This window comes from Sapajus apella, unplaced genomic scaffold (assembly GCF_009761245.1).
Source record: "Sapajus apella isolate SASKATOON/1434 unplaced genomic scaffold, GSC_monkey_1.0 scaffold12, whole genome shotgun sequence".
Taxonomy (NCBI): Eukaryota; Metazoa; Chordata; class Mammalia; order Primates; family Cebidae; genus Sapajus; species Sapajus apella.
The window spans coordinates 20,571,958-20,716,136 of NW_022436952.1; the positions used below are offsets into that span (position 1 = coordinate 20,571,958).

General features: G+C 42.2%; 1 protein-coding gene and 1 long non-coding RNA gene across 6 annotated transcripts; one reads left to right on the forward strand and one right to left on the reverse strand.

The window, feature by feature from the left end:
• Nucleotides 1-5,755: 5,755 nt before the first annotated feature.
• Nucleotides 5,756-108,376, reverse strand: MYOCD (myocardin). Of its 5 annotated transcripts, none has more exons than XM_032280240.1 (17): nt 107,983-108,375; nt 107,130-107,132; nt 99,254-99,295; nt 67,701-67,766; nt 61,376-61,462; nt 58,161-58,216; nt 56,083-56,158; nt 51,960-52,121; nt 35,461-35,636; nt 32,293-32,418; nt 27,010-27,266; nt 25,426-25,579; nt 18,307-19,236; nt 15,320-15,463; nt 13,535-13,663; nt 10,174-10,231; nt 5,756-8,134 (listed from the first exon to the last, which is right to left on the reverse strand). In XM_032280240.1, the coding sequence occupies exons 5-17, from the start codon at nt 61,425-61,427 to the stop codon at nt 7,563-7,565; spliced, it is 2,892 nt and encodes a 963-aa protein (XP_032136131.1). In that variant the 5' UTR covers nt 61,428-61,462; nt 67,701-67,766; nt 99,254-99,295; nt 107,130-107,132; nt 107,983-108,375; the 3' UTR covers nt 5,756-7,562. The 5 variants fall into 5 exon arrangements, with proteins under 5 accessions (XP_032136131.1, XP_032136130.1, XP_032136132.1 ...); XM_032280239.1 differs by having other exon boundaries at nt 61,376-61,465; XM_032280241.1 differs by lacking the exons at nt 61,376-61,462; nt 99,254-99,295; nt 107,130-107,132 and adding an exon at nt 62,982-63,025 and having other exon boundaries at nt 107,983-108,376.
• On the forward strand, nt 76,402-80,015 carry LOC116553100. Its single transcript, XR_004269635.1, has 3 exons — nt 76,402-76,434; nt 77,176-77,181; nt 79,906-80,015. It is a non-coding gene; the product is annotated as an uncharacterized LOC116553100 (long non-coding RNA).
• Nucleotides 108,377-144,179: the final 35,803 nt, after the last annotated feature.

The following is a 144,179-nucleotide window of genomic DNA, read 5'->3' on the forward strand; positions in this document are numbered from 1 at the left end:
TTGTGGTTCTTTCTTCTGACAGCCCTGGCCCTCTTTTCTTCCCTATGCTTGTACCAGCAGGGTCCCTGCCTCCTTGTTCTACTCTCTACATCCCCCGGACACGGTCAATTCTCTTTTATCTTCAGGACTTTCCACAGGCAATCTCCTCAGCCTGGAGTGCTGCTTTCCTTAGCAGTTTGCCTGTCTAACTCCCTGTGTCATTAATGTCTTGGCTTAGTGGCTTCCTCCTCTGGAGAGTTCTTCCTGACCATCCATCTTTCCTCCTCGTCCACCCCCAGGACTTTATTAAATGCCTTGCTGGTAGCACATAGCATGCAATTATCAGACTACGCATTGTTCTCTATTTTCTTGTCTCCTCGCTTGATGGCAAACTTCTTGAAAGTAGGAGTTACTTCATAGAAATCCACTATTTCTGCCTTCTCAGCACCTAGCCCCATTTTTGGTACTAGCACCCCAACTTTCCTTTAGAAAAGCTCACCTTCCCTACTGTCAGTCCATGAGATTCAAATGATCCCACTCCATAGCTCAGTGCTGAGCAGGGAATCCAGACCCTGTGAATGCATTTATACCGCTTTTAGTGCCTCAGTCTGCACCCACCTGGCCTCACCACTGCACCCAAATTGCTCTCACCTTGATTACAAACCACCTTCTTATTATTAAATCAAATGAATACTTTTCATTCCTTATCTGAGTGGAACACAGGAGCATTAGAAGGAATTAAAGACCCCACTCTCCTGAAATTTTCTCCAGCCTTGTTGATAGGAAAACCATCGTCTCCTGCTTTTCTAACCACTCTCTCTCATTCTCCTTTGCCAATACCTTATTGGTAACATTGGGAAAAATTATACCCACTTCTCATGGCCATAGAGATGGGTTCACGGATGACCATGACCTGCTGGGACCACTGAGATTTCTGCTAGGACTCTTAGGACTGAGAAACTCTCTTCCTGCGGGAATTGCTACACGTGGGACTGCTGGCAACCCATGACCTTGTTGATTCTACATGGGAGAGCTTGCCAGAAAGTAAGGCTGATGCAGGGGCAGAGAGAGCTGTGATAGGGAGATCAGTTCTTGGCTAAACCAGGGCTTGGGATGTTTGTCCATTCCAGGGCTCGTTTCACCGTGTGGTATTTCCCCTATGTGGTTTATATGTTCACCAATGACAAAATAATAGGCAGGAGTAAATTGAAGAGGAAAAAGTAGATTAAAAACTATGTCTTGCCAGGCGCAGTGGCTCACGCCTGTAATCCCAGCACTTTGGGAGGCTGAGGCGGGCAGATCGGAAGGTCAAGAGATCGAGACCATCCTGGCCAACATGGTAAAACCCCATCTCTACTAAAAATACAAAAATTGGCTGGGCGTGGTGACACTCGCCTGTGGTCCCAGCTACTCGGGAGGCTGAGGGGGAAGAATCGCTTGAACCCACGAGGTGGAGGTTGCAGTGGGCTGAGATTGTACCACTGCACTCCAGCCTGGCAACAGAGCAAGACTCCATCTCAAAGAAACAAACAAACAAAAAACACTAGATCTTATTCAAGGAGTCTATACATAGAGGTCTTTTGATATACAATTTATCCTACATTATTATTCAATTTGCTCAGTTACTAAACTGATGAAAACACTGAATCGGCTCAGTTGCATACATGTATGTGTATTTTAACGGGTGCATACATAACTTGAGAATCTGTTTGGCAAAAATTCTGATTTTATTAGTATGATCCATAGTAAGTATCAGTTCAGGCAGTGTGTGCAGTGCTGAAGATCGGGGCTTTGGAGGTGAGCAATCACAGCCTGACTCTTGCCTCTGCCATTTCTCAGTCATGTAACTTTAGGCCATTTAGGTAGCCTCTGAGCCTGGTTTCTTTATATGCAAAAATGAGGATCATAATGCTACCACTTCACTGGGCTGTTATGGGGATAAAAGGAAATAGCACATATAAATAGCACTTAGCACAAGGGCTGGATACATCACACAGCCAAGAAAAAAAAAAGCTTTACATTTCTTTTTAAAATAAACATTTTATTTAAAAATATATGCTTTTTATTTTTTTAAAAAAAGAACACATGCCAACTTTGGTATTTTAGCCACTGCTTTTTGTCTCTTCCCAGTAACCCACATTTCTTTCTGATCATGCATAATTGAGCCAAGGAGACCAAAAACACCACTCCATAGGTCCGCAGAGAACCTATACTTGCTCTTTTTTTCTTTACAAAGTGTCTCTTTGTGCTTCACTGAGGGAGGATTGTAAGCACCCAGCCATCTGTTGTCCTCCATTCCCACTGCAGGGCCATTGGAAAGGAACTCTGGGGAGCAGCGTGGGTTCCTTTCCTTTGGAAAACATTAAAATAGCTTCCAGGATCCCCATCATTATACTCCCTTTTTCCATGAACACACAGGAGCTAGGAAAACACTTCTAGGAAATGCATGCTCCAATGTTCATGATGGGAACACTTGGTTACAATAAGCACAGGAGGACTTCAGGGGTCGGCTGGTCTTGACCCACAGGGAAAATCGCTGATTCCCAGAATCAAAAGGGAACTTACTCACATGTTATTGCATTCAGTGAGTCCTATGACAATTTCCCTAGCAGATGATAATGACATTCTTCCCAGATCTCATCCTGTCTTGAAATCATCTCCCCATGGGTAGTCTCCATCTAGCCAGGGTTTCTCTATAAACCTGGACTCTAGAATCAAACCCAGCTCCTAAACACAACTGACCAGATCTTGGCACTATAGGATTGTCACGTTCCGGGACCTGGGTCTGTATGTCTGTCAGTATCGTCTGTCTAATAAGGCATTGGCAATTTCGACCGTGAACCAACCTCTCGGTTCATATTAAATTTATGGGAAAACCAAGAACCCAGACTGTTTTCACTGCAAGTTTTCTCCTATCTGATATCTGATAACAAACTGTGTACCAGCAATTGGGAACCTCCTTCTGTGAGGAAGGCAGCTGAGGCCTGAAGGGGGAATCAAATTGCCTTCATATTCTTAGATGCTTTTCTTTTAAGGGCCAGATGCTCACCAGTTAGTGTCCCTTTTGTCTATAAAGCTGCTATGATAAATAGGGATAGGACACAAAAACGCTTCCTCCACCCTTTCCTCATTTTCAAGGGGCTTTCTGTATCTGGCAATCAAAACAAATCTTCAAACTCTCATGGATGTTTTAAATGATGGGAGGTATTAAAAAAATCTCCAAGGGATAGACTACTTCTGTTTGTCCACAAAGAAAAAGACGAGAATTTTGGAGTGAGAGATAGCTTTTAGCTAAAAAGTGATCCTCGACTCCACCCTCCCTTTTGGAAAAATGAAAACCCCTTTTTATCATAGCTAACAGGTTTCTAGTTTGAGGACGGGGAGATTCTCAGTGTTCTTGCATGTAGGAAATACAACTCCCTGGGTCATTTCAAATCTGAACAATCTGTGCTGAATCAATTTATTATTGGATATCTGAAGATTTGTGCCCATGGTGGGCATCAAATATTAGCCACTGGATGAGTAAATTTTATGTGGGAGTTTTTAGCCAGACCAGAATCTGTTTCTTAAAAAGCTGATTGACTTTAAAATAAATAATATTTGGAAAGGACTACCTTGAATGCTTGTGTTAGGTTTTATTGATTCTTTTTTCAGGTTGGAAGTGAATGTTTTTGAATGGCAAAAGGCTGACAGTTCTCAGACCTTTGATTATTCAAGTGAAGGCTGTCTTGGCTTCCTCAATTACTGGTACAGTTATTGTAATGATAAGAATGACTTCTCCTTAAAAAAAAAATTCTGATTTACTTCTCATAATGTGACATCTTAGCTGAATTGAGAAGTTTATACGTAGATCAGAAAGTTTGGCCCTTTCTTTCTTCCCTCCTTTCTTTCCTCTCTTCTTTCCTTCCTTCCCTTCTCCCTCCTTCTCTCCTTTCCCCTTCCCATCTCCTGTCTTCCCTTCCTCTCTCCCTCCCCCTTCTTCCTCCCTCCCTCCCTCTCTTTCCTCCCTTACAATGGAATTTGTGTTGTCTCAACAACATTGTTGGAAGCGGGGCCACTACTATTAAGCACGGGCTTACTGCAAGTGCTTGCACGAATACATTTTCCGACTCTTTTAGATAAGGATGAATCTACCGGATTGCAGCAGCACTGGGGATAGCTGCAAATGTCTTCAAGTCTTCATCACCACGGGGGTTCAGAGGTCTTAAGAAAACTACACGTGGTCATCTTCAGGTTCTAAGAGCATTAGGGAACTTGAATGTGACCATCTTTATAAGTCTCTGTACATCTTTTAGTCATGCCTGATTTGTCATCACAAAAGACACGACTAAATGTTTAAAACAATTTAAAACAGAATTCAGTGGGAGACAAATTCATGGATTATCTGAGCTACTGGAAGCAGCCAACTTCACCAATTTTCTTCCAATTATCTCCAGTTTTCTCCCTCAAATTTCATGTCTGAGCTATGAAGACAGAGGGTGAATGTGGTTTGTGGAGACTGTAGAAGGAGATTGAGAGCAGTTATCCAGTGATCTGCTCTTTTTTTTTTTTTTTTTTTTTGAGATGGAGTCTCGCTCTGTCACCCAGGCTGGAGTGCAGTGGCACGATCTCGGCTCACTGCAACCTCCGCCTCCCGGGTTCAAGCGATTTTCCTGCCTCAGCCTTCTGAATAGCTCGGATTACAGGCGTGCCCCACCACGCCTGTAATCCCAGCACTTTGGGAGGCTGAGCCGGGTAGATCACGAGGTCAGGAGTTCAAGACCAGCCTGACCAACACGATGAAACCCCGTCTCTACTAAAAAATGCGATCTGCTCTTTTAACTGTGTTGGTTTGCATTAGGATATGAGAACCATTTTATCTTTTGTCTACTGTAAGGCATGTCTATCTGTCCTGGGTCATAGCTTAAAAGATCCCCATAAAAAGTCATGATCTGGAGAAGCACAGAGGCCTCCTAACTAGGTCTCATCTCTCAGACAGACATACCCAAGGAAAAAAATAATTAACACTCAGTCCCGGGTCTCAGAGTAGGGGCACAGTGTGAGTTTGTTTTCCAAAGGAAGGGCAAGAAAAATAACATACAAACAGCAAAACGTGACACCTGAAAAGTATACTGACCAGCAAGCTTTGTCAAGACCCCAAGGAAACATCAACATTTGAGGAATGAACAAATGTGTGGAATGTGTTAATAAGGTTTTCTTCCCCATAGCTTCATCTTCAAAGGAAACACTGGCAGTTTTTTTCTTCTGGATTTTTGGTTCTGATGACTGACATAAAAGCAAAATAAAAAATTTACCATGTGGATCTGTTAAAGCACAATGCAGATGAAGGAATGTAAAATGATTTTCATGTTCCTTTCATACTTCTTTATAAGAGACTGTGATACCATTTCCAGCTACTAATGGTGAAGCCGTTCTGTCTTTTCATGTCCATATTCATCGCCAAGATGAGCTTGTTCACGATAAGCAAGTAGCTGTGAATCATCGGTTTGGAGTCCTTAGTCATACACAGAGAGGCAACGTGTAGTCTGGTTGATTAATCAGGAATTCGTAGTGAGAAAGGCCAGGTATCATTCACAGCAGATTAAGGGCTAAAGGCTTTTGGTGTAGAACTCTGTAACACTGCTTTTGAAGATACATGCACACACCGATATAATATACACATATGTATATATCTATTATACACATGTGTGTGTCTGTGTGTGTATGTGTATTTCCCTCCCATCACACCCCCAGAATAAGATCTGGCAGCTTTCAGAGTAGCAATCACCAAAAACACTCAGTGTTCACACATTTTTACAAGTTAACAATGGAATGACTTCTAAATCTTTGGTTTATCAAAAAGAGAGCTTCTAAAATCACAACATTTTTGATTATTTTTTCTATAAGTGCACAGTGAACATTTTTTTTTTTACAAAATATAAAAACAGTGCCTTAGTGATTTAAATAAAAAAGCAAAACAACAGCAATAGCTCCTTTCTACAGCATGCAACAATATAAAATGGTGAATTGGAGCCACAGTGAGCCTTACAGAGACTGTCCTGAAATTTTAGTTTTTTCCAACTCCCAGCCAAAGCCACGAGAGGTAATGAGGAATGCACATTGGACCGCTGTCTTTTTCCTTCCATCGTGTTCAATGTGCAATTCTGTTTTCTTTCAAAAACCCAGATCTGAAATTCTGTCCTGTAAATATCATCCGTATTTATCTTTACAATATTATGATTTCCAATTTCCCCAGGGCAACACAAACCAATAATTTCTTGAAAATTAAGTGAGACTAGAAAGAACTTTGTGACGGATGGACCAAGTCACCAGTTTCTTCCTAAAGAAATTTTTGTAACTTCCTTTTGCAGCAAACTGTGTGTTTGGAGAATGAGTTCTTCAGGAGAACCTGGATTGTTAATTTTTTCAAAAATGGCTTTCTTCGGATTATGGCAGCTTGTGAGAACTGAGATTTCCTTCCCTCCCAATGTTGGGGCAGAAAAAGAAAGATGTCAAATGAGGAACAGGAAAGGACCGGTACCTCGAAGGAAAAGTGGAATGGGAGAAAGATAAACTGATAAGAAGAAAGCAAAAGGAGAGGTGGACTTGCATAAGTAATAGTCCTGTTATAGGAACCCAGGGTATTTATCCCAGGGTATGTGAAATGATGTTATTCTCTAGGACTGTCTGAATTTTCTCTGGTACAGCTTTTTTCCTGTCCCTAGAGATATATTTCTGCCCATTTGGTCATCTCCAGTCTTTGGAACTAAAGGGGGCTGTGTTGGGGAGCTTGTGGCATCTCCTTCAGGGGAATAAGGTCCGCATTCTTCAGGGTTCTCACCTAGGACACATACTTATCAGCACAGGGATGGTGGGAATGATTGGGCCACTGGTTAAAATAGAAGAAAGTTCTGGATGGAGTTCTGTGGACTCAGTTCAGGTTAACTGTTATCAGTGACCACACAGAGTCCTGGGTATATGTTCAGAACCACTCCAGTGCGGCAGTTTTGTGGCAGAGGGACATTGAGTGGATTCAGCTTCTCTGGAAGTAGATTGGTTTTGTCTCTCTGTCTCAAGAACTTTTGAACTGAAGCTGAGTATGCCTTCTCTTTTGAAAGATAGGTAATGGAGACCCTGGGCAGCAGCTTCTGTCGCAGGTACGCCTTCCATAACCTTTGAGGGTCTGGCTTCCCTGTACTCCCAAAAGACTTTATTTTCCTTCCACGTTAGATCTAGTGAATTCATGAGAAAAGCTTAAAGTGTTAGCTTATGCCCCAACAAAGCCTGAGAAAAATTATGGACTAGAAAATATACTGGTCTTTGAAAAGGCAGTGAAATATATTTTTTGGCATTCTTAACCTGAGAAAGCACATTTTTGAATGCATTGTTGAAATCATTCACAGCTACTGAATGTTGGTAACTATTACAGAATACATAATTTTAAAAATGACTTCTATTTGTTCTTGTTGATTGCCACAGAAGTCTCCATTGCTTCTTTTTAATTCCCTTCTTCTTTTATTTTTGGATCGTAATGTATGTATGGTTGTGTGCTTTCCCCCGTGGAATTCCTATTGGTCTTCCATAGCACTGGTGCATCGGGCATCCTACCACTGCTGCAAGTGAAGGTCCATGGAAGAATTCAGATTGAGATCAGTGACATCCAGGAAATCGATATTAAAGATGCTGGGGCTGCTGGTGGCGAGGGAGCCAAAGCCAGGTGTGGAACTTGGCGGAGTGAGGTCCAGCCACTCCATGGTTTCCCAAGGAGATTCAGTGAAGCTTAACTGCAGCCCATTGCTGTCCACAGAAGAGGGTGAAAACTGTGTCTGCATCGGGGAGAGGGGTCCTGGCAAGATCTCATGCGCATTGAAGAGATCTTCTGCAGCCTTCCCGGGGAATCCATCCATTATCCCGTCAAAATGAGGCTCTTCGCTCCCAATTTTTAGAAGGGTAACATCACTCACCTTTCCTAGGGGGCTCTGGGAATTTAACAAGACTTCAAGATGCTCATCACTGTCGGTGGCATAGGGATCATAGGGGATCTGGCTGCCTGAAGAGGTTTGTTCAAAGGAAGCTGAGGGCTTGGGAAGGATAGCACTTGGGCTTCGGGAAGATCTGGGTATCTTTGGGACTTTTTGAAGACATGAATGATCCTCTCTAGCATCTGCTGGCATTTCTGTGGGTAAAACAGGATGTGACTTGTTAAAATCACTTCAAATCGAGCATGCCATGCAATGTGAGTAAGTTACACTTAGATACAGAAGACGCCACACTTCCCTGATCCCCCTCACCACCCAGTCTCATCTCTAAGCTGCTCTGTCATCCTCCAATTCATCTTCCCTCCAGTCTTTCCCCAAACCCTTTCCTCCTGGGAATTCCACTCTGTGACTATTAACCTCTTCTTTGAAGGTTCCTGTACTTACTCCTTCTTTAACCCCTGGTAGTCCCTTGAGAACACTGAGTCCATCCTGACATCCTCAGCAAGGGCCTGAAGATGAGGGATCAGGTGCTATGCAGTTGCCACTTTCTGATTTGCTACTCCCCCTCCGTCTGACGACAACTCAGCAGTTTTGGGGTTTGAGGGTGACACCAACACCTCACCTCTAGCCTCCTGGTCATTCCTCCTCATCCACTGAAAACTCTACTTCCTAGTCCACTGCCTTTTCCCCACTTCAACCCTTCTCATTCTGTAACCTGAGCATCCTCGGAAATCACAGTGTTCACACTGGCCTCTCAGCTCTTGACTTCCTCCTCAACTCCAGCAATTCCCCCATTCCCACCCCATAAGACACACCTTGGATCGTGTCATCTCCAAATACTGCATCCCGCGGAAAGCTGACTTTCAAGCTGTATTTTCTACTCTCTCTTTTCAAGCAATATCCTCTCCCATCCCTCCAGGCCACTTACCAAGCACCCCATAACAATAATTTCCTAACCATTCACAGTCATGCCAATCCATAGATTGCTACATTATCACTGTCCACCAGCCCCTCTGGTCTTCACCTCTTTCCTTGTCCAGACTATATTTTTGGCAGAACCCCACACCTGGATGAACCTGATCATTCGCCTTCTCTAAGCATGCTCTGGATCACCAGAACGTTGCAAGAGAAAAATTGAACTAAGCTGACTGGGTTTCGCTTTAGATTCCTGATGTCAGACCTACAATTGGCATTTAAGACTACAAAACCACCCTGCTGTGTTTCTCCAGAAAACTCAATTCATCCAGGATGAAGTCATAACTGCTCTTCTTCCCCTGAATCTTCCACACTCCCCTTCCGCATCCTCATGTGTTGCTGACCTTGCCACATATTTCATTAGAAATGCATGAGGGCATCCGATATGAGCTCTCTCATCTTTCCGTCACAGAACTCATATACATACATATGTCTGTGCCCATCTCTTTCTTCTTCCCTCCTGTTACAGTGGAGGAAGCTCCATTCACTTGCTTCTTGTCTGTCTCCCTTACCAGACCGTAAACTCCATAAAAATCAGGACTTTGTCTGATGTATCCCAGAGACCAACGTGATACCTGGCTACCTCTTCTCCAAGTCCTTTGCTACCTCCTTCTCTGAAACTTTAAATTTTTTTGCTTAAGGATTCTGCCCTGAGTTCTTTTCTTTTTATCTACACATCCTCCTTGGGTCATCTTATTCATGTGTGTGGTTTCAAATCCTAGGCACACACTCCGTAATTTTTTTTAAGTAAATAAATGAAAAAAATTAAAAGGCAACAAAAAGAACGTGTTGATTATGTTTTATTGCTAGCATGAATAACATTTAAGCATGAATGAACCATCCAGTGGAAGGTTACTGATTGAATTGCATTTTGAGTAGGTAGCACAAAACTTTCATTATCTGCTTTTTCCTTTTCTTATAATTGAGAAGGCAGGGACATTGGGATTAGAACATAGAAAAAAAATAGTGCTGCAAGAGAAAATATTTAAGGAAACAAGGGTTAGGCTGAAACATGAAGACTATTAAAATGATTGCTGAAAAATGCTCCCAGGACAAAGGCAGTGAAGAATCATCCACCATGCCTTCTTTTATCAGCTCTAATAATGCTCAGGAATCTCCAAAAAAAAAAAAAAAAGACTCTCCCTGAGGACTACCTAGTACATCCAACTCAGTGTACTTCTGATCTTGCTACCAAGAGTTCATTCCTTAGAATCCACACAAGCTCAGAATGTCCTAATGGACAGGCCACAGGCAGTCTTACCTCCGCTTTCAATAAGGACATCCAGGAGTTCATCCATCTGCTGACTCCGAGTCATTTGCTATTGCAGATTAACCAAAGGAGGACAGACAGGTTAGAAGGTGGTTATCTCTGCAGGTTGTTGAACTAGGTTTGGTTAAGTTTTTTTTTTTTTTTTTTTTCTAATTGGGGTAAAATCACATAACTTTAAATTTACTATCAACCGTTTTTAGGTGTACAGTTAAGCGGCATGAAGTCCATTCACATTGTTGTGTGACCATCCCTACCATCTATCTTCAGAATTCTTTTCATCCTGCAAGACTAAAACTGTGTGTGCATTAAACCCTAACTTCCCACGCCCCATCCTTTAGCCCCGGAAGCCACGATTTTCCTTCCTGTCTCTACGAATTTGTCTATTCTATCTAGGTCCCTCATATAAGTGAACCAGACAGTATTTGTTCTTTTGTGACTAGCTTATTTCACTAAGCATAATGTCCTCAAGGTTGATCTGTGTTGTGCTACGTGTCAGAATTTCTTTTTTTTAAAGACTGAATAAAATTCCATTGTATAGATATAACACATGCTGTTTATCCGTTCATCTGTTAATGGGCATCTAGGCTGTTTGCACCTTCGGGGTACAGTGAATAACACTGCTATGAACATGGGTCTATTGCCTAAAGGTTTTTTTAACCCTGTTTGATTAAGCTTCAGTATTAATTTTAGGCATATAAACTACTGAATTAAACAATCTACTACAACAGGAGAAGGGAGAAAGAAGGCAGAATGCTTCCCAGCACAGAGTACTTTAGAGATAGTTCAGTTGCTTGAGAGGTTTTGTTAGATACAGTGAACTCCAAGTTTCTCTTCAAAGAATCAGTATGTCAGTATGCTCAGCTCTCTTATTCTTTAATTCTCCATTTCAAAGTTTAACTTCCTTGTAGTTTCAGTAAAAACCTTTCCACCAGTTCTACTCAGTAGTTCACATCTGTTCCCCTGTTCCATCCTGACTCATCCGGGTCACCTGCTCCAGTCACCTGCTCTGACCCCTGGTTACCTGCTCTGACCTGCCTGTAGCTGTCCTTCCCGCCAAATGACCCACTCCGCCACTCCAGTTCATACCCCTGCTCTCTTTAAAATAGCCAGTTGGAATTAGCTTAGACTGTGCAGTCTAACCCTAGCCAATAGGGTAATGACATAGCAGTAGGGGCAACCTCCGTCAGGAATAAGAACCGCTTCACTTCCCTTGTCCAGCTGTGCCTTCGCCATTGTTCCATCTGTGAGCCGCACCCTTCTATAGAAGTAAATTGCCTTGCTGAGGAAATTTATATTCCAGTGCAGCACCAAATATTTACACATAACAGTTTTCATCCCAGGAGCAGGACATCATAATATATAGAAAATACCTTTTTGGCTATCTGTGATGGCTCACACCTGTAATCCCAGCACTTTGGTAGGCTGAGGCAAGTGGATCACGAGGTCAGGAGTTCGAGCCCAGCCTGGCTGACATAGTGAAACCCTGTCTCTACTAAAAATACAAAAATTAGCCGGGTATGGTGGTGTGTGCCAGTAAACCTAGCTACCAGGGGTGCTGAGACAGGAGAATCGCTTGAACCCAGGAGGCGGGGGTTGCAGTGAGCCGAGACCACGCCATTGCACTCCAGTCTGGGCAACAGAGTGAGACTCTGTCTCAAAAAAAAAAAAAAGAAAAAAGAAAGGAAAACAAAATACCTTTTTAGGCTATTACTTTGAAGTGACCTAAATCTACCTCTCACTTGGTTGCTGCAACGTGGCCCAAGAACTTGGCCCGTATTGTTGGTTCCTCATTGCAATAGCTTGAGGAACCTGTAGACACTTGTAGGATATGCCTTGTCCTCTCTGGCTTATCTCAGTAGAGTCTTATTTCTGGATGTCCACTTTGCCTGGCCGTTTTCTTTTCTTTTGAAACTGTGAAGGATCAGCTGATGTTTACAGAAACCAGGGGAGTGGAATGGGGAGAACAAAGGCATCTATCCATCTCACTCCTCTGACAACCCAGACTCAATAAACACAGGCATCAAAAATCAATGTGGATGGTTCTGATAAAAAAATGAGTCATTTATCACTTCAGAAGGTACCAGATGCCTGAGGGACTGGCAGGTAATGGAATGAACTGAATACAGAATAAGAAAAAGAGGCTGAGAGCAGAGCATAGCTGTGGCTCAAAGTAGCAGCAGGATCTTGCTTTAGGCAATTGTCGACTCGCAGCACTGTGGCTCCTGGGTTGCCAGATCCTCTAATTTTTCAGAAATGAGAAAGCCCACGTTGCATACCATCTCTTGTTATTTAAAACGTTCTTTAAGCCAAATAGAACTTAACTTCTGGCTGACTTTGATCTGTGGGGTACCCGTATGCAGCAACTGATGTAGATGTTCTGTTTTGGGTTGAGGACATATAAAAGCTATCGAATACCTTATCCAAATTCAGACTGTTTGAAATACAGGATCGTTTACTGTTTTTTCTTTTTCTTTTTCTTTCTTTTTTTTTGAGACGGAGTTTTTCTCTTGTCACCCAGGTTGGAGTACAGTGGCACAATCTTGGCTCACTGTAACCTCTGCCTCCCAGGTTTAAGCAATTCTCCTGCCTCAGTCTCCCAAGTAGTTGGGATTACAGGCATTCACTGCCACATCCACCTAATTTTTGTATTTTTAGTAGAGACGGGGTCTCACCATGTTGGCCAGGCTGGTCTCAAACTCCTGACCTCAGGTGATCCAGCTGCCTCAGCCTTCCAAAGTGCTGGGGTTACAGCTGTGAGCCACCACACCTGGCCTTGTTTTTTCTTTTTCTTACTTTTTAATTTTGAGACTTCCGAATGAAAGTAGAAGATACAATGAACCTCCTTGCATTTATTACCCAGCTTCAATCAACACCCAATCAATCTTTTGCCAGGGTCATTGAATTTTAAAGCCGTGTGTGTTTAAAATTTAAATTTAGTATTTAAAATACTACCTCAGGAAGTATTACCCTGACAATCACTCTCATATACTTGAGAACCTTTTATGTGCCTGAACAATGTAGTATGTGCTAGGTTATCTAGAATCCTTACCAAGTAAATATTATCCCTATTTTGTGTAAGAGAGGTGAAGCATTCACCTTATTGACAGTGTGGCGGCTGGCAGATAGCAGGGCTGGTACCAAAGCCAGGCAGGTGACCCTCTTCTCTCCTTGCCTCACACAGCTATACATGCAACACTGTTTTCCAATTATTGTCAAGGTAATATGCTTATTTTGGTGGCAAGACACACAACCCACTCAGTATCAGAATTTACAAACTGCATTTAATCATCTAAAACAATGTCTGTTCATTGAGTCAGTCTATTCTTCCATAAAGAACAAATCACATGGTTACCTGCTTTACGGCATCCTCATAGGATGGAGGCTGTGTTACCTCTGAAATTGCTGAACTTGACTTAGAAAAAGTTGGGGATGGAATTGAAAACTTTGGCCCCACCTTATCAGAAGAGTGTAAACCAGCCATCTGCATGGGTAAAATACAGAGAAAGGCATTGAATTCATGGATCTGAAATGATATTGCTACTGTTCTAGAAAACAACAGGTGAAATTTTGGAAAAATTAATCTAAGAGAACAAAAAGGGTCCCGGGCTTAGAAAATAACTCCCATAACAATAGCGAATTCCACCGTGGGTTTATTGCTGGTAGCATCTCAGAATGGGAACCTTGCAGAATTATTTTTCCCCTTAAAATGCACCCTTTTCTTTTAGGGAAAAATAAGTAAGAGTCAAATTCAACGCAAAATAAATGAGGTCAGGCAAGGTGGCTCATGCCTGTAATCCTAGCACTTTGGGAGGCCAAGGTGGGCAGATCACTGGAGGTCAGGACTTCGAGACCGGCCTGTCCAACATGGTGAAACCCCATCTCTATTAAAATACAAAAATTAACCAGGTGTGGTGGTGTGCGCTTGTAATCCCAGCTACTCTGGAGGCTGAGGTGGGAGAATCACTTGCACCTGGGAGGTGGAGGTTGCAGTGAGCCAAGATCACGACACTGCACTTCAGCCTGGGTGACAGCGAGACTGTGTTGCAAAAAAAAAAAAAAAAAAAAAGAAAGAAAAAAAAATCATCAACCTAGGAATTTCCAGAGTAATCTATCCCTCAGGTCATTTATTCCAAACTGGGTATTTTGCAGCCAGTCGGAGCCATTGCTGAGTTGTTGAGGTTTCTTTATGAGCCGGCTTTGTTTATTGTGAGTGTGTGCCTGGCCCACTTCAGGGTCTCTGCCCCTTCCCTGACTTGTCATATGTGGCACTTTTATGTCATGCTTATCTTGTTTGTCTTCTTTCTGCCACCTCTTCTTTCCTCCTTGAAACTCTCCATAGCCTGGATCATTTATACACTGACTTCTTCCACCCGCTGACTGGGTGACGTCTCTTCCTTTCCCAGAAAGATATCGCAGTGTGGCCATTGTTTTCTACACCTCTCCAGTCCTGTCCATGCATCTCTGTACCTCTCTCCTCCTCCGCCATTGTTTTCCCACACACTCTGATTCCAATCTTAAACTTCACAGAAACTGGTTTATTGTTCACATTGTTTTGCAAACATATTATGGCCATTTTAGTCATCATGATTTCTGGGATGACTCAGGAAGTGAATCCCTGGGATACCTCCTAATTCATATTTGTACATCCTTTTGCATGCATTTTGGGTGGATTTGTTTCTCTCTAAAATGAAATTTCCTCCTGCCTTTAAAGGGAACTTCATGGCTGGGCACAGTGGCTCATGCCTGTTATCCCAGCACTTTGGGAGGCCGAGCTGAGTGGATCATGAGGTCAAGAGTTCAAGACCAGCCTGGCCAAGATGGTAAAACCCTACCTTTACTAAAAATAAAAAAAAAGTAGCAGGGCGTGGTGGTGGGTGTCTAACCCTAGCTAATCAGGCAGTTGAGTCAGATAATTGCTTGAACTCAGGAGATGGAGGTTGCAGTGAGCCAAGATCGTGCCACTGTACTCTAGCCTGAGTGACACAGTAAGAATCTGTCTAAAAAAAAAAAAAAAAAAAAAAAAAAAAGAGAGAGAGAGAAAGGGAACTGCATTATTGTTCGCTTTGGAGGACAGGGATTGTAGAAGAGGGAAGAGGCAAAGTGAATCCCAGGTTGAATCCTTTTTCAAGGTGCTTACCTTTTGCTGTACACATGGGCTTTCGGGACAAGTGCTGCCCCCAGCACCATGACTGCTGTCTGCTTGGGCTCCAGAGAAGGGTGGGTGGAGGCTGGAAGAATGGGGAGAAAAGCCTGGAGGATGGCCATCGTGTGCTCCTGAGTTCTGTAAAGGAAGAAGTGACAAATTACATGGCCAGCACCAGCTTGCTTGAGTGTGACCTTGGCTGACAATTCTGGTTCCTGCCCTGTGTCCCCTGGTGTCATCTTTATAAACTTACCTAAATTCCATTACCAGATGAACTTGCCTAAAATCTGGCTTTTAAGACATCACCTACCACTCAAAAACTTCCAGTGGCTTCAGGTATCCCCAGCATGGGATTTCCACTTTCAACCTGGATGGGTGTTCAAGACTCTACAGTTTGGTGCTGTTTACTTCTGCAAGCTTAAGTTCTACGATTCCCACTACGATTCCCATTCCCTCCATCAGCATGCCCTGTACATTCCATCTCCCTGCCTTGTCCCTTTCCTGGCCCTCTACTTTTAAACATGATACTTCCTGCCAAGTCCAACCCCTTCACAAAACCTTCCTGGACCTGTCTAGCCCTTTATAATCAATCCATCCCTCCCTCTTATCAGTATTTAATGTTTTAAGCATAGATCAGGTACATTAACCTATTTTGTTCTTTATCTTTTTTTTTTTTTTTTTTTTTTTGAGACAGAGTCTTGCTGTGTCACCCAGGCTGGAGTGCAAAGGTGTGATCTTGGCTCACTGCAACCTCCGCCTCTGGGGTTCAAGCTATTCTCCTGCCTCAGCCTCCAGAGTAACTGAGATTACAGGTGCACATCACCATGCTTGGTGAATTTTTGTATTTTTAGTAGAGACAGGGTTTCACTATGTTGGCCAGGCTGGCCTTGAACTCCTGATCTGTGATCTGCCTGCCTTGGCCTCCCAAAGTGCTGGGATTACAGGTGTGAGCCACCGCACCCAGCCTGTTCTTTATCATTTTATCATGATATTGTAATGTCTTCAAAGAGTCTTTGTGAGCCATAAACCACTGTACAATGTTAGCAGCAATATCATCAGTACTGAAAGTTTTGGTCCAGAAGTTTGTCTCAAGAGCTATTTTTACCTTTGTTTCCCTGAATACTTTACATGCAATAAACATTTGTTAATTATGACAATAATTTATTTAAGTCCTAATTTCTCCCAGAGTGCCCCTCAGGGGCAGGCATCATTCATTGGAATGTGGTGTTCCTATAGGTGTGTAAAAATTAATTCTCATTACCTTTTGCCATACTTCACACTCTTGGGGTGGAGATATTCCACAAGAATAGGATGTGTACTTACAATTAACGAATTTCGGGTTCATGTGATCCTGGGTAACTGATTTAAGCTCTCTGAGCCTCATTTTCCTCAATGGCAAATAAAGAATAATACACTGGAGCTCACAGGTTCCTTGTGACAGTAACTGAGGCTACTCATAGACATGCCTCTTAATGCTTGGCCCTTAGAAGGTATTCATATTCAATTAATGTGAGTTTTCTTCCTATTCCCTTTCTAATAATGTTGATTGCAGAAGCTTTTGATAACGTAACCTTTCTCAACTCGAAAGATAGTTTCTCAACTTGAGAAAGGTTATGTTACATGGAATTTCCTAGCGATTACTTAGCTCACGAGCATAAGCAAAGTCTTTGTCAATCACCTTTGCCTAGTCTTTGAATCAGTGAGTCTTCTAAGCCATCTCCTATGACTGTTCCCATTCTGCTCCAGCCACTGGTCCTTGAACAGTCTCTATAAGTTCCAACCACAGGGTCTTTGCATGTGCTATTTCTCCTTTGTCTTCAATGCCTTCACCTCAAATATCCACAATTTTTCTTTTTTTACTGCTTTCAAGGTTTTGCTAAAATTCCCTGGCCCTTCTATTTAGAGTTGCAAACTTCCAAACTACACACACACACACACACACACACACACACACACACACACACCCCTTTGTTTTTTCTCCATAAGATGTATCACCAAATATAGTATGTAATTTACTTTGAAATTGTTTAATTTACTTTTAAACTGTCTCTGTTCCCACAAGAATAGACATTTTTCTTTGGCTAGTTCAGCACTAATTCCCAGAGATGAGAACAGGACCTGGCACACAGTAGGTACTCACTAAATGTTTTTGCTATGCAGACTATTGCATGAAAGTAAGGTCTGATGACTTTCCCTTTAAACCTTTGAGGCATTGGTTTGACCTATGATAAAGTTTGACCCCAGAGCATCCTGAGAGCAGTGGTCAGAAAGCTGCAGCCCACAAGCCAAGTCTTGCTCACTGCCTATTTTTTAAATAAAGTTTTATTGGAACATAGCCATGTGCATTTGTTTACACAATGTCTATGGCTGTGTTTGTGATAACAAAGGCAAAATTGAGTAGGTATGACACAGACAGTGTAACCTGCAAAGCAAAAACATATTTATCATCTGGTCCTTTACAGAGCAAGTTTGCCAGCCCCTGACTTAGAGGATAAGTGAGTTTGGTCTACCATGAAGACTCGAGGATTGTAGTCTCTGGGAGATATTGCTAGGCTTTTGGTAAAACCTTCACATTGAAAGTTCTGACATTAGGCTGGGTGCGGTGGCTCACACCTGTAATCCCAGCACTTTGAGAGGCTGAGGAGGGTGGATCACGAGGTCAGGAGATCGAGACCATTCTGGCCAACATGGTGAAACCCTGTCTGTACTAAAAAACTAGCTGGGCATGATGGCATGTGCCTGTAGTCCCAGCTACTTGGGAGGCTGAGGCAGGGGAATCACTTGAACCCAGGAGTTGGAAATTGCAGTGAGCCGAGATGGTGCCACTGCACTGCAGCCTGGACGACAGAGCAAGACTCCTTCTCAAATAATAATAATAAAATAAAAAATAAAGTTTCTGACATTAGCTCTTTAGCAGTTGAAAATTTGTATCCCACTTCCAGAAAGAGGCATGCACCAGGCATGGTGCAAGGTGTTCTTACCTGTGCAGTGCACACCTGGCTGCTGATGGGCGAGGATACCCTGTGCCCTTCTCCCTGGGTCCCAGAAGATGAGGGCAGAAAGTGAGGGTTGTTGGGTGATGGGGGCAAACTGATGTGCTGTGGGCTTTTCACAGCCCCAAGCGGCGAATGCTGAGGGGAGCACTGCGGGCTGAGAAATGTGGAAGACAGTACATTGGTTTGACCTGAGGACTCCACACAATGAGCATTTCCAAGGGGCTGGAGTTGAACAGCTTCACAAGCCGGCGGGTGACACTCTGAGCTGCTGCTTTGTCTTTTCACAGGTACTTGGGATGCAAAAGGACAGCTGGAGATGGTCTCTTCCTGCTTGATGGAGGCAGCCAAGAAAGGCAGCGGCTTCTTCTCTGCACAATTATTCCTTTTCTGCTTCTGAAGCTGCATCCTCAGCTCCTCCACCTGCCTCTGCTCTTGCTGGAGTTTCCAGGTGAGCTCATTGATTACTTTCTGCTTCTCCACCAGCATCTTGTCCTTCTCAGAGTCCAGCCCATCCAGCTCGGAAGGAACAGAGCCCCCGTTCAGGCTGCTCATGAGACTTTCCTCCGTGCACACATGGACTGGGGACGGGTGCAGGCCAAAGGAGGGGGAGGCATCATTGAAGGTGTCTGGCAGGGACCCAGCGACCGACAGGTCAGAGGAGGCTGGGGAGATCGGGGGACTGGAGCTGGTGCTGCCAAAGTGGTAGAAGCCGTTGGATAAGGCACCAGTGGAGGAAGACTGGTAATTGGGCAGCGTGTTGGGTGTGACAGGAAAAGTGACAGTCGTGATATCCCCAAAGTTCGGCACGGGGTTGCCAGAGCAGTCCTGGAAGGGTCGAAGCCGGTCCATGAGGGCCGTTTTGGTGCCTGACACAGGCAGGCCTCGAATTCGAAGCTGTTGTCTTAATTCAGAGACCTAAAGAAATCAGAATGTGGTGAGTGTGCTGTTTAACGACAGTATTTTTAAAAGTGTATTTATTATAAAATTAGCTTCGGCCAGGGGTGGTGTCTCACGCCTGTAACCCCAGCACTTTGGGAGGCTGAGGAGGGCGGGTCACAGGTCAGAAGTTCATGACCAGCCTGACCAACATGGCGAAACCCTGTCTCTACTAAACACACAAAAATTAGCTGGGCGTGGTTGTGGGCACCTGTCATTCCAGCTACTTGTGAGGCTGAGGCAGGAGAATCGCTTGAACCAGGAGGCGGAGACTGCAGTGAGCCGATCCTGCCATTGCCCTCCAGCCTGGGAGACACAGAGAGATGCCATCTCAAAAAAAAAAAAAAAAAAAAAAAAAAACAAAAAAAAAAAAACTCAAACCAAAACAAACCCCACTAGTTTCAAAACATCACAAATGGAATTTTACAATATCCCCCTCTTTCATACTTCTTTACAATTTCCTCTCCTACCCTTGATATAAATCAGTTTTGCACAATTTTAACAATTATTTTTAACTTTATCCTGTATGATATTTGCATGGCCTTAGAGTCATGGAAATGTAGTTTGAAGGAATGGTAGAAGTCAGCTAATCTACTGCCTGTCATCCCTCATGGTGACCTGTGTCCCCATTTTATAGATGAGAAGACATATCTGCCTGGGTTTAGACACAAGCCCCCCAAAGTAGTCTTTTTTTTTTTTTTTTTGAGATGGAGTCTTGCTCTTCACCAGGCTGTAGTACAGTGGCGTGATCTCGGCTCACTGCAATCTCTGCCTCACAGGTTCAAGCAATTAATCCCCCTGCCTCAGCATCCCGAGCAGCTGGGACTACAGGAGCCCACCACCACGCCCAGCTAATTTTTTGTATTTTAGTAGAGACAGGATTTCACCATATTGGCCAGGATGGTCTCAATCTCCTGACCTCGTGATCTGCTTACGGTACAGCAAAGTCTGAAGATTTTCAGGCTTCCTTGGTGAGGGCTCTTCCTACCACATTCTCTTCCTCAGACCTGAGCATGCCTGGACCACTGGAGGGTGTGTCAATGCAGACACAGGGCCCCACTGTGGGGTTTCTGATTCAGTTGATTAGCATTTTTAACAAGTCCCCAGGGGGTGCCATATGAATATTTATGAAGAACCAGGGCTCCATATGAATATTTATGTCCTAATTTTAATGACCATCTGGGTAATTGTCATATACTGAGAGAATATGTGGTGATAAAATTATCAGTTCAAATCCTGGCCCTGCCTGTTACTAACTCAGTGATCAATCACTCCGTGCCTCAGTATCCCTTCTGGGAAATAGGGGCAATAATACCTACTTTATGCCTTTTTGTGAGGGCTAAAATGGCTTAAAATGTATAAAGCACTTGGAATAGTGCCTGGCAAATAGTTGTATAATATAAAGGTTTACTCATATTATTATGTTGATTCACATGTAATTATCTTATCCCTGTATTTTTTTATAATGTTCATAAACTGGAAACTAAATATCTACAAATACAAGAACTGGTTAGGTAAATGATAGTGTATGCAAATGATGGGATTCTACAGATCCATTAAAGCTGATGCTATAAATATCTGCTGACACTGGATGATTAATTGCTTGTGGTATAGTAATAAGTGAACAAAGTTTGAATTGATTCTATTTTTCTAAAAACCATTTAAACCATGTGTGCATATATACATGTATATTTAAACCTATGTTTGCATATGAAAATATCTAGATAAAAATATGCTAAAAGGTTAAAAATCGTTCTCCTCATCTGTATGTTCTAAATATTTTACATAAATATGTTACTTTTGTAATGAAAACAATATATTAAATACTTAAATTTCAATAATCTCATAAAACAGGATATAGGGAAATATTCTGATACTCTGTAAAAAAGATTGTTTAAGAAAAGTATTGAAAACAAAATTTAAAACTTCTGTAAGTCAAGAAACTACAAAGAAAATGCAAATACACATAGCTATCTTTGGAAAAACTAATTGCAGCACAAATAATAAAGTATTAAAAAGCTCAATGTATCAAGTGTGTTAATCAATTAAAAGGAAGATTGATACCCAGTATAAATATGGGCAAGGGATATATTACCCAGCTTTTCAGAAACAAAAACAAAATTTTAAATATGGACAGTAATGTATGTATATCATCATTAGCAATCCAAGCAATGCAAATCAAATGAATACATATATGTATAAATGAATACAAATATATTTGTATTTATTAAATTGACAAATGAATAAGAAGACTTTGTGTTAGGGAGCATCAAAAATCAAACAAAATTAATTTTTTTTGAGGCAGAGTCTTGCTCTGTTGTCCAGACTGGAGTGCAGTGACACCATCTTGGCTCACTGCAACCTCCGCCTCCCGGGTTCAAGCAATTCTCCCGCTTCAGCCTCCCGAGTAGCTAGGATTACAGGCGTGCACCACCACGCTGGGCTAATTTTTGTATTTTTAGTAGAAATGGGGTTTCACCATGTTGGCCAGGCTGGTCTGGAACTCGTAACCTTAGGTGAACCACCCGCCTTGACCTCTCAAAGTGTTGGATTACAGGTGTGAGCCACTGCGCCCAGCCCAAAATTAAAACGTTTTTGAAAAGCTCTTTATTACCTTGCTATTCAAAGTATGGTTCTTAGACCAGCAGCATCAGCATCACCTGGAATCTAGTTGGAAAGGCAGAATCTCAGGCCCCTCCCCAGACGTGAATCAGAATCTGCAGGCTAACAAGAGCCCAGGTGATTCAGCTCACACGTTAATGTTTGAGAAGTGTTGCTTTCACATGCTGCTTCTGGGAACAGACTGGCATAAATGTTCAGGACACAAATTTTAGAATATGTATCAAAAATTTAAACAATATTAATATATTTAATTCGGGAATTTCATTTTTACATAGTCCGAGGAAATAATCAGAGAAACTAATAATTGTATGCACAAAGGTCACTGAAATCATATATATATATATATTTTGTTTGTTTGTTTGTTTGTTTTTTTTGAGACAGAGTTTTGCTCTGTCGCCCAGGCTGGGGTGCAGTGGTGTGATCTTGGCTCACTGCAACCTCCACCACCCAGGTTCAAGCAATTCCCCTGCCTCAGCCTTGCTAGTAGCTGGGATTACAGGTGTATACCACCATGCTCCACTAATTTCTTGCATTTTTAGTAGAGATGGGGTTTCACCATGTTGGCCATGATGGTTTTGAACTCCTGACCTCAAGTGATCTACCCACCTCAGCCTCCCAAAGTGCTAGGATTACAGGTGTGAGCCACCACACCCGGCCTGCAATCATACTTTGAATAGCAAAACTCTGGCAGCTAGTTAAATATACGGCAGTGGAATGTTAACTAGGTGGTGAAGAAATAAAAATGCATTGAGTATTAACAGTTACGAAAAATGTTCAGGATGTGTTAAGAAATGAAGGATTGGCAGGGCGCGGTGGCTCAAGCCTGTAATCCCAGCACTTTGGGAGGCCGAGGTGGGTGGATCACAAGGTCAAGAGATCGAGACCATCCTGGTCAACATGGTGAAACCCCGTCTCTACTAAGAATACAAAAAATTAGCTGGGCATGGTGGCGCATGCCTGTAATCCCAGCTACTCAGGAGGCTGAGGCAGGAGAATTGCCTGAACCCAGGAGACGGAGGTTGCGGTGAGCCGAGATTGCGCCATTGCACTCCAGCCTGGGTAACAAGAGCGAAACTCCGTCTCAAAAAAAAAAAAAAAAAAAAAAAAAGAAATGAAGGATTACAGTAATTTATGTAAACGTAATTTTTCAAAACAATTATTTAAAAACAAAATGTTTATATGCATTTTAAATCTACAAGGAAATATAATCTGCTTTCTGTGAATCTTAATTATCTTTCAAAATGCTGTTTACTTTTCTACACATTATCATATATCAACAGTCAATATATGTTACTTTATAATCAGCTAAAAGTTATCAGAAAGGATTGAAACTTACATTAGCAATTCTTTAGTTATTTACCCTACAGTCTTGCTGGAATTGTTTTATCATTTTCTTTTAGATTTGCTGGTTCGAAAAAGTACAAAATGGCAACTCATTACCGTTTTAATTTTGAATTACTTAAAATTGATGAGTTCTACATTTATTTTTAGACTGTCTCAGCACTGAATAATTTAACTACATTATTAAATAATGCAGCTCATATTCTAAAATAAAATGAATATGGTTGAGTTTAATTTATCTTAAATTTCAGAATATTACACTTTATGGGCTTGTTCAGGACAGAGGTTTGTATACACTTCTTTCCTACATTCACTGGTGTTTTAATCATTGATAACTTTTTAAACTATTTATTATGGAAAAATTCAAACATACAGAAAAGTAGATAGAAAAGTCTAATGAAACCTATAAACTCAACAGCAAACTTCACCATTATCACGCATGCCCAATCTTGTTTCTTTTGTACTCCAACCCACTTCTCCTACCTTTCCTGAAGTATTTTGGATCAAATCATGTAATTTCATCCAAATAATTTGGTCACCATCACTAAAAGATAAGTACTCTTAAAAAACCATAGATACAATAACATTATCATATCGTAAAATGTAAATCATTATTGCTTACTATCAATCAGTTATCCTTCCAGTTTTTAACATTTCAGTCCACCCCCTGCCCTTCTCTCTTTGGTATGCTCTCTCTCTCACTCTCCAGCTTCTGTTTTTTTTTCTGAAACAGAGTCTTGCTCTATTGCCCAGGCTGGAGTACAGTAGCGTGATCTCGGCTCACTGCAACCGCCGCCTCTCAGGTTCAAGTGATTCTCCTGCCTCAGCCTCCCAAGTAGCTGGGACTGCAGGTGCACACCACCATGCCTGGCTAATTTTTGTATTTTTTTTTTTTTTTTTTTTAGTAGAGACGGTGTTTTACCATGTTGGCCAGGATGGTCTCGATCTCTTGACCTCGTAATCTGCCTGCCTCAGCCTCCTAAAGTGCTGAGATTACAAGCGTGAGCCACCACACCTGGCCAGTTTTTTTTTTTTTTAAACAGGATGCAAAAATTATCCATTAACTTAATGGATAATTATGTGATATAATTGAAATAAATAATGTGATATAACCATTAACTTTTAAAAAAGAAATTGAAGTCTTTTCTCTCAGTGTTCTTTTCCTTTTATGTGGCAAAACGTGAAAATTGCTTGCAAATGTCACCTTTATAATATTACCTTCTGATTACTATTTGGGGGGTCACCTTCATCCATCCATTCTTCTTTCTTCCTTTCCCCAATTGTGGCTGCATCATATGTTTCCTTCATTCCTCTTCTCTCCCTCCTTCTCACTCTTTCCATTTCGTTCTTTGTCAATGCCAATCACCCTTCTAGTTCCTTTTTTTTTTTTTTTTTTTTGAGACGGAGTTTCACTCTTGTTACCCAGGCTGGAGTGCAATGGCGCGATCTCAGCTCACTGCAACCTCCACCTCCTGGGTTCAGGCAATTCTCCTGCCTCAGCCTCCTGAGTAGCTGGGATTACAGGCACGCGCCACCATGCCCAGCTGATTTTTTTGTATTTTTAGTAGAGACGACGTTTCACCATGTTGACCAGTTTGCCTTCTAGTTTCAATGCTCCACACATTGCACACTATTCTGAGATTTCTGTTCCTACCTCTGACAACACAGCCTGGCTAATTCTTACTGATGGAAACTGACAGCTTTTCTCATGGTTACCCTGCTGGTACCTGTGACTTGACTTTCCCAAACTGAATAAACTTGCCACCATCCCTCCACATCAACTCCTCATTCTATTCTCTCTCTTTCTGTCATGGAGGTCACTCTCCCAGGACTCAGGTGACGCCCCTCCCCATACACACAGTGAGTGGTCAAGTACAGCTAAGTTCTCTCCTGCCCATCCCTCTCTTTCTTTCTTTTCTTTTCTTTTCTTTTTTTTTTTTTTTTGAGACAGAGTCTTGCTCTGTCACTAGGCTGGAGTGCCACGATGGTCTCGATTTCTTGACCTCATGATCTGCCGACCTCGACCTCCCAAAGTGCTGGGACTACAGGGGTGAGCAGGATAAACTCGGTCGCCTCCTTCAGTGTTTCCCATCGTCTCCCTCCCCTTCCCCCTCACACTCCAGATATCAGTTGCAGTGGTGCTGTTAACAATATACTGTTGTATTTGTTCTAAAAAAAGAAAGAAAATCATGTCAAATCCTGTACCTTCAGATCATCCAGGTTAGGCGGGAGTGGGCCTGGTTTGAAAGAAGAGACACCAGTTTGTCCAGAAAAACTGTTTTTGACAGGGGACAAGGGGGTATTGCTCAGTGGTGTTGAAGAACAGTTTGGATTTCTGACCATCTGTTCATTTGGTTCTCTAAAAAACAAACAAAGAGGCACTTCAAATACCATCAGATAGTGATGGGATAACTTGCATTTAGATCAGATCACAAAGTGATTGCGTACAAGGCACAGGCATGCAATAAACCAGCAGGAGACAACAGGGTGAGGGAAAAAACTGTGCTGGCTAGATGGCAAATGGTGTGTGACATCTGAACTTTAGGGAGAGAAGAGGTAGCAGGGGGGACTTTGGCATATGACAGAGGACACATCCACGTATGACTCAGCTGATGCTCTGTCCTGGGGAGGCCAAGCAATCTGGTAAAGCTTGGTTATGTTCAGTGCTCGGCATAATTGCTAGCATGGTCTGAGAATGACACAGGAGGAATCCGTACCTTAATGGTATAAGTGGGGATATTGACGATTTAAAAGATGATCTAGCGGCCAGGCGTGGTGGCTCACGCCTGTAATCCCAGCACTTTGGGAGGCCGAGTTGGGTGGATCACCTGAGGTCAGGAGTTCAAGACCAGCCTGGACAGCATGGTGAAACCCTGTCTGTACTAAAAATACAAAAATCAGTTGGGCGCAGTGGTGTGTGCCTGTAATCCCAGCTACTCAGGAGGCTGTGGCAGGAGAATCGCCTGAGCCCAGGAGGCGGAGGTTGCAGTGAGCCGAGATCGCGCCACTGCACTCAGCCTGGGCAACAGAGTGAATCTCCATCTCAAAAAAAAAAAAAAAAAAAAAAAAGTTGACCTAGCAATGTGATCACACAACCTGGGCTCAGGAGGTAATCTCTGAGGCTGTTTCTCAGCTCTGTTACTTCTAAAAGCAGAAGTGCATCGGAATTGCTCATAATTCCAGTATCACATTCTTAGACATTCCACAGACCAATTTGAAAGTGTTAATACTTTCCTTTTTCCCAGAGGGGTCTTTTATCAAGGGCATTGATTTATAGTAGTCCCTTACTTATTGGCGGTTTCACTTTACAAGATTTCAGTTACCCGAAGTCAACTGCAGTTCAAAAATAGATGCGTACAGTAAAATAAGATGTTTTGAGAGAGACACCACTACATCCAGATACCTTTTATTACAGTAAATGCTGTAATTGTTCTATATTATTGCTAACTATACTGTTAATCTCTCCCTGTGCCTACTTCATAAATTAAACCTTACCATAGGTATGTATGCCTAGGAAAAATACAGTTTATTTGGAGTTCAGTGCTATCTGAGGTTTTAGGTGTCCACTGAGGGTCTGGAATACATCTGCAGATAAAGAGCGCTCTGAATTTGCTTCCTCCCAGTGTTATGGCTCTGAAAAGGTGTGCATAGTTTGTAAATTGAGTCACATTCCAAACATATTGGATGAGGAAATGGTGCAATACAAGACTTGCTAGGTGCCAGATGCCTCAGGTAGACACCCTTCCCAACCTCTGCCCGCAGCCACCCTCCCCGGCTTGCCCGACTCACTTGAGCTGAGCTTGGTGCATCCCTGGGTAGCTGAATTGGTGTTGCTGCTGCTGCTGCTGCTGCTGGCTGAGGATCTGGAGCTGCAGGAACAGCTGCTGTTGCTGGAGCAACCGAGCATAGGCGGAGTCCATAGGTGGGGGGGACTTCTCTGCCTTCTGGTCTGGGGGAATGTACTGGTGATATTTAAGCTTCTTCACCTTTGGCTTGGGGTCCTTGGGCTTTTTGTGGCGGTTCTTACTGTCACCCAAGGATTTGGACTGCAAAGAGAATGAGGAAATGGCGTGTACTTTAGGCGATGGCTAAGAATGAATTTGCATCACGGACATGTTGATTGTGAGGCAGTTTTGTCTGATGGTCATTCCTGAATCTCAGAAATACGATATAGTAAAGGCATGATGTACAAAGAGCTCCTAGGACATTAACGTTGCTAACAAACAAATTCACTGCAAATGTATCACACGGGAAGGACACTCCTTAGACGGGGAATGTTGAATCTTAGAAGTAGCTCCAGAATTTTTTCTTTCTGGAGCGCAGCAAAATGTAATCCTGTGTCTCAATGAGTGCATTCTTCTAACCTAAAACCAACCGATGGCCCACAAAGGTGGCATTCTGTCCTTGAGACTATTTGTAGAAAGTTATTTCATGGCTGGCCCATGATGGCTCACGCCTATAATCCCAACACTTTGGGAGGCTGCGGTGGGTGGATCACCTGAGGTCAGGAGTTCGAGACCAGCCTGGCCAACATGGTGAAACCCTGTCTCTATTAAAAATACAAAAATTAGCTGGGCATGGTGGCAGATGCCTGTGATCCCAGCTACTCGGGAAACTGAGGCAGGAGAATCACTTGAACCCAGGAGGTGGAGTTTGCAGTGAGCCGAGGTCGCACCATTGCACTCCAGCCTAGGTGACAAGAGCAAAATTCCATCTCAAAAAAATAAAATAAAAAAGTTCTTTTATATGCATAGGTGCAGTCACCTTTAGTTAACAGTTAGTAAGTTGACTTATTAGTGACACAAACTTAGATGAAACTAAGATTTTCTTTCAAAGTCTACAATGTGGTTATTTGTTGATTTGGGCTGAAAGTTAAGGTAAACCCTGCCTATCGCCTGCTTGACACCTTCTCGCCTGCCAAATACCGATGAAAGATGAGGAAGTAACGCCTTTTGAAATAGGGATACTTTACTTATTATGGGAAGGGTTATCCACCTACTGGAACACTTCCCAGAGTTGGAACCCAAAGCATGTATTGCATGATTTGGACACACTGAGGTAAGTTAAGGGTATAGTCTTAGAAGACAAGACAAATTTTTGAAAGGGGTACAATTACTTAACTTTAATACAGCTCAGTTTCCTCATCTGCAAGTTGGAGAAAATATTCTTTACTTTCTATCTCACTAATCAATATAAAGGCTACAAAAGATACTATTGAAATAATAACAGGTAGTCAACAAACAAGGTAAGTATGTCTATAACCTGTTCCTGAAATAAAAGACCTTTGTATATTAGGAAGGAATGGGTCCATCCTGTTATCAGGTTAAAAAAGGAATTTTCAGGCCGGGCGCAATGGCTCATGCTTGTAATCCCAGCAGTTTGGGAGGCCAAGGTGGGCAGATTACTTGAGGTCAGTTCGAGACCAGCCTGGCCAACGTGGTGAAACCGTGTCTCTACTAAAAATCCAAAAAATTAGCTGGGCGTGGTCGCAGGTGCCTGTAGTCTCAGCTACTTGGGAGGCTGAGGCAGAACAGCTTGAGCCTGGGAGGCAGAAGTTGCAGTGAGTTGAGATTTCACCACTGCACTCCAGCGTGGGTGACAGAGCAAGACTCCGCCTCAAAGAAAAAAACGGAATTTTCAAACCCTGGCTTTATTACAGAAGGTTGAAATGAAGAATCTGGATGCAATGACTGCAAGTGATCAAGGATTTGGGGGGATCATTGGAAGGAACGTGTGTTACCACCGGTGACCAGAAGAGGGGGCTCCTGAACAGCTGGCAGGCATATTCTGATTTGGCAGCTTCCCCAGTTCAACCACAAACTACACATCTGAATGTGACCTTATCCAAAGGAGCTTGCAACTCGCTCGGACTCAGCGCATCCCACCCCGGAAGGCTCTTTTGTTTTCCAAAGAGGCTTCTTCCTGGCGACTAATGAATAACGAGCACAAGTATTTCTGTGTGTTTGGTGACTCGGTTTGTCCCTGCTTACTAATCGATTAGCATTCTAATTAATTAATCTGTCTTCTGTCCTGAAACCAGCTCTGCCCTGGCCTGCTCCAGATCAGTCGCTGTTGTTGCCTCATTCTGAGGCTTGCCTTGTCTGGGTAAGATGGGAGCTGCAGCTCTGGCAGGGTCCCGCAGCTAAGTCAGGGGTCCAGGAGTTTTTTCCTCTATGTTGCGTTAGCACATTCCGGAAGATACTGAAATCAGAACATTTTCTCTGGATAGTGTGGGGCAAAGACTACTACTACTATTCTCTTTTTGAGCCCAGGGGATACTAAGGTTGTGTGTGTTTGTTGACCAAGCAGAAGGGATGATGGCTCGTCTACAAATAACCAGCCCGCTGGGACCAGCTGGGTGTCTGTATTGATTTCCCTTTTCACTGAAAGTGATCTGTCCGTCTCCTGGGCTTCTATCATACTTCCTAGTACAGTGAGGTTGAGGCTTTGCTAATTTTTTTTTTCTTTTTGAGACAGAGTCTCACACTGTTGCCCAGATTGAAGTGCAGTGATCATGATCTAGGATCACTGCAACCCTTGCCTCCCGTATTCAAGTGATTCTCCTGCCTCAGCCTCCGGAGTAGCTGGGATTATAGGCGAGTGTCACCATGGCCAGCTAATTTTTGTATTTTTTGGTAGAGACGGGGTTTCCCCATGTTGGCCAGGCTGGTCTCAAACTCCTGGCCTCAGGTAATCCTCCCGCCTTGACCTCCCAAAGTGCTGGGAGTACAGGGGTGAGCCCCGCTGCTAATCTGAATTACGCACAATTTAAATAATGTGATAGAAATATTAATGACATTTCTTTTTATACTCAGCTTTAGAAATAATGGGCTTCATCTCCTCCTCCTTCCCCTGCAATGAACAAAATGCATTGATAGTCACGTAATTTCAAACCTGTTGAGTTGAGTGAATTGTCAGCTGGGTTTAAGCTCTTGTGGTTTGGTGGGGGAGACTTACAGATAAACGGAAGTGTCTGTCCTCCATTAGACTATAAAACTGTTACTATATCATTGATTTTTACTTCAATTTATAATCTTTTTTTAAATCCCATAAGAGTCATTTTAACATTCATTAAGTGGTGACACTAGAGCTGAGAAAACGTGTTCCCAAATCAGTTAGAAGTTAAGGCCAAGACATTATGAAGAAGGCCAAATGATTACCGCATAGTTGATGAGAGGGCAGGCTATGTATTTTTTTTTTTTTTTGAAGACGGGGTTTCACCATGTTGGTCAGGCTGGTCTTGAACTCCCGACCTCAGGTGATCCGTCCGCCTTGGCCTCCAAAGTGCTTGGATTACAGGTGTGAGCCACCATGCCCGGCCCAAGCAGCCTATGTATTGTGAGATACAATGCTGGTGTTTATAGAAACACAATTCTCAAGTGCAAAGATATGGAACCAATCTAAGTGCCCATCAACCAACAAGTGGATAAAGAAAACGTGGTATATGTACAATATGGAATGCTACTCAGCCACAGAAAGAAACAAAATAAGGTCTTCTGCAGCAACTGGGTTGGAGCTGCAGACCATTATTCTAAGTGAAGTAACTCAGGAATGGAAAACCAAATATCATGTGTTCTCACTTCTAAATGAGAGCTAAGCCAGGAGGATGAAAAGGCATAAAAATGATATAATGGAATGTGAGGGTTGGGGGAAGATTGGGAGTGGGGTGAGGGATGAAAGATTACATGTTGCATATGGAGTACACTGCTCAGGTGACGGGTGCACTAAAATCTCGGAAATCATCACTAAAGAACTTATCTGTCCGGGCGTGGTGGCTCACGCCTGTAATCCCAGCACTTTGGGAGGCTGAAGTGGGCGAATCACGAGGTCAGGAGATGAAGACCATTTTGGCCAACATGGTGAAATTCCACCTCTACCAAAAATACAAAAGTTAGCCCTGCATGGCAGCACCTGCCTGTAATCCCAGCTACTCAGGAGGCTGAGGGCAGGAGAATCCCTTGAACTTGGGAGATGGAGGATGCAGTTAGCCAAGATCATGCCACTGCACTCCAGCCTGGGCAACAGAGTAAAACTCCTCAAAAAAACAAACAACAACAAAAAAAGAACTTCTATGTAACCAGAAACCACCAGTACCTCCCAAACTATTGAAATAAAAATAAAAAATTAACAACAAGATATAATGCTGAGACAAGTAAGCATATGCTGTAATGATTATAGCTATCTGTCTACTATGAAAGAAACCCCACGCTTATTTCCACAGGAAGACTGGCTTGAATGATGTAAGATTTACATGATGCAAGGTCTTCAGGGTTACTTCCCTTACATAAAATTCAACTGCCCTACACACCTATTTGATGAAACTTGCAAATCCTGTCTCACAATCAGCTGTGTCTACCTCAAGGGTGAGCTTATGAAATTATTTATTTATTTATTTATTTTTATTTGAGACAGAGTCTCATTCTGTCACCAGGCGCCAGGCTGGAGTGCAGTGGCGTGATCTCGGCTAACTGCAACCTCCGCCTCCTGGGTTCAAGCAATTCTCCTGCTTCAGTCTCCCAGGTAGCTGGGACCACACGACCAGCTATTTTTTTTTTTTTTTTTTTTTGTATTTTTAGTAGAGACAGGGTTTCACCATGTTGGCCAGGATGGTATCAATCTCTTGACCTTGTGATCCGCCCACCTCAGCCTCCCATAGTGCTGGGATTACAGGCTTGAGCCACTGTGCCTGGCCATGAAATCTTTTAAGTCAGGGACATGCTGGCTGAGCTGTGATCCCAAAGAAATGCAAACCCACAGGCTCACATATATACACACACAAAACCACATGTACATATACACCCTGGTGTGCACACATGTGTACACATATGTACGGCCTTCTCCATGTGAGAGGTGACCTCTGCTTCATTGCATGGATAATGAAATCTTGGTCCATATATGCTAGTGACCCATCTCCCATCTCCTGTTTTGTGACAGCCCCAGTGAGCTGAACCTCTGCACGAGTCCCCTGTGTGGGTCTCCTCATGTTGTCAGACCTAACTCAGAAAGCTCTGCTCTGAGTTGGCTCTGTGAGCCGAGTGCTCAGGCAGGGCTTGGAGGCTGGCGCGTCTGTACCTTTACAGCAGCGTGCACGGCTAGAGGGGTGCTGGGGGGGCCAAGGCCCTGCTTCCCCGCATCTGACTGGTGGCTGGGCTGTGAGGCCGAGTCATTCCTGTCATTTTCTGAGCCAGAAGCAAGATCCTGAAATCCAAATTTTACAGTTATTAAGATAGAGGAATAAGATGCGTGACACAGAAGTGTCAGAGTAGAGTCCGTATACATACCATTGCTGTTTTTATCATAGCTTCTTGCCCAAGTAAATATCCGCCTCCCCTCCCAGGGGGAGGAGTCACATACACGTATGTGTGTCTATATACAAATAGATATAAAAATCCTGTCATCCAGTTGAGAACATTTTTGAGAGAGAAAAGGAATCATTCTAAGTAAGGATTCCAAAAGACAGGTATAAAACTGGTCTGTTCTAGGCAAACTGGGACACCTGGTCTCTCTGTGTAAGCATTCCACCTGTCTGTGACAAGGTCCACCTGTCTTGATGATGCAATTGACAAAGAAAGCAACAGAGTAGAATGGGTGTAGGAATTTGTGGAGAAAGTAGAACAACCAGCAAGGTGGAGGAAAGGGATGCTAGCAAAAAAGGGACAGTGTGTGTGCAAGTGTATGCGTAAGTCCAAGTGTGTGTCCGAGTGTGTATACGTGCGTGTATGTGTGCGCGTGCATTCTCGCTTATGTGCATGCATGTGAGTATATATGTGAGTGTATGTCAGGCATATACATGCATGTATATATGTGCACATGTGTCTCTCTGTCAGTGTATGCACATATATGTACACAGGCGTGCCTACCAGTGTGTATATGTACATGTGGTTTTGTGTGTATATATATGTGAGTTTGTGTGTGTGCATGTGTCTAAAGTCATAAGAAGCCTTTATGAAAGGCAGAGTCTGTAAAGGCAGTATTATTTTTTCTTTCTCGCCTACATTCCTCTATTTCAGCTCTGTTGTAAACGAGCCGGGACTGCCCGTGATCTCTCCACTGGGGGGTCAGGAGTGAGCTTTGCAGGTCTTCCCTGAGCCCTGCCTGGCACCTGTCAAAGCCCTGAAGGATTCTTTTCTCTTGGAGCCTCAGTGTCCTCATCTGTCAAACACGATTGTCAGGAGAAATGACATAAAATGATTTTCACGTCTTGCCTGGCATTGTTCATTGTTTGTTCTCGTCTTCCCCCCTCCCAAGGTTAAGCAGAAAAGAATTCACCTTTTCCTCAAACCATTCTTAAATCAGAAGTTGAGGAATTTACTGTCAGAATAAAGCGTACAAATGGGCTGATACACCGTTTGATGTTATCAAAGAAATTTGGCTGCAAAGACCAGCTGCGGCAAGCAGGGGAAGGAAAAACGCTTTGATTATGAACTCTTGCACAATAAACACATGCATATCTCGGCTCAGCTTTTCATGCCTCCCTTTTCCCTCCCATTTCACATTTTCTCCTTGGCAGCTTTAGGTTTGCTCTGATGGGGTGAAGATAGGCGTGACCGATGACCAGTAACTGGCAGGGTTTCGGGAAATGAGGCACGAATGATAATTATTTTAACTGTCCCAATATCTGCACGGTATTTTTCAGTGGGAAAAAATAACAGCTTTCAAATACATCTAATTTCAGTTCATTGCACAATTCCTGTGAGGTCAGGAGGAATAAATGCTTCCTAAAGGGAAGGGGCTGAGGGTCTGCAGGGTTCTCTGGAAAGCGGCAGAGATGGAAGAGCTCACATCTCCTTCCCCTCATATGGGGACGCCCACATGGATCTCTCTCTTAGGGGCTCCATGAATACCCTCTGGCTGTTCTCCCCAAGGATTGCTGACACTCTGTGATATTTCTAGAGACCACCCAGTTGCTCAGCCTTGTTGAACTTAGTGAGTTCCAAATTTCTCTTCAAAGAATCAGTATGCCAGTATGTTCAGCCTCCGTGTTCCTTGTTCTCTATCTTAAAGCTTAACTTCCTCATTCTCTTCATCTCTTTGCCCCATTTTCATTAAACAACTTTCCTGCCAGCTGTAATCAGTAGTTCACACCTGTTCCCCTGGTCATCTGCTCCATCCTGAGTCACCCCTGGTCACCTGCTCTGACCTGAGTTACCTTTAGTCATCTGTTCCAAAGCCATCTTTCCCACTGAGACTGCTCACCCTGCCACTCTGGCTCGTACCCCTGCTGTCTTTAAAATAGCCAGTTGGAATTAGCTTAGACCATGCCATCCAACCCTAGCCAATAGGGGAATGACACAGCGGTAGGGGTGACCTGCATCAGGGATAAGAACCCCTTTTCCTCCTTTGTTCAGGTGTGTTCTCACCATTGCTTCATCGGCAAGACACAAACTTCTATAGAAGTAAAAATTGTCTTGCTGAGAAAATTCATGTTCGAGTACTTTTTTTTTTTTTGTGACACTGAAAATTTGCTTCTAACAGCCTCACAGAGCTTTGTTCCTCCTCTGTCAGAATCAACCTCAATGATATCTACTTGGAGGGGTCTCTGATTTCATTTGTGAAGGACTTGGCACTGCCCCTGCCCCAAAGTGAACATTTAACATGCAGCAGGAGCTATTGTTCATAATCATCATTGTTCTTTATAAATGTGCTTTAAGAGTATTCTCAATACATGTTCCTCATGCTCAAGCGTTTGTCGATTTGTCCGGAAAGAGGTGAGTGTTATGCTCGTGTTGGGGTTGGAAGTCGATTCCGCAGCAGTTTGCTAGGTAGAAACCTGCCAAGAGGAGAACCAATATGGGCCTCCCTGCCTTGGAGTAAACCAGTGCTTCCTTCTCTCCACTCCCCTGACCCCTGTCATGAGTACTTGGGACACAGAGAGATGGTGAACTTTAAATCAGTCTTGCTCTGGCACTTTCTAGCTGGGAGATTGTGGGTGAGTCATCCAATCTCGCCAAGCCTTAGATGCTTCATAAAAATGGAGATATCGATATATCTGCTGGGCAGAGTGGATGGTTAATGGATAAATGGTGTAGTTCTGGAGGTTCTCTTCCAGTGTTTTCTGCAGGTTTTATCACCCCACATAGATGGCTGTGCTGAATAGCGTGAGAAGAGGCATCAAAATGCTGTGTCAGCAAGGAAACTCTGGGGTCTCTAAGCAAAGCCAGCTGTAACAGTGTTGATTTTAAGACTGTGAAATGACAATGCGCTGAGATGCTGTTTTACTTTTTTTTTTTTTTTTTTTACCTGGATTGTCCCCAGAGAACCTGTCAAAGTGGTCTCTGAGGCTTTAGCATCTGGCGGGGATCCCGCTGAGTTTTGGGGGTCTTCACTTCGAGTCTGATCCGGAGACAGGCCATCGCTGCTGCTGTCCTCTTCAAAGGCAAAAGCATCTGCAGATTTGGAGAAACTCACCTGGTTACCTGAGGGAGTGAAACCCAGGAGCAAGGTCAGTGGCTTAGGAGGATCAAAGGGCTTTTTTGTGGAAATGCTTTGATGTGTCATTTCTAATAGAAGTACACCTCTCTCCAGTTTGTTTTCAGTTTAGGTAAGAGTGGAGCTATATTTTAAATTATTTGGTTTCCCATAAGGGAATTCGAGTTAATAAAAGTGGTTTGTTTGGCGTGGAGGAAAGAGTGCTCTATCAAGGGATATCATTCGTTAAACTTTATTTGCAGGTTTCTGCATTTCTTCCCATTTTCTAGGGGAACCCATGTGTTTTTGAAGCTAAACTGGGGAAGATGAAGGAAATAACAGAGAATGCTCTGTGCAGAATGAAGCCAGAGGAAAACACGGTGGGAGCACGTGGCTGTGTCCCTCAGATTTTACGATGAGAGATGGAATTGAGATGACAGGCTGCCGTTTGCATCATCTTCAAACATAAAGCAGGGCACACAGCACAAAATGTTTAGCAAACTTTGTTAATAAGGATAAGCTAGGACAGCTAGTAAGTTTAAATTCCTAAATGTCAGAATTAGCTAATGTCACCAGAGTGTCCCAAAGAGTGTCCCAATGAATGTATGACTGTTTACAAAGGCCATAAATGTGTCTCAGAATCTTCAGCTTGATCCTTATGTTTCTATTATTTGGAATTTCTTTGTATTCCTCCTATCTTTGTGTCTATTTTGGAACTCCTCAATGGCTCACACAAGCAGAGACTCTTCCTCAGTAGCCTGCATGGTTTTGCTAAGGGAACAGATAAACTGGTGTGGGAAAGGGGTTATCACACCAGATGGGACTAGAACGACATCCTTATATGTCCCTTACATTTTTATTTGCCAAATTTCATCTGGTTTATTCTCCAACTGCACAGTACACAATGTGCTGAAGCCACATAGCTCTCCTGACCCGATTCCAGGGTCGGCTCTGCTAAAGGAATTTAGGTATTATCAGGAAGTTTTCCAGTCCGATGTTCTGCAATCACACTGACAAGAACTTTTGACTCTTGCTTTGTGCAGATAAGAGAAAGAAGCTCTCACTGCAGGGACTGGAAAGGCAACGAGGAGGTGGAAGTAATGGAACAAATGTGGCTTTGGGCTTGTCATCGCCACCACTGCTGGCATCTGTCACGGGCCCTCTCAGCGGCATCCAAGTGTCACATCAGGAAGGAGGCCATGCAAGGACAGGGCAGGGGGAAATCTCCAGTCAAAGACCCACGGGGCGGCCTAGTAACTGGGAAGAGCTTGAGGCTTGGCATTTCTGCTCCATGGGTTATTTATAAAAGTCACTGTTGGCCCGGCATGGTGGCTCATGCCTGTAATTCCAGCACTTTGGGAGGCTGAGGCGGGTGCATCACTTGAGGTCAGGAGTTCGAGACCAGCCTGGCTAACATGATGAAACCCCATGTCTGCTAAAAATACAAAAAATTAGCCGGGTGTGGTGGCGGGCACCTGTAATCCCAGCTACTCAGGAAGCTGAGGCAAGTAGAATTGCTTGAACCTGGGAGGCGGAGGTTGCAGTAAGCCGAGATCGCACCACTGCACTCCAGCCTAGGTGACACAGGGAGACTCTGTCTTAAGGAAAAAAAACCTCATTATTGCTTTACCGTGAATATAAAAGTAATACATGTTCATCATAGAAATTCATACTTTAGAAAAACACCTAAGGCATATAATTCACCTTCTGTTAATAACTTGTCTTTTCTAGATTTAACTCTATGCATATAAAAGGACATATACAAACATACTTTAACAGTATTTCCTACAGATAGGACTGGATGAAATATACTGTTCTGAAACTTGTTTTTTTTTTTTTTTTTTTTTTTACTTTGCAATTTTCTAGAGACCTTTCCATGTGAGAATATAGAGAACTTCCTCACTTTTTTAAACAGCAGCACAGTGTTCCATTGTATTGATGGAGATTCTTATTTTCAATTTTTCCTTGCATGTTTTTTGAAGTATAAAAAAATTGAAATAATAGAAGAGTACAGAGAATAATATAACTTATCTACTTACTTATAACCTGAAATAAAGAAATGTTAGCATCTTCTCTTATTTGTGTCAAGAAACTTGTTCATTTTCTAGCAGGGAAGGTTCATTGGATATTTGGATAATGCTAATTTTTTTTTGAGATCAGGAGTCACCCTTCTTCCCCTTTCGTATTCTGGTCCCTAACCCCTCCTTCTCTATTTTAAGAGTCCAGCGTTAACTCACACCCTTCCTTTTTTCTTTCCTCATGGCAAAACTCAGAGTCTGCAAATAGCCTCTCTGTGTCATTTTCACGTAATGTGAATGAGCTTATATTCTATTTTTCCTTTCTCAGGGAGACCATGTGTCTGAGAGCTTCCAAGGAAGGTCCTTCCGTCACTTCCATGAAAATACTTCTATTATGAACTCAACCCATACATTACTTTAGAAACTATGTTTTCACTGAAATGTTGAGTCTAAGTATATTTGTGGAATTAAAGGTTCTCTTCCTGTTAAAAGGATGATGTGAGGCAGGGTGCGGTGGCTCATGCCTATAATCCCAGCACTTTGGGCGGCCAAGGTGGGCCAATCACCTGAGGTCAGGAGTTTGAGACCAGCCTGGCCAATATGATGAAACCCTGTGTCTACTAAAAATACAAAAAAAAAAAAAAAAAATTAGCAGGGTGTGATGGTACATGCCTGTAGTAGTCCCAGCTATTTGGGAGGCTGAGGCAGGAGAATCACTTGAACTCAGGAGGCAGAGATTGCAGTGAGCAGAGATTGCACCACTGAACTCCAGCCTAGGCAACAGAGCAAGACCTTGTCTCAAAAAAAAAAAGAAAAAAAAGGATGATGTGGATTACTGAGGGTCAGGTAGGCAGGCAGGGGAGTAGGTGGCACGTCCCTTGGGCCAGTGCCATTCACACTCTCAGAGACCCTGCGTGTGACTTTGCCAGCCTCTCAGGGCAGCCAGTCTTCTGTGCCCAGCAGGACCCTCTGTCTGAGAGCTTCATCATCTCACATCCCTGCCCATTTCCTCCAGTCTAAATGCATATGGACCTTCTCTGCGCTGATACTTCTTGTGACAAAGACCCCTCTGGCCTCCACACAGGGTATCACATCCCAGATATGTACAAATTAGAGGAAACTGACCAAATTGCAAAATTTTCTACAAATTCTGACACATGGGTACAAATGTTGAAAGAAAGGGAGAGAGAGTGGTTTGTCCTCTTATCCCCCCAAAACCCTACTTTCATTGTTTCATGTGGACAGTTAGTAAATCATAAAAATAGCAGGTGCACTGGTAGTTCACCTAGCAGTGGCAGCAGTAGCAAGAACAGCCAACTTTGTTATACTTCACAATAGTTCAGGAAGGGAGCACATTTTCTCTCTCTCTCTTTTTTTTTTTTTAGACAGTCTTGCTCTGTTGCCCAGGCTGGAGTTCTCACTGAAACCTCCACCTCCGGGTTCAAGTGATTCTCCACCTCAGCCTCCCAAGCAGCTGGGACTACAGGCATGCACCACCATGCCCCAGCTCATTTTTGTATTTTTAGTAGAGATGGGGTTTCACCATGTTGGCCAGGATGGTCTCAAACTCCTGACCTCGGGTGATCCACCTGCCTCGGCCTCCCAAAGTGCTGGGATTACAGGTGTGGGTCACTGCACCCAGCCTTCTCCTTTCTTTTTAATAGATGAACACATTGTAAGGTCTGGCCTATCCAGTTATTTCGGGACTGAACTGGTACTGCAGTGCCAGCCTTTGGAATCTCAGAGTCACCTGGCAGAGGGGGTGGCAGAATCAGTCACCCTCCCTGGAAGCAGCAGGTGAAACCATTGTGTGGTTTATAGACCATCATCAACACACCCAGTTGATTGGGGGGTAGGTAGGGCAGGGTAGTGCAGAAAATGACCAAGATCTCTACTTTTTATACATGGGTCATATACTAAGGGCATCTCCAGAATTCCACAAAATAACTGAATTTTTGAGATTTGAGGGACTGAATATGGCCTCTTGCTTTTGAGGAACAAAGAAGGCAGGAAAGTGTCCTGATGAATTACATTTGGACTTGCCTCAGTAAAGAGATGGAAAGACCGTGGAGGTCCTGCTGTTACCACCAATGAATCAGCCCTTTATACTCTGACACCTGGCATTTGGTAACCTCAGGCCAAAGCACTAGAATGATGTGGAAAAGTCTAGAAGGTGAGTATCTGGAATAAAGGTATAAGTAATGAGCCCCCCTTTCCTCGGGGCTGGACGGAGCATTCCTTGGTTACTGTGTTTAACTCCAGCCTTCCCATTTTAAGAGGAGTAGAGGCGAGTTGAGGTGTGATCAGATAAGATATGGCTAAAAGAAGAGACAGAAAACCATGGGAAAGGAGATCCTTGTATCTCGATGGGACACAATCAGAGACTCTGTCACGGGCCAGTCTGCCTGATGAGTGCCGCTGGCAGTTACAGGGAGGAAACCGCAATGCGGGGTTGTCCAAGAAGCTTCCTGGAGGAGGGGATTGGATGGAGCCCGAAGTGACTGTCAGCGGTGGACAGGACAGCAGAAAGGGAGATGGGCCTATCTGACAACAAAAGGATGGGGTGAGTGGTCAAGAAATGACAGGGTGGCCATTAGCAGGCTTGGGATGGGGAGGATGAGAAAGAAATGCCTCCAACCAGGGGAGAGGGTTATTTTAGGAGTTAACCCCTGGAGAGACATTGCTTCTAGGAGTCTCCCGTGCTTAAGTCAGTGAAATGAGGAAACCATGAGTGCATGCAATTGCCTCCCGAGTATAGGCGTACACTAGCACAAAGAGCCAAGGTGAGCACCAAGGCCCCACACGTGACTCCTCTCCAGTATCTAAAAAGCATGATGTGCCAGGTCAGGAGACACTGACAGCTGCACTTAGGACCCCTCGTTGCTGTCCAGGCCCCAAAACCCCACCATGGGGGTCCTTGTCAATCACTGCTCCTTCAGGACTACAGGTGGCTGGTTCAGATGTGCCGCAGCCAGGGAAGAAGACGAAGGAAAGGGCAGGGAGCCCACACACAGCTAGTTACTTGGCTCATTCAGTGTTGATGGTAGAGACCTTAACAGTGGAAGAACTCATGCAAGTACAAGGCAGTGGCTTCCCTTTGGCACGAACACCACCGATGGTGTTCGGTGTGGTCCACAAGGACCTGGGCTCTGGAGTCAGATGCATTTGAGTTTATTTTTTGGTCTTACCATTTCAGGGATAGCATGACTGCTGGCAAGTTATTTGACCTCTCTGAGCCTCACTTTCCCCATCTATAAAATGGGAATCATCATCCTAATAGCTAGCTCTCAAGGTTTCGAGGATGAAGTAACAACATGTACACCATGGAATACTACGTGGCCATAAAAAATGATGAATTTGTGTCCTTGGTAGCGACATGGATGAATCTGGAAACCCTAATTCTCAGTAAACTGACACAAGAACAGAAAATCAAACACCACATGTTCTCACTCATAGGCAGGTGTTGAATAATGAGAACACATGGACACAGGGAGGGGCGCATCACACACGGGGGTCTGTTGAGGGGGATCAAGTGAGGGACAGCGGAGGGGTGGGGAGGTCAGGGAGGGATAACATGGGGAGAAATGCCAGATGTAGGTGACGGAGGGGATGGAGGCAGCAAAGCACATTGCCATGCGTGTACCTATGCAACAATCCTGCATGATCTGCACATGTACCCCAGAACTTAAAGTACAATAAAGAAAGAAAAAAACAACATATGGAAAGCACTGGGCCCAGCTCCTGACGTGTAAGTGATGAATAATTTCTTGCTGTTATTGTTGCTATTGTTTTTGGTAGAAGCATCTGTTTATCTCAAGTTTAACATTATCAAAAATAAACAGACCACCCAGGAGGCAGTTTATCCTCTGGTCAGCTTTGCAAAGGTCAGCACAACTCTGGAGCCAGAAAAACCGGTTGGTCCTGAGAGGTTCATTCTGGGAAAGCGAAGGCAGACCTTCCTCAGAGTAGGAGGAGTGTGGGTGGAAAGGCTGGCATGCCACTCCCTCTCCTTCCTGCTTCCAGCCAAGCTCATGCAGAGAGGGACAAAGGTCACCTTATCTGACTGCCTCTGGAACGACCAAGTCTACCGGCTCCGTGGTGTGACCCTGGGCCTCCACTCCAATCTCCCCCAGCGTGAGGCTGGCTGGGAGCTGATGGAGAGCGGTGTGCTGGTTATTGTCCCTGCAGACGCGTCAGGGGTGTGATGACAAGGACCTGCTTTGGGAAACCCTGACATCATCCTCTGGCTATGCTCGAAGGGCTGGCTCTGGACACTGGCCCCTTGGGGATCTTGGGCTGGTGACTCGGAGCCTTCCCTCTCCCTCTTGGAAGTGATTAGATGAATGAGTCAGTTGTACTTTCTCTGTGTAAACATTTAAAAGGCTGAGATTAAAGCGAGATCATTGGAGTCCTGGTTACCTTTCCGTGAGGACCCACACCAAGGGCAGGAAATCGTGAAATGGAATGTGAACCTGCACCTCCGTCCTTATCAACCTGTGAGCTGGCCCAGTGCACTGCTTCAGAGCTATTTTAATTCACGGACAGACTACCTCCTAACGTCCTGGAAGAGATTGAAGCAAAATTCGTTTCCCAAGACAGAAAGTCGCACACAGAAAAGTAGCTATTGTTTCAGTGTAGCTCTTGCCTAAGACATTTGCATAGATTTAGCGTGTCATAATCTACAGACTGATTGGGCTACCTTTTTTTTTTTTTTTTTTTGACAGTCTTGCTCTGTGGCCCAGCCTGGAGTGCAGTGGCACCATCTCGGCTCACTGCAATCTCTGCCTCCCCTGTTCAAGCAATTCTCCTGCCTTAGCCTCCTGAGTAGCTGGGATTATAAGCACACACCATCATGCCCGGCTAATTTTTTTTCTTTTTTGTTTTTTAGTAGAGGGGGGATTTCACCATGTTGGCCAGGCTGGTCTCAAACTCCTGACTTCAGGTGATCCACCCGCCTCGGCCTCCCAAAGTACTGGGATTACAGACATGAGCCACTGCGCCCGGTCCCTGATTGGACTATCTAACCAAAGTCAGAACTCACTGTTCCTGAAGGGGATCAGATGCCTTTATTAAGGAAATGGCATAATAGGTGGATGTTTGAATGAACAATTTTTTTTTTTTTTTTTTACTCAGATCCCTGGCACTTTGGAAATTTGTCTTACGTCTTTATTTTTCTTCTTTTTTTGAGAGATGGGGTCTCACTCTGTCACCTAGACTGGAGTAGGGTGGTTTGATGATAGTTCACTGCAGCCTCAAACTCCTGGGTTCAAGGGATCCTCCTGCCTCAGCCTCCCGAGTAGCTGGGACTACAGGCAGGCACCACCATGCCTGGCTGGTTTTACATTGTTTTGTAAAGACGAGGGCTCCCGATGCTGCCCAGAATGAATTGCATGCTTTCTGATATAGCTGATCTTACGGCCACGCCAGTCAGGAAAGGCAACCTGTGTAAATCCTTGTCCTGTGTTAGCTCTTAAGCAGAATCCTCCAGGGACAAAGAATATCATCAGGTGGGAGTGTAAAGGTGCTTTATCCTGTCTTCCTTTTCTCTTTTTAGGACCCTCAAACCCTCCCAGAGCCTCAAGCTGCCCTTAGCTTTCTAGAGACCTCTCCCCAGCTTCACCTCCCACTTGGCCATGCCCTGCCCACCTCTCAGTGATGCCTGAGAAGACTGACATGGAGGCAAAGCTTTACTTCACTGGGCGGCAAAGGCTGACTCCAGGCACCTCTTTCCTCTCTCAGCGTTCACTCTTTCCTCCTGCCACTCCCACACACCCCAGCGCTCCCAGCTCCCCGACTCTCTTGCCCACCTCTTTCCCAGAACCATTCTCGGTGAAGTATTTGTGTATGCCTTAGGGTACTTCTTTACCCCAAGCATCATTTGCTCTTTGGAAGTTATTTCTCATTACGGAATGATAGATTTTGTTCATGAGAAAGTTATGCCAAAGCAAACAGCCCTACCATCTCGCTCAGGGCCATGGTTACTGTCTATCTGCCTTCAAAATGGACAATCAGAGAGGCTGAAGACTTTTGGTGTCTCTGCAGAATGACTAGATTCTTAGTGAATAGGAGGGTTTTGTAATCAAGTCTAAGCGTGAGCAGTGACTAGATCCTACGATCTTTTATAAATGTAAGTGATAGAAATGGGTGGCCTCTGGACCAGCCCCAGAGGATCAGAAATATTGCTTTTTCCATGAAAGTGTCATGGTGATAAAAAGAAATAATTTAGCTTTGACATTGGAGCTATATATTCTAAATCACAGGTTCTTTTTTTTAAAAAAAAAAAAAAAAAAAAAAAAAAAAAAACCTGACTTGGGTAGGAAGACTGGCCCAGTCCCATGAAAAGGTGAGAACACTTTAGGAGGAGATGTTTGTCTTTTGGAGCTAAAAACATGGGTCCTTCCACTGTTGGTGAAGCTGGGAAGGGCAGCCCGGATTCTGTTTTACTTGAGCCTGAAGTCGGGCATCTGGACAATATATGACTTCCACAGGAGCTAAGAGGATGTTCACGTTAAGTGAAGAAAATGCTCTGATGACCAGCAAGAGAATTAACAAGCTAGAAGTAAGCCCGTAGGGGTCTCAACATAGAGCAATATTTCAGTAACAATGACCGCTCATAAACAGAGCAAGGCCATGCTAATCTCCAGGATACAATTTCTGTTCTCATGAATCATCGCTTCCACGTAACACAATGCATGTTGTATTCAGTGTCTTCTGGCCTGATTAGCAGTTTCTACAACAGGGAAATAGGCAATGAAACACACACTCTGAGGTATGGCCCCGAGGAGGACAAAGTTCCCGATTCCCCCACAGAATGTCATTTCAGGGTGATGCGCCTACGTTTTTTCCTTCCAGCGGGAATCTGTAAGACTTTATGAACTCAGTAAGGCAACTTGCAGGTTGGGAGTGGCATCAAGACCTGGCACTCAAGAGGAGAGGGGAAGAGAGGTGGTGGTGTCATCCAACTGACGGCAAGAGGGGTGATGTCTGGGAGTGAGAAGGAAAATCCCAGGGGAGGGACTGTCCTCTATCAAACATGCCCTTCGGTGTGTTGGGAAAGGTTCTACATTCTAGAGTTTCTGTTACAGGGTTGGAGAATGGTTGGTCCTTACTGAAGCTTGGAGGGAGGGAGACAATGATGAAATGATCCTCTCAGAGCCTGGCAGAAACTCAGAAACACAGCTGCAGAGAGAGCTGGAAAATGTAAACACATCTGGAAAGGCACGTGGATAGGGGAGGGAAAATACACAGAGGCTGGAAGAATTATACACAGTGAAACCACAACCAAGGGAGAAGATACGATCACAAGAAGTGACACACCAAAGAGTGAGCTGGGTCACCTTTGCCATTGGAAGCGCTATAGTTGTCTCTCTAGCTGTCTCTAAGTGCGTTCTCTGTAGCTGTCTCTAAGCAACTCCCTCTGTCTTTATGAAATTCCTGTTCACCTTGCCCATAAAAACTCATAGGCACATTTAAAGGATCATTGCTAAAGAGGCTGATGCATAGATGAGCAACAGGTGCTCTGTTGCCCATTACTGCTGTCCACTTTTGGGTTTTTCTTGGATTAAGTCGCCCTGTATCCTCTGCCTCTTTCTCTAGCCATTCTTTCTGTTTGTTTGTCGCAGATACCCTGCCTCTATCTTAAATACTACTGCATTAAGCCTCATTTTAGCCCTCTTCTCTTTTTATATATCCTCATCCCCCGCAACTACCTTCCTCCAAAGGGCACTCACAGTTCCTTGTACCCTGAACAAGGTCTCTAGTTTTAAAAGAGTTTTCACCTCTTATTATGATACATAATTTACTTTTTGATTACATTTTTATTGATTGTTTTCCCCTCTAGAATGTCAGCTCTGTTAGAGCAGAAATCTTTGTACATTTTGCTCACTGGTATGTTCCAAGTGCTTACAATGTGTCTGTTATACGGAAAGTACTCAGTAACTATTAGACGAAAAAATCAATGAATGAAAGAGCAATCTTATCTAGTCCATTCACTGAAATTACCATATATACTGAAGTCTCCCACGCCTATAACTTCAGACCAATTCTCTCTTCCAAACTCTAGCTCCAAAGAACGCACTGTCCCATTAATCTCTGCTGTTGAATTTCCTGTGGACCCTTCAAATTCAACAATTCAAAACAAGAATTCGTCATCTCTCTGCAAATATATTCTTCCACTCACGTTCCTCACCTTGATAAATGGTCCTGCCACTCACCCAGTTCCCCAAGAGAGAAACCTGGCCATCGCACCTTTGATACTTCACTGTGTCTAAACAAATATATTCTATTGATCTGTCATCCATCCAATTGTGCAAAATTAACTAACTCTTAGATCCTCTTTTTAACCTGCCCACAGCCATGACTCTTGTTCAGGCTCTCATCACCACTCACTCAATAAGCCTAATAGCCTTCCAACTCTATTCTGCCTCTCTCTCTCTTTTTAATTTTGTCTCTCTTGAGTTCACTTCATGCAGCAGCCAGAGACACATTTCTACCCGCAAAATCCCTCACGCTATTAACACACAAAGGCAACCCTGGCTTCCACTGGAAACCTTTCCAAGAGTTCTTCACTGCTTTATTATTATTTCAAATTATGTTTCTCCCTGTTGGGAAGTTAGAATAGTGTTTCTATTTATTCCCTAAAGTGATGAGAGCCTCTCTTAAGTTCAAACCGCTCTACTGCTTTTAAAATACAATTTAGGCTATTTTTATAACTTCTTATCTTTTCATTAGTCTCCACGCTGTCCTTTCAGGACTCAGCTGGGAAGTCATCTCTTCCGGGATGCCTTGCTTAGGTGCGCATTCTGCGTTCCCCTTATGACTTTTATCTACATATTTTATAAGAATAATCACAAGGAAGGATAGTTTTCTTCTTCCCTGCCTATTTTCTTGCTAAAAGGCAAACTCCTTGAGGTCAGAAATGGAGATTAATTCACTGATGTGTCTCTGGTGCCTAGCTAATTCTTCATATCAATAATTTAGTTGAGTCCACCTTGAAAAAAGCCCCATGAGATAGCCATTATCGTTATGAAGATTTTACAGATGAGGCAGTTGAGTCATGGTGAGATCACATAAATTTTTATGGCCATGTGGCTCACACTCATAGAGTCCAGGCTTGAAATCCAGGCTTATAGATCCCAAAGCTCCTGCTTTACTGCCTCAGATAGCCTCACGTCCTGTCCATTACCTTTGTTAAATGTCCTTCATGTTTATCATTCTCTCTTCATTTCCATTGACAGTGCTCATCTCACATCCTCTGACGCCTCACCTAAATGGCTTCATATTTTTTTTTTTTTTTGAGACAAAGTCTTGCTCTGTCACCTAGGCTGGAGGGCAGTGGCACAATCTCAGCTCACTGCAAGCTCCACCTCCTGGGTTCAAGCAATTCTTGTGCCTCAACCTCCTAAGCAGCTGGGTCTACAGGCGTGCATCACCATGCCCGGCTGTTTTGTATTTTTAGTAGAGAGGGGATTTCACCTTGTTGGCCAGGCTGGTCTCGAACTCCTGACCTCAAGTGATCAGCCCACCTTGGCCTCCCAAAGTGCTGGAATTACAGGCATGAGTCACTGCTCCTAGCCCATAATTTTAAAAAATTCCCTCTACCTTCCTTCCCATGCACCCGCAGCCAGATTAATATTCCTAAACCTCATTCTCCTTGTGGAGATTTTCCTCCTTAACCACCTTGATTGAAAAAAGCAAACTTGAATTAGAGAAAAGATATGCAACCAACAAAATTTATGAATAAAATCACGAGTTGTTTCTTCATAATAATTGATTAAAAACGTCTAGCTAGTGTAATAATAAGAGAGGGAGGAAGGAAGAGAATATATAAACATACAGCGTTTAGAATGAAAAACTGAAGTCTACCCCCAGGTTTACAGACACTTAGAACAATTGGGAGCCAATACTATATACTACCTGAGGCTAATAACTTTAAAATTCAGGAAGGGGTGAGAATTTTTAGTAATAGGTAAGTTTTACAATTTTTTTTTTTTTTTTGAGATGGAGGTTTGCTCTTATTACCCAGGCTGGAGTGCAATGGCGTGATCTCGGAAGTTGTACAAATTAAAGAGAAAATTTGAGTGCACAAATAATTATGGACAAAATTGAAAAAAAACTTTTCAAAGAACTACTTCTGGGAAAGGTACTGGTTTCTTAATTTCCTTGGTTGTCTGTGATTTCAGTAAGCAATGTTTTTAAGCAACCAATCATTGTGATCGTATTTAAATGCTTCCAGGACATGAAAAAATATGAATAGGTAATTATAAACTATTTTGTGAAGTATTTACAACTTTGACATTTAAATCTGAAAAACGAAAACAACAATGTCATAGACCAGCATCATTTATGAATATTGTGGCAGACAGGACTAGCTACTTATCAAAAGCCAGGGTCCCTCTTCCATAATATAGAGGCACTGCTGGAAATGGCTGTTTAGCCAGAGAATACCTTTCTCAGCTGTATGTACTATTCTCACAATGGAATGTGAGTGCCAGTGATGTGTTCATTTCCAGGTGGAGACTTTTTAATAAGTGGATGAACCCTCTTATCCCTTCTTGCCCCTTTGCCGGATACATTCAGAGGATGACAAAGCTCTAGGGCAGAGATTGACAAACTAAGGCCTGTGTGCCTGCCTGTTTTTGTAAATAAAGTTTTATTGGAACATAGTCATGCCTATTTGTTTACTTACTGCCCATGGCAACCTTCCTGCTACATCAGAGTTGAGTAGTGACAGAGATAGTCTCAAGTATGTATTATCTGCTCCCTTAAGAAAAAGTGCCACCCTCGCTGTAGGGAATAGTGGCGCAGCAAGACTGAAGGAGGCTTTTCATGGAGGAAATGCCTCTCTGAACTCTTTCCAAGCAAGAAATACACCTTTCTCGTCAAGCTGTTGAAGTTTTGCGGTTTGTTTTCCAGCTAGTGTTATCTCAACTAATAACAAAATAGATGCACGATCCCAAAGAAAATACTAGCAATTTCTGAAACCGAATTGATAAGAGATTTTTTTTCCCCCTAGAAATTCAAGGAAGATTAGGAAAGGTGAAAATACCACATTACGTGGTCAAAGAAGAAAAGCCACATCATCATCTTTTCATATGCTTTGAAAGCATTTAAAAAACTCAACATCCGTCTTGCAAAATACTCTTAGTGGGACAGGAATAGAGAAATATTTCCTTAGCATATCTTTCCTTTACCAAAGGCTACATCATATACAGATGTGAATGACTAGAGAAATCCCCATTTAAGAGAGAAACAAAACAAAAATGTATGTAATCATCAACCTAGCACATTATCACATAACATAAAACATAAGGCAACATTAGTATAATATAATAAATATAATATAGTATTGCCTTTGAGGCACTGGCAAGGTACCAACAATAATAGTATTCTGCTATGTAATATACAAGTAATTATTAAATTATATAGTAACACTTGTTTAATATAAACTTAATATAATTTATGTTATATAACGTTATTTATTAAATAAGCTTTATATAATTCATAATTTTATATGTAAGATAAACATCTATATGATATAGATATTTTATATAAGATATATATTATTTGGATTGTATAATATATAGTATATTATACTTTATAATATATAATTTATAAATAATATATAATATATTCAGAAATAAAATACATAAACGTTATATGTAATTTATTTTATTAATATATTACATAAACTTTTAGAAATTATATTAATTTTATAATATGCTACTCATGTTGCTTTTCAAGTACCAGCCAGTGAACCAAGGCAGAACATAAAAATGAGGCATTAAACTAACTTTTATTCCTTTAGACCTAGACAACTTATGATAAACTGAGAAACTATTGGAACTATTAAGAAGAGCTTTGATACTGCCCAGTTATAAAATAAATGTGTGAAATTAATAAGTTTCCCATATGTCAGCAATAACCAATATGACTTTACTTAAAAACAACAAACTTTACAAAGGGAAATTAAAAAAGACTTGAATAAGTGGAGAAAGGTACTATGGAAGAATTTACATACTTATATATTTTAAACATAAATTCACCATAAATTAACCTATAAATTCACTGCGATTCTGAAGAAAATTGCAATAGAATTGAAGTTGACACAAAATATTGAGGCTAATTTTCACTTAAGACATACTTGCAAGAGTAGCTATTAAACATTAGAAAAAATCGGACAAATGTAAAGAAACTCGGGAAGATCGATATGAACGCAAATTGTAAAATAGATCATAAAACTGTGAAAAGCATAAAATTAGACCTTTCTCTTAAACCAAGCACTATAATAGTTTGAGACACACTAAGGATTTAAATGTAAACATAAAAGTATATATATATTACAAGACAATCTAAGTGAATAAACTCTATATTTTTGAATTAGGAAATATTTTCAATAAAAATGAATTCAGAAAATATAATGAAAAAGATAAGTGGATTTGACTATGCAATAATTAGGAACCGCTATAGGTAAATTACACTATACCAAAAAATCAAAAGGTAAAGGACATGTTGGCAAAAGGATGTGAATCCTGTGACAGATGGAGGAGTAGCATGTTTTTCCTATATAAATAGCATACACAAAGCAGTAAAGCAAAAGCACGCTCAGCAGGAAGGAAGAGGGAAAAACCACGTATTGCCAATGATGCATAACCACAAGGAAAAATATAATCTCACTAGAAACCAAAGAATGCAAATTAAAAAGAGATCTTTTGCCTATCATGTAAAAGTAAACCATAAATATACATGCACGCAACAAAAGAAAAGTAAATAAATAAACTTACATGCACGGGACAGAATATTTTAAGAAACAATAAGAGATGCCCAATGAAGATTTTTATCTGCCCAAGAGCTCATGAGAGTGAAGATGGAGGCAGTGCACCCTTGAATACTCAAGGCCAAGTTCAAAGGCACAGGATATTTAGTGGAGAGGGAGAGAGAATAGAGAGAAAATCACAGTGAGATATATAAGTGGGCACTGATGGACGAGGATATTGCCTCTCCTGGAGTTGATATTTTCATATTTACGGGTTCCAAAGGCAAAATTCATGTGGCCTCCGAATCACTGGGTGAGAGCAAGATTTTAGAATGTGAATAAACTTGATGACAAGTTTTATAATAAAGTTAGTTTTGGATAAAATGCCCTTAGACATATTTTTTGACAGTGTGTCAAAACATTTAAATATACACTGCTTATTAATATCTACCAATAGTTCTCAGAGCGGATTGTGGGCAGAGCTGCAGAAAATAAATGTGCCTGTGGGAAGGTTAATCTCCCCTTTCTCCCTGTTACCACAGTTTTCCTGGGTTCCACCCCAAAACCTCTATGAGTGAATTCAGTACTGGCAGGCTGTTTGGGTCCCCCTACTATCAATTTTCAAAAAGTCTACTAAATGATTTTATACAGTTTATGACAGAATCAATATTTGTGTCTCCTTTTTGAATACTTGTCCTTTGACTTCTCGGGTCAAGCGAGAGCTTTCTGAGCTTTTACCTGCATTGTTTACCATGAACTTCACTCCCAGGAGCCTGTAAGCTGGGCAGGGTGTATGTTATCATCTCCATCTCGAGGTGAGGTGACTTGGGCACCTGGGCTTGGGATCTAAGTTTTCTAGCCTGGGGCCAGGGCTCTTCCTGCTATTACAGTCCACCTCTCTTTAAACAAGGAAGACTTTGGTTGGGCAAAGTGGCTCATACTTGTAATCTCAGCACTTTGGGAGATCGAGGCAGGTGGATCACCTGAGGTCGGGAGTTCGAGACCAGCCTGACCAACATAGAGAAACCCTGTCTCTACTAAAAACACAAAATTAGCTGAGTTTGGTGGTGCATGCCTGTAATCCAAGCTACTTGGAGGCTGAGGCAGGAGAATCGCTTGAACCAGGGAGGTGGAGGTTGTGGTGAGCCGAGATTGTGGCATTGCACTCCAACCTGGGCAACAAGAGCGAAACTCCATCTCAAAATAAATAAATAAATACATACATACATGAGGAAGGCTGAAGAGGACCGTGACTATGACTCCTAAGTGATGGACATCTTGTGGGGAAGATGTTTTAAGGATTACACCCAGTCAAGTTCTCAACTTGCCTGACTAGAGCAAAATTAGCCTGTGTTGACTTGGTCTTGCAGGGTACATGAATAGGGATTGCAAGAAACGCCCAGAATCTCTGGCTATGGAGAATCAACTGAACTAACAACCCATAGTATGGCTCTTGTCTGGTGAGAGGCTCTCATCCCCAAAGGTCCTAGTATGTCAGAGCTCCAGGCTGCCCTCAGATCTCAAGAGCACCAAGGAGACATGCCATTTGTTCTAACTACCTTTTATGGCCTCTTTCACAGCAGAATCCACAGGAAGAATGTTTTTTTCCACCAGTTCCAGTGGCCCTGGTCGTAGAGCAATTTTTTCATTGAGATCATCAGCAAGTCGGGCTCTTTTCAGCTTCATCTGAGCAGTTGGAATGGACCTCTCTGCAGTGGAAGCTAAAGGGTTGAAAGGAAAAGGATCAGTTCTAGAATTTGCTGTCTTTCTCCCTCTCTCTTTTTTGTTTTTTTGGCTTGTGGTTACAAAAGATTGTGTCACATTGTGCTCTACCATCCTAATAATTTTTCATTGCAATCATCATCACTTTACAGGGGTTAGCACCAAAGCCTAGACGCTTCCAAATAAAGGCAAATAGAGAGGCATGTTGAAAAACTGGAGAAGATTGCTTTGTGAGGATTTGTGGAAAAATTTGCAATTTGGAGATTTTTGTAAGCAAGCAGTGTGCAGGGCCTTTGTTTTTTGCCTGACCCTAAGCTATGGCCCTCGGACACACATTTGATCTTCATAGTGACTGGTACGGGCTGGGCCCGCAGTAAATGTTATCTGTTGTTGTAATTAGTAGTTCCAGTATGACTTTTAAAGGGTTTTGGACTAGTCAATGCTGTGACCGACTGAGTCAAATGTCCAGGTCAGTTGTAAAAGGAAAAAAAATTCCATTGAAATAGTTATTTAATTAAACAGAGGGATTTTTGAAAGTTGAATTCATCTCCAGGCAGTTTCTCATCATTTGGAGGGTGTGAAAGGTCACGGACAGAGCCTTAAGTCCACTTCGATACAGCTGATATCAAACTTCCTTTTTAGGTTGGGCCCTGGCTTATTTCTGTGGAAGAACTCAGAGGAGAATCCAGCCAACTTACTGCTCTCATGGAGAACTTAAGTGAAGATTCTATAAGCGTTTGCAGCTTTACTTTCAACTTCATAAACCTAGAAAGTGATATATTTACAAACAAGTCTCTCAGCTCCATTATTATCAACCTGCTAACCCAGACCCTGTGTCTGGCACTGATCTAGAACTCTCCATACAGAAGAGGTCTAGGGATGTCTCATCGGTTGCCACAGGTTTAGCTGTGGAAGCTGCCTCTTCTAAGCATTTCACATTAAATGGAGGGAATGTCAATACTCCAAACCAAACAATGAGCATTCCAAAGCCCATGTCATCGCCAAAACACCCCTTACAGTTCCTTGTGAGGGCAGCTTGCTAGCTCTCTGCCTCAGCGATCTTTCTGACCCATCCTGTGTGCCAACTCAGGACTGATCTTCAGAAAGCCCTCCTTTCTTCTTATGCCTCCACGCAAGATCCTTCCCACCATCCAAGTCTCTCAGTCCAGTTTTTCAAGACTGCCACAAAGGTAATCTACCACCTATCATGACCAGTGGCTCTCCAGCCCAAAACTACTGTTCCAGAGAGCCTGGTCCTTATCCTTCTGTCTTCCATGTCTTGCTGAATTCACCTTTGCACCTTGGTTTATTTCCTTTCCCCACCTTAAACTTCTTCCCCACTCCCCACTACCAACATCTTACTTTTGGGTCCCAGCATAAAGCTTTCCTAACTCTTTCTGTTCTTACAGATCCCTTTTGCTTTGACCGCCTCTAGCAGTTAGAAGCACGAACGCTTCATCTTGTTGCTTCTGAAATTGGACAATAAACTCCTGGGCAGCAGGAGTCATTTTGTATCTAGCAGATCTTTTATGCTCTAAGAAGCTAATTCCCAATTTCTTATTGACAAAAGGGGATCCCATGAGAGGCACCAGGGACATGCAATTAATGGGGGTTGGTGCAGTTCACACCCTGATATTTTAATTCAAGATCATAATGATGGAGGAAATAACATTTTGTATGTTTTTGATTATAGCATTACTGTGCCCTCATTGTCATAAATGTGAAAAATGCTAAAAAGGTGTGCAAAAAAAAATGAAGGCTTCAGGAAAATCCCCACTTAGTGTCACCTATTTTTTAAGACTTGTGTGTCTTTCTTAGTTATTTACATTGATTGGTAGGTTTGTTTTTCTTCCCAGAATCTGACGATGAATATAGTTTAAGTATATAATTTTTCTTTCCAGAATTTGGCAGCAAATATAGTTTTGTTTTTTGCTCTTTTCACGAAACATTGTCTTGTAAATCTTTTCTCATGAAATCACTCTTTGAAAGCCTTGTTTGTAATAGCTCTATGGTATTGAAATGGCTCTGTTGTCTGGGGTATATGCCCTGGTTCTTTGTCATGGTTGAGAAAGAATTCAGGACACGGATACACACGAAGAGTGGGTTTAGGAGCGGAAAGGTTAGTAGAAAAAGAAGAGAGAGAAAATGATTCCTCATGCTGAGAAAGCGGGTAGTCCAAGAAGGGTCTCCGGTTTGTGGCAGAACAATCGATTTTGTACCGATGTTTGAGGAGGCAGTGATTGATTTACATAGGGCCCAGGGGATTGGTTGACCAGGTGTTCTATTTACACAGCCCGAGAAAAGACTGGTCTTCCCACCCTAGTTTTTATTATGCAAACGAGTCATCCACCTGGAGGCCATGATCTCTGCCTTGTGAAGTCTCTTCCTTCAGACTGTGACACGCTTCCATCTTTTTCTACCTGGCTCAGCCCTCACATTCCAGCCCATATCCTCACTCCCCTTTCGTTCTGATTCAGATGGCTCTTTTCTCTGATCTCTTCCATGCACCCACCACACCATGCATTCCCTCTTTTTTCATGCTGGACTGCGTTGGATACAATGAGTTCTAAATTTCTCTTCAAAGAATAAGTATGCCAGTATGTTCAATTTTTTGACCTCCATTTTAAAGTTTAAATTCCTTGTAGTTTCAGTAAACAACCTCTTCCATCAGTTCTAATCAGTAGTTCACATCTATTCCCTCGATTCCCTGCTCTGTCCTGACTCATCCTGGTCACCTGTTCCAGTCGCCTGCTCAGTCTTGACTCATCCCAGTCACCTGCTTTGACCTGAGTCACCCCCGTCACCTGTTCTGACCTGAGTCACCTTTAGTTACCTGTTCCATAACTGTTTTTCCTGCTAAACCACTCACCCACCACTCTGGCTCATACCCCTGCTCTCTTTAAAATAACCAGTAGGAATTAGCTTTGACTGTGCAATCTAACCCTAGCCAATAGGGGAACAACACAGCAGTAGGGGCTGCATCAGGGATAAGAACCTCTTCCCCTCCCCTGTTCAGGTGTGCACTCACCATTGCTCCATCCGTGAGATGCACGCTTCTATAGACGTAAATTGCCTTGCTGAGAGAATTTATATTCGAGTGCTATTTCTTTTGCGGCATCAACATTTTACATATAACAATTGTAAATGTGATTCTCATGTCCTCTGTTATACTGTGAGACCCTCTGAGGGCACAAACCTGTGTCTTATTTATAGTTGAATCCACTGGCCTGGCAGAAGAGGCAACTCCTAGCAGACACCCAACACAGTGTGTGTTCAAGGAATAAATATCCCATAGGTAACTGTCAAATTAGGGGTTGGACCTCTTTTAGGGTGCACACCAGTGGTCTGGGGGATTCTGTCCCAGGGAAGGCAACTCATGAGGCAGGAGCAGGAGCCTCTTCTCCTAAATCCAGATGTCAGAATATGGGAACCAATTAGGTGTCTGCTTTGTCTCACACACCCCAGCACAGAGGTGGCATTGTAAGGCAGAACTAGACCTGTTTTGATCAGCACTAATTTTCTCAGATTGTCATTCCCTGCATGCCTGAAGGTAAAGGCAACAGCAAAGCATAATCAGTTACCTGGAGGATACAGAGGCAACAAGGGAACTGTGATTCCCTTCCAAAGTGAGTGATAGTCCAGATTAATAATAATTGTCTGCACATGTTGGATGTGTTCCATGCACTCTTAGAAGTTATGTGATTTGCCCAGGCCTTATAGGTAGGAGACGGCACAGCTGAGATTAGAGTCCGAGTCTCTCACCTGCTTAACTGTTTTATGGCTTCCCAACTTGGTTATCTACATGGCCTAGAAGGCTTAGATGATTACTTGAAACTACCACTTTGTAATGGCAAGGGAGATTTTTAAGAGGGCTTAGCAACTGTACAGAGACAGGTAGCTCAGGGAAAACACCCCAGGGTTCTACAGCATCTCTTGGTTTATGATTTCTTGCAGGCTTACCTTGGAGTATGTGCATATTAACCAAGTCAGCACTGTTGCACCTGTTTCTGGCTTTCCGCTTCAGGGAATTTTTAGCCTGTAGAACCCAAACAAAGAGAATCACCCAGTTTTACCTTTTGAAAAACACTCGATTTATCTCAAAGGAGAAAATAACCTTTTAAAATGATAAATGAAACATGAAAATATTCTTGGTGTCCCACAGTTTGATGAAGGAATATTTACAAAGACCCCTCGAGTCATTTGTAGATGGGAAAATAAGATAAGAAGGTAAAGAGCTTGGGTCCAAGGCAGGGCTACAAACCTAAAGCTCTTTCAGGGATAGGCAGGTTGGGACATGTTAATAAAATGCTCCTATAACCCTTAGGATACTAGGGTGCTGGTATTATAATCGATCCTATTCCATTGCTTTTTTTTTGTTTTTTCTTTTTTTTGAGACAGAGTCTCTGTCATCCAGGCTGATGCAAAATCATAGCTCACGGCAGCCTCGGCCTCCTGGGCACAAGTGATCCTCTTGCCTTCGTCCCACGAGTAGCTGGGACTACAGGTGTGCACCACCAAACTCATCTAATTAAAAAAAAATTTTTTATTTTTAGTAGACAGGGTTTCACCATGTTTCCTAGGCTAGTCTTCAATTCCTGGAGTCAAGCGATCTGCCCTCCTCAGCCTCCCAGAGTGCTGGGATTACAGGCATGAGCCACAGCACCCAGCCTCCATTTCCTCTGAAAATAGTCACAAAAGTAACCAAGAGTAGAGCTAAAACATTGCCTAAATCCATCTAACACAACATGACAATGTATGCCTCTTTCCCGTTACTTGCCTGACTTCTCTTTTAGGACACATAAAAACGTAAAGCCTGCAGATGCAGACTCACCACATGTCGGAAGGGCATGGTTATTTACCCAGTCGCGGGCTCTGGGAGGGCCAACACTGGACCCCAGGTTTCTGATGTCTAGTTCTGGGTTTTTATCTCACTATAGTGGATCTCCCAGCAGCCCCCTGAGAGGGGTCTGGGAATCACTTCAATTCTGATGAAAGAGTCTGCTGTTCTTTGTTCTTCTCGGTAGTAGGAATCACAGCCACTTGTGAGCTACATTGAGGAGTTACAGATCCCTCCTCTTCCTCTCTATCCACAGACAAGTTGCAAGACTAGTACTCTCAGGCAAGGAAACACCGGTGGGGAGGATGCTCTCTTTGCCTTTCTTTCTCACTCAAAGTGTTGATACTTGCTAAACAGTATCTATTAATATATTATTGACAAATTCAGGTTGCAGAGATTTGTTATGAAAGTACAGAATATATACCAAATGTCCACCTCAAATGTAAAATAAGCATAATTCCTCTTGCCTTTAAGTAGCTACAAATAAGTTCTGTAACCATAAACCATGCCTTACCATTGAATTGGATATTTAAAAACCTGATTGTTGTTAAGAAATGGCAGTAATGAAAGGTAAGGCAGCTTGAAAGCCAACTTCACTTCCCTCTCTAAAGTGTTTTTGATTATAGTGAATCTTTTTTTTTTTTGAGCCGGAGTCTCGCTCTGTCACCCAGGCTGGAGTGTAGTGGCACAATCTCGGCTCACGGAAACCTCCACATCCCAGGTTCAAGCGATTCTCCTGACTCAGCCTCCTGAGAAGCTGGGATTACAGGTGCATGCTACCACACCCAGCTAATTTTTGTATTTTTAGTAGAGATGGTGTTTCACCATGTTGGTCAGGCTGGTTGCAAACTCCTGACCTTGTGATTCACCTGCCTCAGCCTCCCCATGTGCTGGGATTACAGGCGTGAGCCACCATGTCTGGCCAATTCTAGGGCATCCATGCTGTGATTTCTTCCAACATTAGAAAGATTGGGGACATTAAAAAAAAAAAGCTAAAAGATAGCAGTTTCAAAACTAATATAGTTGATCCCATTTCTATAGCTATCAGTTAATAGGAGCAAGATTCCATATGATATGAGGGCAGGGGACTGGCAAATCGATTGAGTTTGTTGTAGAAACTGTACGCGCATCAGCAAGGGTTAGCATTCAGAGATTCATAACCTAGAGTCTAAGTTTGGATCAAGAAATTTGCGAAAATTACCTTGTCACTATCCAAATTTTTTCTTTGCTCATGGAATTCCGTTGGACGTTTCGATGCTGAAATAGAAACACAAAAACATGAGTGGAGGCTGGGTTAAGGGCCTCGGTCAGCATCGCAGGCTTTGCCGGTGTGCTTGCTGAGCTATGCACAGTATGGATGTGCGTGCCTTTATTAGGCTACAAGCAATGACAGAAGACAGGCCTGGAGAATACCAGCAGCCCTGAAGCCATAGGAGATAGGAAGTGGAATCGAAGCCTCAAACAGGGGGAGTAGCAGAGGCAGGATGTGCAACAAGAAGAGAAGTGATGGAGGCAGGGCATTCCAGGGTCCGGAGGAAGTAGAGGTGGTGGTGGAAAACTGAAAACAGAAATAACCCTCTGGTTGGAGGGAGAGGTGTAATCTTGGGTAACTAACACCCTCTTTGACTTTGCTCTGCCCTTGAGTGCAAAAGGCCCCAGGGATGACTGTGGTCTGTGTCTGTGGGGTGGGGCGGTGCACTGGGGGAAGGGACTGTACTCTGGATAAAGTGTGTGACTGGTAGGTCAGGAACATGCAACCAAGGGTGTTGAGTGAGAAGCAGAGAATCAAACTTTGAGGGCTGGAAGGAGCCTTGGAGACAGGGAAGTTAACTCCAACCCTGAACAGAATGGGGAAACTGAGATCCACAGAAACAGATTGACTTGCCCAGGATCAGTTAGGGCTAGGAGCATAGGTCCTGTGACAACTCTAACCTCTTTCAAGGTGTGACATGTAAAATATTAACCACCAGTAGCCAGAGGCACTGGTTAGTCGTACATAACACATGGCAGCCATGAACAACCTGGACTGAATGCCAGCCTCACTCTCTTCCCACTGCCTCCTCCTCATCACCACTTCATCACACCTCTTATGGGGGTTTAATAAACTCCTTTGATTGAGCAAAGAAGCAGACCATCATTTTGCAAAATTTCTACATTTAGCCTTGATTTTCTTAATCTAGAACAATCTCAATCAGGAGCCACAAATAATCACTTTTCAGGATAAGTGATGAAGTTGATAAGTAGTTACAGAACTGCATTGATTTCTTCCCCCCCCGAATTAAATGTCTGGACAACTTGATGAATCACGTGATACAGAATTTTACTATGACTGTAACAGTTGTCTACCGTAAGCTGCAGGTAACGAAGTATTCTTCCAAATCTTGGCCAGCACAAAAATTAGGTTTCGGACCAGATCAGAGTGTGTGTGTATGTGTGTGTGTGTGTGTGTGTGTATGTGTATGTGTGTGTGTGTGTGTGTGTGTGTGCACGCCTCACTCAGCCCTTAAGATCATGCTGAATGTGAACAGTTTTCAGCAGGGCTTGCTGGAGATCAAGCAGACATAGACGTAGACCATAATGGTAGCTGGCCATAGTATCTTCTTTAAGAATGCTGCCTGGGGAGTTAATAAGTCACACTCTCTATAAATCTCCCTGTTCACCCTGACATTAACAATGTTGCCGAAGGAACATGTAGAATTGTCCCATCTGGCTTCCTTGTGCCAAATATAGTTGACAGGCATCCTTCTCACTTGGATCAAAGATTAAGAGGCTTTCCTTCTTATAGTGAAAAAAAATGAACACGCTGCTTGAATACTACTGATCTAGAAACTGTTTTTCACTTGTCTTTGATTTCTGCTCTTCACTCTTAAAATGAGCCTCTCTGCAAAATCTCCCTTTTTAGATGACCCTTTTCTCCCATTTCTCCCGACTCAGTGATTCTGAGAAATAGATCAGCTCTCCTGTGTTGCTCATGTATTTTCTTTGAGTTGCGTCTGGTCATCATCCTTAAAAAGGCTTGCCTTTTCCGGCATTTGATCGCAGTTGAAATTTATGTCCAGGGAGTTCTCCAAAGAAACTCCCTTTCCCCCTAAGCAATCAGATTATGATACAAAGTCTGCTTGAAGTCCAGTGGGCCACTGTGGATCTATACAACCAGTATCAATTGGTCTTTACCTCTGTCCTGTCTCCTGGTAATCATTTAGTTAGATATTGTATATTGGTGCAGTTCAATTACTTACATAACCCAGAAAAGGAATCGATCTTCGTGTGGCCTCATTAAGTGGTTGAAAAGAATAACATGCCCTTTCCTCAAGAAACTCCCTGAAGGGAATAGTATGAATAGATCTTGAGATGTCACTCACATTCCAAACACAATTGATTTTAACTGGGCTTGGGATTTAGGAGGACTTTATCGGGTTCTCGTGTCTCTGAGGCTGTTCAATTCTTATTAGCAAAGCTTATTAATTGTTCTAAGAAACACTGTATTTCCTGTATCTCAGCTTCGTAGAACTACAATTCGTCACTTCTTGGTGTTAATAACTCCCCTGTGAGATGATTCACACAGTCCAGTTCTCTGATGCCAGAAGCACAAAGGTCTTCTGGAACCTTCTGCCACAGGGTGGAAGAAACTATCTTCATTTAGCAAGGACTTGGGAAGACAGCCAAAGAGGTCCACATGCTGCATTTTACCACATGCTCTTCTCCTCGGAGGTTAAGGGGTGTTATATGAGGCACTGGCTTGAGGTCACACCATGGAAAGCTATCCTTGCCATGGCCTTGGGGTTGAGGTTTGCCTTCTCAGTGACTACAGAGATTGTGGGTTTTAACCATCTCCCACGAAGGCCAACAAAAGCGATGGTGCCCCCTACTTCTCAGTTGGCTTTTGGGAAAATGCATAAAAAACCACTTCTGCTGCCAGCCTGGGGAGTATCAAATGGCAAAATTCTGTATTTAAAGGACTTTGACATTTAAGATGGAAAAGGAATTTGGATTCTAAATCTTAAAAAAAAATCCATGTGACGTTGAATTAAAATACTGTTGTAAATTCAATCAGCCACACATCTAACTCTTTCCCCCTGGAGGGAGATTAATGGTCCCTCACAAGGGAATTTGTGTTCTTGCCTCAGAGTTTCGTTGTGGGCTATGCCTATTTCTGTCCCCACGGCTGTGGCTAATTTGGGTCAGCTGAGCATATAAACATTTGCTTACTTAGAACTTAGAAAAAGGATCCCAAGATAAGAACAGCCCTCCTGCAGTCCTCTGCTCTCCACTGTAACCTTGTGCTTCTAGCAGGATCCCAGAAAAAGGTGAAAACGGGTTGTGGGGCCATGGAGAACTCAGTGAAGGGCGTCACGCCTCAGCACAGTGTAGGGTCCCTGGAGTTGGGTGACTCCGGCAGCAGAAGCAGGGCTGTACCTGGTGTTGGGCTGTGGCTGGTGCAGGGCCTGACTTCTCTTAATGGGACCATTCAGCAGCAGGCTTGGAGGGATCCCAGGTTCATTGCTACTAAGAGGACCAAAAGGGAGAATTAAAAAGCCAGAGACTTGGGGCGCAGCTAGTGCAGCATTCTCAAAGTGCAGCCTCCAGACCAGCATCCTCAGCATCAACTGGGAACGTGTTAGAAATCCCAATCTTGGGACTCATCCCAGCCCCAGAGAATCAGAAACTCTGCCAGCAGGACCCAGGAATCTGTGTTTTAACAAGCCTTCCAGGTGATTCTGATGCAAAAGCCTCAGAACCACTGTGATGGGATTTGTAAGTCCAGTGGATCCTGATCTAGGTGCTCTGGGAACCAAGGACTTCAAAAAGGGAGCAATGAATGACCAGGGCTGATTTTCAGCATTTCAAAAAACTGAAGAGAAAGAGTATGTCTGCCCAGAGAAAGGCTGCTTAGACTAACAAAGCTGTCACTTTCATTGCTGCTGCCTGGAATCATAGCAACTTGGTTTAGTTATGGTTGTTCTTATCAAAAAGCACTAGCTGGGAAATTTATAGACCATCAATTAGAAAATTACTTAAAAATGTAAAATTAATTATTTCAAAGATACATGGATTAATAATTAAGGTTTGTGGGATTCTTTGGGGAGTAGGGAAGACAACACTATTTCAAATATAAGACGTATGACCGTGATGGGTAGAATTGAAGAAATCCTGGGTGACTAAACATTTGGGAACCATCCGTTTGAGTTCTATTCTTGCTCTGCCATCTACTTTCAGTATAACCTTGAGCAAGCCTGAGAGTTTTCCTTTGCTGTCAGTTTCCCACTTATAAAAAGGGGCCTATTCACGTTATCTTCTCTCTGTCTTGCTTTTAAAGACAAATTGGGTCATGAGAACCTTTTCTATTTTTTTAAGCAAACAGGATACATGCTATGTATAATATTAATGCTTTGGAGACTATATTTTCTTTTTTGCTTGGCAATAAATTGCTACTTCAGTACCCCAATGATAGTCTTAGAGGGTCTGTTACCCCAATGATAGTGTGCAGGGTCTGAAAACAGTGCGTTTTCCCAACGTAACTTTGTAATGTTCAAGACCTCGCAAGCACACTGGGAGAATTTGATGCAACATCTGTGAACACTTTGGAATTTCTTGGAAGGAGGGCGCAAAGACAAATTCAAAGTGTGCCTGTAATTACTGGTTTTCTGGTTTCTAAGGAGCAGGGAAATGGAACATTGAAGGAGAGATGGGGGGAAAGAAGGAAGGTAAGATTTTTGACCCAAATGGGATTGATGTGAAAATCCAGGGCACCTTTTTCTCTTTCTGAATTCGAGATGTTAGAAAGAAGGGAAGAGGCAGACAGATTAATTCCCTTGTGCTGTGTACTGCTGGAACAGCCGACAGTGTGTGGTAGGGTGCTGTAGGGAAAAGCCAAGTCAAATGAATGCACTGAGAAAAGGAAGAGAGGCTTTGTCCAGTCAACTTCTCAAAACTATCGTGAAGCTGCATGTGGAATGAGTGCAGAAATTGCCCCGATCATTCATCTTGCTATTCAGAAGTACCACAGAATTCAGGGATTTACCAAGGTTTTGCAGTAAGTATGTGGCTGCTGTAGCTTGGATTAGTCTGCAAAAAAAATAAAGGCAGCACCATTCATAGACAGCTCATCGTATCTTTAAATTCATTTACATTGATCAGATCATGAAACCAGGCTGCCCAGACATTCCATGCTGGCCAGCGGCGGCTTTCTCTGAGACTCTGTGGACACACAGCAGACTCTCTGGGCCCTGTGTCCTCTCAAATCCACTTTAGCTCTCTAATCTCATCGTCTGTATTCCAGGAGAATAAATTAAACAGTCTTTCATCTCTACCCTGGGTTCAGCACCAAATAGATTCACTTTAGTAGCAGAGGGAGAGGGAGAGAAAAAGTGATCTTTCCTTCAACCTTCCTGGATGCCCATTCTCATGCAGTGGTGTGAAGTTGTCTAGAATTGTTCAGTGGGATGATTAAATGGGGGTGATCGGGGGCCCCCCCTGGTCTGGAAGCACTTTGAAACAGAAGTTGAGTCCGACTTCTCTGTGTTTGTTCCCTGGAGCCTGTCTCACAGCAGAGGGTTAATAAATATTTACTGAAATGCTCAATGACCATTTTATTGAGTCTGATTTACATGGCTGGTCATCTTTCTACAGTAAGTCTTCTGAAGTGGTTAGAATAAAATGATGCTATTTAAAATTTTACCCAGGAGAGTGACACCCAGGGAGAAGAACTGCAGGAGAGAAAATTTGCATAAGAAATGGTGAACAGGTCCAATAGGTCTAGGCAAGGGGGTGGACTCTGTCCTCATGCCATGAAAATGTAGAGAACCTTGATGTCCTCTTGCAACCTTGAGCCCAAAAGGAAGGGACAGTCAAACCATTCCCTATGAATCTTGGTTGATGATGAATCTAGGCAATTTGAAATCTCTATGTTGAGACTTAGAGGTGAAATTTTAGAGATAAATCTAAACAGTAAGTTCTTTAAGTAATATTTCTGAGTTGACTTTGAGGGATATTTCACTAACGTTTCATGACAATTTTGAAAATGTGAATTTCACAACTGCTATTGTAAATATACCTGGTCTGAGAACCCTTGACCCACTGTTTAAAGTTGTGCTAGGGATTACGTGCTGGCTTCAGAACCTTGCTTGTCTTGACTAAAAGTCAAGAGATGGTGCCTTTAAATTCATTTGAAGCATGTAAAAAGAGACATCCTAAACTCATCAGGCACACACATAAAAACAAAGTGAATGTTTAAAAGAAGTCATTCACTGCGATTATAAAAAAGAATTTGTTGCTGGTTGCTAAAGACTGTCTATTACTCAGCAGCAACCTCAAAATCTGCAGGATACATGCCCAGGGAAAGTGAAGGAAGAAGATTTCAATCCATTTGGATCAGTTTTACTACAATTACACATGACTCATTAGAGTCAGTGGGGGAGGAGCCTTATAATTTAATTATCAATTTGGAATGCAGTTGAAGTGAGACCTGCCATACAGCTAAGTCAGTGAAATCTTTCATTCAATGCTCATCATGGCAAAGCATAGATTATGATGTCATTTCATTTAAATCAATGGTTTATCTTTGGCATTTTCACACATTATACACTTTTTAATTTTTCTAATTTTTTTTGGCCATAAAATGCCTTATGATGCGAAATAAGTAAGGGTTTTTAAAGGCCAAGTGATTCATTTTGAACGTTTGAGAAAAGGAGCCCAGGCAGAGATCAGGAGACACAAGTTCCGGCCTCAGCCCTCCACAATAGGAGGGGGTTGCATGTTATCGAGTGGACAAGCCCTGAAAATTTAACCTAATGTAAAACTCCATGCTAATTGGTGGCAGGTGCTTCTGTTGGCCAGTTAAAAATAGTATTGCTATTTGATAAGGACAATGTACAGTCCAGTTAGCCATCAGCTTTGAGTTTTGACAATTTATGGCATGTTTAAAAAGATTGTGACTATTTCTAATTTTATGAACAAAGCGAGATTTTATGAATAATTTTATCTGGCATGCATTTGCATTCTCATAAATCAAAACTGTAGAAAATGGGACCACATTTGGATCTAGGCTTCAGGACATCTGAAAAAATCTCTTAGGTCTCTTCAACCTCAGTTTCATGAACAGGGATTGGGATATGTCAGGGTTTTGCAAACTCTATTCTGAGGAGAACCAGCACTGTAGAGAGAATTATCAGGAGGCTTCTGGAAGGGACAAGGAGAGGCCCAGTAAATGGGGCAGAGACATTTGACACTGCCTCAGTCAGTGCATGTGTGTTTGTGTGTGTGTCTGTGTGTGTGTGTGTGTAAAATCCAGGGCACCTTTTTCTATCTCTGTATATATGTACTATATACATGTGTGTATGTGTGTATGTATGCAATTGTTAAATCTTATGCACTATATATATGTGTATGCACTATATATACACACACACACATATACATAGTGTATAAGATTTAGCAATTAAAAAATTAGAAAAATCACAGCATTAGGTAGGCTCTGAGGACTACTACCTTTCCTTGCCTCCATTCTTCCTCCTTTTCTTTTACTTTCTGTTTCAAAAAAATTTAAATAATGGAGTGAAGAAATAAGAAAGTCTTCTTGTGAAAGGTAATGAATTGCACACTGAATTATGCTTCGGTGTGCTTTTTATCAACTTTCCCCCCAAATATCTTGACTTTTTCTGAGGGACCATCTTGCTTATTATTGTCTTCCCTAAAGTGCCTGGCACAGTCCCCTGTATATAGTCTGGGTTATAATAACATTTGTTGAATTATACTGAATTGAAAAGATCCTGAGCCCCTTGCTTCTTCTTTCCTTCTCCCAATCGTTTGCATTTAGACATGTTCCCTTAGGTGGCACAGGAAACATACTGCTCTGCTGAAATGCACACAGATTGCACGTTTAATCTCTGATCGGGCTGAAGAGGCTGACCATCGGTAGGGGAAGAGATGCGTCCTATCTCTAGCTTCCTGAGAGAGCTAAGGGAAAAGGTCTGTATAGGCAGGGCCTGCAGTGTGCACCTGCCTGACTTGGACACTTTTTGCCAGCAGAATCTACACTCTTGGAAACCCTGGTTGCGAGGAGGTAGCTGCAGATTGGGGAAAACCTTTATCATAGTGTGTACTTTTTAAAATGCTTCATTATTTCATGATTTGTAGGTTTTTTCCTAGAAATTATCTCAATGATGCAATGAACTAAAGATGCAAAATGTCTGTTAAGCATTATTTTGTTAATATGCATATTACTTGATTCTAGAATTCCTAGAGAACAAAATATTGTATCTTCATCGGACTCTACTACACAAATGAACATTTGATTTATATAACTTACATGATAGGTGTTAAAATGTGGGATAGGGTTAATTACCACCTTCAGGTGTTTTTACTAATTTTCAGATTTAACGCTGTATCCCTCAAAAAATGTTTATTCTTAGCCAAATGCCAGCTGCAAGACCCAGGCCCAGAGTATTTAAGCACATGAGTCAAACTATAAATCAGATGTGTACAACTTGGGCTTACGGAAAGGTCGTGGGCCCATCTGCTCCATTTGCCTTTCCAGAATTAAAGAGAAAAAAACATCAGGGAAGGGATAGATTATCAGCTTTGGGTGAAATTGTCTGGACCTGACCTGACATTTGCAGGCTTTTGGTTTCTCCCTGTCTTTAGCACCTCCAAGGAGAGGCTAAGATGAAACAGGCCACACATAGGCTTGCTCCTTGTTCCTTTGCTTCCTCAGCATAGTTGTAAACGTTGCGTTGAAATTGCGGGATGAGCTGTTTCCTTTGTACTTCACGAACCTCCAAAAGAGTTGTCCCACTTTAAGGTCACCTACTGTTTACTACTTGCAGAGTGCAGCCATGAACAAAGGACTGCTTTTGAATTACAAAACAAAAGGCCCGAAAACTTCTTAGTTCTGTTCTGGCTCTGAAACAAAGATTAAACTTTAAACGTTTAGCCATGGGTCATAGGGTTTCAGTATAACTAATTACACAACAATTTTTCAGCGGCAAACTTCCTCTTCTTGTACGCTGAACTCTGAAGTAGCAGTCACAGTAGCATTTTGCAGACAGCTGAATTTCTACACAAGTCATTATAGATCTTGATTTTTAAATTTTGCTGGAGAGGAAGTTTGAATGTATTATCTAGAGCAGCTTCACTCATGACTTATTCATCCAGGGTACCCTTTCCTCTAGTCCCACAGATAACCAAGAGTTAGCTTTCATTGCTGGGTTGGTAGAAAATTTAAAATATAATCCTCTAAAAGATACAATAATCCTTCTTCTTTTATCCAGATTGTGGCCAGTAATTCAACATTATATTATTCATGCTAAAATGGTATTGCCACTCCACCTTCTAGAGAGGAAATACTTGACAATATTCAATTACTTGTGGACTCAAATACCCCAAACAAAACTGAAACTGAGGAGGTGAGAAAAAGATGATGTGACTGATGCTTCCAGAAAGAATATTAATTATATCCAATTTTAAAAGTAGATGAGTCGGGGGTGCCCATAATGAATTCTGTTTACCCTAAGAACAATTCCACTATATTGGAGTTTTAGGCATAACCAGTATCATTAAAAAGAGCCCCTTGCAGGTGTGTAGGTAGCAGTCAGGGCAAAGCATCCCAGGTCTGGGATTTCTGCTTTGAAAGACAACGGGAGACCAATGCACTGGCTTAGACTAAGCAGCCTCTGAGGCACTTTCCAGCTCCCAAATGGTGTGGCCCCATATATATCAGTAATTAAGAGATGCAGATACTCACGTGGTATTATGCCTTGGTTAGCCAGTTGTTCCTGGGTCCTTCTTTGTTGAAGTCTTAACTGCAAAACTTAGAAAAGGAAGTGTTAGTTTGTGAGTTGGGCTAAATATCATTACCATCATTTATATTTTCATTATACATCCATAGCTCATCTCATTTTATTTCTACAACAGTTCTGAAAATTATTGTGAAGTACATTTTTATTTCTGTTGTAGACACAGTGGAAGAAGAAAGAGAAAAGCTGAGAAGGTTGCAAGGTTTTGCAGTAAGTCTGTCTCAAACTAGAATTAGAATACTTGTCTCCTCTTTGAAGTGAATCTTATTTTTGCAATGCCACTCTCTCTCTCTCCTCACTCTGTCATTTGCAAGATGAATATCATCTAATTCCACTTGGGTGGCAACCTGTGATATCAAAAGGGGAGACAGAGTCCCACCTAGGTTCGTGTCTCATCTCTAGCCCTTTAATAGCTGTGTATCCCTGAGCAAGTTGCTTAACCTCTCTGAGCCCCTGTTTCCTCATTTGTAAATAAAAACAATGCCTACCTGGTGGTGTTGCTATAAAGCTTGATAAAAAAATTTATTTACACTGCTTAGCAGAATGTCTGGCATGTGTAATGACATTTTGATAAGTGGTAGTATTATGAGAATCTGGAATTCTTCTGGGAATTCAAAGAAGGACTACAGGAGTTGTGGTTTTCTTAGAAAAATCAAAACATTGTAAAATAGTCAGATTATGTATTACAAATAAATATATGTATGTTCCAAATATTATATATCTATAGCACAAATAGATTATATGTATCATATACATGTAATAGTAAAAATTAAATAACACTGAATTATTAACTTCTGAGTGCAGTATGTACAATGCTCTCCCTTCCATTGCCCCCTCCTCCAAACACATTCTATCTCGAAATTCAGACTCATCCTCATGGATATTCCATTTTCTCTATATACATTGACAAGAGAGCTTAAAGTCTGAATCCACTTGGATTAATCATCTGCTAAAATAAAAACCATGTTTTCCAGAGGACTGTAACAGAACTCAGCGTCTATATAACGTAAGGCTCACAATGTCCAGAATACAATCTAAAATACTCTAACGCAAAAAAACTAGGAAAATACGACCAATTCTAGATGGAAAAGACAATGAACAGATGCAAACCTTGAGATGAATCAGATGTTGAAATTATCAGACAAATATTTTAAAATAGTTATTTCCAACTAGGTTCAATAAAGTAAAAGTAATGGACAAAAAAAAATAGAAAATCTTAGTAGCAAGATAGAACACATAAGAAGAAATCAAAGTGAAATATTAAAACTTAACAGATTATCTAGAATAAAAATTATTGAATGGACTGAATAGAAAATTTCAAAGGAATGAGTCAGTAAACTTGAAGATAGATCAAACTGAAGAAGAGAGAGAAAAAAAGATGAAAAATGAGCAGGTCTCAGGGACTAGTGTGACAATATCTAAAAGTCTAATATTAGGTAATTAGAGTCCCAGAAGTAGAGCAGAGGAAGAAATAATGGCCAAAATCTTCCTGAAATTGGTGAAAAAAAAGAATTTACAGATTCAAAAAGCTCAATAAATCCTACACTAAATATGTTCACAGAAAAACACACTTAGATACATAATAATCCAATGGCTGAGAGCCAAAGATAAAGAGAAAAATCTTAAAAACAGGTTGAGGAGAAACAACACATTGTATAAAGAAAAATGTTGATTTAAATAGCCACAGATGCCTCATCAGAAACAATGAAAGCTAAAAAAGAGAAACAAATAAACACCCCGCCCCCCAAATCTGACAACCCAGAATAGAAAATGTCCTCCAGGAATGAAGGTAAAATAAAGATATTTTCAGGTAAAGAAAAAATATAATTTCTTGCAATAAATGCTTAAGTAGTTTCTTCAGGCTCAAGGGAAATGATACCAGAAGAGAACACAGATACTCAGGAATGAATAAAGAATGTCAGCAATGGTAACTCTATTAATAAATATGAAAGATATTTATTTTTCTTCTTAAACATATAGAACTACATATACAAATTTAGAAAGAAAAATTGTAACATTGTCTTTCGATGTTCTTAAGGCACATAGAGGTAATACAGATTACAGTGACAATATAAAGGACTTCTTAGGACTGCCAAGTTTCTATACTTCACATGCAGTAGTATAATACGAACCATAGGTAGACTGTCACAGTTAACAATTATATTGTAACTAATAAGAAAAACACAAAGAATATAACTAAAACCACGTCAATAATTACAACATATGCTCAAATAGAAGTTTTTCAGAAAGAATTTATGAAAGCGACATTCAATTATATGTTATCTTCAGGAGACATGCTCTATATATAAAGTGTCAGATTCGTTGAAAGTAAGTAAATGGAAGGAAGATATACCATACAGACAGCAAGCACAAGAAAGCTGGAATAACTATCTTAGTGTCACATAAAATAGACATCAAATCACAGAGTATTGTCAGAGATAAAGAATGGAAATTTCATAATTATAAGAGGGAGAATTCATCAGGAAGACGCAGCAATTATAAATGGGTACACATTTAAGAACAGAACCTCAGAATACATGAAGCAAAAATGGACAGAATTAAAGGAATAAATAGACAATTTCAAAATCACAGTAGGAGATTTTAAGACTCCTTTCTCAACATCTGATAGAACTAGATTTAAAAAATATTAATGACATAACCTTGATATAATTAATATTTGTTTGGCTCTATATTCAACAACTGAAGAATAAATATTCTTTTCAAGTGTACATGGTACATTCACCAATATATACTAGTCACAGAGTAAGTTTAAATAAATTTGAAATAATTGATCTCATACGGAGTATGTTTTCTGATGACATTGGAATTAGTTATAACTCAAAAGGAATATGGAATTAATGAATAAATGTTTGGCAACATATTTCTAGATAATTCATAGTTCAAAAAGAAATCACCAGGGTAATTAAAATATTTAAAACTGTGTAATAAAAAATACGACGTATAACTATTTCATATCACAATTTCCCATAACCTATATTACAACTTCTGAGACACAGCTAAAGCAGTGATTAGAGGGAAACCTAGAGTTATATTAGAAACCTAGAGTTATATTAGAAAAAGAGAAAAGTTTAAAATCAATGATCTAAGATTCTACCATAAGAAGATAGACAAGAAGTATGCTTACAGTAAGTAGAAACAAGAAATAATAAAGATTAAAGTAGAAAGCTTTATAATAGAAAACAGACAAATAGTAGAAAAAGAACAATGCAAAAAGCTGATTATTTTCAAAGATCAACACAACTGGCAAACTCTTAATTAGACTAATTAAATTAAATTAAATTTATTTATTTATTTATTTTGAGACAGAGTCTCACTCTGTCAACCAGGCCAGAGTACAGTGGCACTATCTCTGCTCACTACAACCTCCATCTCCTGAGTTCAAGAGATTCTCCTGTCTTTGCCTCCTAAGTAGCTGGGATTACAAGTGTGTGCCACCATGCCAGGCTAATGTTTGTATTTTTAGTAGAGATAGGGTTTCGCCATGTTGATGAGGTTGATCTCAAACTCCTGACCTCAAATGGTCCACCTGCCTTAGCCTCCCAAAGTGACTGATTAAAAGAATAGAAAACAAAGTTTACCAATAACAGGACTAAAAAATGTGTTAAAACTCTATATTCTAGACATCAAAGATAATGAGAGAATACATTAACAAATTTGTGCTAATAAATTTAACAACTTAAAGTGGACACATTTATTGAAAACTAAAGCTTACCAAAATTGTTATTCAGAAAATGTGAATAAAAATGTTTATTAAATCATGCATTGATTATCATAAACATCACCACCACGACTGTCCCCCCACACACATACAAAAATATTCAGGACCAGGTGATTTTACTGGTGAATTTTTATCCAAGTGTGATAGGAACAAGCTGTTTTCCATTAAATAACACATTTTATACATTATACCAACTATAAATAAGAATTCTCACTTATATTGTCTTTCAATATCATAGATCTTAATCAAGTGAAGACAAAAGTTTATAGATCTCCCATTGCTAGAGTTAGCCAATTAGAAGACTCTTTCAGTTCTCTAGGTATTAAGCCATTTGACTCAGATTGAGCTGGACAAAGGCAGTGGAAATGGAAACAAAAGAGGAAACTGTTAAAAATATTTTGAATAAAAAGAATTAGAAGAGTTTGATGACATGAAGGAGGATAGAAATATGGGTGCAGTGGCTTACCCCTGTAATCCCAGCACTTTGGGAGGCCAAGGCAGGGAGATCACGGGTCAGGAGTTCGAAACCAGCCTGACCAACATAGTGAAACCCTGTCTCTACTAAAAACACAAAAATTAGCCAAGTGTGGTGGCACGTACCTGTAATCCTAGCTACTTGGGAGGCTGAGGCAGGAGAATGGCTTGAATCCGGGAGGCGGAGGTTGCAGTGAGCCAAGATGGCGCCACTGCACTCCAGTCTGGGTGACAGAGCAAGACTCCGTCTCAACAAAAAAGAGAAACGTATGTTACTATCTTTCAAGGGGTTGTTGGTCTGGGATCTTTGGATATGCTACAAGAAATACAACTAATTGATATGCACAACTATGTGTGCATATATGTATTTTTTTCTTGGGTATGGGTCCATAGCACACATTAGATTCTAAAAAAAAAAAAAAAAAAAAAAGTCAAGGCTTCCAGATTTAAGCTCCTTTAATTTAAAAGCTTAAAGATTTAGGGTTCTGAAAACATGTATTAGAGTTATGTTATAATGAAGTTGACAAAGAAATCTGAAAAAATGATGAGCTTAATTTTAGACAATCTGAATTTTTGAGGTCCTGGTGAATAAAAAAGAAGGTGCCCAATAAACAGCTGAGATATGGGGCTGGAGAAAGGCTGAGAGGTAAGGGCTAGAACACTTGATTTGGGGTATTATCTTTAAGTAGGTAACCACAAAACGTTTTAGCAGAATTTCTAAAGGAAAAAAGATATCTTATCAGAGAAGGCTGGGCGAGGTGGCTCATGCCGGTAATCCCAGCACTTTGGGAGGCCAAGACAGATGGATCACCTGAGGTCAGAGTCTGAGACCACCTGGCCAACATGGCAAAACCCTGTTTCTACTAAAAATACAAAAGTTAGCTGGGCGTGGTGGTGCATGCCTGTAATCCCAGCTACTCAGGAGGCTGAAGCAGGAGAATCGTTTGAACCTGGGAGGTGGAGGTTGCAATGAGCCGAGATCGCAGCACTGCACTCCAGCCTGGGCAACAGAGTGAGAACCCTGTCTCAAAAAAAAAAAATTATATATATAATTTATATATATATATAATTTATATATATATATATATAATTTTTATATATATATATAATTTATATATATATATATATCAGAGGAGAGGTAAGACAAGAAGAAAACAGAGAGAAAAATTACGTTGCAAATAGTGAAAGAATAACACGAAAGAGGGGCTGGTAGAAGACAAAATTTCTTTGCTTCGATATAGAGAAATCACTGGACTACTTGGTATACTCATTTCCCATACTTCTTTTTTTTTGTTTAATTGTTTGCAGATTTTTCAGTTATAAAGATTCAAGGCATTAATTTATTACATTCGTTCAATCATTTGTTACATACTAGATTGCCTACTATGTGAAAGCATCGCTTGCTGTTGACATACAGTGGTGAATAGGACAGTTACTATTCTCATGACCGTGAAGTGCTAGTTGAGGAGATACATTCAATTATCCCTGAATACAAAATAAATTCCTCTCTCTCCCCCACCAAGAACTAGGTCTTCAAGGGCTCTGTTCAACCCCTGACTCTGTATGCAAAAATGTTGCTTGCATATATGTAAATGCATATTTCTATGGACTGGCTTATGACTTTAGGAAGATTTTAGAAAGTCTATGAGACTTAGACAAAGGTTAAGAATCATTAGTTCAGATCTAGACTAAACCATCTCATATCTTTCTTTGCTTATTTTTGTTGGTGGGTTCCTCTCCTTGCAATACACGTTACACAGCATTACCAGATCAAATTCCTTAAGCTTCATTTTCATAAGATTACTTGGTATAGCATCCCACAGTGGCTTCTTATTCCAGCCTTCAAGATCTTTTTCTATATACGCACTATTTCCCACACAAACTCTCTTTTCCAATTCAGCCTGTCCCTCCCGAACCTAACCTATGTGTTCACATTCTTTGCCTTTGATTATGACATCCCTGCCTGTGGAATTTGGTATATGCTTTGAGGCTAGGCTATAATGCTAACTTATTCCAAATAGTTGGTAAACTATATGTAACTACCGTTTATTAAAAAATCTCCTTTGCTTACCGACTTATAATGTCAACTTCTTCATTTACTTAAGTTCTAGTACAAGCCACAATGTGTTTCTGGGTGCTAAGTTCTAATTAGTAATTTATACTTCCTATTCTATTTTTATTTCACAGTAAAAATACTAAATGTTTTCTGTTTCAAGATGGCAAACAGAGCAAACACCTAATTCCTATAAATAACAGAAATGATCGTTTTAAAAATGTATACCCATACTGGAAAAGAAGAATGAGATTCCCCAGTGAATTGAAACCATAAGTAATTTATGAAACACACAAAGCGTATGGGATTGGATTGAGAAACTAGGTTCCAAGATGTGCAAATGAGGAAATGAAAGCTATGCCAAGAGCCCTCTATGCCAAGGAGCAGAGGAGACCCAAGGTTCAATCCAACAAGGTTGTTAGTGGGGGTACTGAGATGGGAGGTCTACCTCTATGACATCCTGTACCTTTGTACATTGTCTGCAATCTGTAGGACCCATCGCTGTGTCTCCAAAGAGGCTGGATTGGAGACCCAAGAAGGTCATGATTGCTTCATCATCTGAAACTAGCTCCTGGCTCATCCTGTCTCTCCCTTACCATCCCTGAATTCACGAAAACACCAGTATCGGTGACGTGTCTTTTCTCTGCAAGCTTGCTCACCTGTGCACTGTCTAGCAGATATCCACAAGGGCCCGATGTTAGGGTACAATCAAGGATCACCTAATCTGGGAGGGATATTAGTAACATAAAAGAAGACTCCAAACTTAACCAAAGGAGAGAATATTCCCTTAAGGTAACAGTGCGAACAAAGGGAATAGGCATTTCTCAGAAACAACCAACAGAATTCATCAACAGAAAAATAAGAAATTAACCACGTCACAGCCATCGGGATGGCTACTGTCCATAAAACAGGAAACAGGTGGTGGCATGGATGTGGAGAGATTAAAACCCTCATGCACTGTTGAAGGGAATGTGAAATGGTGCAGCTCCCCAAAATATTAAACACAGAATTACTGTATGTTCCATCAATGCCACCTGTGGGTATACACACAAAAGAATTGAAGGTAGTGACACAAAGAGAAACTTGTACATTTACCCTCATAGCAGCACTATTCATAATAGCCAAAAGGGGGAAGTGATACAAGTGTCCATTGATGGACTAGTGGATAAACACAATGCGGTATATTTATAAAATGGCCGGGCGAGGTGGCTCATGCCTGCAATCCCAGCATTTTTGGAGGCCGAGGTGGGTGGATCGTTTGAGGTCAGGAGTTCGAGGCCAGCCTGGCTAACATGGGGAAATCCAGTCTCTACTAAAAAAAAAAAAAAAATACAAAAATTAGCTGGATGGTGGCGGGCACCTGTAGTCCCAGCTACTCAGGACGCTGAGGCAGGAGAATCACTTGAACCTGGAAGGTGGGGGTTGCAGTGAGCCGAGATTGCACCACTGCACTTCAGCCCGGCGACATAAAGAGACTCTGTCAAACACACACACACATATATAATTCAGCTTGAAAAGGAAGGAAATTCTGAGGTGCTACAACATGGATGAAATTTGAAGACGTTATGCTGAGTGAGATAAGCCAGTTACAAAGGTAGAATCACTACATGAATACGCTTATATAAGGTACCTAGAGGAGTCAGACTCATAGAGATAGAAAGTAGAACTGGGGTTCCAGGGGCTGAGGGAAGAGAGAAGGGAGGGTTACAGTTTAATGGAAACAGACTTTCAGCTTTGCAAGATCTTAGTGATGGTTATACAACAGTGTGAGTGTACTTAACGCTGCTGAACTGTACAGTTAAAATGGATAATAGGGCACATTTTATGTGTATTGTACCACAATTAAAAAAATTAAAATTCCAGGCCGGGCAAGGTGGCTGGTGAAACCCCATCTCTACTAAAAATACAAAAAACAAAACAAAATAAAACAAAAACAATTAGCCAGGCACGGTGGTGGGGGCCTGTAATCCCAGGTACTTGGGAGGCTGGGATTGGAGAACTATTTGAACCTGGGAGGTGGAGGTTGTAGTGAGCCGAGATTGTGCCACTGCACTCCAGCCTGGGTGACAGAGCAAGACTCCTGTCTCAAAAAAAAAAAAAAAATTAAAATTCCCAAAATAGTATCTTTAGTATTAATACTAATCACAAAGTAAAAATTCTAGAAGATTGAGCTCAACTGTCCTCTTAGAATGTAGCACAAAGAGATAAAGGGGTAGGAAGCACAAATAATATACACTTAATGCAGAAACATTGCAAAATATAGAAAAGCTTCCCGGAGAAAACATACTTGTCTGCAGTGGTCTTCACGTTTGTGTCCTTCCAAAAGCTATAGGTTGCAATCTGAATCCCCAAGGTATCAAGAAGTGGGGATGGCTGGGTACAGTGCCTCATGCCTGTAATCCCAGCACTTTGGGAGGTGGAGGAGGGTGGATCACTTGAGGTGAGGAGTTCAAGACCACCCTGGCCAACATGGTGAAACCCCATCTGTACTAAAAATACAAAAATTAACTAGCCGGGCATGGTGGCTCACGCCTGTAATCCCAGCATTTTGGGAGGCTGAGGCAGGTGGATCACGAGGTCAAGAGATCGAGATCATCCTGGTCAACATGGTGAAATCCCGTCTCTACTAAAAATACAAAAAAATTAGCTGGTCATGGTGGTACGTGCCTGTAATCCCAGCTACTCAGGAGGCTGAGGCAGGAGAATTGCCTGAACCCAGGAGGCGGAGGTTGCGGTGAACCGAGATCGCGCCATTGCACTCCAGCCTGGGTAACAAGAGCAAAACTCTGTCTCAAAAAAAAAAAAATTAACCAGGCATAGTGGTACAAATATTATATATTATATATATATAATATATTATAAATATATAATATATATTTGATATTATATATACATAATATATATTATATATAATATATTATATATATTATATATATGATATTATATATATAAAATATATAATATATATTATATATATGATATTATATATTTATAATATAATTATATATACATATATAATATATATAATATATGTATATTATATAATACATATATATAATATATATAATATATATACATATATAATATATATATATATTATATATATGTATGTATATTCCCAGGAGGCTGAGGTAGGAGAATTGCTGGAACCCCGGAGGCAGAGGTTGCAGTGAGCTGAGGTGCCACTTCACTCTAGCCTGGGTGATAGAGCAAAGCTCCATTTCAAAAAAAAAAAAAAAAAGGGGGGCTGTTTGAGCAGTGACTAGGTCATGCGGGCAGAGCCCTCATACATGGGATTGGTACCCTTATAAAGGAGGCCTTAGAGAGTTGTCTGGCGCCTTCCACCTCAGGAGGCAGTGAGAGGGGGACTTCTATGAACTAGGAAAGGGGCCCTCATCAGGCACCAAACCTGCCTGTACATTTATTTTTAACTTTCTAGCCTCTAGAATGGTGAGAAATAAATCTGCTGTGGTTTATACTTTACCCAGTTTATGGCATTTCATTATGGCAGTCTGAACAGACTAAGATAATCTCTGAACCAGAGATACTTCTTGTTAATATTTCACTCATAAAGTTTAGGTTCTTTTTCTTAAATGTTCGTGTGGGATCTCATTATAAGGTTTCTTTCATTAGCTGGTTTGTATTAGTAATATAGCAAAATGCCATTTAATACCCATCAAAAGATGTTATTTTAGTAGCTGCAGAGTATTTGTTTTCTTTCTTCCCTCCTTCCTTCCTTCCTTCCTTCCTTCCTTCCTTCCTTCCTTCCTTTCCTTCCCTCCCTCTCTTTCTCTCTCTTTCTCTTTCTTCTTTCTCTCTCTCTCTCTCTCTCTCTCTCTCTCTCTCTCTCTCTCTCTCTTTCTTTCTTTCCTGGTTATTTCATAAGTCATTGAACCTCTGGCCACTATTGAATGTTCAGATTTTTTTAAGTTTTAACATTAACAATCACAGTGGGCATTCTTTCTAGTTTATTTTTGGCCACATTTTTGATATTACGTTAAGAAACACTCCTAGGAGTGGAATGATTTGGTCACAGGAAATGCCAAATTTGAAGGCTTTTGGTACGTATGACAATAGCTCTCCTAAAAGGCTGTCCTGATCTTTCCCACTACCAAAGTATGACCAGGTTGCCCATTTCCCTTGGCCTTGTTGCTCTTATCACATGGAAGCTGCAGTGATGTTTCATTTCTCTGAAGCTAGGGGCCTGGCTCCCTGGTCAGGGTCTTACTCTAAAGGGAGTGGGCAGAGAGCCAAGTCCCAGATGATCTTAGCAATGGAATTCATCCCTAGGTGGCTTCTTCTCCAGGTTCAGCTGAGCTTTGATACTAGAGGTGAGCACGAATGAACCCATCCCTCTCTCTGACTGTCTCCCACTGCAGAGAGGAGGGTCTTGACACTTGACACAGAAACCTTGCCCCACTGGCCTTATGCTTGGTGAAGCTGCCTTGCTTTCTGGGCACAGCCGCCTCCAGCTTTTGCCTGGCCCCTTCCTGGATGCCTTTCTGTGCTTTGCTGAGCAGAGCCTCCCTTCCCTTCCCTGCTTTCAGCTTGCCATGCCCACTTGTGTCCTAGAGTGCTTGGCAAACCTCCTCCTCCTCCATCATAGGTAAAAATACTGCCCGAGCAGAAGGCTGCTTTTTGGCCCATGCCTTCTTTCCACTCCCCGTTCTACCCACCTCTAAGTGACAGGTATTCCTGGAGTGTTCTCTTCATTCACCTTTTTGGGGAGCACATTCTTTTCTTTGGAAGGTTGAGGGAAGTGAGTTCTTGGTGTCTTTTCTACTTCATCCCAATATGTTTTATTAACAGCAGAAATCTCTCTTATGGTTCCAACATTTGGGTGTCAGTCTTTCTAAGCTTCCAGAATCAAAGTAGTATTTTCTTCTATTCTTGCATTTTTTGGCCATTGTCATCAGAACTGGGAGTCATAGGTTTGTGTGTAAGTTGCTTCTTTACTCAGAGGTCTGGGCTCTGGATTCTGATTTCCTCATTTGAATATTCTTGTCCCAGTGCTACACCATTTATTTTATTCTAGAATAATGATAAATATTTTCTGGTAGGGAGCACCTTATTTTATGTGGGTTTTTTTTTTTTTTTTTTTTTTTTTTTTTTTTTTTTTTTTTTTTGAGATGGTGTTTCACTCTTGTTGCCCAGGCTGGAGTGTAATGACACGATCTCGGCTCACTGCAACCTCCGCCTCCGGGTTCAAGCAATTCTCCTGCCTCAGCCTCCTGAGTAGCTGGGATTACAGGCATGCACCACTACACCCAGCTAATTCTGTATTGTTAGTAGAGAAGGGGTTTCTCCATGTTGGTCAGGCTGGTCTCGAACTCCCGACCTCAGGTGATCTGCCCGCCTCAGCCTCCCAAAGCACTAAGATTACAGGCATGAGCCACCATGCCCAGCCCATATGGTTTTTAAAACATAAATGTTTCATGACAATTCCACCCTGTGATTTTTCTCCAAAATAAACTTCAGGAACAGTAGCAATTTCTACCACCACCCTATGCACCTACCTCCCCAAAGAAGGGAAAATATGTTCCCTTAATATTTTATGATCATAGAATAGATGTGAAGCCTATTCAGTTTGGAGAAGCAGCCTGCTGTTTAATGATTATTTAAAAATTCATAGAAACTTGTGGGTCAGGTAGAGTGGAGAACCAGGACTATATTCCCTGCTTGCAGCTCGGGGCTGGGACTAGGTTCCAGTTCAAGACTGGGAGCTAAACTATCTCTGCATAGCACTGGGACTGCGAACAGAGAGTGTAGAGTTTAGAAAGTGATAAACTCATTAGCGCCTTCCCAATAAATCTGTGACATTATTTGTTGTTGATATTGAGATTATTGGTAGGTACAGATAGGAAGGCCAGGGCTCCTGGACATTGAGGAAGCTTGGCAGAGTTCTGTTCACTCGCCTGTGCCTGGGAGAGAAAGCAGAGGTCCCCAGGGAGAAGAAGAACCAGGTGCAGCTGTACAGGTCTCTTTAGAGTTTCAGGTGGAAGAGGAGGGAAATATCAGGATTGAAGGGCGTTGCGACATTTTGCTTATTACTTAGAGGGTAACCTCTGCCACATGCCTGCTGCTGGTGGGCAGGCCTTTCTTGAGGCCAAGGAGAGGCAACATGATGGGGCAAGAACATTGGGAATGGAAAACATAGCTCTGACTCTGCCAAGCTTCATAACCCTTAGTGTCCAAGATCCTTCCTATTTGTATACAGCAATAACTCAATATTAACAACAAATAATAGTTAACAATTTCATAGGGTTATTGGGATGGCCTTAATGAGTTTACCACTCTCTAAACTCTACAAGGTTATCAAAGACCTTTATGCTTTGTATTGATAATGATGAGAAAGCCCACCTGTTTTCCCATTACAGAAGCTGAAGAAGAAAAGGGAGCTTTAGGTTGCAATGGGAATGCAGGCTTGTACCTTTTTTAAAAATTATTTTTATTTTTATTTATTTACTTTTTTTTTTTAGATGGAGGGAATCTTACTCTGTTGCCCAGACTGGAGTGCAATGTCATGATCTCGGCTCACTGCAACCTCTGCCTCCCGGCTCAAGTGATTTTCCTGCCTCAGCCTCCTGAGTAGGTGGAATTACAGGTGCGTGCCACCATGCCTGGCTAATTTTTGTATTTTTAGTAGAGACGGGGTTTCACCATCTTGGTCAGGCTGGTCTCAAACTCCCGACCTCTGGTGATCCGCTGCCTCGGTCTACCAAAGTCCTGGGATTACAGGTGTGAGCCACGGCTCCCGGCCATCTTTTAGAAAGTCATTACTGCCTTAAACATTGGCTGTGCACAGGAGTGATGGTCCCTTAGAAGAGGTTATCCCATTTACATGAAGAGAAAACTGAAGGCACAGGAGTAACACAGCATGTCAAGTGAGATGGAAAGGCAGAAAATGGGTGAACAGAAGTTGAGTCATTCACTCATTACAGATAAATTATTTGATCTTCTACTCCTTTCTTTTATTCGTTTTCCCTGTCTCTCTGGTGTTGATAATTCCCAATAAGAAAGTTGAAATGGATGGATTACTGCCCAAATTGAAAAGTGCCAGTCTTGGGTACAGAAGTTTTTCTGTAAATCACCTATTGAAATCTCCCAAAAATCCTTGAGGAGTGTGTATTATTATCTCCTGATCATACCTCCTAGGATATAAGGGCTCATCCAAGGCCATAAAGTTATAAACTGAGGCAAGCAAATTTCCAACCATGACTTTGGACTCTAAACTTTTACCTCATGAGTGTAAGTTCCAAATGGAACTATTAATATTTGGATGAGAAAACAGTAATTTTAGCCATGTTATACCTTGTGTTTTCATGTATTTCTCCCATTTGGTGTGAGGGTGGGGGGCATGTCTTTTTAAATGAAGAATCAGAAGCCATTAGAACAGGAGGCACGTTTCGTGCTACCTGCCCCCTAGTAACTCAACATAAGCGATGCTCAGCTCAGAATCACAGCCCACAGTGTCTCCATGGCAACAGTCAGGTAGGGTACCGTTCTCCTTCTTGAGCCAACACGGAGCTGGGTGACTGTTCTGACCAACGTAGGTGATGACCCCAACCAAGTCTCCAATTATAATGAGGCTCCTGAATGATCCCAGACTCTGATGGCATCACATGGAGTCGTTGCCATGGTTTTGGTGAGAAGTATTGCTTTTCCGAGGATTGCAAAACACTTTATGTTCCAACCCCATGCTCGCTCATTCTTGACAGAGTGGAAAATGTGTCTCCTTGGCTGAAATGTTCCTCTTGAGTCCAGCCCAAAGATGACATTTTTAGGAAAGTTTGAGAAGAATCCTATGGCTGTTACTGAGTCACGATAGAGTAGAAATGGATCTTTTCTATTTAAAGAGTTTTAAGCTACTGTTTGAAAATGTCACATTGCTAGGGAACGGTGAAAATGGAAAACTTTCCATTTGCTATCAACAAAGAAAGGTCATCACCAAATGTGCAACAATAGTGTTACGAAGCTCTGTCATCTGTCTACAAAGGGATTAGGAAGTTGCTGAGAGTTACATTTAAGAATATTAGTGAATACGCTTGGGGTTTTAAAGAGGGATTGCTCATCTGGAATCGGACATGTGTACTTCTAGATTCCATTCTGCTACTAAATAGCTATTGCTTTTGAGAGGCATGCTGGATCTCAGTTTTGATATAAATTTAAGAAAGAGATTACATTAGATTTGATCAGGATTTCCTCAATTTACCTGATATAACCCCACCACCCCCAGGGGGCTTGATAAACACAAATTTCCCTGGTCCCCTTCCTGGAGGCTATATAGTCTAGTATTCCTGGAGTAGATCGGGAATACACTTTCACCAACATTCCAGGAACTTCTGAGAAAAAGGTATGTTTGAGAAATAGAAATAAGCAAATATGTTGTATGCAAAAATGAGACCATGTTTCTATACTATTTATGCCTTGCTTTTTCATTTTTTTCAACATGTTCCTACTTTTTGTGTGGGTGTGCATATGTCAACTCTCATTTCCCATGGCTACATAGTATCTCATTATGCTTCAATATCTATTTAATCCCTTTTAATTGTCAACTTAATTTTCTTTCCTTCAGTAAAGATAAGTCAAGTCATTTTGTACTCCTATGGGGACTATGGGAGTGTCCTAACTTCACTACAACCTCACTAACAACAAGAAGAAAAGAAAACGAAAGAAGCTTTGCTAATTTGATAAGTAACAATGGTACCTCATTTATACTTTTTTTCCTCATTTATACTTTTTAATGAGACAAAGATGTTTTCTTAGATTTTTTGATTATTAGTATCTTTTCTCTTGCAAACTGTCTGAGAACATACTTTGACAGATTTTCCACTGGGATTTTTTCTTCCTTTTAGACTTAGGAGATCTATTTATATTTGAAGTACTTTAAACATAGTCAGTTATCTATGTTGTAAATTTCTACTCATTTTTAGTTTGCCTTTCAACCTTGTGATCATTTTTGGCATTTAATATCTCTATATGCAATCCCTTAGAATATTCTTTTATGATTTATATCTTTGATGAACACTTATTCCTTCTCCATCTCCAGATTATGTATCACTTAAACGTTCTTACATATTTATATTTTGGTTTTCAAATTTGCATTTAACTTTGCAGTGCATCTGGAATTAATTTTAGTATATAGTGTTACAGAAGGCTCCAATTATTTTTTCAAATGTACTTTTTTGTTTTTTGGGACGGAGTCTTGCTCTGTCACCTAGGCTAGAGTGCGGTGGTGTGATCTCAGCTCACCACAATCTCTGCCTCCTGGGTTCAAGGGATTCCTCTGCCTCAGCCTCCCAAGTAGCTGGGATTACAGGAGCCTGCCGCTATGCACAGCTAATTTTTGTATTTTTAGTAGAGATGGGGTTTCACCATGTTGGCCAGGCTGGTCTCGAACTGCTGACCTCAAGTGATCTGCCCACCTTGGCCTCCCAGAGTGCTAGGATTACAGGTGTGAGCCAGTGCGCCCAGCCTCAAATTGTTAATTGTTCTAATATCATTCATTTCTATATGAAATGGATTTTAGATCTGTCGTTTGTTGTATAATATATGCTTATATAAAACATCAAATCTGTGTCTTTTTCTTTATATCCTGAACTAAATGTTTGGTTTTGTTTGCTGTCAGACTAGGTTTACACCTGACAAAATATACGCTTTATTGGATGTGGGAGTCTAATTCTCCAAACCAAGGTTTCAGGATTATTTTCAAGCAATTCCAAGATTTCAAGAGACCAAAAATTAGCAAGTATCTTATACCTACACCAGCAACAGAAGCAATATATGAGATTATGATAACAGTGCTACTCGTTCCTGTAAATGTTTATATGCAGCAGGTGAGAGTCTAATCTGATTAAATTTGAGTGTGAGTCAATTCTTAAATGTAATGAGGATTTTAGGGAAAGAGGGAGCAGACAAAAGAAGAGAAAGCAAAGATGGGGGACAGGGAAGAAAGAAGAAGTGAAAAGACAGTGCAAATAGAAAACAAAGTTTATTTTTTAATTGTAAGAACAGTGTGTGTGTGTGTGTGTGTGTGTGTGTCTGTGTGCCCATGCATGCAAGGGAGTGAATATCTCTTCCAATGATTAATTCACATGTACTTAATAGAATATGAAAGATGTGTTAAAGCAGAGGGACACTAGGTCTTGCTCCAGAAGAAAAACAAGAAATAGACCAAGAGGCCTAGCAGAACTCTGATTTATAAGGCAATACTTGTGTCCCCATCATGGGCTGCCATCCAGGGCCCAAGAAGGAAATGATCCTGAAGAAATAAAGAAAAGAAAGGAAGAAAGAAAGAGACAAAGAAAGAAAGAAAGAGAGAGAGAAGAGAGAGAGAGGGAGGGAGGGAGCAAGGGAAGGAGGGAGGGAAGGAAGGAAGGAGATGGAAAGAAAGAAGGAAGGAAGGGAGGAAGGAAGGAAGGGGGGATATGGAAGGAAAGAAGGAAGGAAGGAAAGATGAAAGGAAGGAGATGGAAGGAAAGAAGGAAGGGAGGAAGGAAGGAAAGAAGGAAGTGAGGGGATGGAAGGAAAGAAGGAGGGAAGGGATGGAAGGAAAGAAGGGAGGAAGGAAAGAAGGAGGGAAGGGAGGAAGGAAGGAAGGGAGGAAGGAAGGAAGGAAATGGAAGGAAAGAAGGAAGGAAGGAAAGAAGGAGGGAAGGGAGGAAGGAAGGGAGGGAGGAAGGAAGGAAGGGAGAAAGGAGGAAGGTAGGAAAGAAGAAAGGAAGGAAGAAAAGACAGAAGAAAGGAAGGAAGGAGATAGGAAGGAAGGAAGGAAGGAGATGGAAAGAAAGAAGGAAGGAAGGAAGGGAGGGAGGGAGGAAGGAAGAAAGGAGATGGAAGGAAAGAAGGAAGGAAGGAAAGATGAAAGGAAAGAAGGAAGGGAGGGATGGAAGGAAAGAAGGGAGGAAGGAAGGAAAGAAGGAGAGAAGGGAGGAAGGAAGGAAGGGAGGAAGGAAAGGAGGAAGGAAATAGAAGGAAAGAAGGAAGGAAGGGAGAAAGGAAGGAAGGAAGGAAGGATGGATCTTCCTTGAAGGAAGTTACTGGAATCAGTGTGTTAAGCTTCTGTTTCACCTACCCAAATAAGTCATTCTTGCTAACAGCATCATCCTTACCCATTTCTTCTCCCATGTTGCCATGGACACACTGCTTCCTTAACACCACTGTATTATTCAAATGTGACTGATTTTCTTTCTACCTCCTCTCCACTCCACTGTTTGGTTTTTGTCTACCCAACTATTCCATTTATCTTAAATAAATTCCCCCTGGCCTTGCTTGACCTACTTGTGCTCCCTACTTGCTGCAACCTCTTCAGGCTCTAAATATGGTCGTATTTTATTTAAAAAAAAAAAACCCACCAGAATACATGGTTTGACCAGATCATTTTTTCAAACATAAATTAATTTGTATTTAAACTTTTAATGATATCATAAAATGGTTTCTGTTTAGTATATACTTAATAAGTTATCCTTTGGGGGAAGAAAAAACAAACTTATTTCATAAGACTGACTAATCAAAAGAAATAAAAGATGAGGACCGACTGTACCAGCCACACACCCCTCAGCCACAAAGCCACCTTACTTTCCTCTAAATACTCCACAAATTCTAGTCCCTCTAGGAATGGCTCTGCCTTGACTATGTGGGAAGGTGAAAATAACTCCCCAGATTTTACTGAGTAAACCCACATGTCTGTTTCTAGCAGCACATCAAAATAATAATAATGCAAGAAATTCGTCGCTCTGGGCTCCAGACGCCTTACCCATGAAGGGAAGGACTACGTTAGAGTTAGGTGGTTTCAAACTTTTAAAAACATATGCCTAAAAGTGTAAGTGTTTTTTAACTAGCAATCTTACATGGAAAGAAACAAAGTAGCATGGAGGTGAAGGACAAAAGCAAAACCTTTCACAAAACATTAAAACTCTGCGGAGCAGAGTTTTAAAATCATTGGGTTGCATGGTTTCCTAAACGCCTTCCAACTTCCATATGTTATTTTTATGATTTAGTTCTAAAAATCTCAAACTTCCTAAGAGATATTGCTTGGGAAAAGATGAGCGGTTTTATTCAGGAGCAAAGAGCGGGGGTGGATTACAGTGCCATTGCACCAACCTGACTCTGTTCTCCCACCCCATCTGGGTCCTTTGAAGCTTCCTTGCAGGATGCTTAAGGCTCCCGAGAGCACTGGAAAGCTCTCAAATCCAGGAGAGAGCCAGCTCCCTTAGCAACAGCAGCAGAAGGAAGTCTTCCTTTTCCATCAGCAGATGGTGGTGGGTTTTCACCACTTCTGCAGCACCTTTCCTTACAGTGGACTCTTGGCTCTTAGAATCTTCTGCACCCTGCCTAGCAACCAGTGCCCTTGGCAACTATGAGAGCTACCTTTTCAACAGACCCATGATGTTGCTTGTACTCCCACGGCTCTAGACTGTGTCCATGGTCTGCAGATATGATAAGCCCTATGTCTAAATGAAAACCTTCTTTATGATTTGAGTGTTATACAGTTAGATGCCAAATTCCAGAATTTTGTGAAAAATCGGAGTGTCTTAAAAAGGAAACGGGGCCTACATTCAATTTTTGCTTTGCACACAGATGAAATACCTACAGGTGTTGACTAGAAGTTCACCCAAAGTTCTGTCTGCCCCGATATATCAGCAGGATGTCTTGAAAGTCCCCACAAGAGCTTGGGAGAAGAGCCCTTGTTCCTCCCACTAAATAGCCATGTGATCCTGGCCAAGACACTTTACCTCTGCAGCTTCAGTTTCCTCCTCTGTAACACAGGAGAGATGAGCTGATGAAGTCAAAGGCTCCTTGGGCCGGGGTGGGGGGGGGAGAGGGGGGAGGGTGGTAGCTAACATTTCATGACACTTGGCTTCATTTTTGACCAAGGTCTGTCTTTATAAATCTCCAAATTCAGGGCTCTGAGATTCCCCTTAATCTCAAGTTTTTCCCGTGAGGTTATAGTATTTCTTGTCATAGTTCTTAGTGTTACATTCAAAGGACAGGAAAATGCTGCAAGATTGTAAAGCATATCTCACCAAGTGCTCTAAATGCAGGGTCCCAAAGTGACCCTTTAGAGGGAAATGTCACCTGGAACAGCTATTCCTTTGCCTTTGTTTTTGTTTTTGAGACGAAGTCTTGTTCTGTCGCCATGCTGGAGTGCAGTGGCATGATCTTGGCTCACTGCAACCTCCGTCTCCCTGTTCAAGTGATTCTCCTGCCTCAGCCTCCCAAGTAGCTGGGACTACAGGTGCCCACCACCACACCAAGCTAATTTTTTGTATTTTTAGTAGAGATGGGGTTTTACCATGTTGGCCAGGATGGTCTTGATCTCCTGACCTCATGATCTGCCTGCCTTGGCCTCCCAAAGTACTGGGATTACAGATATGGGGCACCATGCCCGGCCGAACAGTCATTACTTTTATGGTTACTCCAGAAGTCTTTAGGATGATCAGGCCAGCCCAGTGCTCATGCATTTGTATGTGTAGCTACCAGTTCAAGTTCTCATAAAGTATTGAACAATTCCTTGCTATTTGTTGAGGTACCTTTAGACACAGAATTATACAAAGCAATTTAAGGCATATATACTCTGATGGAGAAAAAGATACACACACTTGAGTTAACTAAATAAAGTGTTAGCAGCATCTGATTAAATAATCCATATATGTAGAAGGTTACCAAAGGGCAGAAGAACTGAACCTTTAACTTTTCAAGTGAGAAATTTATGGGTAAGATGCAAGGGAATCCTTGACTGATAAAATAAAATAAATAAAACCTTTTTCTTTTTCAGCCAGTCTCAATCTGACTCCCAGGCTGGAGGGCAGTGGCGTGATCTCAGCTCACTGCAACCTCCGTCTCTCGGTTTCAAGTGATTCTCCTGCCTCAGCCTCCTGAGTAGCTGGGATTACAGACGCCACCACGGCTGATTAATTGTATTTTTAGTACAGACGAGGTTTCACCTTGTTGCCCAGGCTGGTCTGGAACTCCTGACCTCAAGTGACCCACCCACCTCAGCCTCCCAAAGTGGTGGGATTACAGGCATGAGTCAGCATGCCCATCCCACTTTGTCTGCTTTTTTTTTTGAGACAGGATCTTACTCTGTCACCCAGGCAAGAGTGTACTAGTGTGATCTCGGCTCACTGCCAACCTCTCTCTGCCTCCCGGGTTCAAGTGATTCTTGTACCTTGGCCTCCCGAGTAGCTGGGATTATAGACACGTGCCACCATGCCTGGCTAATATTTTTTGTTTTTAGTAGAGACGGGGTTTTGCCATGTTGGCCAGGCTGGTCTCGAACTCCTGGCCTCAAGTTATCTACCTGACTCGCCCTCCCCAAGTGCTGGGATTACAGCCACTATGACTGCCAAAATGAATAAAATCTTAAATCAGAAATAAACATGGCACTTCCTACCCAGGGGCTGGCTTCATGAGCATATGACTTGTGCTGTGAAAGAGCCCTATTTTGGCCAGGTGCAGTGGCTCACACCTATAACCCCAGCACTTTGGGAGGCTGAGGTGGGCGGATCACAAGGTCAAGAGATTGAGAACATCCTGGCCAACATGGTGAAACCCGGTCTCTACTAAAAATACAAAAATTAGCTGGGTGTGGTGGCGCATGCCTGTAATCTCAGCTACTTGGGAGGCTGATGCAGGAGAATCGCTTGAACCCAGGAGGCGGAGGTTGCAGTGAGCCCAGATCATGCCATTGCACTCCAGCCTGGGCAACAAGAACAAAACTCTGTCTCAAACAAAAAAGAAAAAAGACAAGAAAACGCCCTATTTTTAGAAGAACCCTGTGCTTGGTTTAATGAGGTGCTATCACCATTGTGAAATTCTTAATCATTTTTGAACAAGGGACCCTGCACTGTCATCTTGCCCTGGGCCCCATAAAACGTGTAGTGCTCCTCTGGACATTCCTCGGTTCCAGGAAAACTTCCTGTTTGGGAGTGGTAGGGGAGACTCTGTAACAGGAGTTGGGAATTCAGATGCAGGGGGCTGTGGATGTACATTGCACTTTATCCTGTAGAAAGAGGGCTATGATGGCATTTTTTTGAGCAGCAGAGTAATTTGGTAATCTTGACATTTTAGGAGGACTCATCTGATGCTAGGGTGATGGGAAGAGACAGGGCTGGTTTGGAGACTCTTGTCACGATCCATGGATAAGGCAAGAAAGTCCACTTGGGAATAAAAAAAAAAGAGGTCAGATTTGAGAAACAAGTGGCAACAACAACAACAAAAAGAATTGCTATGTCTTGATGATAACTTAATGAAAGATGGAGAGACAGAGAAAGAGATAGATGTGAATTAAACTTACTTATATGACCCACTCTTTGGTCAGACTTTTGAAAAAAACCAAAGCACTATTACTGTGAATATTGGTAGCAAAATCGGTCGGGCTGCCAGGAGCCTTTGAAGTGATGCCTTCATCTGGGAATTGGCCAGTAAGGTGAACATGCTAACATCATTTGTCCATTCATTCATTTCATTCATTCAATATTTATTGATCACCTACTGCATGTCCAAACACTGTCTTAGACACAAGGCTCCAGCTGTGAATTAGACTGTCACAAGTTCTGCCTATGTAAAGTTTACAGACTAGGGAGGGAGAAAGATATTAAATAATTTCAATTTGGGGAATGTCATGTTGGGAGCTTCACGTAGTTTGGGAATTAGGGAAGGCTTTTCTGGCCTTTTCTCCCAAGAAGCTTAAACAAATAAATAAATGGAGTTGTCAGGCCCACAGCATTTAATTTGCCTCTTTCCAGTTCTACTTAACAACCGTGTGTGTGTGTGTGTGTGTGTAATTTTCATTCCCAAAAGACTTGACAGGTCTGATAAGAAAGAGAAGGAGAGAAGAAGGAAGGAGGGAGAGAGAAAGAGAGAAAGGGAGAAAGAGAGAGAGAGGGAGAAAGAGAGGAAGAGCGAGCGAGAGAGGTGCTGGTGGCAGTAAAGTTGTTGGTGGCAGTGACGAAAGAAAGGATGGGAAGCCAGTGATGCTTCCTTTATTCTCCTCTGAAATGGTTTTTCACTGGGTTTAATAGGAAATGCTTTTCTCCTCTGCTATCCATGTGATTTTTGTCTCTCTTCCTAGTCCCAGTTTTTGTTCTGAGGATGGGCATCGCCCCAGCCAGACTGAGCTTTTCCCTAGGAATTTTGGAAATGGGACTGAGAGAGAAAATTCAAAGCAGTCGGAGGTGGCCATTTCAACCATGCAAATTGAGAAACAAAGCCTAAGTTGATATTGAGGGAGAAGATGGAGCATGGAAGACAGCCAGAGAGTGTTCAAATCCCCAGTTCCAGCAAATTTCCACCCAAGTCACAAACACATTCCTGTCGCTGAGTTTTATGAGATACCCCAGTATGTTTATAATAAGTGTTCCTTTTTGCTTAAGCTTTTTCAGGGCTTCTAGTGTTTGATTCTCTATTATTTGCAAAGAGGTTCCATATGATCATTTTTGAAGAGACGCATCCCATGGTGGCAGAAAGCTATCAGCACAACCAGGTAAAGCTTTGAGATCGACTTTTAAATCCTGTTCTACCATTCAAAGACTTCTGGGTATGTGGATGCAGGTGTTTGTAAAACTGAGCAACATGTACACTTCTGATGGAAAGCGCATGGTAGTTATCATACTTAGGACCTGGATAAAGCAGGTGGTGAGCAGCAGCTTGGACAGCTATTTCTGTTGTATCCTCTCCATACAGTGCCAGGTCAAGATCACAAGTCCTGGACACATCAGAGCATGAGCCCACTGAAAACTCTCTCCGTGGAAAGGGCAGTGGTACCTGTTTACAGTTGAGTCCTTTACCTTCCCTTTTCTGTTGAAGCCTATCCTAGGTTTAGCTGGACGCACCTTTATATGTAATCTTTGACCTCGACATTATTGCCTTCAAGGACACTACCAGGCATAGATCTTTGGGAAAGCTGTTGGCTGATGAATGGATGACTTCCTGGAAAGTAACAAGCGGGACCACCATCAGAGGTTTTGGGGTCACCTCCATAGCTGGGAGCTGATACTGTGTGGCACATACAGATACAAGTATCCTCTTCGCTTCCTATGAGTGGTTCATTCACTAAGTTCTTTCCATTATCTGACTCTAGAACAAAGCCACTGTTCTTGCCAGTGGCCTGTGCCACTTGTGGGTCTGACATGTTCCTCCTTGGGGTACAGAAGCATCGAGTTTCCTGGTAAAGAGAAGAGTGTGGCTGACAGAATGTTGGTAGAAGATGAAATGAGAGCCCTGGTTATCTGCATCGGTCTTGCTCCAATCCTGGACACGTTGCCCAAACGAGGCTGAGAGCCAGGGATTATTTTTTGTGTGGACTGCTAATGCCTGAGCACACTCTGTTCCCTGCCTTCTGATTCCAGGTACCAATAATAACTGTTCCCTAGCCAAATGTTGCGCTGCATGCTTTGTATGTTGTATTCATAAGATTATCATAGGTCCAGCTGTCCGCCCATCTACTACAGGGAGTACTCAGAAAGGAGGAGGTGAAGATGATGATCAGGTCACTGAACAGTTTTCTCAATTATAAGATGGTCTCAAGGAACAAGGCGAGCTCCGGGGGTGCTGGGCTGGCCTCAGTGGCCCTTGGAGGAGAGCACTCAAGCGAGGAGGCTGAGCCCAGGCACACACTGTTCTTTCTTCATCCAAAGGGATGTTCCATCTCGGCTTCCTTTAGGAAGATTAAGAGACATGAATTCAGGCCAGCATCTAGTGCCGGGCATTTGCTGGGTCAAAACCAGAATACTGAAAGCCAAAATGCTCGGTCTCAGAGTTACCAATCAGTGATTTCAATGACTGAGCCTCACGCACCAGCTCAAGTTGTTTTAGAAAGATGTCTGTTCACACAAACCCTGTGAAGCTATTCTCTCCCTAAGCACCACACTCTCAGTTTGTCAAAACATTTGAAGAAGACTAATTCATGCCTCAAAAGGAATTCTCCCTCACTCACAAAGCTGCCAGGTTTGTGAGCTTAAGGCTTTCATGTTAAAATAACTCAAGACACTTGAGGGATAGGGAACGAAAACCTCAAGTGGAAATGCCTTGGGGCTTGCGATGTCACCAAGAGGACAGAATTCCCAACTTACAAGCTCCCTGGGAGGACAGGATGGCAAAGTCAGGTGGCTCAAGCCAGCTCTGACTGGTTTGGGTGCTTTTGAGAAGCGGTACAGGGTAGTAGTCACAAGCATGGACTTAGACGCCAAAGGTGCATGAGTTCAAGTCCCAGCTTTTCCATTGACAAGGCAAGGGGTTTTGTGACACTTCCTTAAGTGCTGGGAGCTTTGGTTTTTCTTATTCTATGGACTGGAGGAAGGCAACAGCAGTACCTCCTTACCAGATTGCTGTGAGGATGACATTAGTTAGCACACACAGCAGGCATAGTTCCTGGGGTGCTCTGTTGGGGTGTAGGGAACCTCATTAAACCCCTCTCTAAGTCAGGGAAGACTGGGAAGCAGCAAACACTGCCACGAGAACTGTTCAGCCAGCATGCTGTTCAGCTGCGGGGACCTTTTTCTCCCATCACAAACAGGTCCCTGAAGTACAGAACAGAAACTCGGCAACTGACATAAACAATTTCAAACAATAATTTCAGAAGACAGATTGCTCCATTTGGGCACCAAGATTCCTCTCCGAGGTTTTCCCCACTTGTTTATGTATTCCGTGGCACCGAGCCATGAGTGAATTAAGCAGACAGCGTCCGCACACGCCCGGGACAGCGGGAGGGGCCTCCGGAAAAAGGACCTGCCATTTGACCCGCGTTCCTTGAAAGCTATTGCTTTGGAGATGCCTGAGACAAAGGGACTCAGATTTACGCCTTTTTGTGTTCGCTCGTTCATTGAGAGAGGCCACAGAACTGGTGCTAGGAGATCTGAGTTCAAGTCCTGCTTTACCATGTTCTATGTGTAAATTTGGGCAGGTCATTAATCCTTTCTGTACCTTAGCTTCCCATCCCTGTAAGAGAGACATCATTATATTCACCTTTAGGGTAAGTATGGTGGTCTAAGACCCTTTAGCCCTAATAAATTACCATATGAAGATTAATGAGGTTAACCATGGTCATCCATGAAGTAGCTGAATAAGAATTAGTTATGGGCCGGGTGTGGCGGCTCAAGCCTGTAATCCCAGCACTTTGGGAGGCCGAGGCAGGCGGATCATTTGAGGTCAGGAGTTCGAGACCACCCTGGCCAACATGGTGCCGGACATGGTGGCAGGCGCCTGTAGTCCCAGCTACTGGGGAGGCTGAGGCAGGAGAATCATTTGAACGTTTGAGGCAGAAGTTACAGTGAACCAGGATTGTGCCACTGCACTCCAGCCTGGGCAACAGAGTGAAACTCTGTCTGAAAAAACAAACAAACAAAATTAGCTATAAAGGGGAATTAGAGTTTGGAAGAAAGGGCATATTTTACAAGGCAAAGAAGTTCTTCCAAAATTGAAAGGAGAGTCTTCATTCCATGGGGCTCTGGTTCTTGAATATAACCTTAAGTTCTTTAGAGAGCCTAAATTAAGCTTGCGATATATACTATACTATTAAAGCATATATTGCCTTTTCTGACTATAAAATAAGTGCATGTTCATTATAGAAAATTTGAAGAACATATAAAAGTTTCAGGATGAAAAGCCAAATGAATAGGAATTCAAGTCTGCAGAGATAAGCAACACTTGCTAATACTTTGCTTTTTTTCTTCTGATTCACATGTCTGAACATGGATATGAAAAAGGTACCTACCCTACAATTTCTCAAGAATTGAGATTGTATCACATGCAATTTTGAAACTTTCTTCTTGCATTGTAAACATCTTTGCATCTCATGATGCTCTGAAAACACCATATTTAATGTGCACATTAAATCCCATTTTCAATGTATTTAAATATTCTCTTTTGGTTAAGCCTCTCCAGTTTTCCCCTCAGTTTTTTGTAGCATATCATATATACCCTTGCAAAGAGTACCCTCAAAGATACATCTGTAACTCTCTCATACTACATATATGTTATATATCATATACAAACATGTACATATACGTATATCTAAATGTAGCTATATTAACAATGCTTTACCTGTCAGAAAATAATCCTGGCTCTACTATTAGACACGGGTTTTGAAACAACCGAACGTGACACTTGAGAATGCTCTCTGTCTCTGGGCCATTCTGTAGTGTCAGGTTCTAATCTATGTGTTAAGAACACAGTCCTCTGTAAAGGCTGCATTTCTGCTAAGCTAAGGATTCCTTTGCTAACCCTATGCCTCATTCTGTCCTCCTCTCCCAGCCAAACCTGAGTGACGCTTGCTGAATCTCCATTTCTCCTTCTAATCTTGTTCTTTCAAACTTGAAGCCATTGCAAATCGCTACCATGTAAGATTAAAAAAAAAAAAAAAAAAAAAGCTTTAAGCAGATGGACTTTTTTTTTTTTTTTTTTTTTTGAGACGGAGTCTCGCTCTTGTTACCGAGGCTGGAGTGCAGTGGTGCTATCTCGGCTCACTGCAACGTCCGCCTCCTGGGTTAAAGCAATTCTCCTGCCTCAGCCTCCTGAGTAGCTGGGACTGCAGGCACACGCCACCATGCCCAGCTAATTTTTTGTATTTTTAGTAGAGACGGGGTTTCACCATTTGGCCAGGATGGTCTCGATCTCTTGACCTCGTGATCCCCCCCGCCTCGGCCTCCCAAAGTGCTGGGATTACAGGCGTGAGCCACCACGCCCAGCCGCAGACAGACTAATATGTTGAGAGAAGAAATGGGTTAAATGGCAGCCATCTGCCTATCTGAAAAGGCTGTGTTTCCTCTGGATTGTTCATTTCTCTGGGGGACCATATGGTCAATTTTGTTTTGCAAGCCCCGAGAAGAGACCTCTAGGTCTGAATCTACTGGACGACTTTGGACCAATTTCCTAATGTCTCTGGAAACTCAGTAACCTCATCTGTATAATCAAATTTGCAATCTTAAAAAATTGGTAGAAAAATAAAAATATTAATCGCTATGATCTTTTCTGGTGGGAGAGAGAGAGTTGAATGCATTAAAGAAACATAAGGTGCTGTAATTTGGCAGACTGCTCCCTGCTGTCTATCCTCAAAACTTTGTTCTCTAGAGAGAACTCTCTCTTTCTCTCTCTCTTTCTCTTTTCTTTTCTTTTTTTTTTTTTTTGACTTGTATATTTAGACAACAGTATTCTCAATTATAAGAGAAGAAGATTTGGGCTCAGCCATGACCCTTTGCTAGTCCTCACAGCATTATGGTATCTTGCTGGGACCCAGGCAAGCTGTCTTCAGAGGCATCAAAACATCAGATCCAGAATAAAAACCACACCTCTCTGGAGAATAAGTGTAATTATTATGCCTTTTTTTTTTTTTTTGGAAAGGAAGAGAGTGATAATAGGTATATAAAACACTTTGTAAAATACAATATCAATTATATAATGACAATAATTATCTTCGTAACTCTTAAGCACAATCTGGGGTAAAAAGAAATGATCATTACTGGGCAGCGAATCTTAAGAGAAAATTGTGAGAGGCTGGTCATTGTTAATTTAGAATCAATATGATATCTTATAATTACATAAATAGTTTTAAAACATTGTAAATTAACATAGCATATTGATATAAACTTTCATGTGAGAATTAATATGTCATTTTTTTTTACTTTCATTTTAAGTTCGGGGTACATGTGCAGGAAGTGCAGGTTTGTTACATAGGCAGACGTGAGTCATGGGGGTTTGTTGTACTATTTCATCACCCAGGTATTAAGCCTAGTACCCATTAGTTATTCTTCCTCATCCTCTCCCTCCTCCCACCCTTCACCCTCCTACAGGCCTCAGTATGTATTGTTCCCCTCTATGTGTCCATGGGTTCTCATCATTTAACTCCCACTTATAAGTGAGAACATGTGGTATCTGGTTTTCTGTTCTTTGCCTTAGTTTGCTAAAGATAATGTCCTCCAGCTCCATCCATGTCCCTGCAAAGGACATGATCTTGTTCTTTTTTATGGCTGCATAGTGAGAATTAAAACATAATTAATATTCATGTGTGAATAAAATATCTACCACTTATTGAGTACATCAGCACATCCTTACACTACGTCAAGAACTTTGTATATACTTTTCCACTAAAGCCTTCAAAATTTCCAATGAAAGAGACATTCTTGTTTCCACACATACACATAGAAAAGTAGAGGGTGGAGAGCTTAAAAGCATGCACTCGAGTTCATATCATACGATCAATAAGGATGGAGGCCAGGATTTGAAGCCAAGTCAGCCAAGTGGAATAGCCTATACCACATATACACATTGAGATTTTCCAATAAAAATTAATAGCAGAGTTGTGAGTTTTCAGCTCTTAGTTGAGAAGCAAGTTTTAGTGGTTGTCGTTGGAGTGTGAGCATGCTCCAGGATTAATGAGAATTTGAGAACAACAGAAACCTCCCAGGGACTGAGCCAACCCCTGATTTAGCTGCTACGAAAATATTGTATTGTTAACCCACTTCCCCATGCCTCCGTGTCTTAAAAACAACAAACAAACAAACAAACAAACAAATAGCTCTCACTGCCAATTGATTTGCTATGGAAGTTACTCCTTATTATTTAGAGGATCTAGGAGATACTGGATAATCATAACAAAGAATATAAGAAAGAGCATAAGAAAAACTAACAATTACAACCTCACCACCCAGAGCTAATCATTTTGGGAATGGGTCCTTCCAGGCTTCATTTCCATGTGTCTGTTTGAGCACTTTTGGTGTGTTTGTGGTGTGTTTTGATTCCCAACTTGTTGAACTTAAAATTTTTTAACTTTTAAAAGAAATTTCTTTTTTCACTGTCTTATGGTCAAGGAAAAAACCCGATGTTTTGAATTTGTTGACATTTCTTTTTTTTTTTAAATTGTGATTTAGGTTCTGGGGTACATGTGCAGATCATGCAGGATTGTTGCATAGGTACATACATGGAAAGGTGGTTTGCTGCCTTCATCCCCCCAACACCTATATCTGGTATTTCTCCCCTCATTATCCCTCCCCATCTCCACTGTCCCTCGCCGAGCCCCCCACTACTGACCGAAGTGTGTGATACTCTCCTCCCTGTGTCCACGTGTTCTAACTGTTCAACACCTGCCTATGAGTGATAACATACGGTGTTTGGTTTTCTGTTCTTGTGTCATTTTGCTGTGTGTATATATGTGTGTGTTCGTGTATGTATGTGTGTGCAGGGAGAGGGTGCTAAGTCTAAAATTATATCCTATGTCAGGTAAGAGGATTAAAACATGTAATCAAATTTTATTTAGTGTTCATTTACTCTAAATCTTCATTTAAATCTTTACCTACTTCATTAAACACTTACAGATACATTTTTCTCCCATGACTATTAGGATGTCAATTTCTTCTTATGTTTTAGGCATACTTAAAAATTATGTAGATACCAATACAGTTTTATTTTAAAAGCTGCAAATGCTAAAGAAAGATAAGATCTTGCTCTGTGTACCCATGGATACCATAATGAACAGTTTGACTTACATCTTTGAAACTTTTTTCCTGTGTACTTACGTATAAATACTTTTTTAAAAACATAACTGAAAATATGTTGCTGGATTATTTTATAGCCTGAATTTTTAAAAATTAATTATACATTTTGGAGATCTTTTCACATCTGTTCATATAGGATTTCATCATTTCTTTTTGCTTTGCATTGTGTTTTATTGTATTCTATACTGTGAATATATTATAATTTAATTAATCATTCCCTTACAGGTGATGTTGATGCTGGTTCCATCTTTTTTAGGTTAGGCATTATAAACTATGATAAAATTGTATCTGTTAAGACTTTACAGTATGGATTGCTCACCAACACGATAGGCGTATCTATGCCTTCATGCCTATTCAATACTCAAAATTATGAACATTTTAAAATTTTGCTGATTTGAAGTTTTAAAAAAATGGTATCTAGATCTTTCACTTCACATTTTCTTGAATGCTAGTGAGTTGAGTATATTTCATGTGCTTACTAATTACTTTCCCCCTTGAATTGTCCTTCCATTAGGTTGTTTGTTTTTAATCTTATTGGTCATATAAGTCCTTTTAATAATTTTGTCTCACATATATTTTCTTTCTTTCTTTTTTTTTGAGACTGAGTTTCACTCTTGTTGCCCAAGCTGGAGTGCAATGGTGCGATCTTGGCTCACTGCAACCTCTGTCTCCTAGGTTAAAGATTCTCCTGCCTCAGCCTCCTGAATAGCTGGTATTATAGGCACACAACACCACGCTAGGCTAATTTTTTTTTGTATTTTTAGTAGAGATGGGGTTTCACCATGTTGGCCAGGCTTGAACTCCTGACCTCAGGTGATCCACCCACCTCAGACCCACAAAGTGCTGGGATTACAGGCATGAGCCACTGCACCCCGCCTCACATATATTTTCAAGTATTTTTTCAACTACAGTTTGGCTTTAAATTTATTTTGATGATTTTTTAATGTGGAGTTTTAAAGTGTTTAAGTGACCAAATGCGTCCATTTTTATTTCTAACCTGGCCTTGGCCACAAGCTTGGGAAGCCTTGTCCTACTCTGAGATGATAAGATGATTATTCTCTGTTTTCTCCAAATATTTTATAGGTTTCCTTAGCTCTTTAATCCATATGGAATTTGTTTTAAGGTATATTATAAAATATCTCAACTTATTTATTTCCAAAGAGATAGTCAATTTTCTCAACAAACCCATTACATATTTTATTGTGGATTTAAAGAGCCACTGTTTTCAGAGGTTAAATCTATGCATATATACATAAATGTCCACGTGGGCATGTAGTGTAAATATGTGTACACATACACATACACACAATTCTGATCCACTGACAAAAATTGTTTTACTTCTGGTACTAACTGCTAGATATTTCTTAAAGAACTATGTTTAATGTCTTAGAGCAAATCTCTTCTGTTGCCGCCTTTCAAAAATTTCTTAAATTTCTTTTTCTCAATTAAACTGAGGTTTAAAAAGTCAAGTTTTACTAAAAACCCTGGGACTTTGTAGGAATGGCATGTGTAATTTTTAGGTAAAGTACTAGAACAACTAGCTTGATAAATCACTATGTAGGAAATCAAGGGCAATAGCAGTAATTGGGTATACGGCTGGAGTCGTAACCCAGAAAGAGGCATATTAAATCTATGGGGTCGGGTACGTGTGTATGGTTGGGGGGGTGGGGCAGGGAAAGAAAGAAAAGAGATGTAGGTTATAATAGAGATAATCATCATGATACAGTGGAACAAGCATGTTCATACCTGGCCTCCAAGTTGTCTAAAATCTTTGAGCCTCAGCTTCATCTAGAAGATGGGAATAATCACATTTTTGTAAGGATTAAATGAGATGATAAAGGTGCTCACAGATAATAGATTCCGCAATTCCTAGTCCTATTCTCTTCTCTTTTAATGAGTCATGAGTCATATTTGCTAACAGGTGGTCGCTAAATAGGGAACCACCGGGAAGTTTCCAAAGGCATTAGGCAGCTGTTACTCATTTTCTTTTTCAAACTCTGCTGAAAAGTTATGAAAGGCTCATCTGTTACCAGCCGACACTGGGGAAGTACCGAAGGTTACTCTGAGTTAGTTAGTTGTACAGTAGGGACAAGCATTCATCGCCAAATAGAAGTAGGCCTAACGCTAAGTTTGTTACATTGTAAGTGCTCCAGAAACGCTAGCCAGCATTACAGCTCATAAATATTTGAATCTGTTCTTCCCACTTTTAGGCATTTTCTCTAAATAATGAGTATCCTACAGAACAATCCAAAGGAAAATATTTTCTTTCTTTCCATGAAGGATTTCACAGCAATGTTATATATGCAGATTTTCATAGTAGTGTTATTTATAATATAAAGATTATAACTGGCTTAATTTTCCAATGCAAGTGGAAAAGGTTTAGTAAATTACTATACACTCATTTGGGGGAAAATTATGCAGTCTTTTTTTTTTTTTTTTGGAGATGGAGTCTCACTCTGTCGCCAAGCTGGAGTGCAGTGGCATGATCTCGGCTCACCACAACTTATGCCTCCCGGGTTCAAGCAATTCTCCTGCTTCAGCCTCCCAAGTAGCCAGGACTACAGGTGTATGCCACCACGCCCAGCTAATTTCTGTGTTTTTAGTAGAGATGGGGTTTCACTATGTTGTCCAGGATGGTCTCAATCTCTTGACCTCATAATTTGCCCACCTTGGCCTCCCAAAATGCTGGGATTACAGGCATGAGCCACTGAACCTGGCTTATTATACAGTCTTTAAAGCAAAAATTATGTTGCTATGCAGCAGCTAGAAAAATATTTGTGTTATTATACTAACTGATAAAAAGGCTGAGTATAAACTTAGGTATATACTCTGATTATCACGTTATAAAAATCTTTGTGCACCTGGCCAAGGACAGAAAGAACACAAATGATTTAAAAAATGCATTGAAGAGAACTATTGAACTATTGTTCAATTAAGGTTGAGTAGAATTTTCCAGATTTAACATTTTTGAAGTCATTTTTTAGAAACTCCAGACAGGGCAATAAGTCTCAAGTAAATAACAAAAAGTTTCTTGTGGAACTTTACCTAGGACTGAAAAACCAGCCTCACCAGTCAGGAGGAAAACAAGATTGGCTTCCTAAAGGGAGTGTTTCCGGAAATAGAAAAGGCAGAATTGTTTATGGGCTATTTTGCATCATTTGTGAAATGGGGATGTTGCCCAGGGTTACTTGACTGTATTTTATGAGAAACAACTGATCGATGCTTTTGTACCACTTAAGAGGCCAAGGGGAAGGAGATACAAGTTGAGGAGTGAAAACTTAATGCAGTAGTTCAAACTGGGGTGCTGGAAGGGATTGCTAATAGAGACATGCTAAGTATTTGAGGGTCTGTGTATCCATTAATCATTGCTGTACATACCAAGTGAGAGCTACGAAAACCCAATAAGTACATTTTACAATACTACAGTGGCTCAATTCACTTTTTGTATTGTATTTTTTTTTTTTTTTTTTAAGATGGGGATTCAGTCTTGTTGCCCAGGGTGGAGTGCAATGGCACAATCTGGGATCAACACAACCTCGGCCTCCTGGGTTCAAGCGATTCTTCTGCCTCAGTCTCCCCAGTAGCTGGAATTACAGGCATGTGCCACCACACCTGGCAATTTTGTATTTTCAGTAGAAATGGGGTTTCTCCATGTTGGTGAAGCTGGTCTTGAACTCTTGACCTCAGATGATCCAATTCACTTTGAATTCAGCTTCTTTTCTAGTGATATAAGGTAGCTGAATACAGCAAACATCTATCAGTCAGAGGGATTTTCCTGATAAGAGAAGTACTCCAATAGTGAAATGAGAGAACTTCTCTTCCATCACCAGCAGAAGAAAAGAAAGACATTCTTCTCCCTTCAGTGGTTCCAGAGAACTTTTTGTTACACTCTGGAAAAATGAAAGTCAGGAAATAGTTTTATTTATTCTAAATCTTTGGGTATAAATGATACATTTTATTTTAACAAAAATTGGACACCTGCCTCTGTGTTATCTAAAAATAATGATCCATTTTGGGAGGCCGAGGCGGACAGATCACCTGAGGTCAGGAGTTCAAGACCAGCCTGACCAGCATAGAGAAATCCTGTCTCTACTAAAAATACAAAATTAACCAAGCTTGGTCGCGCATGCCTGTAATCCCAGCTACTCGGGAGACTCAGGCAGGAGAATCACTTGAACCCGGGAGGCAGAGGTTGTGGTGAGCTGAGATTGCAACATTGCATTCCAGCCTGGGCAACGAGAATGAAACTTTGTCTTCAAAAAAAAAAAAAAAGAAAAAAAAAGAAGAAAGAATAATGATCCAAATCTCGTTAAGTAAAGCTTGACTTATTAGCTATTATGAAACATATAAGAATTACCTGCTTAATAAAATTGAAATTCAAAGCACTAAAATCATAAGGCTACAAAGGCTATTATTGGGTTGTTATTGTTGTTATTAATCCTATTTGTGTTCATTGAAAACTTAACTACTCCACACGTAAGCAAGACCTCTTGTGCAATTCACATGGCACAAGATCCAGTAATCCATTCCCACATAGTGAATAAAGGTTCACCAATTTCTTTCTTTTCAGAAAGAAGCCCTTAATAATTCTATAAAGATCTTTCCCTCATAGAGTTATGAGGATGTGAAGACCATGAGTCATTTTACCAATATGGAAACAGAGGCCCAGAGATCCCTGGAAATATAAACATATTCCCAAGACCTTGGAGTCCCAGATAGGCTCCCACTGTGACTCGGCCCACAGGACAGAAGGAATGGGACCACGAAGGCAGAGAAATGCACCTGCTGGCTCCTCCTCAATCTGAACAGAAATGTGGGATACCTGTTCACCATCCACTAGATGCCCCGGAAGCCTTGCTAATTAGATGAAAATAAAGGAAATGAAAAACGGAGTGTTCCAGCATCTCCTATTCAGGTTCAGCTTTTCTGAAGCATGTAGAATTCTAACCCTGGGTGGAGCATTTTGTTTCTGCCCTTCACTTCTGTTATTCTCCAATTTAATCCAATTAGAGTAGAGCACATTCAATCTGATTCGAGTCAATTTGACACAATCTTGCTAACTGTTTCTGTCATATGCTATAGCAGATAAAAGACAAATGCCACTCTCCCTGTTCTTAAATAATTGATATTTTTTTTTTTTTTTAAAAAGTAGCTTGGGTACACGGAATTGAATTAATCACAATCCTTGGTTCATGAGACACAGTCACACTATCGTCATTGAGCCAGAGATGACCTTTGTTTAATTAATTTGCTTAATAACACATGCGCACAGCTACAGCCTAACCTAAGAACAACAGGGATAACCTGCTTCTTACCTTTGGGCTAGACCCCTACCTCCTCATTTAGCCTCTCCCACTGTGCTATGACTTTGAGGTTTGTTTTTTTTTTTATTTTTTTTGAGACAGAGTTTTGCTCTTGTTGCCCAGGCTGGAGTGCAATGGCACGATCTTAGCTCACCGAAACCTCTGCCTCCTGGGTTCAAGTGATTCTCCTGCCTCAGCCTCCCCAGTAGCTGGGAATACAGGTATGTGCCACCACACCCAGCTAATTTTATAGTTTCAGTAGAGACAGGGTTTCTCTATGTTGGTTAGGCTGGTCTTGAACTCTCAACCTCAGGTGATCCGCCCACCTCAGCCTCCTAAAATGCTGGGATTACAGGCGTGAGCCACCGCGCCCGGCTTGACTTTTGTGTTTAGAGTCACTCCTCTCCTTTTTGTTCTAGTTGTTGTACACATAAATACACACCTAACAATAAGCCTATATTGTTTGCTTTTATTGTTTTTGAATAGACTTTGGAGGAAGAATATAGCATATTTATTCAACGTATATTTAATGGGTGCCTTCTGTGTGCCAAGCAGTGTTAGGTGCTAGAGAATAAAAATAGTAAAAAGCAAACAAACAAGTAATAATTTCTGCTGTTATGGACAAATAATAAGCAAATAAACAAACAAAAGGTTTGGTCTGTCCATTAGTGATAATAGCTATGGATAAAACTGGGGCAGGGAAGGTGGGGGTTGGGGTTCTTGCTACAGTGATTAAGCTGATGAGGGAAGAGGTGCGGGCTGTGAATGAACCTAACACAGCTGGAACTGGGGAGAGAACAATGGTTTCAAGCCGGTGACTTGAGCCAGACCCCAAATGTTTTTTTAACTTTTAAATTCCCATGTAGAAATGAAAATATATTCGTTTTCTAAGGTCCATTGAATAGTATTCTCATATGGTAATGTTTTGATCAAGCATTTACAAAAATATTTAGGGCCATTCCCTCGGAAAAGTATTGAATCTTAGGGCTAAAAGCTGCTTCAAATATGAACCAGTCAAAACTTTCCGTTTCGTAGAAGATAAAAATGAGATCTAAAAAGGTCAATTAAATTATATATACATACGTAAGTGTTACATTTTATGAGAAAGGTACTCATGTAGGTTAAATTATTTGCTCTAAACTAGAAAACTAATTGATAATAAAGGTAGATAGCCCGGGCTTCTCTTGAGCTCATGGTGAACATTTCTTCAATAGTGTCCATTATGATAAAAATCTTAGGGCGGCCTACCTCTTAGTCTAACCTCAATTCCTGAAAAAGAAAATTCAGTGCCAGAGATGTTGAAGATATACCTTAAAGTAGGAATCAGTAGTCCTTTTAGGTTGTCTGAAGGATGGAGAATAGATAGAGATGTCAGCAGGGTCCTGTTGAGATGTCCCTTGCCCTCTCTGAAAGGACAAGCAACCAATTACAGGCACCAGAGGCTTGATCCTGGGTGCTCTTGGATTAGAAGAACAGTGTGGGGGGGTCCTGCTACCCGAGTTCAGCCACAGCCTCTTGAGTACCTGCTTTGCCTGTTCCCTGCCTTCTTTTAACCATAGCTCCAAATTCTGGAGCCTCTGCTTCCCGAGCACCAGCCTGCCCTTTGAGCTCATCTTCCTCCTTGCCAGATGGCCAGAGAGCGGAGGTGAAGCTCCCACGTTCTTCCTCACTCATAAGCTGGGGTTCACTCTCGTGGTATCTCCTCCTCATTTGGAGTCTTCTGTTTTTGTGCCTAAAATATAAGTTTTGCATTTTGGGGAGTGCTTGGGCACCTGGAGAATCTCAAGAGCTTGACAGGATATCGGACGGGGCCACAGGGAGTGTTGATCAAAAACCACTCAGATTGTAGGTGGCGTTGCCAAAAAGAATACAGAGGGCCCAGTGAAATTTGGATTTCAGAGAAAAGTATGTCCCGAGTACCGCTATATAGTCAAAAAAGAGTAATAATTATTGCTTGGAAATTCACACTGGACTGGGCATTTTGTATTTTTATTTGCTAAGCCAGACAAGGTTATATTTGTGTGAGCGGGAGGTCATGGCAGCTGCTAGACTTTCCCTCTGTGTAAGATGGCGAAGTGGGAAAAAGAGAGAGAGGAACCAAAGAAATACAACGGTTCTTTAGCAGCAACGTCCCTTCGTGGACCTCTCTTTCCACTTTTGTTCTTTCGTGTCTGAGGGCTGTGTGTGTCTGTGCGTGGCACACGTATGTACATCCCCCGATGTTTTGTAGAACACGAGGAGTGATACTCGGGAGAACTGTTGATAGTGACATTGATTAGATATTGAATAAACAACGTGAGAAGATTAAAAACTGTACAAATGTGGTTAGTTTAAAATCAACACAAATCACTGCCTTCACGTAAACTGCCTCTCCTTCGCACGCAACTGCCACAGGGCGCAATCACAGTTATGTTCGTCCCAGCCAACCTCTACGTGTTTCCAGAGGATCATAGAATGTTACCAAAGAGGTCTAAGAAATTGCCCAATACAACCCTGATGTTTACCGATGAAATAACTGAGAATGAGAGAGAACAAGTTACCAACTGCGGGTCCCACTGTACATCAATATTAATAATAGAAAAATGTTTTGTAAGAGCTTTCTAAGGGCTGGCCGTTTTAGAAGTTCTCTACTTCACATTTTATTCTCACAATGACCCTATAATCATCCTCCTTTTCAGGGGAAGCAAGTTGAGGCACAGAGAATTATGTAATTTACCTACCGTTCAAGGTCATGCAGCTAATGAGTAGAGATTACTATTAAAAACCCAGCGAGTCTGGCCCTGAGACCCATGCACTCAACCAGGACACCCTTTGGCTTCTCAAATGAGTTTATATCACCAAACATGTTCATACATGTAAACTTTCAGAGTTTACTGCTGCTGTAGCATAATTTTGTCCTTAATCACGAGGTCACTCAACTACAGCTTATAGAAAGTTGATCGGACGTGGCTGACATCAATGATGATTTCAGAGTAAAAGCAGTTATCTGCTCACTTATAAACAAACCCTGTTACAGTGAGTCTGTTGCTGTAATCAGAGAACAATTTCATTGCATTTATTTAATGGAATACATAATACCGTGATCTACTATCAAAGCAAATATTCGCAGTGAGATTGAAACAGTTTTATGAGTTTACAGTTTGAGTTGCTTATGAAAGAGGAGGAGGAGAAGAAGATGATGAAGGAGAAGGGAAAATAGTGAAAGGGAGCGAGAAATCAAAATAAAGTTGACGCACTTATTCATTGTTAGTGACAAAATAAAAGGCGTTCTCTTAAAGAGAGGCCCTACTGTCAGCACGCTGTCACCTCAGAGCTGGTGCAGCCAGAGTAGTAATTACATCCAGAAAGAATAACCACCATTCAAACATTACATTTTCTAAGTCTTACATTCCACTTGTTTTTTGTCCTGTCTGTCAAGAGACGATCAACGCTTGCATCTCAGACTCCAGATTCCCTGTTTATCAGTGATGGGAGGATTAAAGACACCTGCTTCTGCCTTCATATCATGTTTTCCCAAAGCCACCCTTCCTTTTGACACAAAAGCCTGCACAACTTTCTCAGAAAGTGAGGCTGGAATTCTCTGAAGCTCCAAGATCAGGGTTTTCAGGGTCTACTTAGGAGACACCAGGACTCCCCAAATCCACTGAAATGGAAGTTGGGAGTGGTGCAAACGTTGTCTTTCCTCTCCACTGCACTTTAGCTGAAGGAGGGATTGATAGGTGTTTTGCAAGTCGACTGTCAAGTACACCACCAAATCCTTTTAGAGACAAACCAGCACGCCCAGACCCTCCACATTTAAACTGGCAAGGAAGCGTTTGACACGAATGCAGCTTCATACAAAACAAATCCACATCCTCTCTTCTTCAGAAAGGTGGCAGTGTTGCCTTGCAGTTTTGACCAAATACAAAGCAGCGGTGAGGTCGCTAGTTAATTAACAGATCAACCGCCTCACCTCACCACGGAAAGGCAGGACTTAATCCACTACCGACCCCGGTGGCTGGCAGACTCATCCCAGAGCGTCAGGGGCAGCGAGGCTTGTGACCGCCTAAGCTCCTGAGTTTTCAACTTGCGTCAACAGTGAAGATCCTAAGAAAATCTCCAGTTGACCCCAGAGGCATCTACAAACCAAGGGCATCTAAGAAAGTCACAGATGAACCTTACCTCCCAGCAGCTACATTTTTCCTTTTTGAAACATCCATCCCACGTGAAACAATTGAGTTGGCCCCATGTAAAGGGCTAAGAAAGCTTAGCAAACCATGCCTGTATCTTTCTGACACCTGTTATGTCAATGTTCACATCAGAGTTCTCCTAAAAGTAACCATCTAAGTAGAAGTTCTACATTATTGAGTGTGTTGTTAACCAGTTTTCTAAAACCAACATTATACACAGAGCTACTGAAAAATAACTTCTGAAGTCACGTGTTGATTTGTCTAAACGTGGAGACCCACACAGACACCTTCCATGGGCGCGTGCACAAACCCTTCTTGAGAAGCAGTTAGATCTCCCGTCTCTCCCTTCCACTCACCTCCACTCAGCGTCCCTTGAGAAGTTTCTCTCTGTGCCACTAACACAGAAATTTTGGGGGAAATTCTCCATTTATAAATATCAGATGGTTTGGGAAAAAATATTTGTGGCACTGGGCTTTCTTTTTTTCCCTACAGTGATGTCATTTTAAATACTTGGTGTGCTCCAAATTTGCTATTTTTACTTCCCGCCAGTGACTTTTTTTGGGAAATACACTTGTTTGGATTAGCTACATTTTAAATGATCCCTGTACCTAACACACAAACATCAGGTTCATCTTCTCAGCGATCATAACCGATATTACACAGTGTCCAAACTTGAAATCCCTTAGTTGTTCATTTCCAAAGTTGCCCCTTCTCAATGTACCCCTCCAAAATTTCTATTCACAGATACAGAGAAAATAAAATAAAAGGATTGGCCTTTTCACAGAAGAACTACCACACTCGACCACCCAAAAGCACTTACAACGGAAGACACAAAAGGCCCCCAAAAAGACAAATAAAATTCTTTGCTTCCACAATGTGCTTTTGGGGAACAGAGTTGAGGTAGACCTGGCAGGCTTGGAAACATTTATTGGAAAGCAGTTCTAGAGTTGAGAATGGCAGAAGAGGAAAGTTCAAAAAGGAATGCTAAATGCCTTAGCCCTACCTGATCTGAACTTGCTCCTAATCAGCAAGGAATGCTCAGACCCCAGAAGTGTCATGTTGAGGCTCAGCAAGCCGCTGGTCCCTTGGCCAGGCGCCCCCTGTTCTCCAGCAGCAACAGGCTCCCGGGAGCCCAGCTGACCGCAGCTAACAACCCAGAATTCATCCAACTCTCCGTGAGCTCCCCTGGGTAGGAGTACAGTGGCAGCCAGTGTCCCCAGAAAACTGGCGCCTCCCCCCTCGCCGTGCGGGGCTAATTAACTCTTAGCCAGCGGGACCCTCCTCCTCCTCGGAGGTTGGCCGGGAGCAGCGGCATCCCAGGCGTTCCTGGCTGATGTCATAGGCTGCCGGCGATTGCGGAGAATCGCCACCACGCCTTTATGAAGGTCCCAACTTTGCCACCCGATACTCTTTACTACTGACAGGCGCTCAGCCAATCAGGAGCGGCGAGCGGGGCCCGGGGGACCCGGAGCCGCCGTAGCCGTCTCGGGAGCCGGCTCTTAACTCTCTGCAGCGGGCCCTGCGGCTGCCGGGGCGCAGAGGGCGGGAGCAAGGCCGGGGACCGGGAATCCCGGAGAGGGGCCCGAGATAAGGAGCCGAGGCCGGGAGGAAAGTCAGAGGGGCTGCGACGCCGCGGGGCCTGCAGGTGGTGCGCGGGGCTGCGGCGGCGCGGGGAGCTCCGGGGGCCCGGGCATGGGTGTGCGCAGCCGGGGCTTCCCCGCCAAGGCTTCTGCCTGCGGGAGGGACGCGGCCGGGATCTCCCGCCAGCCTGCTGCAAAGGCTTCGCGAAAGGGCGTGCGCGCCCGCGGGACGGTTCACGCGGGGCGGTTTGGAAATCAGCTGGACCCCTGAGAAGAAACACCTCTGAAGGACCGGAGCCCACACCTTCCCCTGGGTGTGAGGGGCTCAGTGCACAGGCAGGGACGATTCTGTGTCTCGCAGCTCCAATACCGGACTTGCATGCATTTCCAAGGGGAAAATGGAAAGGCTTGCATTTTTCTAGGATATGCTTTTTTTTTTTTTTTTTTTTTTTTTGGGGGGGTGGGGGTGGGGGCGATGTGACTCGGTGCATCTGGAGATCCAGCGGTGACACAATGCTCCCACCTCCAAACTCCGAGGGAATGGGGAAAGATACCTGAGTCTGAGTCAAAACTGTGAATAGGGAGGGGCTCTGGAGCGGGGGCAAGCCACAGCTCTGGTTGGGCTTAGCCTGGAAAGGCACAAAAACTTTGCCTGCGAATCAGTCTCTCCATAGGGGAAAGTTCATTCCGTAACCGACCCAGAGTTATTGGAGCATCTGGCCGAGGTGTTACAGGCACATGGATCAACGAAATAATACAAAGACCCATCTCTGGAGAAGCTGGTTTAATAGTTGGTGGCTCAGAACATTAAAAAAAACAAAAACAAAAACACTCTATATACGTATATAATTAGGGTTGACTTGCAACCTCATGTGTACGTGGGCTCCCGGGTGTCGACCGTTACACACAAACCTGCCTATGTCTCTACCACGAGTCCTTAAAAGATCAGTCGGTTACAGATGGAGACCCGAGGTGACAATAGTTCATGGGACAACCTCTAATGCCCTGAGTCCCGGCCTCTGCCCCCTCCCCTGTTGCTGAAAACACATTACAGTGTTTAGCCCTTGAGCTCAATCTCTGGATCTGAGCCGGCCTTTTTTGTAAACAAGGTCTTCAGGAATAGACACCTTCTTCCTGATGGGTCAGAGAAGAGGAAGAACAATCCGTCCATGTTCCCTTTGGGAATCTAGTCCTGGCCTGAACGCCAGACTACAGGCTGATTTGGTGTGCGGGAGCATCTTCAGCAATTATGTAACATCATTTTCCCATTCCTGCTATAACAAATTACCGTGAATTTAGTGGCTGAAAACAGCACAGATTTATTATCTTGCTGTTCTGGAGGTCAGAAGTGCATCTCAGTGGGTCAAAATCAAGGTGTCAGCAGGGCTGCATTCGTTTCTGGAGGCCCTAGGGGAAAATCTACTTCCTTGCCTTTTCTAGCTTCTAGAGGCTGCGCGAGTTCTTAGCTCATGGGCCCTTCCTCCATTTTTGAAGCCAGCAATCCTGGGTCAGGTTCTTATTGCATCTTACCGCTTTAATGCTCCCTTCCCCCACCTTCTGCTTCCCTCTTCTATGGTAACCTTACTACAAAAATAAACTCTAGGCCGGGTGTGGTGGCTCACACCTGTAATCCCAGCACCTAGGGAGGCCAAAGGGGGTGGCTCACCCGAGGTATGGAGTTTGAGACCAGCCTGACCAACATGAAGAAACCCCATCTCTACTAAAAATACAAACGTAGCTGCGCATGGTGGCACATGCCTGTAGTTCCAGCTACTCCGGAGGCTGAGGCAGGAGAATTGCTTGAACCAGGGAGGTGGAGGTTGTGGTGAGCTGAGATCGTGCCATTGCACTGCAACCTGGGCAACAAGAGCAAACTCTGTCTCAATAAATAAATAAATGAATAAATAAGCTCTGTCATAAAGTCAGTTTATCATCCTTCCTACTGCCTGGATTCCCTTTGCTGTATAATGTAACCTATTCACAGATTCCCGGGATTAGGACATGAACCTGGGAAGAGAGGGCATGATTCCTCCTGTCCCACGGAGACCTTTCTTTCTCTTCTGTCTCTCCTGATCTTCAGTCAAGCCCCAGCACCCTGGTCTTCAAGGAGAAGGAGGAAGGTGGAGGGAGGTTTGGGAACGTTTGCACACAGGAGTCTGGAAGGGCTCCGACCGGCTTTGAGATGTGTGTGGCAGGGAGGGACTCTGCAGGGAAGAGATTGGTGGGATAAGGAATATTGCAAAATTATCTGAGTAGAGAAAACTATTTTGAGCAACATTAAAAAAAGAAAAAAGAAAAAGCCAAACAGATTTTTATCCCGAAGTCTTTGGGGCTGAGAAGAGATACATGGCAACTTGGCGGAGAATTATTTTTTCAGTGAAAGTTGGGATGAAATTAGCTGAAGCCAGCATTGAATGTAGGGTCTGCATGACCTAGATGAGTTGGCCAGGAGTAAGTTGTTTTCTCTCTGCAGGCCTGGGAGTGTGTGCGTGTATGTGTGTGTGTGTGTGGTGGGGGGGGGTGTTAGAGAGAGAGAGAGGGAGAGAGGGAGGGAGAGAGATAGAGTAGGGGAGCATAGTTTCTTTTTCTCAGTGAGTTTGGGAAATGCCAATAACCACAGTCCTCCTCTATTTTCCCATCACACTGTGGAGCTACTGACATGTCCTGAGATTTATACCCCCATGACTTGGAATATCTATGGTTATAAATATGCTCATATAAAAGCTCATCATTTCTCCTCTCTAGTAGAGCACTTTTTGTGAAAACACATTTTTTGAGAGGGAGAGGATGTTCCCAAGAAGAACAGAACTCCGAAGCTGCTCTCCCCCAAAAAAGCACGCTAATGCAGCAGCGGCACACCACCAGGCTCCGTCCTGCAATTTTGCCACCTGGGCAGTATGGTTCGCTTGCCATGCTACTCCACGACCTTATTCCTTGGAGCCTGGAGTAAGCTTGTGATGTGACACAGAGGCAAGACATGAGCCTTCAGCATGAGAAAGATCTTCTTTGAATCCTGATAACCCTGCACCCTGGAGTGAATTATTGGGGTCCTCTGGGATACTCAACATCTTATCTGTAAAATGGAGTTGGAAATATTTGGTTCCAGAAAGAGTTGGGATGTTTAAATGAAATAACACATGTGGGGTGCCCAGAACAACTTTTCTTGGTGTGCTTTATTTTATTTTTTATTTTTCTGAGACGGAGTCTTGCTCTGTCACCCAGGCTGGAGTGCAGTCACGTGATCTGAGCTTACTGCAACCTTGCCTCCTGGGTTCAAGAGATTCTCCTGCCTCAGCCTCTCGAGTAGCTGGGATTACAGGTGTGCACTGCCATGCCCAGTTAATTTTGTATTTTTAGTAGGGATGGGATTTCACCCTATCGAGACCAGTCAGGCTGGTCTTGAACCCCTGAGTTCAGGTGATCCACCTGCCTTGCCCTCTCAAAGTGCTGGGATTACAGGTGTAAGCCACCATGCCTGGTCCTGGTGTGTTTGAGACCCTTCTTTTTACTTCCACGGCCCCAACCACATCTAAAACCATTCATGAAGATTCCAAGCGATTGTGTCTCCTTCCCCTTCATTTTGGCTTTCTCTCCTTTGCTATTAGTTATCTGTTTCATACATTGCCAGACATTCAGCAGCTTAAAACAATGCACATATTTATTATCTCCCAGTTTTCATGGTCAGGAGTCCAGGCATGGATTATCTGGGACCTCTGCTTAGGGTGTGACAATGCTGCAATCAAGGCGCTGGCTGGGATGGCAGTCACATGAGAAGCTCAATGTCCCCTTCCAAGCTGGCTGGTTGTTGTTGGAATTCAGGTCCTTGCAGGGCTAGAACTCACAACGGCTTGCTTTTTTCCAAGGCCAGCAGGAGAATGTCCTCTTTTAAAGGGCTCACCTGATTAGGTCAGGCTCACCCAGGACAATCTTTCTTTTTAACTCAAAGTCATAGTAATTAGGAACTTTAATTATACCTGAGAAACCTCTTCCTCTTTACTAAATCATGTAACCTAATCATAACAGTGCATCCATCACATTCACTGGTCTCTCCCATGTTAAACGGAAGAAGATTATCCAAGGTGATAACTCATTGAGAGATCACCTTCCAATTCTGCCTTCCACAACGGTGATCCTCACCCTTCAGTCGAAATGGAAGTGATTATGTCCATAGGTGTGAGTTCAAAGTACAGTGTGGAGTCACCAGCTTGCAACTTGACCCCTTACACATCTCCTTTCCTAGGAGTATCATGAGGTCAGCTGCTGGGTCACAAACAGGGGACAGTGCAGTGAGCAGAGGGACAGCTCACCTATGTTGGCCTCAGGACCTCCAGTTTTCCCTGTGGGCCTCTCTTAGAAAATCCCCTCCCCCCACAATGGTCATTATTGTTTGTATGGATCTCATGGTCTTGAGACGTGAACAGTTCTTCAGTACCTGCTTTCTAGTATTCCTTTCATCTAGTTTCTCTTTTTTTCTTTCACACATCCATGAATAGGTAACTTCAGGGAAGTATTTTTCATCTTTCAATAGTTCATTTAGGATGCATTTAGGGGGTCAGCCATGGTGGCTCACACCTGTAATCCCAGCAGTTGGGAGACAAAGGCAGGTGGATTACTTGAGCCCAGGAGTTTGAGACCAGCCTGGGAAATAGGATGAAACCCCATTTCTACTAAAAATACAAAAAAAAAAAAAAAAAGTCAGGCATGGTGGCACACACCTGTAGTCCCAGCTTTGGGAAGTTGAGGTGGGAGAATCACCTAATCACCTGAGCCTGGCAAGTGGAGGCTGCAGTGAGCCATGATTGTGCCACTGCACTTCAGCCTGGACAACAGAGTGAACCTTGTCTCAAAAAAAAATAAATAAATAAAAAACCTGGATGCGGTGACTCACTCCTGTAATCCCTGCACTTTGGGAGGCCAAGGCGGGCAGATCACCTGAGATCAGGAGTTCCAGACCAGCCTAACCAACATAGCAAAAGCTCATCTCCACTAAAAATACAAAATTAGCTGGATATGGTGGCACATGCCTTTAATCTGAGCTACTCAGGAGGCTGAGGCAGGAGAATTGCTTGAATCTGGGAGGCGGAGATTGCGGTGAGCCGAGATTACACCACTGCACTCCAGCCTGGGCAACAAGAGTGACACTCCGTCTCAAGTAACAACAACCCGCAAAAAAAAAAAAGAAAAGATAAAGAAAATGCATTTAGGGGTGTGAGCAAGTCACTGTGGCAAGTACCCTGGCAGGCATGCATAGAGAGACAGGTCTGCAAACTCAAATGAGTCGAGTGAACCAGAGATAAGAGAAAATGTAGGCAGAAGGGGGATTCATACAACAAACTGGACAGCAGACAGCTCATCCCCAGGGGGCAGCCATGACCCAGTCTAGGTGACTGTAGCCAGGAGGGAAGGAACACAAGTCCTCATTGCTTTACTGCTTAACTGTTCAAAGACACTGGAAATTCAGGTTGTAATCTTAAAGGTATTGGCTTTCAAAAATACGAACAACTCTCAGTAATTTTAAAAAGTTTTAAAGCACTCTAGGTCAGCCAGGAGCAGATCCAAATGGTATGATCTGAGCCTCATAAAATTTGAGGGTTCTTTAAAAAATGAATGTAAAATGATCAATATGATTTGAAGTGCAAGACTGACTTTTTACAGAGAATGAGAAATGAAATCTCAGCTAATGGTAGCATGGAGGATTTAGTATTTTTTTTTGTTGCTTTATTATTTCTAAGATTCTTCACTCAATTTGACCAGAAATGGTAATGTGCAGATGCATTCTCGTTGCACTCCAGCATCTCTCCTGTCTACCTTGAACTCTCTAAAACTCCTAGTTACTCCCAGCACCCACAAGGCCCATGCAAGTGTGTGTGTGTGTGTGTGTGTGTGTGTGTGTGTGTGTGTGTGTGGTGGGAGGAAGGGTCAAGCCAGCTCTGAAGCCAATAGAGCATGTCTGCACACTGAGCCAGACCCCTCTGTGACCTTCTTTGTGACCGCTGCTCTGAAATTTATCCTCTGCTTTCCAAGAGCTTGACTATAGTAGGGAGGATGAAGTATGTACCATCAAGTTACCTACTTGAAGAATTACCTATTTAAGAAATGCAGCCTCAGCCTCTTCATTTCTTTCCATTCCAGAAATATTTATTAAGCACAGACTGTGTCTAGCACTGTAGAGAATATAAAGATAAAGCAGATATGACCCGGAACTTCTAGGGGCTAAGAATATAGTGGAGGGGTGTGTGTGCGGGGTGGTCATCCACAAACTCTCAACAAACCAGAAATCCGGTGTCGTGAATCTACGAGTTAATGTCACGAAAGCGCAGATGGAACTCATGTCAGCCACATTATTAATATAACCTGCTTTCCTTCATAAAAGTGAATCTAAAAGGACTTTGGCCTAATTTAAACAAAGATTTAAACAATGTAAAGAAAGTAGTTTCAGTTGCAGGATTGGTCACGGCCCCTTCCGAGTGTGCCTGACAGCTAGCAATGCTTTTCACCCTTCCTCTCTCTCTCTGCGCTTCTCCAGCCTAGTTCCTGCCCAAGAAAAGGAAATACAATATGCTCATCCCAGTTTGGAGCCACTGGGTTGGGCCACATTTACTCGAGAGCAGGGTCACTCTGCTGAAAGTCATGCACAACTTTGTGGCCTCTTCCTCGTTTTCCTGGGTCCTTGCTACTCTCACTTTAAGAGAGGAGTGTAAAACAGAAACAATGAGCATTCTCGTAGTGTGTAAATACATCCCATTCATTATTCCAGCTCCGTTCTTGCCTTTAGGTTACATGACACAGAGATATCGCCCAGGCTTATTCGCACTGGAGCCATGCAATGATAGTGTCTTTGGGGTCCAAGTTAAATCTGAGAGGGCTGTCTCACTGCTGTGACTGGTTTGCCATAAAGAATATGAACAACGGAGAAGTGTGTTATGTGGAGGTGAACTCATAGTTGTCATTCGTTACTGGGAAGGTGCAATTGTCAGGGTGCAAATTCTTCAATTCTACTTGTTTTAATCCCTGTATTTTAAGGGTACCAATGTGAATAAAGACCACCCAGTCTTCCAGTAGACACTCATCTATCTTTGTTTCTCTAGTTTCTCTTGAAATTGACCATTGCTGCTTCTTTTCTTTCTCGGAACTCCTTCCAAAGCTGTATATCTGTCTGAAATTCTTCTCTTGGGCTCTAGACCCATATATTCAAACGCTTTCTCCATGATTTCCCAAAAGCTCTTTGAAAATAACAGGTGCAAAACCAAATTTACCACTTCTTCTCACCAGATTTCCCTTCAGACCTAATCCTTTTCCCACACTTTCTTTCCTGAACTTTCCTGCTCATTCCAATGAATGGGGAAAAGTATCCACCTAATTACTGGTTTGGGGAAGATGGCTACAATCCACATTTCTGCATTCTCTCCATCCTCAATCGATCACGATGCTATATCCATTCTCTCCCTAAATACCTGTTGAATGTACCTCCTTTACTGATCCCTAATGCCTCTTCCTCACTTCAAGCTTTTGTTGATTTTTTTCCCTTGGTTTTTTCCATGTGTCTCCTGAGTGGTCTTCTTCCTCTTAGATTTTTCCTCTTCCAGTCCATCTTCCACTTTGTCATGAAAGTGATAATCCCATATCATAAGCCGGATCATGTTGCTCCTGCCCGAACTCTTTCGGCTCTCTTGTGCCAAAGGATAATGTCCATGCTCCTACGTGTGACATGGAAAGCCGCATATACTACGGACCTTGTCAACTTCTCCTCCTTTATTTCCTCCCCTTTCTACCCAACCTTGTTCTCTTCATACTAGTAATCACAAATAGTTTTAAAACACACACATACAGTGAGAGCTCTTCTCTCTATTTCTGCTGTACCTACGATGTAGATGTTTCTTTGGCCTGAAATGTCTTTCTTTCACCTCTCTAGAAACATTGTATTTGTGCTTCAAAAGCCATTTCAGACTTTATCTTATTCAAGAACTCTTCTTTGACAGCTCAAACACAGTTATTATACTCTCTTTACTTTGCTGTTTTCCTCTCTCACATGTTTGTGTCATTGCTCTTTCTTTTTTCCTTCTTTCTATTTTCTTCTCTCTCTCTCCTTCTTTTTCTCTTTATCCCTTTCTTTCCTTCCTTTCTTCCTTTTTCTTTCTTTCTCTCTCTCTTTCTTTCCTTTTTTCTTTCTCTCTCTCTTTCCTTCTCTCTTCCTCTCCCCCTTTCTCTCCTTCCTTCCTTGCTTGCTTTCCTTTCTCCCTCCATTACTGGGTAGGTGCAATTCCTTCCTCCTTCCCTCCTTCTCTTCCTTTCCTCCGTTCCCTTCTTTCCCTCCCTTCCCTTCCCTTCCTTCCCCTTCCTTCCTTCCCTCCCCTTCCCTTCCCTTCCCCTGCCCTCCCCTCCCCTCCCCTCTCCTCCCTTTCTTCCTCTCTCCTCTCTTCCCTCCCCTCCCTTCCCCTCCCCTCCCTTCCCTTCCTTCCTCTGTCTCTCTCTCTCTCTCTCTTTCTTGATGAAGATTCACTCCTGTTGCCCAAGCTGGAGTGAAATAGTGTGATCTTGGCTCATTGGAACCTCTGCCTACTGGGTTCAAGCGATTCTCCTGCCTCAGCCTCCTGAGTAGCTGGGATTACAGGCACCTGCCACCACACCTGGCTAATTTTTTAAATTTTCAGTACAGACGGGGTTTCACTGTGTTGGCCATGCTGGTCTTGAATTTCTGAACTCAATTGGTCCACCTGCCTCAGCCTCCCAAAGTGCTGGGACCACAGGTGTGAGCCACTGCACCCGGCCTGTCGTTGCATTTTCAAAGTCTCATCAATTATTTTTATTTTTTAACTTTACTTTTATTTTATTTTACTATTTGAGACAGGGTCTTGCTCTGTTGCCCAGGCTGGAGTGCACTGGTGTGATCTTGGCTCATTGTAGCTTCCGCCTCCTGGGCTCAAGGGCTCCTCCCACCTCAGCCTCACACACAGCTAATTTTTGTATTTTTTGTAGACATGGGGTTTTGCCATATTTCCCAGGCTGGTCTCAAACTCTCGGGCTCAAGCGATCTGAGTGCCTCAGCTTCCCAAAATGTTGGGATTTTAGACTTGAGCCACCATGCCCTGGCCTTCAGTTATTTTTTAGCATAAAAATTCCTCCACTAGTTTGAGGCCTCCTGGGGCCTAGGAATATAGTGTTCATTTATGTTTATAACCCATTATCTATTTTTCCTTTTATTACTATTTTTCTAATTTTCTCTTATTCTTTTCATAATAAACTGCCCTTTGACATAATTTGAATTTGAATTATTATATGCAGAATAGTGTTTCTTGTCTTTTTTCTTCTGCAAATAGATTTCTTTCTCTCTTCCTCTCCCCCTTTCTCTCCTTCTTTCTGTCCTTCCTCCCTTCCACACCCTTCTTGAGAGCTTTGGCTTGTCTTACATCCTGTGATTCTACAGGACATCTCATATTGAGGCTTTCAAAAAGCAGCTGCCCAACAGGGTTTCACTGTATGATGTCTGGGTGTTGAAACTGTTTTGTTCTGATTCACTCTATTCAGGGCTTGATACAACCTTATACACTTAAACCTCTTCGGCTTCATAAAATGTGATCTGGGAGTTTGCTCTCTCTTCTAAATGTTTTCTTTTCCTTTCTTTCTTTTCTGCAACGGGTTTCATTCTATTTCCTAACTCCTCCCTTCTCTCAGTTTGCTTACTATCTCCCCCGCTTTGCAGAAAACAGAACGGATGCCCATAAATCCCTGACCTGCTTCAGGTGACCTTACAAATCATGCATGCCTCATCTCATCAACTCAGGATACCTATTATGGCCAAGGAATGGTGCCGCTCCACCCTGTATGTAAGGGGAGTGAGGAGGGGGCGGAGGAGGGCCGGCGGTACTGTTTAGTGGACAGAAATTCCTCAAGAGCTTTCTAAGTCTCTTCATTTCACCCCATATCTCCAGGGCTGTGAGTTCAGGAAGGGGAGCTTTTCATTTTAGGGGACATTGGGAAAGATATTTTTCTTTTTCTCTGAAAATAACATGGCCCATTCAAGGAGTTACAACAAATTAGCTAAAACCGACATCTGACCATTAATATTAGTACATTCCAAGTGAGAATGTCTGAAAAGGAAAAATTCCAAATGCTATTAAAACCAGCTATAATAACAGTAAAGAAAATTCATGGTGGGAGGCTTGTCCACCAGTTATATCCTCAGGAAGCCGGTCTCAGGAACCCGGTGTTCACTCGAAGGAAACTTACAAAATAATCATTCAGTCAAGCAAATGGCCAAGGGACATTCAGATCCACTGAATGCTTTTGGAGCAAAATCCCTTTTTATGCAGGAGATTTGAACAGATATGCTAGTGTTATAGAAACTGACTCAAGCGGTCCTCAGACTTGAACCTGCTCCGTATTCCAGCAGCAGTTCGCAGCCCTTACCCATCACATGCCTCTCTTGATAAGGACCTTCCTGTTTTTATGCTTCTTTTTTCTGAAGTCATGTGTAATTTTAAGTTGTTAAAGCCCGTTCGTGTGTATTTCCCTTTGTGATTTTTCACTGCAATCCTTTGAGAGACTGAAGATGCTTTTGGAACACTGAAAAAGTGGACACAGGACAAAGGATCAATGAGTCACCAACAGTGGCCTCTCTACTGAGAGACAGACCTACGACCAGGTCTTGGTCGCAAGGCTTCTGTGTGACCCATGAACACGTGGAACCTGTGATTTGACGGATGACTGAGAAGCCTGCTTAGGTTTCCCACTCTGGGTATCCACACGCCCTGCCTGCCTGGGACAGGTGTTTTTTTTATTCCCCTGGGTGGTCAATATTCATGTCAGGGAAAATTTAAACATCTCTAAGTTGCTTCCTGGCTCACTCATTCTTTTCTTACAGTATGTTGCCAATTCCTTTTTTTTTTTTTTTTTTTCTGGAAAATTCTTTATTACGAACTGACCTTGGTACTGACCCATTCCATTAATAAAACCAGGATTTTGTTACATTATTATTTAAAACGAAAGAACAGTAACTGTGTCTATGGCCTTCAAGACATGAGTCTAGGATATCTTCCAGTGTGTTTGACAGAAAATTTGTTAAAAATGACCAAATGAGAATCATCGAAGATCCAATAAAATTTATGTGGCTGCAGATGGTTTGGGTCTGGAGAGAAGATTAATGAAATACCTAGCCACTGGTAGCTTTGTAAGTCTTCATCTTGTATACAGGGGCGATACCAGCACAAAGGCAGGTGGGTTATAGCAAAGGATATAGGTTCTGGAGCCTGGCACCCGTGCAATTTCTTAACTTCAGCTTTATTACCTGTGTGACCTTGGGCAACTAACTTAACTTCTCTGTTCTTTGTACCTTGGTTTCTTCATCCATAAGCAAGGATATCTAGCTCATAGGTTACGGAGCGAATTCAATGGGTAAATACATATAAAGAAAGCACTCAGCACAGAGCCTGGTACATGGTAGATTTCCTGCAAATGAGAGCCATGATGATGATGATGGTGGTGCTTATGGCAATGATGATGGTAAGGCTAGAAGGCATACGCATCAACGAATCCATTTAAGGGCAAAGCTAAAATGCAAAGAAACAACTTATCTATTCTAAACTACTCTACAAATGCCACATCCTCAGACTCCGTAATGGTGATCCTTTGGGAAATGACTATTTTTTGTGGAAAAACAGCCAGACCAATTCCAAATCAGGGGAAAGTTCAAAATCCTTTAGACAGCATCCAGTTCCATCAGCCCAGGCTGGCATTATGTAAATCGGTGCCCCGTGGCTGCTGTGGTGCCCCTGTAAGGGGGTGGGACAATCTCCAGGGATGCTGCTGTCTGATTCCTTGAGATACTGGCTTTGGTTGGCTGGCTTCTGAGTGTTCTGAAGGTTTCACTCAAAATATAAATGAAGAATGCTTCATGCTTAAGATAATTATAACAATGGAAGCAATTATATTCTGTTTTGAGGCTTTTAGATTTAAGTATTGTTTTTTGCCCTATTTGAAAAGAAAAATATAAACCCTGCAGGCGAATATCTCCCTGGGCAGAACTTTGTGAAATTAGAGCTCGTAGTTCTAATGATTTTGTGTCCTCTCTTTTTCTTGATTTGGCTGTATTTGAGCTTGCTCACCAGTGATTTTCGAAGACAGGCGTATCACCACACCTGCTGGAGAATAGAGCCCAGTGTTAAATGCTGATGGACACATCTGTCTTCAAAAAGTTTTCTAAATCCGGGCGACAACATCCTCATTTACATGTATGTATTTACATACACATACATGAGTACAACATTAGCTAATATTAAGTGAATGCTTACTATATGCTAGAAATCTGAATGGTGGTATTATCTCACTTAATACTCATCAATAACTTCAGCAAGTAGGTAAAATTTTTATTCCCATCCTACAGATAGGGAAACTGAGGTTCAGAGAGAGAGAGTACCATCCTTAGACCAATGCAAGTAGGGCCTGCAGCCCAGATGCCACATCTCAGGAATCCTCCTTTACTTTGGAATGCCTCTGTTGACATGTTCTAAGCCTTCCTGTGGTGCCTGGGAACTGTGGAGGCTAGAGGCAGCACCTGGGCTAGGTGTTCTGACCCCATGTCACATAGGGTAGGACCCTCTCCCTCGTTCCTGTTGCTTTCCCTCAGGCTACTCTCCAACTATCCATCCTGTGGTGGGACCAACCAGGTGAGCTCTAAAACTTGAGCCTAGTGAATTGTTCTGGGTCCTCGTGACCAGACTTGGTTTCAGAAGGGTAGCCCGGTGAGCTGATAACTTCCTCTGGCTTGTGCGTGATTTCTTCCGTGGGACTGGCACAAGATGCGGCCTTGAGGCTAGAGCTGACATGCTGCTTTTGAGTGACTCAAATTATTCATGTAGACGGGAGCCCTGCAAATATACATATTTATGCAAAGCCTTGTAGCTTATAGGGGTATCCCAGCTTACAGAGGTAAAGCAATTTGATGAGCCTAGGGGCTGTCATTGGAGCTCAGACGTGTCTGAAGTACTCCCATATTTATTCTTTGTTTTTAAAGGTACTAGGAGTTTTGATCCTTATCTGTAAATTCTGCCAAAAGTGATCAGTTCTCTAAACAATATTTAGTACGTCTTTTATGTGGAGAGTGACCAACCCTTCCCCAGTTCTCTCTTTGATCTGTGACCTTGTTCTATGCTGGGCTTACTTTACATAAGAATACAAATGTAATAGTCTGCACAGGTTTATTATGGGACACTGGAACCTCCCAGGAGTGAATTAACGTCTTGGGATTGGTATCATGACAGCAGCCATTAAGCTGCCATCACTGCTATAGCCTGATCCTTGAAGAAGCATTGATGGAATTTAGAAACAGTCGCATGACTCTACAGTTGGAAATGACACCCCATGTCTGGGGACATGGCAAAAGTATTTCTGATGTCTAAAAAAGCATCACCAAAGAGAGGGAGAGAGAGAGAGAGAGAGAGAGAGAGAGAGAGAGAGAGAGAAAAGACAATTCTACAAACATTCATGACTGTGAAATTTAAAAATTACTGATGTTATTTGTTTATTAAAGATTATAACTCACTTCAACATCACACAGAACGAACTCCTTTAACCAGATAATAAGCACAGCCTGTTCTTTATGATAATGCCAACAATAAAACTGGAAGACTTTACTATTTGTTATTTGTCGGGTTGACTGAACAAATCATTTTTCTACATGCCGGGCTTGGAAAATCCTTTTATTTTCTTTCCCTTTATTATAAATAAAAATGGCATAGAGCTGATAAATTTATCTTAATGCTCTTTGCACTGTAAAAGCAACATGAGTTGGCATTGGCCAGAAGTTCCAGAGTTTGCAGCACGCACGGTGCACACATGTTCTTATTTTCCATTAGGGTTGCATGAAGGCTTCGCTTTAGCTCATGGCAATGGTAGAACGTGGGTTTATTATTTTTTTAATTTTTATACCAATGTGTATCTTAAATCCATTTATTTTTCTTTACATTCATCCATCGCGCTGAACCACATTAGCATGCATTTCTTACTTAAATGGTGTAATTGCCTCCTAAATATTCTCCCAATTTCTGATCTAGCCTCTCTATAAAGCCTGTTCTCCACACAGCAGCCAGGAAGATCTTTTAACATACATCAGTTCCAAGTACTCCGTTGCTTAAAACTCTCCTGTGGCTTCCCAGTGCCCTTAGAATAAAGCGAACACCTTATCACGGCGGCTGTGGCTATCTCCTGACAGCTTCGCTTTGGATCTGCATCTTCCTCCTTCTCCTCTGGTCCCACTCTTCACCCTGGGGAGTCCCCAGGGAGGATGGCCAGTAGGACCTGCATGAGCAGATGCCTTTGCCCTTTGTCTTCTGGGTGTGTTCAGCTAATGGGGAGTTCTGGCAGGGACTGGAGGGAGACGAAGGGTGAGGTCAGGGTATTTGTTTCCAGGATCCCCTCCAGGGCTCCAGGCAAGAAGTTCTCTCTATTTAACTCCCTCGCTGTGGTCCCAGTGCCACTCTGTCCTCTTCATCCAGTGCTAGGAGTGGTCAGAGGTCTGCTGTCCTGGCTACTGTGTTTGGTGGTTTTCCTATCCCACCACAATGTTGTAACTATCCCTCTTGGTCAGAATCACCTCCATTTGCCTGAGTTTTGCATGCCCTCTGCTCCTTGCTGACTTAGAATCCCTGCAGCCCTGGCACCTGGCACTCCAGTTTCTCCTTATTTACTGACCTCTTGCCACACTAGCCCCCTCTCCTCCTGCACACACCCCATGGCTATTGGCTGTCCCTGCTACCTGCAATGTCCCGCCCCCAGATCTTTGCATGCCTAGACTCCATTCACAGAAATAGCAGCCTCACAGAGAGGAGTTTTCTGACCTTCCTATCCTAAGTAGCCCATTCCTCCCAAATAATTACAATCCAATGAATTTTCTGTAAGTCCCTGGTGATTGGGATTATTTCATTTAGTTATCTACTTTGATTTTTCTGTCTCTACTACTGGAATATGAGCAAGAACCTTAATTCTCCTGTGCTCCTTTGAAGCCTCAGTGCCTAGAACTTGTCCAGAGCAGGTGATCAGTGTGTGGTTGTTAAGCGTTTGTCCAATGACTCAGGTTATACCATCTCACTTCAGAGATGAGGAAGCTGAGACCTGTCCAGATGAACCCTGGACCCATTTGCTCAGGTACTCACTCGGGGACTCAAACCAGGGTTTCTGTGACCCAGGGGCACTTCCCAGTTTTGGGGTTCCTATCTCATTTATGTTCCTTTTTTTTTAGAAAGGGACCTTTCTCCTTTACTTTCTAAATTTATGCTTAGTAAAAATTTGTGCTTTACTGAATTTGTATTCTTAAAATTATGAATATTTTCTTCTAATGCATGGATTTTCTAACCTGCATTTTCTGCCAACTATCTTCCATGTCATCTTGTAGTTATGAGTCACTGACTAAGAGTTAATGTTTAGGTAATTACTTAGAGAAACCATGTCAGTATCACAAAGAAATTGAAGAAATCAAGCCTGGGGAATCTTTAAGAAAATCAGGACATGTGTACCATAAATAGTAGGAATAATAGTTCCCACTACTTGGCTGATGAGTCCTCACCCCGGACCAAATATAGTATGAGGTTCTTTACACGCAATCCACATTTATTCCTTACATCAATCCTAGTCATCATTCTTTTATAGTAAGGGAAAAAGCTGATGTTCGGGGCAGTTAGGAGGTTGCCTAAGGCTACTCAGAAAAGCATACCTTCCAACACAGGTTATTGCTCTAACCCCAAACACCACCTTCCTCAAGTCTAAGGAAGCTTCTGGTAAGGAACAAACCCCCAGGCGGCAGAAGGTTATCAGCCTCCATCCTAAGGGTAAGACAGATGTAAAACTGACTGGGAGTCCAGTTAAAGGTTAGGAAATTGGGTGAAGCACGAATGCCCAAGAAATAGCACAGAAGAACCAGGTTAAGGGTAAGGGGCAGAAATTAGGTCTTGAGCGCCCCTGCATCTATCATCAGAGACTGGAGACCAAGGCCCATCGGAGGGTGGTGCTTTCTGGCCCTCTGAAGTCCTGACCCCTTCCTTGTGTCTTTTAAAAGGAGGGTCTTTCTCACTAATTCAGTTATAAGTGGAGACACTGGTTGGACCCTCTCCAGGGAAGAGATAAGTGCAGAAACATAGGACTAGCTCCCTGCAGTCTAGTAAAGCAACCGTAAAAGATAGAGTTAGAGGGAAGCATTCAGAAGTTAGACATATCTGGCAAGAAAGGAGGAAGCCAAGCGGAAGACTTACGGCCATTCACTGCCAAGAGGATACTTCAGACCATGAGCTGTCAGCTCTTACTTGCAGCCCAAGATTCAACATTAAATGTATCTCCCTGACTGGAGTCACTTGCAAATGCTGCCTTATTGCCCAGGAGAGTTTCTCTCTATTGCAGAAAAGAATGAATGGCCATAAAGAATTGTCAGAGGTATCCAGGATACATCCTGCAGTCCGGAGGCCAGGCAGGTAGAGACAGTGTCTAGCCATAAAGTATTTAACCACTATGCTCAAGTGCCCCATAGAAATTTAATTTATGACCATGCAGGGGCTGCTGTGCAATTGACACTGACAAAAACATCCTTCTGCATTTTACTAAAGTCTACTTGTGAGCTGCCCAGTGTTTTCATCCTAATATTTACTTCTGGGTAAATAGGCTAAATTCTCTGATTCTGATACAAAACAGAAAGATCAGAGAATGAAAATAAATAGATGACATGGCTGTTTAAAGATAATGTAAAATGTTTTCTAGCCACATAAATATTTGATTGTAAAACTTTCAATATGTTGTGTCTATTAACTAGTCATGTACAACATTTAAATTATTCAGCAAGCCGGAGTGGGCTAGGGTCATGCAGGAGGACAGAGAGAAGGCCCAGCCTGGCGAGATGCCAGCTTGCTGTCATAACACGACCGCACGCCGGCCCCAGACTCCCTGTCCATTCCATCTGGAGCTCTTTGGTCAGGATCAGCCATAGACCAGGGCAGAGGGTTAAACAGGACACTTTGGGGACAGTTAAAATGTTCCTATCACTTTCTCCTGCTAATTGGGTTTGCTCAGAAGTCTCTAGATATAATTTATGTTTGATCCTGTTGACGTTCAACTCATTTGGTACTCGTTGACAGGATTCCTTAACTTTTGTGTTTGGGATGAAAGGTATGAATGATGTTTCTGGGATAATATGCATAATTTCTGTGGATCCACTTTGAAATTCCCTCCAGCTCACTGCTTCCCTGTCTCTTCACATGCGTTATCTGGCAAAGAGCGTTGGGTTTGCAGTTAAGAGGCCTGAGTTGGAGAGACCTGTTTTGCTATTTGAATTTTGGCAATTCTCATCTCTTTGGGCCTCACTTTTATCATCTGCTATATGAGACTAGTAAGATGTACCCTACCCTTTATCTGTGTTGGGACACATAGAACATCCCGTTTATGAGGAACAAGTCCTCACCAGACACAGAATCTGCCGGCACCTTGATCTTGGACTTCCCAGCCTCTAGAACGGACTCTGGTGAGGATTAAAGGGAAAGACATTGTAACATAGTTAACACAGTCTCTGACCTATCAGGGTGGTTTTCAATTTAGCCACATCCAGCAATCTATGGTTTTACACTTTGGCCTAACATCACAAGACTCATTTTAAATTGTGGGAAGAAATGAGGCAAGTGCAATATTTATTTCCTTATTGCACGGAATTAAAACTCCATTAAAAGGCCAGGTGCAGTGGCTCACGCCTATAATCCCAGCACTTTGGGAGGTTGAGGTGGGTGGGTCACGAGGTCAGGAGATCAAGACCATCCTGGCAAACATAGTGAAACCCTGTCACTACTAAAATTACAAAAAAAGTTAGCTGGGCATGCTGGCATGTTCCTGTAATCTCAGCTACTTGGGAGGCTGAGGCAGGAGAATTCCTTGAACCGGCAAGTCGGAGGTTGCAAATGAGCCGAGATCATGCCATTGCACTCCAGCCTGGCGGCAGAGCAAGACTGTCTGGAAAAAAAAACAAAAACAAAAAACAAACTCCATTAAAAAGATGTATAACATAGAAATAATCTGTAAATTCTGGTAAACTTTAAAAATGACAAAATAAAAATATTTATACACACATACACACAAAGACAACCCCTAGCTATTACACTGGACGGTTGTGACTATTGAAACCAAAGACCAGGTACAACAATTAAAAGCATAAAAGTCCTAATTTAAGAGAGTATGGAAAAAGCTTGCCTCTCTTTGTATGTACGCCAATATTTAAACACTGAGCCTAGTACACTGCAAACCTCTTTCAAAGTTTGTTGATTGAAGGAATGAGCACCCACAGCAGCCTAAGAGATTCCCCATTGACCCAGCTCTCCAAGGAATGTACTCAAAGAGGATGAACTTTCAGACGGAGGAACCCCAGCTAATCAAGACTCACAATGTGCCCTTGCTGCTTTCAAGGGACACATCCTGCAATCTCAAGAACCCCCAAATTCCTGAATACTGTTGAAGAGGAGACGCAAAACACCACATTGAGATGTGACTGCTGGGTGACAGTCTGCACCCACCGCTGCCTAGGCAGCTCACTTCTGCATGTCACCAACCACACCACTGACTGAATTCCCAAGAAAAAGGTTAATTTTTAGACATCATGGACTCTAGGCTCAAAAACAGTAAAAAAACAGAAATCTTAAGACAGCCAATGACAAGGGCCAGTTGGTTTGGTACTTTAATTAACTGGGAAGAAAGTAATTTCATAAATCAGTGTGAATAATGCACTACTTATAATTCTCTGTATTCATTTGATTCATTCAGAGACTACTTGAGGTCTCCCGCAGTCCCATCTACGTAACAGGATTGCTTCAACCCACTTGTGTTGAAACTTTTTCTTCCTTCCTATTTTACAAAGTAGTCTAAAGGCATTCGTATTGAAAGGCCTACAATCTAACTACCTTTAACAAATTGTGTATTCTCCTGTCCCTGAATTTAGAATAGAGTGTATATACCCTGTACCCTCTTTTCTTATTCATTCTCTCACTCACTAGATATTGAAGGTGTTTACTATGTGCAAAACAGGGCAATGTTGCATTCTCTGGGTGATAAAGGACAAGACATGATTTGTAGTTTGTTTCTGAAGACCTTACAATCCATGGGAGTCACTGGTAAAAGAAATATTTTCAGCAGAATATGAGCTTGAGTGCAGGGGTCTTGTCACCATTATTTGCTAATACAATCTGTGCTGAGCACATAGCAGGCAACAAAGAAATGTTTAGTGAGTGAACAGAGGAGTGAATGCAACACCTACTGTGCCTTATTGAACCTAAGATGCACAGATTTTCATCTTTTACTATCGCTAAAAAACGAAAGCCTCTTAAAAACAATGGAATGTCACATCGTACTTGGCAAAGGTTTTTTTTTTTTTTTCTTTTTTAGTCTTACATAAAATAATGGTTTATCTCACAATCAATAGTGTTAAATTTGATGATATATGGCAAAAAACGATACAAGGTAGGATTAAGTGATTAAGTATTAGAATACAACATCTCATTCCTTGGACATTCCGAAGGGGAACGTTTCTTTGTGGATTAGGCTAGAACTCATTTAGAGAGACCAAATTCAAAACTAAAAACCAGATAGAACAATTAAAAGCATAAAAGTTCTAATTTAAGAGAGTATCAAATGACTTGTTAAAACTGGAGGCTGGAGCAGGGAAGGCAAGTGGAAGGAGATGAAACGAGGCTTCGAGTGTGAACACAGAAAGATCCAGAGCGAGAAATGATTACAATATGATTCAGGGCTATTGAAAAGGTAGACATTATTGGAATGGAGAGTTCATTTTGAGAAGTCGCACAGTATAAGCCTGTAAATAAAGGTAGGATCACTGCAGATTGTAGAGGGCTTTGAATAACAAGCTAGCAAGTTTGAATTTCATCTTGTGTATACGTTTTGAGTCAACAAACGACAAACTAAAAATAGTCTTCTAAGATTCATCTGTGCAGTGTGGATTGAAGCATGTACAACTGGAGACTGGGAGAGAAGTCAGGAAATTATCTTTGTAATTTAGCAGAAATGTGATGAGGGATTGTACTGAGGTGTTAAAAATAAGAATGAGGAACAAGCTGGGCGCAGTGGCTTAATGCCTGGAATCCCAGCACTTTGGGAGGCTAAGGCAGGCAGATCACCTGAGGTCGGGAGTTCAAGACCAGCCTGACCAACATGGAGAAACCCCGTCTCTACTAAAAATACAAAATTAGCCAGGCATGGTAGTGCATGCCTGTAGTCCCAGCTCCTCGGGAGGCTGAGGCAGGAGGCTTGCTTGAACCTGGGAGGTGGAGGTTGCAGTGAGCCGAGATTGTGCCATTGTACTCCAGCCTGGGCAACAGGAGGGAAACTCCAACTCAAAAATAAATAAATAAATAAAATAAGAAATAAGAAAGGGGAACAGAGGTGAGATGTGAGTGAAATTTTGAAGGAATTGGTTAACGATGTCTCTTAAGTGTGCTGAAATGACCAAGAATATTAAATCCAGAAGAAAATAATTAGGCTTTACAAATTTATGTTTCCATTATACAGCATTTTTTGGCAAGAATTGTCCTTACATTTGCATTTAGTTTCAAAAGCATTTTAACAAAAAACATGAAACTTCACTCTAGTCTAAATATTACTGTTCTTATATATACTTTGCCTTCTTCAATCTTGCATTATCTCTTTAGATTTTGCTTATGTGTTTATTTTGGGGGAAGTACCTCCTCTGATCTGTTTTGCAGGAATTGAAGTACTAGTGTACTAGTGAAGATTGAAAGTCTCTGGCTGAGCGCGGTGGCTCACGCCTGTAATCCCAGCACTTTGGGAGGGCCAGGCGGGTGGATCACGAGGTCAGGAGATCGAGACCGTCCTGGCCAACATGGTGAAACACTGTCTCTACTAAAATACAAACAAACAAAGAAAAGAAAGTCTCTGCACATCTGAGAGCATCTCCCTCTGCCATGGCATTTTCTTATCTAAAATTTGTAGAGTTGACTTCCAGTGTTTGTATTGTGAGAAAGACGTTTAATGTGGAATTGACTTTTTTCTTTTGTGGGTAAATATTCAACATAATTTGATGCTTGCGGGATTTCTTTTCTCCCTAAAACTTGAATTAAAAAAACAACAGAACAAAAGATGTCTGGGTGTGTGTTTTAGTTCATTCATTATGTAATACTTTTGAATCCTTTACACTGAAGATTCATGTCTTTATTAGTTCAGGAATGATTTTCTTTTATTTCTTTGACTGTTGATCTTTTGAATACTCTGATCACTCAGGAATTTTTGTTACACATAACTACTAGATCTTCTGGATCATTCTCCTTGTGTTCCTGATTTTCTTAATACCTTATCATACGCAAAGTTATGGGGAAACTTTTTGAACTTGCCCTGTAATTAAATTATTTCACTTTTAGACAGAATCCATTTGCTATAGACTGCATTTTAAAAGGTATCTGTTGGCCAGGCGCGGTGGCTCACACCAGTAATCCCAGCACTTTGGGAGCCCAAGGCAGGTGGATCATGAGGTCAGGAGATCGAGACCATCCTGGCCAACATAGTGAAACCCCGTCTCTACTAAAAATACAAAAATTAGCCAGGCATGGTGGTGCATGCCTCTAATCCCAGATACTCGGGAGGCTGAGGCAGGAGAATTGCTTGAACCAGGGAGTCAGAGGTTGCAGTGAGCCGAAATTGCACCACTGCACTCCAGCCTGGCGACAGAACAAGACTCCATCTCAAAAAAAAAAAAAAGATATCTGTCAGTTTTAAATTGCTAGTACATACTTTCTGATGTCAGATTGCTTGCTTCCTTTATGGGACCATTTTTATAAATGCAAAATCTTCATGAACAGTTTTGAAAATATGTATTAGAAATAAGGTTACCTGTGATTATTTTAATAACTGTTATTAAAACAGGGCAATTTTCTTTGATTTATCACATCAATGCCCTTTTCGAAGACTGATGAATATTTTCACATCCTGTTGCTTTACTTCACAATCATTTGAACAGTTGATTTGTCCAGTATTCAGAGATGAGATGGGTTCTAACAAGGATTTTGAGTATTGACGCTTAAATATTTCAGGTCCAAATAAAGAGAAAGGGAAAATGTTTAGACTCATCGTTTTTTTTGAGACAGAGTCTCACTCTGTAACCCAGGCTGGAGTGCATGCAGTGGCACAATCTCAGCTCACCACAACGTTCACCCCCCACAGGTTCAAGCAATTCTCCTGCGTCAGCCTCCTGAGTAGCTGGGACTACAGGCACATGCCACCACATCCAGCTAATTTTTGTCTTTTTAGTAGAGACAGGGCTTCACCATATTGGCCAGGCTGGTCTTGAACTCCTCACCCCATGGATCCGTCCACCTCAGTCTCCCAAAGTGCTGGGATTATAGGCATGAGCCACCATGCCTGGCCAGATTGATAGATCTTTAGTTTGCCATATTAGAGATCCAGTATCTTGTAGGGAATAGGTGGAGACTTCACACTTGAGGCATCTGTGGGAAGGGGGAGCCAAGCCAGGGCACCACAGCATTACTTTACCTTCTAATTAAAAGCAGGTGTACTGGAGCCAGCTCCCACTGGTTTGTAAGATCACCTGCTTCAATCTCTGTGAATCTCTCTGTTCCCAACTCTGTGCTCAGTGACGCCACATTGCTAACTGAAAATAGATGGTGGTGGGAGTATTTACACCACTGAAATTGGCAAACATTACAAATCATGGCTCCCCCCCACCCCTACTGACTGATGCTGGTTAAACATTTACCAGCATATGACTGCTCTTAGAAAACACACTTAGCTTTCCATTTTCCCGTGTCCAATGTCTAAATATGTCTTGAGAAAATTTGTGCTGAGGTTGAAGCTTGATTCTGGTACTTTTTATGCATCTTCCCTGTTCTAGGCTGCATTGCGCCCCCTCTCCAAACTCATACGTTGAAGCCTTAAACCCTAGTACATCAGCATATGACTGTATTGGGAGACAGGACCTTTAAAGAGGTGATTAAGTTGAAATGAAGCTGTTAAGGACATTGTAATAAGTCTGCACTCCAACCTGATGGATGTCCTTATAAGAAGAGGAAGTTTGGACATAGAGAGTCATCAAGGCTGCACAGATGCAGAAGAAAGACCACTCAAGGACAGTGAGAAGGTGGCCATCTGCAAGCCAAGGAGAGAGGCCTCAGGAGACACCAATCCTGCTGATACCTTGGTCTTGCATTTGAAGCCTCCAGAACCGTGAGGAAACAAATTTGTTTTTTGAGCCACCCAGTCTGTGATACTTTGTTATGGCAGCCCTAGCAAACTAATACACCCCCTTGATGATCCTGTACCTTCCCATTTTCCACCTTCCCTCTTTCCCCACTAGAATGCCCATCAGGGACTTTTCTAATTCTTTACAGAATGGCACAGAATCAGGAAATGAAACTGCATCCTACTTATCAACTTGCATGCTTAGTGACGAGGTTAAAGATCTCATGCTCAAGGGCCAGGTCAGCTGTTTTTGTTTTGCTTTGTTTTTTGTTTTTCTGTTTTTTAATAGATGGAGTCTCGCTCTGTCACCAGGCTGGAGTGCAGTGGCACAATCTCGGCTCACTCACTCCAGCCTCTACTTTCTGGGTTCAAGCAATTCTCCTGCCTCAGCCTCCCAAGTAGCTGGGACTACAGGCACACGCCACCATGCCTGGCTATTTTTTTTTTTATATATTTTAAGTAGAAACGGGGTTTCACCATGTTGGCCGGGATGCTCTTGATCTCCTGACCTTGTGATCTGCCTGCCTCAGTCTCCCAAAGTACTGGGATTACAGGCGTGAGCCACTGTGCCTGCCAGCTCAGCTGTTTTCTGCTGCAGAACTGCTGATCCCTTTCTTCTCCTCATCTTCCCACACTTGCCCCTAGAGTCTTGTGTTCATAGACAGTGAGGCAGGCGAGTGAACGGAGCAGTGTGAAGAATCACACATAGATGCAAATACAAATCAAGGGTGAAGGGCTCAGAGATGATAGACAGGCAAAGTTATCTTCACAGAAGGAACAGAAGACATTTTAGTCCACAAAGAACTGCCTTTGTCCAAAATACGTTATCTTAGAAAACTATGAAATCATGGACTGAAGGCTGTTCACAGATGAAATTCTGAAATCGGCATCTTTAATTCCAAAAGCATCCCCAGTTGATTCAACTTCTTATCCTGTTCCCACCTAATTATGTCAAATGTATCTCACTATCCAAAAAAGGCCACTGGATGAAGTAACTTCAGTTTTTCATGAAGATTTATAATTCGGGCAGGCGTCTTGCTTATGATGAATACCAGGCTTACAATTGATTTTTAATTGATTGAGAAATTAAATTATGTAAGAATATTTGTACTGAAAGACTGTCTTGAATATGGCTAAATAAACATTTGTCTCACTAACTTATACTTGGCTCAGTTTGTGATCATAGAGATTTTCTGAAATAACATGCTCTGTGAGATAAAAAGGTCATTCATAACACTGGACTTATTCAAATACATGCATGGTAGCACAATACATAAGAAATTTATTCCTTCAGCAACTGCTGACTGAAGTCCTGTTGTCTGCTAGACACTAAGGATGCAAAGATGAATGAGATCCAGCCTCGGTCCTAAGGCAGTTACGAGGCATAGGAATGGTTCCTTACAATAAAGCAGGTTCTAACAGCAGCTCTACCATACAAGCTGTGTACACTTGGAGAAGTTATTTCACTTCCTTGAGCCTCAATTTCCTTATCTATAAAGTGGGGTTGCCAAGTCTCATCTGATCATTCCTAAATCTGAACTAAGATCAAATAAACGACAGTTAAAGGACATGCTAACAGCAAAGGTTTAGACTTCTCCGGTCTCATCTTAAAGGTAGAAACGTGGGTCCTCATTTGTTTGTCTTTTCTGGACAGAACGATCCTCCTCTTGACACTGGCTGGGCAACTTCAGTCAACCTTGGTGTTTCTGAGCCTGTGCACTCAGAAGGGGAGTCCCTAGGGTTGTTTCATGTCCTGCTTCTTTCCTTTCACACATTCCCTGCTCGCTATGTCACAACTTCCTCTTTGACATCCGATTGTAGGACAGACGAGTATAGGTTTTGAGTCTGACAGGCAGGGTGGATAGATCTTATTTTCCTTCACATGCTAACTTATGGACGTATCTTCCATCTATTGCATTTGTTTAGAAGGCAGATACTTTGGAGATCTGCCAGTAAATCACCAAATCAATAACTCTAATCAACAAATCACTCAACAGGAGCCAGATTCAGCCACAGGGACTGAATCTAACCATTCATTTGCATTGAGCCACAGGAACAAGACCATCCATTCGCAATGAGGCATTTCTAGGCCAGATGCTTCTATGCACACCATGGGTTCTCACCGTAATTGAATTTTGCAGTTGAGAAAAAGCCAAGAGAGTTTACAAGTAATGTGCCCACAACCACACAGGTCTGCCTGCCTCCGAGGTTCAGCTCTGTCTACTCTGCTCAAATTGCCTCTCTACTGTCTCCGGGTTCCTAACGAGTTTTCAGAAGAGAGGTATTCATGGAGGCCCAGCTTCTGGGCTTAGAACACATTTGCCCATCTACCGTTTTCTGTCTCTCATCCTTTGGGTCCATACTTTGAATTACATGCAAACATCTCTTTGTCTCAGCTCCAGGCCATTACTGACTTTGGAGCTGTCTGACATTAAAATCAGAAAGGATAATTTGTATAGAAAAAAGAGGAGGTTAAAGCATCTAGATTCTGAACTCCAATTCTCTACGACTTTGCCATGTGATCTTGGCCAAGACACCTCACAACCCGCTCTTAGTTCCTCATCAGTAAAAAGAGGAGAGTGGAGTTGGGTTTTACATTCAAGAGTGGTGGAGACTCAGCCAGAGCCCAGGTGCCCTGTTTCCACCCCAAGTCTCTCACCAGCGGCTCTGTAGACTGTACACAGTCCTTTCATTGGAGAGGTGTAGGGAGGTCAGACTGGCACTCTTCTTAGTTCCCTTTTGCCCATTAGCTGGCACACCCTCAGAGAATAAAAATGCCTTTTCGTGTAACTCTAATCAAAACACACTTTGAAAGGGGTGCCGGTTGCCAAAAATTTATATTTATCCCAAGAAAAATTAGAAACTATTTTTGGATTATCTGCACATGACTCGCCTGCCTTGCTGCAGATAAACAGGAATTACTTGTATGCAGACCCCTGTGCTGCTCAGAACACGTGTCACGGAACACGTGTCGCATCTTGCCCCGCGATTCTGCCTGCGGAAATGAACGTTCTACATGCCTGCTTGCCTTCCTGGCAATTCCAAATTGTGAGAAGATTAAGGGTGTGGGAAACGCTCAGACCTATGTCTGAATTCTGTTTCCCATGCTTGCCAGCTCTTGCAGCTTTGGGCAAGAGCTTTCCTGAGCCTCAGTTTGCTCGTATGTAAAATGGGTATGATAATGGCTAATTTCAAGGTCATTGTGGGGATTAATTGGAATAAAGCCTTGTTATATGGTTGACCCTCAATGATTGCTGTGTTTTTCCCCAGATTTGGTATTGGCCTAGAAAGAAAAGGTCTTAATCTACATTTAAGAAGATGCCTAGGCCGGGCATGATAGCTCACACCTGTAATCCCAGCACTTTGGGAGGCCAAGGTGGGTAGATCAGCTGAGGTCAGGAGTTCGAGACCAACCTGACCAACATGGAGAAACCCTGTCTCTACTAAAAATACAAAAAATTAGGTGTGGTGGCACATGTAATCCCAGCTTTTTGGGATGATGAGGCAGGAGAATTGCTTGAACCTGGGAGGTGGAGGTTGCAGTGAGCTGAGATCACACCATCTCCAGCCTGGGCAACAAGAGTGAAACTCCATCTCAGGAAAAAAAAAAAATGACTAGAAGGCTGAGGCAGACAGATCACCTGAGATCAGGTGTTTGAGACCAGCCTGGCCAACATGGTGAAACCCAATCTCTACTAAAAATACAAAAATTAGCCAGGTGTGGTGGCGGGCTCCTGTAATTCCAGCTACTTGGGAGGCTGGGGCGGGAGAATTGCTTGAACCTGGGAGGCAGAGGTTGCAGTGAGCAGAGATCATGCCACTGCACTCCAGCCTGGGTGACAGAGTGAGACTCTATCTCAAAAAGAAAAGAAGGAGGAGGAGGAGGAAGAGGAGAAGAAGAAGAGGAAAGAGAGGAAGGAAAGAGGATGACGATGACGACTTGAGAAATTAGAGGAATGCACACACATTTACCTAATCCTCAATATGCTTTGGCCAGGGAGAACTTCCTCTGGAGAGAGAAGCAGCTACAGACAGCAGGCTGCAGAGCCGGACACTCAAATTCAAATGGCCTGCGAGTCAGGCATGTGCCATAGACACTGAGAGCCGCATGAGGAGATGGAAATGCAGCTTAGTGTGGAATGCATGTGTTATCTTCAAGTACTCAGAGTTAAAAATTTCAAAACACTCTGTCAGTCCTGCATCCATGTTGCCCTTGGACGTCCAATTTGTAACTCCTGCTCCAGAAGAATATATTACTCCATTCCTTCAAAATCTGTCTAAAAAAAATGAAAATGAGAAAAAAATCACCTCCCCTGAGAACTTGTCCTTTCTTTCTTTATTCATAGCTATTGGTCTTTCCTGGTGTAGCCATTCATTAACAAGCATTTGCGAAGCACTTAGCTTGCACGAAACATTGTGGAAGAGCAAAAGAAACTATCAACAGGGTAAACAGACAACTTACAGAACAGGAGAAAAATTTTGCAAACTATGCATCTGGCAAAGGTCTAACATCCAGCATCTAAAATGAACTTAAACAAATTTACAAGAAAAAACAAATAACCGCATAAAAAAGTGGGCAAAGGACATGAAAACTTTTTAAAAGAAGACATACATGTGGCTGAAAAATCGCATGAAAAAAAGCTCAACATCACTGGTCGTTAGAGAAATGCAAATCAAAACCACAACGAAATACCACCTAACTCCAGTCAGAATGGCTATTATTAAAAAGTCAAAAAATAACAGACACTGGTGAAGTTGTGTAGAAAAAAGAATGCTTTGACACTGTTGATGGGAGCATAAATTAGGTCAGCCACTGCGGAAGATAGGGTGGCAATTTCTCAGATATCTACAGACAGAAATACCACCATTCAACCTAGCAATCCCATTACTGGTGTATACCCAAAGGAATATACGTAATTCTATTATAAAGATACCTGCATGTGTATGTTCATTGCAGCACTGTTCACAATAGCAAAGACATTGAATCAATCTAAACGCCCATCGATGGTAGACTGCATAAAGCAAATTTGGTACATATACAGCATGGAATACTATGCAGTCATAAAAAAGGACAAGGCCATATCCTTTGCAGGGACCTGGATGAAGCTGGAGCCCATCATCCTTAGCAAACTAATACTGGAACAGATAACCAAGCACCACATGTTCTCACTTATAAGTGGGAGCTAAATGAGAGGAACACATGGACATGTAGAGGGGAACAACACATATTGGGGCCTTCTGGAAGGTGGAGGGTGGCAGAAGAAATAGGTAACTAATGGGTACTAGGCTTAATACCCTGGTGATGAAATAATCTGTACAACGAACTCCCATGACACAAGTTTACCTATGTAACAAATCTGCACTTGTACCTTTAAACTTAAAAATTTATAAAAAATTGTGGAAAAGATAGAAAAGAAAAAATATACAATTATATATATTTTTTCTTCCATTCCTTTTTTTTTCCCATCCCCAGAGACCGGTCACTGGATAGGTGGGCACCTAGGGAGAAGATGCGAGCTTGGGTGATTCCCTTTAAATGAGAGCAAATCTCTGAAGAGGATTCGGCTGAGAGCCAGCAGGCACCCAAATCTAGAGGCAAAGTGTCTAGATCCAAAAATAGCATTTTAAGCTACAGAAATATAAAAAGATCACTCTGATTGGGGTGAGGAGAGGTGCTGGTGTAGGAGGGACGAAGATTGATTAATCATTAAGGTGTCATATGAGCCCTCACAGGTTTTGGCAGGCAGAAAAGGAGGGATGATGAGGACATCCTTCATAAGTTATGGTTCTGGGTTTTGCTTGTCTCTTACATGCATGTTTATTCTCTTTTGCCTATTGTCATGTTGGAAGCTCCACGAGGGGGTCCTCGATTTGTTTTTCCTCGACGTTCCATAACGCCGATCTTAGTTTCTTGCTCTGTAAAAATCTTTGTCTGGACATTGAGAAAAGGAGATGCCAGGCTCCCCTATCAGTGGGAAGCAAATAGCCTAAGGCATTTGAGGAACACAGATAAAGTTAGTGAGATTGGAGCTGCAACTGAATGAACCTGATTCCTGAGACTGCAGCTGACAGATGATGTCTCACTCCCGATAACAGTGCTAACAGTGCCGGAGGATTTCCTCCTCAGCTGAAAGGAGAAGAATGGCAGTCACACCAGTCCCTAATTGTCCCTAATCACTGATGTTTGCAAACAACTAAGAAGGAAGACCTCACGCATTACACATCTTACCAGGAAGCCGTTGGTGGGATTATCAGCAGCTAAGGATAAAGAGTGTTGATTTAGCTGTAGGGGGATGGATCTTGGGAAACTCCTCCCTTCTCCCAAGGCTTCTTGTCTTATAGTGACAGGTCATGGTGCTTTTCAAGTCAGCCCGTTTAAGGGCTCCAGGAAAGGCAAAGCTGAAATAGAGGAAGGAATGATAACATTTCCTGAACACCTGTTATTTGCTACAGAACACTACACAGAGTTCTTTGCCTGGGATAGCCCATCTATTCCTCTTCACACTCCAGGATTAAATGAGAGGGAAGAATTGTTTTTCTCATTTGACAACAGAGGGAAATTGAGATTCAGAAACTGCATGCCTTACCCGAGGTCCCACTTTGGGTATGTCAGAGGGCCGAGCTTCAAATTCAGCTTTGTCTAAAACATAAGCTTTCCAAACTACCAAGTCATCACCCTACCTTTGCTTGGGGCCCCCTAGAAAACCGACTCTGCCAATGTTGGGTTTGAGTGTAGGAAGCTTTCTGGGAATAGGTTGGAAATAATTCCTACAAAGGAGTAAGGAAAGCAAGACAGAGCATGAGAAGTTAAGTTGTGATGTATTTGCCATCGAGGTCTTAGCAAATCCAAGCAGAGTAAGACCTAGTGAAGCACTCGCCTAAGGGCAAAATGTCAGGGGTGTCAGAAAACTCGGTAATCAAGATACATGTTTTAATGCAGCATTCAAACGTTTAAACAAATATAAAAAAATCACGATGAACAAAGAACCAAAATTTCAAATAAAAGGCAAAATCCAACCCGTATTTACATGGCTGACCTCACTTGCCCTATCCTAAAGCCCACTCTGTCAGGGTTTGCCTTTCTAACATTTTTTTAAAAATTTATGATTATTATTTTTTAGAGACAGGGTCTCACTCTATTGCTCAGGCCGGAGTCCAGTGGTGCGATCATAGCTCACTGCAGCCTAGAACTCCTGGGCACACCCCACTATGTCCTGCTAACTTTTTATTTGATTTGATTTTTTTTATTTGTAGCAATGGAGTCTCACTATGTTGCCCAGGCTGGGTTCAAACTCCTGTTTGCAAGCCCTGTTCCCTCCTTGGCCTCCAAAGGTGCTGGGATTATGGGAGAAATCCATCATGCCCACAGCCCTATAAAACGTTCTGATACTTTATTATAAACTTTTTGCCTTAATTTTTAAGAATATTGATTTAAATACTTATCTGTCTTGTTTATTGATTTTTTTTTGTTGTTGTTCTGCATTAAATTTCGCACCTGGGTCAAGTTCTTCACTCACCCTAGTCCTGGCCCTGAATCTCAGGGGAGTCTGCATCTGGGATGGTCCTTCAGAGTTGTCTTGCCTTAAGGAGATGAGATCAGGCCTTTATTTCTCCCATCCCCAGAGACCAGTCATTGGCTAGATGTATAGAGCAGATTTGGGTGATTCCTTTTAACTGAGAGCAAATCTCTCAACAGGATTTAGCTGAGAGCCAAAAGCCCCCAACACTCTCAGAAGCTGGCTGGCTCTGGGGGTTACAGCCTTGTATCCGCTACACTTCCCAATGCAACTAACCTCAAGTCCAGAGCTTTCCCTACTGTCCCCTTCTCTGAACGAGAGACAAATCACAGATGAGAACTCCTAAGGAGGAAAATCGGCTTGGAGTGTATTGTTTACAAAATAAAAATTTCCAATATCATGTGTTTTTATCAAGGAGGATATTCAGGACTGGAAATATTTACGCATCAATTCAAGAGTTGTGTGCTGTTATTTCCATCTGCAAAGGTCATTCAACTAAGGCTAGAACTTAAGCCCAAGGGAGTTTCTTGGCTTAGCTAAGACTTCGTTTTCAACAGCGATGAGACCAGGAGTGTCTGAATTCATTCAGCATCAGCCTCCAACTCCACCACACACATATCCGCTGATAAGTACCTCAGTTTCCTGTGATTGCCTGCACGTTCTCTCATAGCAGCTGTCTGTCGAACTCCTAGATGCTGACATTAAGATTCAGACATGTTCATCTTGCTGCGTTTTACCTGGGACTCCATCAGCTTGGAACAAAAATGAGATGAATTGGTGAGAAACAGACCAGAGGTGCTCTAGCTGGTGCCATGGTCAGTGGGAAAACGATGCTTTGGCTGGGCGATTGGAGACTGTGTCATCGAGGGTGTCAGGCCCAACAGGCACAGGACCTGAGGTCTCATAGGTCAGGGGATTTAGGTAAGAGTTATACCCGGAGTAGGGGGACCAGCCAAGCTGGGCATTAGGAAATGCTTTAATAAGAGCTCACAGGACCTTATGAGCAGATGGGTAGAAAGTACAGAGCAGGGATTTGAGCAGTGGGGATCTGAGGACTCTGAACGGGATTTGGAACAGGGGTTCCGGGGACAGGAGAGGTTGGTTATCCCAATCTGTCAGTCACATCTCCCATCAGTGTCTTTAAGGACACAGACTCTGAAGCCTGACTGCTTTGGTCTGAATTCCAGTTCCTCTACATACTAGCTATGTTGACCTTGGATAAGTTACTTAACCTCTCTGTGAAGGCAATAATACAGGCTTTGTGAATTCTCATAATGTTAAAGAGTTACTAAGTGTAAAGCACTTAGAACAGTGCCTGGAACGGAGAAAGTGCTGCTTATTTTTACTTTTTTTTTTTGAGAAGGAGTTTCACTCTTGTTGCCCAGGCTGGAGTGCAATGGCATGATCTCGGTTCACCATAACCTCTGCCTCCGGGGTTCAAGCAACTCTCCTGCCACAGCCTCCCCAGTAGCTGGGATTATAGGCCAGCATGCCTGGCTAATTTTGTATTTTCAGTAGAGATGGGGTTTCTCCATGTTGGTCAGGCTGGTCTTGAACTCCTGACATCAGGTGATCCGCCCGCCTCAGTCTCCCAAAGTGTTGGGATTACAGGTGTGAGCCACCGTGCCCAGCTTGGTTATTTTTTTTTTCAGGCATCTTATCAACTCTTCCTTACCTGTCCTCTCCCGTATTTACCTTTTCCCTTTCTTTCTTTCCTTCCTTTTTTCTTTTTTCCTTAATAGATCCTCATGTGAATCTAGCATACATGTTTTAATTTGTTATTCAAAATGCCCTTTGTACTTAATTAAAATCAGGTAAAGGAAGGGTAGCATATTCTTCTATTTCAATTGCTCCTTTCTGCTTCTTTCTGGTTTTCAAGTCAGATTTTCCCATGGCTATGAGGCTCCAAATAGAAGACCTGTTTCCCACTCTTGACCTCTGCTCTTGTTACTTCATCATTAAGCCTCTATTCGCTTTTCCTGGACCCTCATGTTACCTAGATTAGACTTAATGTGGCATGGCCAAGTACATAAGGAACCGTTCAGGCCATCAGAAAGATTTGTCCATTTCATGAGAACTCTTGAATTCATTTTGAGATGACTTCAGGAGGGTGCAGAGATGTTCTTTTTTTAAAAAGTTATTTTTGCCTGTGGAACACACCATTTCCACAAATAATGAGTCTCATCCAAAACGCCGCTGTGGGCAGGCAGGCTCACAGCTCGTCAGACAGTAACTCTTTCCTCCCCCGCTCCTTCACTCTCCCACGGCTGGCTCATCAGCACGGCAGAGAAAATGCATCGGCTCTGGAGAGTCGTCTTAGAGATATGCAAATTTAAAATACTCAGGACAGCATTGCGAAGTTAGAAATCAGTAAAATCTGATGAGGAAAACCAAATGGACAGTTTTTAGCATCTCCTTACTGTTGAGGGTGGAGATAGGGAGTTGATAGAGAACCACATAAAGTATCTTGAAGCCAAAACAACTTGTGAAAAGTAGTGCTGGATTCAGATAAGCCTGAGACTGGAAGCTGTTTTCCTTCTGCAGAAAGGCAGAAACGTGAAACGGCTCCCATGAAAGAGGAGACAGTATCTGTACTCAGGATTTGAACAAGGCCCACTTACTGAATATAATTGCAGCTCTGGAATTTACACAGACCAATGATACTTAGATGGATCAAAGGTCAATGAATTTGAATTGTTTATTTTGAAGCCTAAACATTCCCCAACTTCAGGTGCTGCCATTAATATTTACCCCGAATTAAGGAAAAGACTAATCTTATACAGAAGAGAAGTGGATCTGTGAATAATGGAAAATTGGCAAAAAAAAAAGAAAAAAAAAAGACAGAGAGAGGCTCTATCTGTTCACTGTTCATTCGTCTATTCATCCATCCCTCCGTCTATTCATCCATCCCTCCATCCACCTGTCCACCCACTAGGAGCTCACTGAAATTTGCTAGTTGCAGTACTAGGTGATATCTGGAAAGTCAATCTCAGCTTCAGAGAATTCACAGACAGGTAGAGAGGAAGCTTTACAGAGAAGACAGATTTGGTGCTGGAATAGTAAGTCCAAGCAGGAGTTTACCATGTAGACAGGACTGTTCTCCCTGCCCAGGACATCTCCTCTGCTTGTCCCACAGCAGATAGGGAGGAAAGAGGCAACCTTCACATTTGGCCTTTAGGGGATCTGCATTAGCTGAAATATACAATGTTACAGCAGCAGTTTTAAGAACCACAGGCCTCTCTGGGAATCTCATGAGCATCATGCTCCCAGTGGAAACACACAAGTACACATAATTTACCACACGATTTCAGGAGGTTCCAAACCTGATTGTAGGCATAAGGTCGTGTATCTCTAGGCTTAAGTGGAGAAGGCGGAAAAGACCAGAATGAAAACATCTTCCTGTTGATTGAATCAACAACCTGCCTACTGAAGCCATTTTGGTAGGTAACACCAGTGCCGTGTGTTGGAAATAGATGCTCGGTGCTACAAAGAAAAATTAGTACTGAAGCAAAGGATTTTTCAGCAACACCATTTTTACTTCCTGGACTGCAGGAAGGGTACTCTCGCTAACCATTTTGCCACAAGAGCACAATCAACAAAGGAAAGCAAATATATTTATTCCTTACGCATTTGGGGTTGTCCTTACTGCTGTGTCTGATCTCCGTTGGCTGGAGCCAGACCTCACAATTTAAACTAAAACCTGATTGGCTAACAACTTAAAACTTTTCTAAACCCATAAAAGCAATGGAGAGCTGGAACATGCCTGTGAGCACGTCCAGCACAGATATCTTGGTTAAAGTACAAGGACATAGAATATACTATGTGCCTGTAAGCAAGTCTAACAGCTACATAGAACAGGGCTTAACAAAGTTATTAGCACAGTTATTCTTTAACAAGAAAGGAAACTTTAAAAAGGAACTTTTCTACCTTCCACACCATATTATTGGTAGTTTGTGGTAGGTAATAGTTTAAGTTAACAGTTTTGTGCCTGGCAGACAGTTCCTTCCATAGCATATAAATAATGGGTACAGTTTTTCTCAAATAAGCCCTTTATTTTGATTATTCTATATTTTGGTGTAAAGAACCCCTTATTTTGTGTTAAAATGAAAAGAAATAGTTAAAGCCGGAAGACCCACTTAACGTTATCAGTCAAGATCTTGGAACCTGCCAGGAATCCTGCACACTGCCGGGAAAGCAGCCCCTTATAGAATCGTGTCTGAATATGGCTCCATTCTGTTGGTGGCACCTCCTTCGCATTTACTGTATAGGATCACGGGGAAAGCTGCCAGTGCAAGATGACCTTTTGTGGCAAAGCTGCCTCCTCATGGGAGGGGCAGTTACTAAGTTTGGGAAACGTTTCTTGAAATTAACAGATTTTGGACATGTCATGGGCACCATGCTTGCTATAGAAATGCAACTTCAAGAAAAATTTTCCTACCTCTAACTCGCCCTAACTTCTGCCCTCCCAATCAGACCCTTACCCCTTGAACTCTTCTATGTAGAATTATGGAGAAATTAGGATCTCTGGGGATGAATGCTGAAAGCATGTCAGGGTAAGCGTACGTTCTCTGGAAAACTAATGGTTTTCTTATTTTCCTTCAAAAGTGAATTTAGGACAACATATCATCATTAGATTTATAACATGGACTTCTTTTTCTTATTTACTTCTGGAGAAAGCACAGGAAGATACTCTCACCTATCACCGTTTTAAGGTTTTTTGTTGTTTTCTTTTTTGAAATGGAGTCTCACTCTGTCACCCAGGCTGGAGTACAGTGCTGCAATCTCAGCTCACTGCCACCTCTGCCTCCCAGGTTCAGGCAATTCTCCTGTATCAGCCTCCTGAGTAGCTGGGACTACAGGCACCCACC

Coding starts and splice junctions, on each gene's coding strand:
- MYOCD (XM_032280238.1), bottom strand. CDS start 108,037: ATGACACTTCTGGGGTCTGAGCATTCCTTGCTGATTAGGAGCAAGTTC. Junction 58,217..67,700: donor TAACCAAGGCATAATACCAC/GTGAGTATCTGC, acceptor TTTCTATTTCAG/CATCGAAACGTCCAACGGAA. Junction 35,637..51,959: donor TGTGAAAGAGGCCATAAAAG/GTAGTTAGAACA, acceptor TCACTCCCTCAG/GTAACCAGGTGAGTTTCTCC.